Source organism: Oncorhynchus gorbuscha, linkage group LG17 (assembly GCF_021184085.1).
Source record: "Oncorhynchus gorbuscha isolate QuinsamMale2020 ecotype Even-year linkage group LG17, OgorEven_v1.0, whole genome shotgun sequence".
NCBI classification, from domain to species: domain Eukaryota; kingdom Metazoa; phylum Chordata; class Actinopteri; order Salmoniformes; family Salmonidae; genus Oncorhynchus; species Oncorhynchus gorbuscha.
The window spans coordinates 38,287,971-38,404,749 of record NC_060189.1 but is presented as its reverse complement, the minus strand read 5'-3'; the positions used below and the strand labels follow the sequence as shown (position 1 = coordinate 38,404,749).

General features: G+C 43.9%; 1 protein-coding gene across 1 annotated transcript; it reads left to right on the top strand.

Moving 5' to 3' along the window:
- Nucleotides 1-21,443: 21,443 nt before the first annotated feature.
- Nucleotides 21,444-69,694, top strand: LOC124001775 (calmin-like). The gene is made up of 13 exons (XM_046308825.1): nucleotides 21,444-21,975; nucleotides 53,814-53,875; nucleotides 56,750-56,845; nucleotides 57,124-57,207; nucleotides 57,428-57,520; nucleotides 57,642-57,835; nucleotides 58,010-58,203; nucleotides 58,508-58,590; nucleotides 59,034-61,502; nucleotides 63,635-63,834; nucleotides 65,963-66,053; nucleotides 66,198-66,256; nucleotides 68,438-69,694. Exons 1-13 carry the CDS (start codon nucleotides 21,885-21,887, stop codon nucleotides 68,577-68,579), a joined length of 3,858 nt encoding a protein of 1,285 aa, XP_046164781.1. The 5' UTR covers nucleotides 21,444-21,884; the 3' UTR covers nucleotides 68,580-69,694.
- The last annotated feature ends 47,085 nt before the right edge of the window (nucleotides 69,695-116,779 follow it).

The following is a 116,779-nucleotide window of genomic DNA, read 5'->3' as shown; positions in this document are numbered from 1 at the left end:
AATCTAGTGGAAAGCCTTTCCCAGAAGAGTGGAGGCTGTTATAGCAGCAAAGGGGGGGACCATCTGCCCATGATTTGGGAATGAGAAGTTCGATGAGCGGGTGTCCACATACTTTTTGTCATGTAGTGTATTTCATTTAATCTTTTTTTTGTGACCTTGGTCAGTGGTTTATGTATATTTCTGCTATGCGTTTTTATAATGACCTGGATGAAAGGAGGAAATGCTAGCGGAAGGTTGAAAGGCTACCACTGTTTGCATTCCAAATGGAACGCTATTCCCTATTTTGTGCACTACTTTTGACCAGGACCCATATCTCTGGTCAAAAGTAGTGCACTAGTTAGGGAATAGTGTTTCGGATGTATGACCTGTGGCTGGACAAATGACTAGTGAGCTAGCTGCCTGCCTTCCGGAACAGTAGGTTGCTGATTTTATTATGGTAACCGGATTCAGACAATTCTCATTAGACTGCAGAGTAAACAGAGGAGAGAGCTGTATTCAGGGGGCGGAGGGTAGACACAGAATCAAGGTAAACACCCAGCTAGCACATTTGGTTCATTGGGAGTTGTGGGAACGTATGTTTTGGGTTCCACATTGGTTGTGGGGAACGAAGCCATACGTTTTCTGACCAGTAAAACTGAACTTTTTTCTTTTTAAATTAACATTTTGCCTGCTCTGGGAACATATTTATAGGTTGCAGGTGGGCGGGGGGGGGGGGGGACACATACTGCTTTTAGCCCATACGAAATCATTGAATAACAGATTCACTACATGGGACAAGATAGTACATCAAAAAAATCTAACGGAAGTTTGTTCCGAAGTGTCTTTCCTATATGTGCGAGACAAGAAAGATCAGGAAAAGCACTTTAAAAAAAAACATGTATTTAACCCCTTAAATACATGTTCTTCTAAGATATATGGAATTATTTTAAGGTCATACCAAGGACCATTTTGCTGTTTGATTTGTAATTTTAAGACACATTGACCTATGAAATAAAATATATGCAAAAATAGTTTGATCAAAATGTTAATTTGGCCTTCCTGCTATTAGCCCATACAAACACATTGAATAACATAGTGTAGTAGTCCTTGCACAGTCAGGGCTCTCTCTCAGCTCAAAGGTGCTCCACAGCAGTATAGTCCCATGATCACTTAACCTGTAAACAACTCTTAGGAACTCGAATTTCCCTCTGACTGCACCTGGCCCCTTTGTCCTGCTACTGCTGTCAGCTGACCACCTCCATTTTGTAGTTTGATTGACTGACCACCCACATGGGTAAATATTTAATCCTTTCACTACGTTGCCATAGCAGCCGCTGCTTGCTGGTTCCCACTAGTTACCACAGCCACAAAGTCAACATTGGCTATATCGTACAAATGTATGATATCAACAATTCGCTTTTTTATATTCCTCTATGGTTAGGCTTAGGCATTCACATTTGAATAAGATACATTATAGAAATAGGCGGGGTTTATGACTTTGTGACTGGTAGCTAGTAAAAAACACATTGCTGTCACAAGGTGTTGACCTCGGGATGACCTCATAAATCTTGATATGATGACCCTGTAAAGCTACACTAGTCTAGGTTTGGAAAATGGAATATCTTTCTCTCCTCTTTCTTCTCTTCTCACCAGGTTAAGCACTAATGCTGAGGTCTCTTTATAGTCTAGGTCGGTCTGAGTATGTTTTTGTTTTAACTGTGTGATCTTTGGAAAACAAAACATTCATTTAAAGGTGAGGTGCTAGTCCAGTGGATGTGCTGTGTTCTTCCTCTGCCTCCCATGGAATGTGCGTGTGTGTAGGCCGAGTCCTGTCATGGAATGTGACCTGCCATCAATCTGTCCGAGTAGATTTACAGCTCCCTCTCTGATAGGTTGCTTTCACCTTACTGTCACCGCCCTCGGGCCATCCTTGTTTTTTCTTATTTTTTAACTCCTATACATTCATCTCAGTTCAGCCATGATGATAACTGATCGTTATCTAATCACATTGTAAGAAGATAAATTGTAGAAATTGGGAGAGACTTTGTGTCTGTGGTAAGTAGTGACAACCGTGTTGCTGTCACAGGGTCTTGACTTCGGGGATGACCTTGTGACACTGTAAAGTTACACTAATCTAGGTTTTGAAAATTGAATATCTTCCTCGTAAGCAACTCCAGTGTAGATTTGGCCTTGTGTTTTAGATTATTGTCCTGATAAAAGGTGAATTCATCTCCCAGTGTCAGGTTGAAAGCAGACTGAACAAATTGTTTCTCTAGGAATTTGCCTGTTCTTAGCTCCATTCTGTTTATTTTTTATCCTGAAAAACTCGCTAGTCCTTAACGATTACAAGCATACCCATAACATGATGCAGCCCCCATTATGCTTGAAAATATGGAGAGTGGTACTCGGTAATGTGTTGTATTGGATTTGCCCCGAACATAACACTTTGTAATCAGGACAAAGAGTTAATTGCCTTGCCACAAACCCGATGCATGTTTTGGAATATGTTTTTGTATTTTTTACAAGCTTCCTTCTTTTCACTCTGTTATAAGTATGTTAGTATTGTGGAGTAACTACAATGTTGTTGTCCATCCTATCACAGCCATTACATTCTGTCACTGTTTTAAAGACACCATTGGCCTCATGGTGAAATCCCTGAGCGGTTAATTCTTCTCCGGCAACTGAGTTAAGAAGGATGCTTCTATCTTTGTAGTGACTGGGTGTATTGATACACCATCCAACGTGTAATTAATATCTTCACCATGCTCAAAGGGATATTGAATGTCTGCTTTTTTATACCAATCTACCAATACCAACACTTCTTTACGATGCATTGTAAAACCTCCCTGGTCTTTGTGGCTGAATCTGTGTTTGAAATTCACTGCTAGACTGAGGGACCTTACAGATAATTGTGTGTGGGGTACAGAGATGAGGTAGTCATTCAAAAAGTATGGTAAACACTATTATTGCACACAGAGTGAGTCCATGTAACTTATTATGTAACTTGTTAAGCAAATGTTCACGACTGAACTTATTTTATTTAGGCTTGCCATAACAAAGGGGTTGAATACTTATTGACTCAAGACATTTCAGCTTTTAATTAACTTGTAAAAAAAATATATTAAAAAAAGCATAATTCCACTTTAACATTATTGTATTGTGTTTAAGCCTATGACAAAAATCTCAAATTAATCCATTTGAAGTCCAGGCTATAATACAACACAATGTGGAAAAAGTCAAAGGGGTGTGAATACCGGGGCGGCAGGGTAGCCTAGTGTTTTTTTATTTATTTATTTCACCTTTATTTAACCAGGTAGGCTAGTTGAGAACAAGTTCTCATTTGCAACTGCGACCTGGCCAAAATAAAGCATAGCAGTGTGAACAGACAACACAGAGTTACACATGGATAAGTAATCCCTCTCACCCCCCCCCCCCTTAAGATTTAGATGCACTATTGTAAAGTGACTGTTCCACTGGATGTCATAAGGTGAATGCACCAATTTGTAAGTCGCTCTGGATAAGAGCGTCTGCTAAATGACTTAAATGTAAATGTAAATGAGTAAACAATTAACAAGTCAATAACACAGTAGGAAAAAAAATGGGCAGTCTATATACAATGTGTGCAAAAGGCAGCAAAAGGTTAGAGCGTTGGACTAATTCATATCCCCGAGCTGACAAGGTACAAATCTGTCGTTCTGCCCCTGAACAGGCAGTTAACCCACTGTTCCTAGGCCGTCATTGAAAATAAGAATTTGTTCTTATTTTTTTTTTTGTGTTTAAAAAAAAATGTAGTTAAATAAAAAATAAAAACTTTCTGAAGGCACTGTCTATGAAAGGGAAAGGGGGATACCTAGTCAGTTGTACAACTGAATGCCTTCAACTGAAATGTGTCTTCCGCATTTAACCCAACCTCTGAATCAGAGACGTGCGGGGGGCTGCCTTAATCGACATTCACGTCTTCGGCGCCTGGGGAACAGTAGGTTAACTGCCTTGCTCAGTGGCAGAATGACAGATTTTTACATTGTCAGCTCAGTAACCTTTCTGGTTACTGGCCCAACACTGTCAAACATACAGTACCAGTCAAAGTCTGGACACACCTACTCATTCAAGGGTTTTTCTTTATTTTTACTATTTTCTACATTGTAGAGTAATTAGTGAAGACATCAAAACTATGAAATAACTTATATGGAATCCTGTAGAAACCAAAAAAGTGTTAATCAAATCAAAATACATTTAATATTTTTGATTCTTCAAAGTAGCCACCCTTTGCCTTGATGACATCTTTGCACACTCTTGGCAATCTCTCAACCAGCTTCATGAGGAATGCTTTTCCAACTGTCTTGAAGGAGTTCCCACTTATGTTGAGCACTTGTTGGCTGCTTTTCCTTCACTCTGAGGTCCAACTCATCCCAAACCATCTCAATTGGGTTGAGATCGGGTGATTGTGGAGACAAGGTCATCTGATGCAGCACTCCATCACTCTCCTTCTTGGTCAAGTAGCCCTTACACAGCCTGGATATATATGTGTTTGATAGTCCCACTAAGCACAAACCAGATGGGATGGCGTATCACGGCAGAATGCAGTGTGACTTGAATTCTAAATATATCACTGACCGTATCACCAGCAAAGCATCCCCACACCATGGCACTTCCTCCTACATGCTGCACAGTGGGAACCACACATACGGAGATCATCCGTTCACCTACTCTGCATCTCACAAAAACAGGGTGTTTCGAACCAGAAATCTCAAATTTGGACTCATCAGACCAAAGGACAGCTTTCCACCGGTCTTATGTCCATTACTCATGTTTCTTGGCCCATGCAAGTCTCTTCTTCTTATTGGTGTCCTTTAGTAGTAGTTCCTTTGCAACAAGTTGACCATGAAGGCCTGATTCACACAGTCTCCTCTGAACAGTTTATGGTTTTATTTTAATTTAACTTTTATTTAACTAGGCAAGTCAGTTAAGAACAAATTCTTATTTACAATGACACCCTAGGAACTGCCTTAACTGAGTTTTACCTTGTCAGCTCAGAGATTTCATCTAGCAACCTTTTGTTTACTGGCCCAGGACTCTATCTATGCTACTTGAATTCTGTAAAGCATTTATTTTGGCTGCAATCTGAGGTCCAGTTAACTCTAATGAACTTATCTTCTGCAGCAGAGGTAACTCTGGGTCTTCCTTTCCTGTGGAGGTCCTCACGAGAGCCAGTTTCATCACAGTGCTTGATGGTTTTCGCGACTGCACTTGAAGAAACGTTAAAAGTTCTTGAAATGTTCCAGACTTACCTTCATGTCTTAAAGTAGTGATGGACTGTCGTTTCTCTTTGCTCATTTGAGCTGTTCTTGCCATAATATGGACTTGGTCTTTTACCAAATAGGGCTATCTTCTGTATACCACCCCTACCTTGTCACAACACAACTGATTGGCTCAAACGCATTAAGAAGGAAAGACATTTCACAAATTAACTTTTAACAAGGCACATCTGTTAATAGAAATGCATTCCATGTGACTTCCTCATGAAGCTGGTTGAGAGAATGCCAAGAGTGTGCAAACTTGTCATCAAGGCAAAGGGTGGCTGCTTTGTAGAATCTAAAAAATAAAATATATTTTGATTTGTTTAACACTTTTTTCGGTTACTACATGATTCCATATGTGTTATTTCATAGTTTTTATGTCTTCACTATTATTCTACAATGTAGAAAATTGTAAAATAAAAAATAATAAAAAATAAAAACTTCAGTAGGTATGTCCAAACTTTTGAATGCTCCTGTATGTGTTATTCAAGTATAAATTACAAAAGTTACAAAAGTTACAATAGGTTTCCATAGATTTTCTGTTAATTACTAAAATTACTGAAGATTCCGGTAACTTTGGTAAATTACCGGTATCTTTTCAACCCTATCCATTACAAAAACAAACCAAAAGAATGTGACAGTTTTGTGAGTGTTTTGTGAGTGTTGTGAGGAGCCGTGACGAACCAGTGTGGTTTGGGTGATTTGGATTGGGCAGTGACAATTGATTGGTAAGAAAGCTTTCAGGAGAGCAGTAAATCGCTGTCACCAAAGATGTCCCAGACTATTATACTGTAGGCCTATAAGGTTATATATAGTATATCGTTACAGTTTATCCACTCAGAATCTTGGTCTTTTTTTTCTTGTTCACTGTCCGCTTTAGTGCTTGTTTAGTCCATGATTCAAGAACACCCTTTTTTAGACCTGAAATGCTGAATTGTTTCAATGAGCACTTTGTATCATCTGGTAGGCTGTTTGATTAAGTGTCCTCTGTCTCTGTACAACCCTGTGTGGATGAACCAGTGTGAGGAGGAGGAGTTACAGTGTGTGTGAACAGCTAAAATAGTTTTTATTGACTAACTCTATTTTATCAATGTACCAATCAGGCTTTAGGAAGAAGCGTAGCACAATTACAGCAGCCATGAAGGTTTTAAATGATACCACTGAAGCCCTTGACAAAAAACAGCACTGTGTCACACTTTTTATTGATCTCTCTAAGGCTTTTGATACAGTTGATCATGCTATACTAAGGCAGAGATTGTTGAGTGTAGGTCTTTCAGAGCATGCAGTTTCATGGTTTGCTAACTATCTATCTGATAGATCTCAGTGCACTCAATTTGATGGGCTTATGTCTGTTAAATTGTCTGTCTTTAATGGTGTGCCCCAAGGCTCTGTACTTGGTCCTCTCTTATTCACTATTTATATAAATGATTTAGACAAAAATGTCAAAAATGTGCAACTTCATTTTTATGCTGATGATACTGTTATTTCCTGTTGTGCCTCGTCTCTTACATAAGCTTTCCAGAACTTGCAAACTGCTTTTTATACTATTCAACATACCTTGTGTCAATTGAAGCTTATCCTCAATACTGACAAAACTAAACTAATAGTGTTTTCTAAAGCAAGACCTCTGCACCTTTCACCCATTATTACTACCCGTCAGGGCAAGGAGATGGAGGTTGTAACCTTATATAAATATCTTGGAATTTTAATTGATGATGGCCTCTCTTTTAAATTGCATATTCAACAACTTACAAAAAAATGTAACATGAAATTGGGATTTTATTTTAGGAATAAGGCCTGTTTTTCTTTTGAAGCCAGAAGGAGGCTAGTATATCAGCTACATTTATACATTTACTAGACTATGGGGATATTTTATATTTGAATGCTTCCGCTCAGTGTTTGAGATCCATTGACACCCTTTACCATGGCACTTTGAGATTTATTTTAAACTGCAAAACCCTTACACACCACTGCACTTTGGATACCAGGGTTGGCTGGCCTTCTCTAGTCACTCGTAGGCTCAGGCACGGGTATACTTTTATTTACAAAGCCATTTTGGGTTTACTACCTTTTTATTTGGGCATTTTTATTGGTCAGAAATGCGGTGGGTACTCTCTTCGTTCGCTGGACTTTATCCTCCTAACTGTTCCAAATGTCTGAACTGAATTTGGTAAAAGGGCTTTTATGTACTCTGTGCCATCGTCTTGGAACACCATACAAAGTACTTTTAAACTGGAAGAACTTGTCCCAATTGCTATTTTTAAATCACTGATCTTGAGACTGATTCCCTGACCTGTCAATGTTTTTAATTTGCTGTTTTTGATTTTGTTATACTCTTGTGAATTCTATGGTTTTTACTAGATTACTTGTAGTTTTTCATGTTGTTTTTCTGTAATTTTTGTAATGACTTGGTGCTGCCTATCTTGGCCAAGACACTCTTGAAAAAGACATTTTAAATCTCAATGAGCCCTTCCTGGTTAAATATTTTTTTTTATGGCACATCTGTATATTCCTGTATATTCCTAATCCGCACACATTTTGTGATGACTAATCCAGACAGATTATCGGTAAGTGTCACACAAATCGTGTTTCTATCTGCTCATCAGGACCTACCAGTTCTGTCAAATGAAACTTTGACACACTTGCTGACTGTAGATCTATACACAGGGAATCTAGGTCTAGAAAATTAAGTATCCGTGTGGTGAAACTATGTCACGATGACACAACAGGATGAGAGTGGGAGAGGATGTTTTCACACCTGACATTCATATTGTATTTGTATCATGTATTTGGCCCAGCTGCTGTAATACATTAGTCTAGACTGATGCATAAGATTGTGTGTAGACTAGAGTAGTGTCTGTGTACTGACACAGTGTGGTTGACGCATGCTCAGTGTGTCTGTGGTTAAAAGTCTGTTCTCCCTCTGACCATCTAAGCTCCATATCCAACCAATCAGGAGGACAGAGAGACAGAGAGATGGACGCTGAGCTACTGGAGTGACTGGAGGGGTGGGGGTGAGAGGAGCTGTTTATTTGTTTATGTTTGTGAGCATGTGAGCTAGGCTCTATGGTTTTGCATGTGTGGCTGTTTGCTATGCACAGTAGTACTACTGCATGTACAGTTGAAGTCGGAAGCTTACATACACCATAGCCAAATATATTTAAACTCAGATTTGTACAATTCCTGACATTTAATCCTAGTTAAAATTCCCTGTCTGGCCTCCCGGGTGGCGCAGTGGTTAAGGGCGCTGTACTGCAGCGCCAGCTGTGCCATCAGAGTCCTTGGGTTCGCGCCCAGGCTCTGTCGTAACCGGCCGCGACCGGGAGGTCCGTGGGGCGACGCACAATTGGCCTAGCGTCGCCAGGGTTAGGGAGGGCTTGGTCGGTGGGGGTGTCCTTGTCTCATCGCGCACCAGCGACTCCTGTGGCGGGCTGGGCGCAGTGTGCGCTAGCCAAGGTGGCCAGGTGCACAGTGTTTCCTCCGGCGCATTGGTGCGGCTGGCTTCCGGGTTGGATGCGCACTGTGTTAAGAAGCAGTGCGGCTTGGTTGGGTTGTGTATCGGAGGACGCATGACATTCAACCTTCGTCTCTCCCGAGCGCGTACGGGAGTTGTAGCGATGAGACAAGATAGTAGCTACTACAATAATTGGATACCACGAACAAGGGGTAAAATTAGAAGAAAAAAAATCCCTGTCTTAGGTCAGTTAGGATCACCACTTTATTTTAAGAATGTGAAATGTCAGAATAATAGTAGAGAGAATGATTTATTTCAGCTTTTAATTATTTCATCACATTCCCAGTGGGTCAGAAGTTTGCATACACTACATTAGTATTTGGTAGCATTGCCATTAAATTCTTTAACTTGGGTCAAACATTTCAGGTAGCCTTCCAGAAACTTCACACTACAATTTTGGTGAATTTTGGCCCATTCCTCATGACAGAGCTGGTGTAACTGGGTCAGGTTTGTAGACCTCCTTGCTCGCACAAGCTTTTTCAGTTCTGCCCACACATGTTCTATAGGATGAGGTTAGGGATTTGTGATGGCCACTCCCAATACCTTGACTTTGTTGTCCTTAAGCCATTTTGCCAAAACTTTGCCTCCCCCTTTTTCCTCCAAACATAATGATGGTCATTATGGACTAACAGTTCTATTTTTGTTTCATCAGACCAGAGGACATTTCACCCAAAAAGTACGATCCTTGTCCCCATGTGCAGTTGCAAACCGTTTGACGGCGGTTTTGAAGCAGTGGCTTCTTCCTTGCTGAGCGGCCTTTCAGGTTATGTCAATATAGGACTCATTTTACTGTGGATATAGAGACTTTTGTACCTGTTTCCTCCAGCATCTTCACAAGGTCCTTTGCTGTTGTTCTGGGATCGATTTGCACTTTTCGCACCAAAGTACATTCATCTCTAGGAGACAGAACGCGTCTCCTTCCTGAGCGGTATGACGGCTCCATGGTCCCATGGTGTTTATACTTGCATACTATTGTTTGTACAGATGAACGTGGTACCTTCAGGCATTTGGAAATTGCTCCCAAGGATGAACTAGACTTGTGGAGGTCTACAATTTTTCTTCTGAGATCTTGGCTGATTTCCTTTGATTTTCCCATGATGTCAAGCAAAGAGACACTGAGTTTGAAGGTAGGTCTTGAAATACATCCACAGGTACACCTCCAATTGACTCAAATGATGTCAATTAGCCTATCAGAAGCTTCTAAAGCCTTGACATCATTTTATGGAATTTTCCAAGCTGTTTCAAGGCACAGTCAACTTAGTGTGTGTAAATATCTGACCCACTGCAATTGTGATACAGCGAATTATAAGTGAAATAATCTGTCTGTAAACAATTGTTGGAAAAATTACTTGTGTCATGCACAAAGTAGATGTCCTAATTGATTTGCCAAAACTATAGTTTGTGGAGTGGTTGAAAATGAGTTTTAATAACTCCAACCTAAGTGTATTTAAACTCCCGACTTCAACTGTATGTCCACTGTTACACCTGCTTTTCTAGATGGAGTCCATGTTCGTTACATCCACAGAAATAGAGAAATCCTATTTCTATTGTTAAAACCTCAGAGCCTCTATCTCCTCCAAAGCTTTTCTCTGCATTCCTTATTTTTTCCCCTCAAAGGACACACTCCAAGTTTACTTAAAGCTTCATTACAAGCCAGTATCCATTATTGCCAAGCACAGAGTGACTAATGAGTCACACTCATCCCACGCTAGTCCCTCCACCACATTAGCAACCCCACTGGGGATTCATAAACATTCCCAGCTTTCTCTTATAACAACAAGACAGGAAATATAGGTGTCACATCTCCCAGAAATAAGGAAGTGTCCCTGCCTTATGAAGTCACAGGACTGTCCCAAATAGCACCCTATGTGGTCCCTGGTCAGAAGAAGCACAATTTTAGGGAATAGGGTGCCATTTGGGACACAGGCACAAAGACAGTTGTCATCTGTGTCCAGAAACATCAAACCCCTGCAGATTGATAAAATAAATGAACCGGGCCTAATCTATGGATTTCACATAACTGGGAATAGAGATATGCATATGTTGGTCACAGATACCTTTTAAAAAAGTAGGGGCGTGGATCAGAAAACCAGTCAGTATTGAGCCTCCCGAGTGGCGCAGCGGTCTAAGGCACTGCATCTTAGTGCTTGAGGTGTTACTACAGACACCCTGGTTTGAATCCAGGCTGTACCACAACAGTGATTTAGGAGTCCCATACGGTGGCACACAATTGGTCCAGCGTCGTCCGGGTTTGTCCGGCGTAGGCCGTCATTGTAAATGAGAATTTGTTCTAAACTGACTTGCCTAGTTAAATAAAGGTGAAATATATATTTATTTATTTTTAATCAGGTGTGACTACCATTTGCCTCATCCAATGTGACACATCTCCTTCTCATAGAGTTGTTTAGGCTGTGGCTTGTTGAATGTTGTCCTTCTCCTTTTCAATGTGTGAAGTTACTGGAAGTTACTGTGTGAAGTTACAGTATATTAGCAGGAACTGGAACACGCTGTCGTACACTTCGATCCAGAGCATCCCAAACATGTTCAATGGGTGACATGTCTGGTGGAATTGTGTACAGATTCTTGCAACATGGGCCCGTGCATTATCATTCTGAAACATGAGGTGATGGCGGCGGATTAATGGTACGACAATGGACCTCAGGATCTCGTCATGGTATTTCTCTGCATTCAAATTACCATCGATAAAATGCAATTGTGTTCGTTGTCTGTAGCTTATGCCTGCCCATACCATAACCCCACCGCCACCATGGGACACTATGTTCACGATGTTGACATCAGCAAACCGCTCGCCCACATGATGCCATACACGCTGTCTGCCATCTGCCCGGTACAGTTGAAACCAGCATTAATCTGTGAAGAGCACACGTCTCCAGCATGCCAGTGGCCATCAAAGGTGAGCATTTCCCCACTGAAGTTGGTTACGACGTCGAACTGCAGTCAGGTCAATGGAAGAGAAATTAACCTTCAACTCTCTGGCAACAGCTCTGGTAGACATTCCTACAGTCAGCATGCCAATTCCGCACTCCCTCAACTTGAGACATCTGTGTTGTGACAAAACTGCACATTTTGCACATGCCTTTCAACTGAATTGTAGAGTTACCACCCATGACTGTATTTGTTCATTTAAAAAGGCCTTATTTTGAGGGCCTAGTTTTACCATAGTACAGTGGCAAACTCAAGGTTTACAGGCCTGCAAGTCACATTATGATGGCTTGCAAAGTGATGAGTAATTCCTACTGGAATCCAGCCAAAGTGGGGATATCCAGCATTTGGAATTATTATTCACCCATAACCATTCAGAATGATATGAGACTACCTAAACCATCTAAACTGGAACAACCATTTCAGTAACTGGTGCAATAACTCCACGTAACAGATTGGATTAGAAAATAGAATATATATATATTATTTATATTTGAGTAGCATAAGACTAATTAATAAATCAATGTACATGAAAAAACAAAGATATTGAAACAAACCGTTAAAAAAAATCTACCTGCAATACAGCATGCTGGGGAATATGGTAATGATGGGCATGGTTTTTGTATAACACTGGTTATTAACACCAACACTGTGTTACGTCCGTCTTTAAATGAAGACCAAGGTGCAGCATGGTAGGCGTACATTCTCTTTCTTTTTTAAATGTTCCACCAAAAATAATAAACAACTGAACGAACGAAAAGCTTAGGAGTGCAATCCATGCAACAAACAAAGACAAGATCCCACAACAGAAGGTGGGAAAAAGGGCTGCCTAAGTTTGATCCCCAATCAGAGACAACAATAGACAGCTGCCTCTGATTGGTAACCATCCTCGGCCAACAAAGAAATATAAACATAGATTTCCCACCCTAGTCACACCCTGACCTACCAAATAGAGAATTTAAAGGATCTCTAAGGTCAGGGCGTGACACACTGGGGTTCTTTTACACAGATGACTGTTAATTTAACACTTACAGAATTAATTTAACACCTGAATCAACACTAGAAATGTCACACTGAAAAATCAACACTAGGTAACTGCCAATTTGTTGTGTAGTTAGCAATGTTAAGAATTCAACTCCAAAATGCTGTCAACATCAGGATACGACTTGAGAGCACTAATTGGCTCCAAAAGTGGCTATACACCCCTTTGACTGCATGCTAACATTAAATTCAGAGCCATTCAGTGGCTAGCTACACAACAAACATAATTTCCCAGGTTCCCGTGAAGCAATTGTAATGACAGTCCATCACGACAGACCCAAGAGTTTCCTAATTATCAAGGGGTAGTCTGTGTTTAATTTAATTATATATTACAAACACAGTTTGAGATCATTGTGAGGAGTTTTCGCCAATGGTTGCATGGGGAATTGGGCTTCCCGGGAAAATGGCCAAGGTTGTAATGGTAAGCAAGGAGGCGGGGCTTAGCAAAGGGTCAATTATGTACCTCAGGGTACATACAGTCCTCTTTAAAATAACTCATCTTAGTCCTTTTTAAAGTGATATCTGGGATGAAAAAAAGCTAAATAATTAAATTATCTTTGTATTCACACTGCTCTTGGTTTTAAATGAAGACTCAACTCTTTTGCCAGTTCACTTCACCTATTTTGTGGGCTGAGTCCTCTTTGCATTCACATTTCTATGTTTAGAAAGGAACCAATATCTTTTTCCGACATTCACTCAATGAACTCTGGGTTTTGAGCAAGTGCAGGACAAGGACACTCCTGTGTTCCAATGGCACGTTGTATTAGCTAATCCAAGTTCATAATTTTAAAATACTAATTTATCATTAGAAAACCCTTTTGCAATTATGTTAGCACAGCTGAAAACTGTTGTTCTAATTAAAGAAGCAATAAAACTGGCCTTCTTTAGACTAGTTGAGTATCTGGAGCATCAGCATTTTCTGGGTTCGATTACAGGCTCAAAATGGCCAGAAACAAATAACTTTCATCTGAAACTTGTCTGTCTATTCTTGTTCTAAGAAATTATGGTTATTCCATGTGAGAAACTGCCAAGGAACTGAAGATCTGGTACAATGCTGTGTCCTACTCCCTTCACAGAACAGCGCAAACTGGCTCTAACCAGAATAGAAAGAGGAGTGGGAGGCACCGGTGAACAATTGAGCAAGAGGACAAGTACATTAGAGTGTTTAGTTTGAGAAACAGACGCCTCACAAATCCTCAACTGGCAGCTTCATTAAATAGTACCTGCAAAACACCAGTCTCAGCTGTGATTTTTTGCCCATCTTAATCTTTTATTTTTATTGGCCAGTCTGAGATATGGCTTTTTCTTTGCAGCTCTGCCTAGAAGGCCAGCATCCCAAAGTCATCTCTTCACTGTTGACATTGAGACGTTTGATTTTATTTTAAAAAACAAGGACATGTTTTTGACTGCACCGGGCCTTTAAAGGGATTATGTATTATGAACCACTGTAGAGTACTATTTAGATGTAGCTAAGTGATGGAGTTGATTTGGGTTTATTTCTCTGAAATTGAACCACTTTCTGTGGGAGTAAAATCACTTTCAGCTCTGTGCTGTGTTATACAACAGCTGCCTCCGCATGGTACTCAGAGTGGGCTGGGGAGCATTGACCCAACGCTTCATACATATGACTGTACTGATCGGTTCTGAGCAAAGCAGACCCTGAGATAGAGAGGCTCTCTTATTTTAACTACAGCTCTGAGAAAAACAAAACAAAAATGTACTTCTATTCTCGCTTTTGGGACTGGGCTGTTTTTCAGCATTGCACTCTCTCATTTTCTTTGTTTCTCTGTCTTCCCCACCTGTCTCTCTCTGTCTTGCCCACCTGTTTCTCTCTCCCTCTATCTCCCCCATCTCTCTCTCTCTAGCTCTCTTACGCTTCTTCTTTAAATTTGTATTGGCGGATCGCAATCAACTGAAAGGTACATATACCGGCCACCTACAGTACTGTACTGGAGTGTGAGGCTGGGCATGGCCTCCCTATTTATCTATTTCTCTTACCTAGCCCTGTGTTTCTGCCTACTGTTCTGTAGTGTGAATTCATTACACTTTGTGACACAAAAAGGGAAGGGACAAAGGAAGGGGAAAAGGGAAGAGGGAAGAAAAACCTATTAAAACCTCCCCACTATTCCACTACTTTGCTCTATCTGATCCTACACCTTGCCATCAGACTCGGAGGACATGACGCTATCGTTCAACGCACCTTGTAACTCTTCTGCAGTAAAATCTCATACACCCAAGTACTTCCCTGCAGCTGCCACTCTTTTCTGTGATTTACATTTCATTTCTGCCATACAGTTGATAACCATGGCTATGAACTCTAAGAAACCAACCTTACTGAAGTACATGTCATTCCCATCACTTTTTATTGACCCTCGGCCTGCTCACAGGGAGCCTCTTAGGATCCTTTGCCCTGGACCCGTCTTCCTCTAATTCTCTATTCACATCCTCAGCATACGACACCTTCTGTACTACTCTGACCCTGGCATCCTCAACATGCCTTTCTCTTCCCGGACACCTCTGATCTCCAGCACTATGGAGTTAACACACACCGATACTACACATTCCTTTGTCTCATGCCCTCCAGTACACTTCTCACAACTAGGAATCTCTCTCCTACACACTTGGGAAACAGGACAGGAGGAGGGTAGTTTTCTCACCTGCCCTCATCCCTCAAGACAACAACAAATTCTGCAAAAGATGTCAGGTTGAAGAGGAGAAATGTCATTAAGAAGGGTTCCTCATATCCAACCTAGCCTCAATATAGTACTGTGTGTGTGTGTGTGTGTGTGTGTGTGTGTGTGTGTGTGTGTGTGTGTGTGTGTGTGTGTGTGTGTGTGTGTGTGTGTGTGTGTGTGTGTGTGTGTGTGTGTGTGTGTGTGTGTGTGTGTGTGTGTGTGTGCACTAAGCCTATCGGCTACTCTGAGGAGGTGACAAATGATTCATTCCGTAGGGCATTCTATACTGCTGTTGAGAGCTGAGTCGCTATGTTTCTGTGCTTCTGACTTTGCTGCCCTATTTGTCTGCTCAACACTCCTCTCTCCGCATCTGTCTAACTGCCTGTCTGTCCTCTCTGTGTGCCTTGTTCGAACCAGCAGCAGCTGGTGCCCCGCCTTAAGCTGTGCCTTCTACTGCCCAGATGGGACCTAGCTGGCAACGAGTTTGTCAACAAACAAACAAACAATGCTATGGAGTCATACTGTAAATCCATTTCTACTGCACCCCTTTGACATGCTCTCCTGAGTTCTCCTGAACTTTCTTTCACAGATGTTGAAAAAGACGTGTTATTCCTCTCTTGCTGACAAACAATTGCTTTATAAAAGCAATCCTAACATTTCACACACACATGGCATGAGCTGTAGTGTGTCTTGAAAGCAATCAAATGTACCGTTTCTTACCAAAAACACTCGGACGCCTGTTTCTTATCAACTACAGTACTTGAGTTTCTGTCTCCTCCTCCTCCTCCTCCTCCGACTATGTGTCAGAAATGGAATAGGCTGTATAGTATTGTAGACATCGAAATATCTGTCCTCGGAATTGCCCTGCCCTGCATCGTGCTGCAATAAACACTCGCTTCACTAATTATTGATTCACATTTCCTGAGAGGCAAAGCACAGCACAGTACTGTACAAGCCAGACAGACACCACCGCTAAGGCTTCATGACTTCAGTCCTGGAAGGAGAGACCGACCGAATTGAATATCCATTACCGACAAAATGTTGCTTATTTATACAGTACCATTACAAAACATGTGAACAGAGAAGAGATTCAAATACATTCTGTGAGTGCTTGTTTAATTAAGTAACCAAGTGCTACTATAAAAATGTATAATACATTACATTTACATTTAAGTCATTTAGCAGACGCTCTTATCCAGAGCGACTTACAAATTGGTGCATTCACCTTATGACATCCAGTGGAACAGCCACTTTACAATAGTGCATCTAAATATTTTAAGGGGGGTGAGAAGGATTACTTTATCCTATCCTAAGTATTCCTTAAAGAGGTGGGGTTTCAGGTGTCTCCGGAAGGTGGTGATTGACTCCGCTGTCCTGGAGTCGTGAGGGAGTTTGTTCCACCATTGGGGAGCCAGAGCAGCGAACAGTTTTGACTGGGCTGAGCGGGAACTGTACTTCCTCAGTGGTAGGGAGGCGAGCAGGCCAGAGGTGGATGAACGCAGTGCCCTTATTTGGGTGTAGGGCCTGATCAGAGCCTGGAGGTACTGAGGTGCCGTTCCCCTCACAGCTCCGTAGGCAAGCACCATGGTCTTGTAGCGGATGCGAGCTTCAACTGGAAGCCAGTGGAGAGAGCGGAGGAGCGGGGTGACGTGAGAGAACTTGGGAAGGTTGAACACTAGACGGGCTGCGGCGTTCTGGATGAGTTGTAGGGGTTTAATGGCACAGGCAGGGAGCCCAGCAAACAGCGAGTTGCAGTAATCCAGACGGGAGATGACAAGTGCCTGGATTAGGACCTGCGCCGCTTCCTGTGTGAGGCAGGGTCGTACTCTGCGGATGTTGTAGAGCATGAACCTACAGGAACGGGCCACCGCCTTGATGTTAGTTGAGAACGACAGGGTGTTGTCCAGGATCACGCCAAGGTTCTTAGCGCTCTGGGAGGAGGACACAATGGAGTTGTCAACCGTGATGGCGAGATCATGGAACGGGCAGTCCTTCCCCGGGAGGAAGAGGAGCTCCGTCTTGCCGAAGTTCAGCTTGAGGTGGTGATCCGTCATCCACACTGATATGTCTGCCAGACATGCAGAGATGCGATTCGCCACCTGGTCATCAGAAGGGGGAAAGGAGAAGATTAATTGTGTGTCGTCTGCATAGCAATGATAGGAGAGACCATGTGAGGTTATGACAGAGCCAAGTGACTTGGTGTATAGCGAGAATAGGAGAGGGCCTAGAACAGAGCCCTGGGGGACACCAGTGGTGAGAGCGCGTGGTGAGGAGACAGATTCTCGCCACGCCACCTGGTAGGAGCGACCTGTCAGGTAGGACGCAATCCAAGCGTGGGCCGCGCCGGATATGCCCAACTCGGAGAGAGTGGAGAGGAGGATCTGATGGTTCACAGTATCGAAGGCAGCCGATAGGTCTAGAAGGATGAGAGCAGAGGAGAGAGAGTTAGCTTTAGCGGTGCGGAGCGCCTCCGTGATACAGAGAAGAGCAGTCTCAGTTGAATGACTAGTCTTGAAACCTGACTGATTTGGATCAAGAAGGTCATTCTGAGAGAGATAGCGGGAGAGCTGACCAAGGACGGCACGTTCAAGAGTTTTGGAGAGAAAAGAAAGAAGGGATACTGGTCTGTAGTTGTTAACATCGGAGGGATCGAGTGTAGGTTTTTTCAGAAGGGGTGCAACTCTCGCTCTCTTGAAGACGGAAGGGACGTAGCCAGCGGTCAGGGATAAGTTGATGAGCGAGGTGAGGTAAGGGAGAAGGTCTCCGGAAATGGTCTGGAGAAGAGAGGAGGGGATAGGGTCGAGCGGGCAGGTTGTTGGGCGGCCGGCCGTCACAAGACGCGAGATTTCATCTGGAGAGAGAGGGAGAAAGAGGTCAGAGCACAGGGTAGGGCAGTGTGAGCAGAACCAGCGGTGTCGTTTGACTTAGCAAATGAGGATCGGATGTCGTCGACCTTCTTTTCAAAATGGTTGACGAAGTCATCTACAGAGAGGGAGGAGGGGGAGGGGGAGGAGGATTCAGGAGGGAGGAGAAGGTGGCAAAGAGCTTCCTAGGGTTAGAGGCAGATGCTTGGAATTTAGAGTGGTAGAAAGTGGCTTTAGCAGCAGAGACAGAGGAGGAAAATGTAGAGAGGAGGGAGTGAAAGGATGCCAGGTCCGCAGGGAGGCGAGTTTTCCTCCATTTCCGCTCGGCTGCCCGGAGCCCTGTTCTGTGAGCTCGCAATGAGTCGTCAAGCCACGGAGCGGGAGGGGAGGACCGAGCCGGCCTGGAAGATAGGGGACTTAGAGAGTCAAAGGATGCAGAAAGGGAGGAGAGGAGGGTTGAGGAGGCAGAATCAGGAGATAGGTTGGAGAAGGTTTGAGCAGAGGGAAGAGATGATAGGATGGAAGAGTAGAGAGTAACGGGGGAGAGAGAGCGAAGGTTGGGACGGCGCGATACCATCCGAGTAGGGGCAGTGTGGGAAGTGTTGGATGAGAGCGAGAGGGAAAAGGATACAAGGTAGTGGTCGGAGACTTGGAGGGGAGTTGCAATGAGGTTAGTGGAAGAACAGCATCTAGTAAAGATGAGGTCGAGCGTATTGCCTGCCTTGTGAGTAGAGTGGAAAGAAGGAGGCAGAGAGGAATGAGTCAAAGGTAGACGTGGGGAGGTTAAAGTAGCCCAGAACTGTGAGAGGTGAGCCGTCCTCAGGAAAGGGGCTTATCAAGGCATCAAGCTCATTGATGAACTCTCCGAGGGAACCTGGAGGGCGATAAATGATAAGGATGTTAAGCTTGAAAGGGCTGGTAACTGTGACAGCATGAAATTCAAAGGAGGCGATAGACAGATGGGTAAGGGGAGAAAGAGGGAATGACCACTTGGGAGAGATAAGGATCCCGATGCCACCACCCCGCTGACCAGAAGCTCTCGGGGTGTGCGAGAACACGTGGGCGGACGAAGAGAGAGCAGTAGGAGTAGCAGTGTTATCTGTGGTGATCCATGTTTCTGTCAGTGCCAAGAAGTCGAGGGACTGGAGGGAGGCATAGGCTGAGATGAACTCTGCCTTGTTGGCCGCAGATCGGCAGTTCCAGAGGCTACCGGATAATAGAATATAATAGAATATGTCCATGCTCCCTGTGGGAGAGGGATGTTAGCAGGACTCTGCTGAGCTCATCTTCATGTAAGGGCTTTTAATCTAAAATAGATGAACCACCTGCAAGGTATAGTATTGTTCAGTGTGTGTAAACTGTGTGTGCGTGTACGTGTGTGTGTGTACATGCGTGCGTGTGTGTGTGTGTTTGTGTGTGTGCGCGTGCATACGTGCGCAGGGGCGTCATGCATCCCAAAACTCTGAGGGGGCACCAAATATGTGAGGATGGCTTTTTTTTCTGGATATCTAAGCATACATCTTGAGCTGTATGTATCCTGGTTATAAAATGTAAAAAATACTAAATATGCTTGCAACCCTAGTAGCAACGTTGTATATTTGCTCCAGCAGTTTCATATTTTCTAATAGGTTTACTTGTTGTATTTACACCATAGATGTCAATCATCCTTACTGTAAGAAAACACCCACTATGAACACTGCACACTAGCCATTTAGGGGGTTGTTAGATACAGATCTCAAATAACGTAAAACATTATACTAACAGGTGTTGGTTGTACTTAATAATTCAGGTGAACGCAGGTGTCAATGCAAGTGTTAGTGGTACGTCTCAACTGAAGGCATGTGTAACGTTTTGACAGAGGGTTTAGAAAGAGCTGAAAATGGCATGCAAGTTCATATCAGTCATACAAGAATGGCTTTCATGGGTTTCTTTAAATATTTTGCTCTTTTTGTCGTTAACCATTGTCACAAGTTGACTTCCATCTACATTTTATTACAAAGTAGGCCTATGGTTTCCTCTATGCTTGAAGTTCCTATGGACTGGACATAGAGACGAGACCTGCAATTTTAGAATATCTTACAGTGCATAATCCTGATTGAACCTTATAATTACCAGGGCTTTAATCACTGTTTGTAACTTTAATAACGCCTGCTAGCATACAGAGCACACATCATAAGGCCATTCTAATGACGTGGCCCTACACAGGAGCCAGGTTATATGGGCCAGCTACCCACAGAGACCTGGGGACGTCCCAAATGGCACCCCATTTCCTACAAAGTGCTATACTTTTTTTTGTACCAAAGCATTCTGAGTTCTTGCAAAAGTAGTGCACTATGTAGGAAATAGGGTGAGTCTTTGGTCCAAATGACCACTGAATGTAGTGGACTCTTTCCTCCCCTCAAGGTGGGATAAAGGTTATTTTTTACATTTCAGAATGTTCATAAGCTCCTCACGTGGCTTCATATTTCTATTTTCCTCATAGCTTGATCAAAGGGGGCATGCAGATTAAACCAACAGTGGTACAGTCAATACGTCCTGTAATGTATTGCACTTGCAAGCCACCGACATAGGCTACAGTAGGCCTACATGTGTTCCTGTACTAGTTTGTATGGGCTACAGTAGTAGGCTCAAGGGCTACTTAATTGGTCAACATTCCTTACACCTGTTGGGCATCTCCTTTATACTGCCCCCTGGAACTCTCTCTCTCTCTCCTCTGGACAAATGTTGATGTGTGAATAGCAGGTTCTACTTTACATTTTCCTTGATGGCGAGTGAAATGAAAATGAGAAGTAGTTGTTTGCATGAGAGAGTCATTGAGTACAGGATATAATGCAGTACCATACGGGTGGCGCCCATGCTCGTTTAGCGCTGATGCGCTATATAACTGTGGTCCATCAGTTTTTTTGTAACATAAACGTAGTCTACCGGCAGAATAAAATGTTTATTATTATCTCGGGCAGGGAATCATACTAACGCGCCGTGCAATTCTAACATAATGCAATTATGTTTATAGCGGAAACGGTCTATGGTCCTATTCATAGCCATTCTGAGAACCATATCAGTCATTTTCTCTCTCTCTTTCTGAGCTGAGACTGGCTCTCCTTTCCTCGACTATACAGTGGCGGGATGGTGGGTATATACTGTAAGATACAACAGCCCACCTCGAAAATATTATCCAGGTGCTGTTAATAATTCCCTTCCTCTTTCCTTGTAGTTTGGTCATCTGTGCCATTTTCCGCGTCCTCGCTTTGCGCCGTAGTGCTATGTGGGTGCTTTCTACGTCACCAGGGGGAAACTCAAAACGAAAACAATGATCCTTCGCCAGAAACCGTATCTACGGAATAGCATTAGAGTAGATTAGACCTTCTCTATGCTATAGCCTACCCCACTCGTGGCTCAGCGTCCGGCGACCGCCACAATAGCCAGCTAGACAAGGGTAGAACGAAGGGGGATAAATAGGGTTGCCATCTCAATCGCCTCCAGATCACACGAGACTGGATGTAGCTTAGTCTGTTTTTTAAAATATATATATCGAAGTCCAGTCTGCAACTTTCCCCAGGGTACCGTCCTGATGGCTGGACACGAGTGGGAGTATAAGGACTGGTTCGAACGGGAGGAATTTATCGGACAGATCAGCGACATCCGAGTGCAGAATCTTCAAGGTATGTGGGGCAACGGTGGCTACCATGTGAAATAGAATGGAACCACTGCGTTCATTAGGCTTTATGTTAATGCTTCGCATTGGTTGTTTAGATTGAATCGGGGGACCCATATTAAGTCAACCTCATCCGAATACCTTTCATGGTTGTAAAAAATGGTTTGTAAACATTCTACCGGTGCCATGCACAGACGGCTGAAGTTTTAACTTTTTGGGGTTTGTATTTTACCTCACTCCGTCCGCGGCTATGGTTGATCTCAGATCTCTCTTCTAATTTCATCAAATCAGTTCGCGACGTGTAGGAATCTGAAAATGAAAGGGAGAAAACGTGACAATGGTGATAAACTGAAGACGGCTATGCACCACTAGAAATCTCAAAGACAGGGAGACCATGTTTTCTTTTATAGCAGACAATACACTTTCAATGAGGGGGCAGACAATATTTGATTGCTAATTCACAGCTGCGTGTCTGTAAAACTTCTAGAGCTACAACGTTGCACGTCAAATCAAATTGTTTTTGTCACATGCGCCGAATACAACAGGTGTAGACATTACCTTGAAATGCTTACTTAAGACCTTACTGAACCACTATGTAGTTCAAGAAATAGAGTTAAGAAAATATTTACAAAATAAAATAAAGTAAAAAATGAAATAAAAAAAGTAACACAAAAATAACAATACCGAGGCTTAGTTTAGTTTAGTTTAGTCTAGGTCATTTGTACATGTAGGTAGGGGTAAAGTGGCTATAGATAGATAATAAACAGCAAGTAGTAGCAAAAAGCAAACGGGGGTGGGGGTGGGGGCGGTTGGTCAATGTAAGTAGTCCGGGTGGCCATTTGATTCATTGTTCAGCATTCTTATGGCTTCGGGGGAGAGGCTGTTAAGGAGCCTTTTGGACCTAGACTTGGCGCTCCGGTACCGCTTATCTTGCGGTAACAGAGAGAACAGTATATGACTTGGGTGACTGGAGTCTTTGACAATTTTTTAGTCCTTCCTCTGACACTGCCTAGTATACAGGTCCTAGATGGCAGGAAGCTTGGCCCCAGTGATGGCCGTACGCACTACCCTCTGTAGCGCCTTACGGTCTGATGCTGAGCAGTTGTCATACCAGGCGGTGATGCAACCGGTCAGGATGCTCTCGATGGTGCAGCTGTAGAACTTTTTGAGGATCTGGGGACCCATGCCAAATCTTTTCCGTCTGCTGAGGGGGAAAAGGTGTTGTTGTGCCCTCTTCAGGACTGTGTTTGCACCATGATAGTTTGTTGGTGATGTGGACACCAAGGAACTACAGCCCCGTCGATGTGAATGGGGGTGTGTTCAGCCCTCCTTTTCCTGTCGTCCATGATCAGCTCCTTTGTCTTGCTCACATTGTTGCATGTGACATTGTTACTTCTCTTCGCCCTGTTGTTTCTGACAGTTTCCCTGTGGTGTCAGTCTGAGTCGGTAGCCTATAGCCTGCCCTACGGTAGCATAGTATGTAATGACTAGGCTATGTGCAGTGAATAAACAAGAATTGGGCAGCAAAGTGGAAAAAATGTATTTAATGAGTGTTGAGAATGAGAGCTTTGTCTCAGTCTCAAGAGGACGGATCACACATTAACTGAGGCCTCCGCAATGGATACACACACACACACACACACACACACACACACACACACACACACACACACACACACACACACACACACACACACACACACACACACACACACACACACACACACACACACACACACACACACACACACACACACACACACACACACACACACACACACACACACACACACACACACACACACACACACACACACACGCACATTTCTCCAGACGGACATATGAGCCTTCAAACACACTTTGTGGCTGCTATAGCCTGCCAAATGCTTTTCACTGTAGCCAGATTGAGCCATCCACTACAACAAACATTATGTATGTCTCTGTGGTTCACCTAGTAGTGCAATGAAATAAATGTAAAACGGTCTGATAATGCATAAGATATGTAAGACGTGTTGGATTGTTTGTGTGTGTGTGTGTGTGTGTGTAATGCACACATTATAGGCCTATGCATATCCATGAAGAAGAACCTAAGACATGCTCTTGACATTTGAAGTGTGAAATGGTACACGAGGAGAGGTACCTTTTCCTGTTCTGCTCTGTCAAGCATCTGGGGTTGCTCACCCCAGCTCTCTGTCGTTTTATCTTCCCCACTTTCTCTCTCCCTCCCTCTCTCCTTCCCTCTCATAACACGAACTGGTTTGACACTTCCATCTGATGACTAGCTGGCCCTGGAGGCTTTGTGGTTGGAAGAAAACATACTGAGGAGAACCCATTGCATTAAAACAATGCTCTGAAGGGCCTTACATTACTAATACTCTCTCACCCATCAGAGAAAAGAGCAATGTCTCCCCTCTCTTTCTGTCACTGCATTAGAGCGCTGAAATCTCAGAACTGTACGTTCCCACACAGCACACACACACAAACCCACCCACACACACTCACTCACTCATTCACTCATTCACTAAGGATCTACCATGGTCCACACACACCAACACAGTCATGAAGAGGGCACGATACGCCTCTTCCCCCTCAGGAGACTGAAAAGATTTGGCATGGGCTCAAAAAGTTCTACAGCTGCACCATTGAGAACATCTTAACTGTCTGCTTCACAGCTTGGAATGGACACTGCTTGGCATACGACCGCAAGGCACTACAGAGGGTGGTGCGTATGGCCCAGTACATAACTGGGGCCAAGGTCCCTGCCATCCAGAACCTCTATACCAGGCAGTGTTGTCAAAGACTAACAATTGTCAAAGACTCCGGCCAGCCAAGTCACTTTATTGATTCATCACATACGCTGCTCCTACTGTTCATTATCTGTCACTTTATTCCTAGTTATATGTACATATATTTAAAGTCAGAAGTTTACATACACTTAGGTTGGTGTCATTAAAACTTGTTTTTCAACCACTACACACATTTCTTGTTTTGGCAAGTTGGTTCGGACATCCACTTTGTGCATGACACAGGTAATTTTTCAAACAATTGTTTACAGACAGATTATTTCACTTATAACGCACTGTATCACAATTCCAGTGGGTCAGAAGTTTACACACACTAAGTTGAATGTGCCTTTAAACAGCTTGGAAAATTTGAGAAAAAATTGTCATGGCTTTAGAATCTTCTGATAGGCTAATTGACATCATTTGAGTCAATTGGAAAAATATCAACATAACCTGAAAGGCCACTCAGCAAGGAAGAAGCCACTGCTCCAAAACCGGCATCAAAAAGCCAGACTACGATTTGCAACTGCACATGAGGACAAAGATCATAATTTTGGAGAAATGGCCTCTGGTCTGATGAAACAAAAATAGAACTGTTTGGCCATAATAACCATCGTTATGTTTGGGGAGGCTTGCAAGCCGAAGAACACCATCTCAACCGTGAAGCACAGTGGTGTCAGTCTCATGTCGTGGGGATGCTTTGCTGCAGGAGGGACTGGTGCACTTTACAACGTAGATGGCATCATGAGAAAGGGAAATTATGTGGATCTATTGAAGCAACATGTCAAGACATCATTCAGGAAGTTAAAGCTTGGTCGCAAATGGGTCTTCCAAATGGACAATGACCCCAAGCATACTTCCAAAGTTGTGGCAAAATGGCTTAAAGACAACAAAGCCAAGGTATTGGAGTGGCCATCTCAAGCCCTGACCTCAGTCCTATGGAACATTTGTGGGCACAACTGAAAACCTGTGTGCGAGCAAGGAGGCCTACAAACCTGACTCAGTTACACCAGCCCTGTCAGGAGGAATGGGCCAAAATTCACCCAACTTATTGTGGGAAGCTTGTGGAAGGCTACCCAAAACGTTTGTCCCAAGTTAAACAATTTCAAGGCAATGCTACCAAATACTAATTAAGTGTTTGTAAACTTCTGACCCACTGGGAATGTGATGAAAGAAATAAGAGCTGAAATAAATCACTCTCTCTACTATTATTCTGCAATTTCGCATTCTTAAATTAAAGTGGTGATCCTAACTGATCTAAGACAGGGAATTTTAACTAAGATTAAATGTCAGGAGGTGTGAAAAACTGAGTTTATATGTATTTGGCCAAGGTGTATGTAAACTTCCGACGTCAACTGTATCTACCTCAATTACCTCATACTCCTGCACATCGACTCGGTACAGGTACCCCGTGTATATAGCCAAGTTATCATTACTCATTGTGTATTTATTATTACTTTTATTATTATGTTTTTAGATTCATTATTTATTATTATTTTACTTTTCTGGTATTTCTTGTTTTCTTTCTCTCTGCATTGTTGGGAAGGGCCCATTAGTAAGCATTTCACTGGTATTCTACACCTGTTTATGAAGCATGTGACAAAAACAATTTGATTTGATTTGACCCTGAGAGGCTCCCAGCTCATTGAGATGCTCATGGACCTCTTTCTGAGCTGGTGGGTAGTTCTCTGTACTGACCTGAAGCATCTTTCATTTGAAACACTCCACTCATCACTAGTTTACAGAGAAGAATGACTATTGAAACATCTCAACTGCCTACAGTATATAGGGAATAGGGTGCCATTTGGGATGCAGACAGTGGATGGAGGGGGGGATGTGTCTCTGAGCTCAGCATGAATAAATGATGCATAAAAGAGTTAATCAATATCGGACATGTTGTGCTGGACAAAGATCGTAGTAGTTAAGCTTTAGGTCACTAGCACGGCTCAGGGGTGCATGTGTGTGTCTGTTTTGTGTACGTGGACACACCTGCTGCTAAGTAGAGAGACCAGCCGGCAACAGCAGTGTGTACACTCTACCTTTAGGGACTGGACATCTGTTGAAATAGTTTATGACAGTCCTCCACTGAACGGAGCCTTCTGCTGATGCCATACAGTACCTCACAAAACGCTCAAACAAGCTAGAGCCGCTGAGCCAGAGTGAAAGTCTGCAGTCACTGCTGCGGTGGACTTGACTTTCTACTCGGAGAGAGAGAGAGAGAGCGAGATGGCTTTTCTTCTAAAGCCCAGTGACAGAACACATTTTCATACGATGTGTGGGGCGAGGAACTGCCTCAAACACTCACACTTGTTTGAATGTGATGTTCTTGAATGCTCACCAGGCCAGTCGAGTCCCCCACATCTCAACACTTTTTCAACACAAAGTGACTAAGGGGGAAAGGCTGAGCACACACAGTGCTGCTTCCCTCACATTCTGGTATGAGTTTGAGGAGGGTAGGGTATAGAGAGAGAGATGGGGGTGGAGGCTAAAGGACAATGGTCTCTTCTCTTTCACTCACCCCCTGGCTTATTTTCATTTTTGTTCCTCCTAAATTCTGTGTTGGTACTCAGGCAAGGCAAGTAAACGAGCTTAGATGTCCTCTTGATTCAGAACAAATTCAGTGTCCCTTTGATTCTCCCCCTGAAGCCCCCCATGTTTATTCAACTATATTGAAATCGTTGGTGAGACACACGAAACGCACTGAGTATTCACTATCAATGCACGCCAGCCATCGCAGTGTTTGGATAACCTAACAGCAGTAAAACCTTACATTATTTGTTGTGTTCCAAATGGAACCCTATTCATGATATAATGCACTACTTTTGACCGGGGCCCATACGGCTCTGGTCGAAAGTAGTGCACTATCTATGGAATAGGGTACCATTTGCTTTCAGTACGTTGTGTGCATGACCATCACTGACCTTCAGCTTGGTTTTCTCTTGGACAGAGCCATTATATTGCAGTGTAAAAAGGGAACCAACTCAGATTAAATCAGTGCATAGTAGACCGATTATGATTTTTCAACGCTGATACCGATTATTGGAGCACCAAAAAAGGCAGATTGCAATTAATCGGACAATTTTTTATTTATATTTATTTGTAATAATTACAATTACAACAATACTGAATGAACACTTACTTTAACTTAATATAATACATCAATAAAATCAATTTAGCCTCAAATAAATATTGAAACCTGTTCAATTTGGTTTAAATAATGCAAAAACAAAGTGTTGGAGAAGAAAGTAAAAGTGCAATATGTGCCATGTAAGAAAGCTAACGTTTAAGTTCCTTGCTCAGAACATGAGAACATATGAAAGCTGGTGGTTCCTTTTAACATGAGTCTTCTGTCCCTCTCCTTGCTCCTACCTGGGCTCGAACCAGGAACACATCGACAACAGCCACCCTCGAAGCAGCGTTACCCATGCAGAGCAAGGGGAACAACTACTCATTTACATTTACATTTAAGTCATTTAGCAAGTCTCAGAGCGAGTGACGTTTGAAACACTATTAGGGTGCACCCCGCTAACTTTGCTAGCCATTTCACATCAGTTACACCAGCCTAATCTCGGGAGTTGATAGGCTTGAAGTCATAAACAGCTCAATGCTTGAAGCATTGCGAAGAGCTTCTGTCAAAACGCATAAAATTGCTGTTTGAATGAATGCTTACGAGCCTGCTGCTGCCTACCACCGCTCAGCCAGACTGCTCTATCAAATCATAGACTTATAACATGATAACACACAGAAATATGAGCCTAAGGTCATTAATATGGCCGAATCCGGAAACTATCATCTCGAAAAGAAGACGTTTATTCTTTCAGTGAAATACGGAACCGTTCCGTATTTTATCTTAACGGGTGGCATCCATAAGTCTAAATATTCCTGTTACATTGCAGAACCTTCAATGTTATGCCATAATTACGTAAAATTCAGGAAAATTAGTTCACAACGAGCCAGGCTGCCCAAACTGTTGCATATACCCTGACTCTGCGTGCAATGAACACAAGAGAAGTGACACAATTTCACCTGGTTAATATTGCCTGCTAACCTGGATTTCTTTTAGCTAAATATGCAGGTAAAAAATATATACTTCTGTGTATTGATTTTAAGAAAGGCATTGATTGTTTATGGTTAGGTACAGTCATGCAACGATTGTGCTTTTTTCGCAAATGCGCTTTTGTTAAATCTTCCCCCGTTTGGCGAAGTTTGCTGTCTTTGTTAGGAAGAAATAGTCTTCACACAGTTCGCCACGAGCCAGGCGGCCCAAACTGCTGCATATACCCTGACTCTGTTGCAAGAGAAGTGACACAAAGAAATTAATGTTAGCAGGCAATATGAACTAAATATGCAGGTTTAAAAGTATATACTTGTGTATTGATTTTAAGAAAGGCATTGATGTTTATGGTTAGGTACACGTTGGAGCAACGACAGTTGCGAATGTGCACCGCATCGATGATATGCAACGCAGGACACGCTAGATGAACTAGTAATATCACCAACCATGTGTAGTTAACTAGTGATTATGATTGATTGATTGTTTTTTATAAGATACGTTTAATGCTAGTTAGCAACTTACCTTGGCTTCTTACTGAATTCGCGTAACAGGCAGGCTCCTCGTGGAGTGCAATGAGAGGCAGGTGGTTAGGGCGTTGGACTAGTTAACCGTAAGGTTGCAAGATTGAATCCTCGAGCTGACAAGGTAAAAATCTGTCGTTCTGCCCCTGAACAAGGCAGTTAACCCACCGTTCCTAGGCCATCATTGACAATAAGAATGTGTTCTTAACTGACTTGCCTAGTTAAATAAAGGTGTATAAAACATGTATTTTTTTTTAATCAGCCAAATCGGTGTCCAAAAATATCGATTTCCGATTGTTATGAAAACTTGAAATCGGCCCTAATTAATCGGCCATTCCGATTAATCGGTCGACCTCTAGTGCAGAGGATTTTGATATTGCTCTGTATTATTGCAGCCTATCCTGTCTGCCTGTACAGAGTGAAGTTCATACAGTATTCAGACATTATCATGCAGTATTCATTTGCTTAGACAGTTCTGCTGCTGCCTTCGCCTCCTCATCATCTCTTTCTCTCCTTTTCTCTGTCTCTCGCTCCCATCCACTCTGAGCCTCTATGTAAAACCGTGGGATCCGCGGTGGGTAAAAGAAAATCAGAATTAAGGTCATGTGCACTCTCTCTCTCTCTCTTACAATGCAGTTCTTGTAAGCACAGGAGAAAGAACCACTTTCATCCTCCTCTGCTCCTCCTCCACCTGCTCGTTATTCGAGGATTGCCTCACTGCACGGTTCTCCAGAGCATCACTGATGTAGCGAGGTTCCGGGAGGCCGTAGATGTACAGCAGTGGACTTCTGAGTTCTGACGTCTATATTTAGTCTATTTACCACTTTCTCTGAGTAGCATGCATGAGGGGCTGACTTCCCTGACACGTACCAAGTGTGTGTAGTGTGTTGAAAAATATGCAGCTGAGAGCTAGAAGCCTGCGCAGCAGAGCTATTATGTAAGCCGTGTTAACCCTGTCATATTTGGATACAGGAGCATGCTGTTGCTGACATGTACTAAGCGTGTGTGTGTAATGTGTGTGTGTGTGTGCGCATCTAGGGCTGGGTTGATAACAGTATCGCGATACTCGTTAGTATCGTGGCAAGGAAACAAAACGCGAAGCGAATTCACAGTGATTCATTTTCCAACTATAGCACACAATATTTTACATACAGAAGGTGTTTTAAAGGGCCAAAGAGTTAGATCTGCTTTGTGTTTTCATTTATGCCATGGAAAAGATATTGCAATACTGTTATCGTCCAGGCCCTAGCGCATGTGTGTGTAGTACAGAGGTTCAGTAGCATACTGTCACTGTAGCAGCCAGACAGTGAATGTGGAGTGTATCAAATATGGACGATTGCATCACTATTGCAAAGTCTCATTTGACATGCAAGAAGGGGAACAATGTTATTGTGAACTGAATAGTGAATAAACTCAACTGAATGGTGTCTGTATCTTTGAAGAGGCAAGTATAATGTGGACAACACTGTCCTCATAGCGGTGGTTTTCTAATGAGCAGAGATATTGCTAGGGTCAGACCAACAGTTCCAGGATGATGGTCGGTCCAAGTCAACTTATCTTGAGTGATGATAAGTCTAAAGTTACGGTTTATGCTTCAAAGAGCACTCCTTTTGTAGGAGGCCCATTTTCCACTCTAAAAATACCATGGCGCATTTGAAAAGGTCAACGGTTATATTGTCAAATAAACCTGCGGAGAGAGAGAGTGACGTACACGGGGTGAGTTTACTCTTTGTCTGAGGTCTGTATAAGTGCCAGTTTTATTAGATGCAGGTGTTTCTACCAATGGGCTGAAGAAAGAAACGGTCCAACAGAACTTTGAATAAGTAACTCTCATGGATTGCAGTGATGATGACAAATCAGGGCCGTGCTCTCTCTGCCTACAGCTCTGTTTTTATGAAAAGCAATGATTGTTGTTCTCAGGTTGACCTGTAGCTGTCAGGGGAAGGTAATCAGTAACCAGGTTTCTATCCAACCTTTTTATGCGATTAAAGTACATGTGGGGACGAGTCGTAGTGGTCCTCCCACTACGACTCGTGAGGAACGCTTGCAATTTATTAGGGTACAGATTCAATAATTTATGATGAACTTCACAGGGTGGTGAAAGTGCCAGGTGATGAGCTCGATGCTCCTTTGCAATAAATATCGAGGGTCATATTCTGGTGGCATGATGCTTGTCTGCCGTTTGACAAATAAAAATAATATTGCTCTATAATAATTTAACATTAACGCTGGGAGTCGAGAAGCAGTCGCAGGTGGTAAGTTTAATTAATATAACAAGTAACATGGAACGATACAATGTAGGAGTAGCGTCGAGACATGGAACAACAGAAACAATACTGCCTGGGGAAATAACCTAAGGGAGTGCCAGAAAAAGGGGTGGTAATGAGTGAGGTAATAGAGTCCAGGTGTGCCTAATGATGAAGCGCAGGTGCGTGTAATGATAAATGCCAGGTGCAAGTAATGATGGTTCCCAGGATCGGTGGTTAGTAAACTGGCGACTTCGAACGCCGGAGGGGAGGAGCGGGAGTAGACGCGACAAAGAATATCATCATGTAGGCTATACCCGCACTGTATCTGTGAGCTGTTGGCTACAGCACACATGCCAATACCAGAGTGGTATCGCTATATAACGCAACATTTTTTGTAAGAAAACCATCCGTAGAGTTGAAAATGCAATGGAAACCCATTTCACTTGTATTTGTAATTTTGGGGGGATTAACCATTCCATTTTATTTTTTATGTACACTACGTCATCACACAATATTTTATCCCAAACTATTCAATTGGATGGAAACACATCTCTGATGGGAAAATGCGCATATTGTTTTTATGCTGATTTAAAAAAAATATTTGCATGAAAGTCTGTCGCTAATTGCATGGAAACCTAGCTAGTGAGTGAGTTAGTAGGCTCTTTTTCCTTCCTTCTTCTTTTCAGCAAGTTATGCTCTCGTTGCATATGATCTGATTTGAACTTCACTTTTAAAGCATTACTGATCTATAGAGCACTATATTTGGGAAGACAAAACACATTTTTTTCCCCTTCACTTTTAAAAAAACCCAAAGATGACCCCTTCCACCTGATCCCTCGAAGTTATTCATGATTTGAACTTCACTTTTCATGTAGGTTACATGAATGTCATTACTACATAATTACTGATGAGGCAAATATTTTGCATTGGCCCTCAGATACTCAAAAAGTTATACAGCTGCACCAGTGAGAGCATCTTGACTGGCTGCATCACCGCCTGGTATGGCAACTGCTTGGCATCCGACCGCAAGGCGCTACAGAGGATAGTGTCTACTGCCCAGTACGTCACTGACCGACCTTCATGTGTTAAAGTAATGATGGACTACTGTTTCTCTACTCATTTGAGCTGTTCTTGACATAATATGGATTATTTTACCAAATAGGGCTATCTTCTGTATAGCACCCCTACCTTGTCACAACACAACTGATTGGCTCAAGCGCATTAAGAAGGAAAGCATTTCCACAAATGAACTTTTAAGAAGGCACACCCGTTAATTGAAATGCATTCCAGGTGACTACCTCATGAAGCTGGTTGAGATAATGCCAAGAATGTGCAAAGCTGTCATCATGGCAAAGGGTACCCAAATTCACCGTAACTAACTGATCTGTATATGAGCAAACAGCACAGTGCATACAATAAGCATAGTTGTTTTTTGTTCAAAATGTGGACTAGATTTGTATCTTTTTGGTCTAGTTTAGTGGAAGCTTGTCTTTTGTATCTTTGTGACTGTACTTATCTTGTTTAGATATTTAGTCTGTTTGGAATGAGGAAGATGCAGCCTGTGACATCAGTACATATTTTCTTTATCTTCTCAAGCTATTCAATTGCCGGTGTGGCTAACATTTTCTTTAACTCAATCGTCTTTGAGAACAATCATCTTGTTCTTCAAGATAATGCCACTGTCAAAAAAATTTGAAGAATCAATCAGCGCATTGTTGCCATTTACGTGTCTTTCTGTCTCTGTTCTCCTTGGAAGTCTTTCTGTCGTCGCCCAAAGCACGGAGAGGTAGAGCCCACACTTTTAACCCTGATCTCTGTGAAAGGAACCTACCTGCACTTCAAACAAATTACACACCAAAAATGTGGGTTCCTCAAGGGTTCTTTGTAAAGGGCGATGGTTCTATGTGGGACCATAATGACTCAAAGTACCCTTTGAGCTCTTCAATGGTCCTTTACAGTTCACAAAATCATTTTTTGCTCTATTAAGTGATAATTCAAATGGTTTGCGCACAGCTCTTATTGTGAAACTGTGAGTGAGAGTGTTATTCCAGTTTGTCTAATGTGTTGTGGTATGCCATTACGTAGTAAGTCTTGTGCAAGACTCATGTATGGGCTTGTGTCAATTGAGAACGGTTGACTAAATCAGTCAGTGGCTCTCTCCTCAGGGACCCCCCAGCTGTTCCAGAGCTGCCACACCTGATTCAACTAGTCAATTAACACAATAATAACAGCTACGGAATTTTACAATATAATATGGCTGACCAGAATAGGTTCTATAAAAAAACATAAAGGGTTTTACATAGCTCCAAAAAGGGTTGTATCCATAGTGGAACTCTTTTTTGGTGTTTCTTTATAGACCCTTAGGGAAGGGTTCTTTATAGTGCCATACAGATACAATTTAGAACCTTATGAGCATGGTTCTTTACAGATCCTTCAAAAAAAGGGTTCAATATAGCACCAAAAAAGGTTTCGCTATGGTAACAACAAGCCAAAGAACCCTTACCTGGTACTACAATATTTAGAACCATTTTTTGGGGGTGTGTAGCTTTGACCTCACAAACACACTGGCTGAGACCCAAATGGGAGTCACATTTAGATTGAATACAAAATCCTGGAATTGTTTGCATATGGAAATGCTTCCGTGAGAGTGTTTTGGTTTCCCGGTATTGTCCGTGTTGGATTCCCGGCACTCGCGTTTAGGTAAGGTTTGCACAGAGGTTGTGTCCCAAATGGCACCCTAGTAGATGTGTACTACATTGGGGAATACGGTGCCTTTTGAGACACCGACAAACCCACATTATAAATGGCCCTTCCTTTCCTTTCAGGAATGACCTTCAACTACAGAATATGTTTAGTAATGTAAATGCAATTCCCTTACAATGCCATGCAAACCTGTAGTTCTGTTGGATGGGAGGGGGGGGGGGGATCTTAGAATTAATTATTGGGCTATGGAGTTTAAGAAGCTACAGGTCTGTACTTCAAAAGTAGTGGGACCCATGCTTTCAGCTATTCAACCATGTTGGACCAGCTACCTCAAGGAAGAACGCATGCCTTTCTGGTATGAAGAGAGATTGTGAAACATAAGCAAATACTAGATAAGGTGAAGGAAGGAGTGAACACACTTTTTTAGTTTGGGTATAGTTCAGGTTCACAGGTCTCTGTCTCACCCAGCTAATAATTGGTGATCGAATCACTACACCCCTCTCTCCTTTTATAATGGTGTGAATGGCTGAGTTTATAGGGCCAAAAATAACCTGATTGATCTTGGCTCTGTGACAATGAATCTGCACCAAGAATCACAATGAATGTATCCCACACTTACTGCTCATTAGTTTGCTGTATTAGTGATTGTAGTTCAGAAGATGAAGTTATTCTTCAGATGAAGTAGGCTAAATGTTGATTTCCTGGCTGCCAGTTATGTAAGCAAAGGCAGCATTAATTCACAGTATATGCAGAAACTGGCCTGCCAGATCACATCCCTGGATTTTATTTGTGTGTAGCCTATGCATGTGTACAGTGTGTGTGTGTGTGAGAGAGTAACAACACTTTTCGAAGGATAGATAAGGAAATTGATTTCACAAACCTCTGTCTGAACTATTGGTTACCTGTCAAATCATGTTGAGTCAAGCTTGGAAAGAATCAAAATGTTATTCTTCTTTTCTGTTCGCTAATTTTCCCCAGTGGAGGCGTGCAGACAACAAATGAACACTTCCTTTCTTCTAAAGGCGCCATCCGGGATTGGTACAGTGCATCAATTTTTGGACTTTTAAATGAATGCTGTATAGCCATTGACTCGAGTGACCGCTTTGTTGCTTTTCGAATCCGAGATCCCCCCCCCCCTTTTAAGGCGTGAGCTGAGGTAATTATTATGACACTGGACTGTTTCTATTGTAATCATACGCTGTTGGGAATAGTTATTTGTATCCCATTATCTTCTTACAGAAAAATACATACGCTGCATTTATAATTTATATTGGCTAATCCCAAACATGTAGAATAAGACAAAGTCATTTTTCAATTCGACGTGGATGGTGAGGCCTATATAGAACCAGGAAAGGCACTCTAAAATGTGAACTAAAGAGAATTGATATTATACACCCGAGCAACTCTTCTAGTTATACAACCCCTTTGGTTAAGAGTAAGACACCAGCAGCAGTGTCTTTAGGGAATCCCCTATCATGTTTTAATATTTTAATATAAGATGAGCTCCACTTTGTGTAGCACAGTTGTATTGTTACTCTACACAGTGTAGAACGCAACGGCGGTAATTTGATGAATCCAAGCCAACCCACTGGGCACAGACGTCAGTTCATCGTTTTGGTTTTACATTTGAAATCTGTAAAATATTTCACAGTCTCATTGGATTTAGGGTGAAAGTTGGGTGAAAAGCAAATACGAAATCCCCTTTATGTTGATGACTTTTTTGCAAATCCAATCAGTTTTCCATGTTGTTTCAACGTCATCATATTGAAATTTTGTTTTTGAAATTATGTGGAAACAAGGTTGATTCAAGCCGTTTTTGCCCAGAGGGGACCTCATCTTAATGCAAAGCAACATGAATCAACAGCAGGGATACATTGAGGGAGGGTGAACCCAGCACCCATCCGTCCAGCGTATTTAATTTCATCCTTCTTTCTGTAGATTTATCCAGCACATTTATTCAATCTTTCTCGCCTGCTTTCAAAAGGATTCTGCACTTTCTGTTCCTTCCGACTGTTCTGAGGTGCGTAGGAGGTGGTGCCAGGCAGGCAGTCAACCATGGCTTCTTCCGACATGGCACCCTATTCACCCTATGCCCCCATAGGGCTCTGTCCATATGCAGTGCACTATATAGGGAATAGGGTGCCATTTGGTTTGAGACGCACCCCAGGACATCTGGAGACATTCTGTTAACCAGGGAGGAAGATTCCTGTACCCCCTCCTCCCCGTGTTTTTCCTCCTTGTCTTCACAGCCTCTAATTGGCTGGCAGTGAGGCAGAACTCTGGAGAGGCGCTAGCTGCCCACAGAATTGCCCCCAATCAGACTTTGTTTTGTTTATTAGTGGTAATTACTCTCAGATGGAGGAATGGGACTGTTTGTCATATGGTGTACCTTGTTGGTGGTGGTGTTGTTGTTGGTGTATCTATTGTACACACTCCAATGGTCAGTGAAGGGAGTTATGTTGCTGAAAAAGGATGTCAGTATTGGATCAGATACTTTTCTCTTAGGCCGGGATTCAATCCGATCGCAATTTTGTCGACAATTCATCATTTAGAGTTAATTCCCAGTTTAGCAATCATATGCAGCATTTACCATGAATGAGGGAACAAAGCTGCATCGCCGACAAAGCGCGATCGGATTGAATCCCAGCCTTCGTCTCTTACACTTGTTTTTGCACACTTCCCTACGGAATATCTGCAGATTATTTTGATATGTTTACATCCAGAATGCTGATGCAGAGTTTGGTTGACTCTCAGCTCACACATCTACTGTTTGTTCCTTTAAATGAGTGGATAATCACATGAACAGTAGGTGAATTTACACTGCAAAGAGACACCAACTAGAAGAAGTGCCTTCATCAGCACACAGCTAGTATATACAGATCTGTGTCAGTGTCATTATACACATCTAGCATGTACAGATCTGTGTTCAACAAAAACACTGAGTTTAATTGCCTCCTAATGATATTTGTTCAGTCCTACAGGGTTGTCCCTTCTCTGTTCAACTCTCTGCGATAGCATGAAAGAGTAACATTATGACCGCGTACCAAATGGCACCCTATTTCCTGCATAGTGCACTACTTTTGACTAGAAACCTACGGGCCCCGGTGAAAAGTAGTGCGTTATGTATGGAAGAGTGTGCCGTTTGGGACGCTGTTGCAATGTTAATCAGATCATTCACATCCCAGTTAAAGGCTTTCTCTACCATATGATTGAGGAGTCTCAGATTTGCTCCCCCCACTCTTTGCATGGCAAGCAAAGGAGAGCTACCCCATTGCTCCCACTGAGTCTGGGATCTTGTCTAGAGCCAGTCCCACCACACTGAGACAAAAGAGAGGGAAAGGGGTTATAGAATAGAATATGTACATCTGGTTGACAGCTTACTATATCCCATTTCGTTATATGATAATTTAGGATTATTAGATTGCAATCATATGATTTTCTCTGCTTCTCCAGACAGTGTTGCTTCAGTTTCCCCTCGATACTGAGTTAAATCCGATCCATCCTAACAATAGAAATTAGTATCAACGGCAACAGCAGCAATATGTAGTAATGTTTGGTCCGCCTTCGAAACTAACAATAGCCTAGATAAGATTAGGGAAGATAGAGTGCATAGAGAATTGCTTGTCACACTGTACACATTGACACGTCAACATTCACAGTAAGCTTGTGTTCAACATGCCAGTCAGACAAGAGGTACCGGTCCTTGGCAGTGTCCCAAATGACACATTATTCCCTACATAGTGCACTACTTTCTACAGAGGAAAAATAGTGCACTATATAGGGAATAGTGTGCCATTTTGGATGCATCCCTCATGTCAGTCAGTCTGGCCGTGTTTCCTCACAGAGAATGACCTCATCTTTAATGGCAGTGCAGCCAGAGAGCTGAAATAATGACACCGCTCTGCATTCACCTGCGTTACTTGGGATGTGACATCATCCATGTATACAGTATGTATCCTATTCATTGTGCTCTTACCTTCTGAGACAGAGAGGGAAAACCAAAACAAAACCACTGAGAACATTGTGTTCACGTAAACTAGTGCAAGTCTATGGATTAAGGTTAGAGTTGGACTCTCTGTGGGTGTTAACCCCGATACAGTCCCAATCTGGCCCATATCATCATGGCCACCTAATCATCCCCAGCTTCATCCCCTCTCATCTCCCCTGTAACTATTCCCCAGGTTGCTGCTGTAGAAAATAATGTGTTCTCAGTCAAATAAAGGTAATATTTTAATAACACTCCCCCCACCCCTTACCATACTAGAATGGGGACCTTCCAGGTGACTGCTGTTCTAAGGACAGACCCCATCAAGGCCTTCAAAGAAATGTAAACTTCTGTGTTGTACTGTGTCTATAATAGAAAACACCTCACCAGAGCTGACTCTTAACGCTGCTCTTTCAGGGGGAAAAAAAGCTTCGGCTCAGCATCCTGCATTTTTCCCAGTACAGAACCTGACCTCAACACTTGACTGACTTACTAAACCCATGCTCTGGCTTTACAGCGTTATTTCACAGTACGGTGTCGTGGGAGAAGAAACAACATAATCGTAAATTCCTCTATTTCCACCCCTGAGTTCAAATGTCAGGGGCTCCTGAACACATGGCTCTTGGAAGGCAGTGTCCATATTTGCCTGTGGACTGGTGGAGGCTTTCATTGAATGGAAGACATCTTGAGTTGACACATGTTGGTGGGCTAACAGACAGATTCCCTGGAGAATAGGGCCTGATTATACAAGCCTTTTGACAGATTGTCCCCAGACAGTCCCGAACAGGCAATGTTTCAACCAGCCGAGTCCACACTCCCCCGGACTCCTCTCCGGCGCGGCACTTGTTAGTATCCAAGAAGTGTAACCTTTTGTGTCGTAGGAATCTGAATCAGACACAGTGCTGTGACAGAGAGTGAGAGAGAGAAAGTAGGGATCATTCTTTTCCATGTAGGCCTGTCTCTCATTGCCTAGACGTTAGGTGTCATTCCCGTCATTCAGCACTGTGCTGTCCACACATTTGTGGGGACGGAAAAACAAACGAACGGTCTGGTTAGGAATTCTAGGCGCACAGCCACACACATGCTATAAATCACCACCAGCGCACAATGGTAGACATTCACAGCAGCACACACACTCCAACAGACTGAGGTATCCGAGTGGGTCCGGATGCAGCGTGCCATAGTAAGTCTCTCTGTAGAGCCCTCAGATCTGACGATACGTGCACCTTTCTATTTGGCCCAGGCTCTGTTATTCCTAAGAGAAACCAGTGCAGCGTTTTGGATAATGTACCTGGAAAATTAGATCAACAGTTATGGATGGCCACGGTTATTAATATTTCCAGTGGGCAGTTGGATTTTCAGATGTTTTTGGTGTGTTTTATTTAACTAGCCTTTCATGACGTGGGCATTTTCTCACATTGGCTCACATTGACTACAGAAATGACTGTTCTCATCACAGGGGAGATGTACATGTCATGTACACTACCGTTCAAAAGTTTGGGGTCATTTAGAGATGTCCTTGTTTTTGAAAGAAAAACTTTTTTTTTTGTCCATTTAAAATAACATAAAATTGATCTGAAATACAGTGTAGACATGGTTAATGTTGTAAATGACAATTGTTGCTGGAAACAGCAGATTTTTTAAATGGAAATTTACATAGGCGTACAGAGGCCCATTATCAGCAACCATCACTCCTGAGTTCCAATGGAACATTGTGTTAGCTAATCCAAGTTTATCATTTTAAAAGGCAAATTGATCATTAGAAAACCCTTTTGCAAGTATGTTAGCACAGCTGGAAACTGTTGTTCTAATTAAAGAAGCAATAAAAGGGGCCTTCTTTAGACTAGTTGAGTATCTGGAGCATCAGCATTTGTGGGTTCGATTACAGGCTCAAAATGGCTAGAAACAAATAACTTTCTTCAGAAACTCATCAGTCTATTCTTGTTCTGAAAAAGAAGGCTATTCCATGCGAGAAATTGCCAAGGAACTGAAGATCTGTGTACTACTCCCTTCACAGAACAGCGCAAACGGGCTCTAACCAGAATAGAAAGAGGAGTGGGGAGGCCCCGGTGCACAACTGAGTAAGGGGACAAGTACATTAGAGTGTCTAGTTTGAGAAACAGATGCCTCACAAGTCCTCGACTGGCAGCTTCATTAAATAGTACCCGCAAAACACCAGTCTCAATGTCAACAGTGAAGGGGTGACTCCGGGATGCTGGCCTTCTAGGCAGAGTTCCTCTGTCCAGTGTTTGTGTTCTTTTGCCCCTTTTAATCTTTTCTTTTTATTGGCCAGTCTGAGAAAAAAACATTTATTTGCAACTCTGCCTAGAGAAGGCCTTCATCCCGGAGTCACCTCTTCGCTGTTGACGTTGAGACTGGTGTTTTGTTGAGACTGAAGCTCTTTTTCAGAGCAAGAGCAGGAGCCTGCTTTTACTTCTGTGTGTGTGTGTCACTTTTTTTCTGTGTCTGCATGTCTCTGCCTGATAGTGTATGTGGAGTGTCTCTGTGTGTGTCTAAGTTTACGTGTAGGTGTGGCTGTGTGTCTGTTATTGTGTCCGTCTGTGTGTGTATAGGGCATGTCGCTATAATAAGGGGGCCATTTCCCAGCGCTCCAGCGCCAGCAACCAGCCAGCAACCATAAAGACACAAAGAGCCTAGCTGCTCTGGTCTGGGCCAGGGGCTGGGGCTGGGTGACGGCTTTGAGCACTCAGCTGTGAAAAAGAGGGAGAGAGAGAAAGAGAGGGAGCGAGCAAGGGAGAAAGAGAGAGAGAGGGAGCGCACATTGCCAAGGCTGAGAGTTTTTTATTTTTTATTTTTATTTTTTATTTTACCTTTATTTAACCAGGTAGGCTAGTTGAGAACAGGTTCTCATTTGCAACTGCGACCTGGCCAAGACAAAGCATAGCAGTGTGAACAGACAACACAGAGTTACACATGGAGTAAACAATTAACAAGTCAATAACACAGTAGAAAAAAAGGGGAGTCTATATACATTGTGTGCAAAAGGCATGAGGAGGTAGGCGAATAATTACAATTTTGCAGATTAACACTGGAGTGATAAATGATCAGATGGTCATGTACAGGTAGAGATATTGGTGTGCAAAAGAGCAGAAAAGTAAATAAATAAAAACAGTATGGGGATGAGGTAGGTAAAAATGGCTGGGCTATTTACCGATAGACTATGTACAGCTGCAGCGATTGGTTAGCTGCTCAGATAGCAGATGTTTGAAGTTGGTGAGGGAGATAAAAGTCTCCAACTTCAGTGATTTTTGCAATTCGTTCCAGTCACAGGTGAACTGAGATAAGGCGGAGCTTTACCTAGCATGGACTTGTAGATGACCTGGAGCCAGTGGGTCTGGCGATGAATATGTAGCGAGGGCCAGCCGACTAGAGCATACAAGTCGCAGTGGTGGGTGGCATAAGGTGCTTTAGTGACAAAACGGATGGCACTGTGATAACCTGCATCCAGTTTGCTGAATATAAGATCAGCGTCAACTCACCATCAGTACGACCAAGAATATGTTTTCCGCGACGCGGATCCTGTGTTCTGCCTTACAAACAGGACAACGGAATGGATCGCATGCAGCGACCCAAGGAAACGACTCCGAAAAAGAGGGAAACGCGGCGGTGTTCTGGTCAGACTCCGAAAAAGGGCACATCGCGCACCACTTCCCAGTATTCTTCTTGCCAATGTCCAGTCTCTCGACAACAAGGTTGATGAAATCCGAGCAAGGGTGGCATTCCAGAGGGACATCAGAGACTGCAACGTTCTCTGCTTTACGGAGACATGGCTTACTGGGAAAACGCTATCCAGGGCGGTACAGCCAACGGGTTTCTCCACGCATCGCGCCGACAGAAACAAACATCTATCTGGTAAGAAGAGTGGAGGGGGCGTATGCCTCATGACTAACGGGACATGGTGTGATGAAGGAAACATACAGGAACTCAAATCCTTCTGTTCACCTGATTTAGAATTCCTCACAATCAAATGTAGACCGCATTATCTTCCAAGAGAATTCTCTTCGATTATAATCACAGCCGTATATATCCCCCCCAAGCAGACACATCGATGGCTCTGAACGAACTTTATTTAACTCTTTGCAAACTGGAAAACATTTATCCGGAGGCTGCATTCATTGTAGCTGGGGATTTTAACAAAGCCAATCTGAAAACAAGACTCCCTAAATTTTATCAGCATATCGATTGCGCAACCAGGGGTGGTAAAACCTTGGATCATTGTTACTCTAACTTCCGCGACGCATATAAGGCCCTGCCCCGCCCCCTTTCGGAAAAGCTGACCACGACTCCATTTTGCTGATCCCTGCCTACAGGCAGAAATTAAAACAAGAGGCTCCCACGCTGAGGTCTGTCCAACGCTGGTCAGACCAAGCTGACTCTACACTCCAAGACTGCTTCCAGCACGTGGACTGGGACATGTTTCGTATTGCGTCAGATGGGAATATTGACGAATACGCTGATTCGGTGTGCGAGTTCATTAGAACGTGCGTCGAAGATGTCGTTCCCATAGCAACGATAAAAACATTCCCTAACCAGAAACCGTGGATTGATGGCAGCATTCGCGTGAAACTGAAAGCGCGAACCACTGCTTTTAATCAGGGCAAGGTGTCTGGCAACATGACTGAATACAAACAGTGCAGCTATTCCCTCCGTAAGGCTATCAAACAAGCTAAGCGTCAGTACAGAGACAAAGTGGAATCTCAATTCAATGGCTCAGACACAAGAGGCATGTGGCAGGGTCTACAGTCAATCACGGACTACAAGATGAAATCCAGCCCAGTCACGGACCAGGATGTCTTGCTCCCAGGCAGACTAAATAACTTTTTTGCCCGCTTTGAGGACAATACAGTGCCACTGACACGGCCTGCAACGGAAACATGCGGTCTCTCCTTCACTGCAGCCGAGGTGAGTAAGACATTTAAACGTGTTAACCCTCGCAAGGCTGCAGGCCCAGACGGCATCCCCAGCCGCGCCCTCCGAGCATGCGCAGACCAGCTGGCCGGTGTGTTTACGGACATATTCAATCAATCCCTATACCAGTCTGCTGTTCCCACATGCTTCAAGAGGGCCACCATTGTTCCTGTTCCCAAGAAAGCTAAGGTAACTGAGCTAAACGACTACCGCCCCGTAGCACTCACTTCCGTCATCATGAAGTGCTTTGAGAGACTAGTCAAGGACCATATCACCTCCACCCTACCTGACACCCTAGACCCACTCCAATTTGCTTACCGCCCAAATAGGTCCACAGACGATGCAATCTCAACCACACTGCACACTGCCCTAACCCACCTGGACAAGAGGAATACCTATGTGAGAATGCTGTTCATCGACTACAGCTCGGCATTCAACACCATAGTACCCTCCAAGCTCGTCATCAAGCTCGAGACCCTGGGTCTCGACCCCGCCCTGTGCAACTGGGTACTGGACTTCCTGACGGGCCGCCCCCAGGTGGTGAGGGTAGGCAACAACATCTCCTCCCCGCTGATCCTCAACACGGGGGCCCCACAAGGGTGCGTTCTGAGCCCTCTCCTGTACTCCCTGTTCACCCACGACTGCGTGGCCACGCACGCCTCCAACTCAATCATCAAGTTTGCGGACGACACAACAGTGGTAGGCTTGATTACCAACAACGACGAGACGGCCTACAGGGAGGAGGTGAGGGCCCCTGGAGTGTGGTGTCAGGAAAATAACCTCACACTCAACGTCAACAAAACTAAGGAGATGATTGTGGACTTCAGGAAACAGCAGAGGGAACACCCCCCTATCCACATCGATGGAACAGTAGTGGAGAGGGTAGCTAGTTTTAAGTTCCTCGGCATACACATCACAGACAAACTGAATTGGTCCACTCACACTGACAGCGTCGTGAAGAAGGCGCAGCAGCGCCTATTCAACCTCAGGAGGCTGAAGAAATTCGGCTTGTCACCAAAAGCACTCACAAACTTCTACAGATGCACAATCGAGAGCATCCTGGCGGGCTGTATCACCGCCTGGTACGGCAACTGCTCTGCCCTCAACCGTAAGGCTCTCCAGAGGGTAGTGAGGACTGCACAACGCATCACCGGGGGCAAACTACCTGCCCTCCAGGACACCTACACCACCCGTTGTTACAGGAAGGCCATAAAGATCATCAAGGACATCAACCACCCGAACCACTGCCTGTTCACCCCGCTATCATCCAGAAGGCGAGGTCAGTACAGGTGCATCAAAGCTGGGACCGAGAGACTGAAAAACAGCTTCTATCTCAAGGCCATCAGACTGTTAAATAGCCACCACTAACATTGAGTGGCTGCTGCCAACACACTGTCATTGACACTGACCCAACTCCAGCCATTTTAATAATGGGAATTGATGGGAAATGATGTAAATATATCACTAGCCACTTTAAACAATGCTACCTTATATAATGTTACTTACCCTACATTATTCATCTCATATGCATATGTATATACTGTACTCTACAACATCGACTGCATCCTTATGTAACACATGTATCACTAGCCACTTTAACTATGCCACTTTGTTTACTTTGTCTACACACTCATCTCATATGTATATACTGTACTCGATACCATCTACTGTATGCTGCTCTGTACCATCACTCATTCATATATCCTTATGTACATGTTCCTTATCCCCTTACACTGTGTATAAGACAGTAGTTTTGGAATTGTTAGTTAGATTACTTGTTGGTTATCACTGCATTGTCGGAACTAGAAGCACAAGCATTTCGCTACACTCGCATTAACATCTGCTAACCATGTGTATGTGACAAATAAAATTTGATTTGATTTGATTTTTTAGAGTGTTGGAAGCAATTTTGTAGATGACATCGCCGAAGTCGAGGATCGGTAGGATAGTCAGTTTTACTAGGGTAAGTTTGGCGGCGTGAGTGAAGGAGGCTTTGTTGCGGAATAGAAAGCCGACACTTGACTTGATTTTCGATTGGAGATGTTTGATATGAGTCTGGAAGGAGAGTTTACCGTCTAGCCAGACACCTAGGTACTTATAGATGTCCACATATTCAAGGTCGGAACCATCCAGGGTGGTGATGCTGGTCAGGCGTGCGGGTGCAGGCAGCGAACGGTTGAAAAGCATGCATTTGGTTTTACTAGCGTTTAAGAGCAGTTGGAGGCCACGGAAGGAGTGTTGTATGGCATTGAAGCTCGTTTGGAGGTTAGATAGCACAGTGTCCAAGGACGGCCCGGAAGTATATAGAATGGTGTCGTCTGCGTAGAGGTGGATCAGGGAATCGTCCGCAGCAAGAGCAACATCATTGATATATGCAGAGAAAAGAGTCGGCCCGAGGATTGAACCCTGTGGCACCCCCATAGAGACTGCCAGAGGACCGGACAGCATGCCCTCCAATTTGACACACTGAACTCTGTCTGCAAAGTAATTGGTGAACCAGGCAAGGCAGTCATCCGAAAAACCGAGGTTACTGAGTCTGCCGATAAGAATATGGTGATTGACAGAGTCGAAAGCCTTGGCAAGGTCGATGAAGATGGCTGCACAGTACTGTCTTTTATCGATGGCGGTTATGATATCGTTTAGTACCTTGAGCGTGGCTGAGGTGCACCTGTGACCGGCTCAGAAACCAGATTGCACAGCGGAGAAGGTACGGTGGGATTCGAGATGGTCAGTGACCTGTTTGTTCACTTGGCTTTCGAAGACCTTAGATAGGCAGGGCAGGATGGATATAGGTCTGTAACAGTTTGGGTCCAGGGTGTCTCCCCCTTTGAAGAGGGGGATGACTGCGGCAGCTTTCCAATCCTTGGGGATCTCAGACGATATGAAGGAGAGGTTGAACAGGCTGGTAATAGGGGTTGCGACAATGGCGGCGGATAGTTTCAGAAATAGAGATGCTTATATGCTTATATATACATATATATATAAGCTTATATCCAGATTGTCAAGCCCAGCTGATTTGTACGGGTCCAGGTTTTGCAGCTCTGTCAGAACATCTGCTAACTGGATTTGGGTAAAGGAGAACCTGGAGAGGCTTGGGCGAGTAGCTGCGGAGGGGGGAGGCGGACCTGTTGGCCGAGGTTGGAGTAGCCAGGCGGAAGGCATGGCCAGCCGTTGAGAAATGCTTGTTGAAGTTTTCGATAATCATGGGTTTATCGGTGGTGACCGTGTTACCTAGCCTCAGTGCAGTGGGCAGCTGGGAGGAGGTGCTCTTGTTCTCCATGGACTTCATAGTGTCCCAGAACTTTTTGGAGTTGGAGCTACAGGATGCAAACTTCTGCCTGAAGAAGCTGGCCTTAGCTTTCCTGACTGACTGCGTGTATTGGTTCCTGACTTCCCTGAACAGTTGCATATCGCGGGGACTATTCGATGCTATTGCAGTCCGCCACAGGATGTTTTTGTGCTGGTCGAGGGCAGTCAGGTCTGGAGTGAACCAAGGGCTATATCTGTTCTTAGTTCTGCATTTTTTGAACGGAGCATGCTTATCTAAAATGGTGAGGAAGTTACTTTTAAAGAATGACTAGGCATCCTCAACTGACGGGATGAGGTCAATGTCCTTCCAGGATACCCGGGCCAGGTCGATTAGAAAGGCCTGCTCACAGAAGTGTTTTAGGGAGCGTTTGACTGTGATGAGGGGTTGTCGTTTGACTGCGGCTCTGTAGCGGATACAGGCAATGAGGGAGTGATCGCTGAGATCCTGGTTGAAGACAGTGGAGGTGTATTTGGAGGGCCAGTTGGTCAGGATGACGTCTATGAGGGTGCCCTTGTTTACAGATTTAGGGTTGTACCTGGTGGGTTCCTTGATGATTTGTGTGAGATTGAGGGCATCTAGCTTAGATTGTAGGACTGCCGGGGTGTTAAGCATATCCCAGTTTAGGTCACCTAACAGAACAAACTCTGAAGCTAGATGGGGGGCGATCAATTCACAAATGGTGTCCAGGGCACAGCTGGGAGCTGAGGGGGGTCGGTAAAGCAGGCGGCAACAGTGAGAGACTTATTTCTGGAGAGAGTAATTTTCAAAATTAGTAGTTCGAACTGTTTGGGTATGGACCTGGAAAGTATGACATTACTTTGCAGGCTATCTTTGCAGTAGATTGCAACTCCTCACCCTTTGGCAGTTCTATCTTGACGGAAAATGTTATCGTTGGGTATGGAAATCTCAGAATATTTGGTGGCCTTCCACGGCAAGGACATCAGGGTTAGCAGAGTGTGCTAAAGCAGTGAGTAAAACAAACTTAGGGAGGAGGCTTCTGATGTTGACATGCATGAAACCAAGGCTTTTTAGATCACAGAAGTCAACAAATGAGGGTGTCTGGGGACATGCAGGGCCTGGGTTTACCTTCACATCACCCGCGGAACAGAGGAAGAGTAGAATGATGGTGCGGCTAAAGGCTATCAATACTGGTCACCTAGAGCGTTGGGGACAGAGAATAAAAGGAACAGATTTCTGGGCATGGTAGAATATATTCAGGGCATAATGCGCAGACAGGGGTATGGTGGGGTGCGGGTACAGCGGAGGTAGGCCCAGGCACTGGGTGATGATAAGAGAGGTTGTATCACTGGACATGCTGGTTGTAATGGGTCACCGCATGTGTGGGAGGTGGGACAAAGGAGGTATCAGGGGTATGAAGAGTGGAACTAGGGGCTCCATTGTAAACTAAAACAATGATAACTAACCTGAACAACAGTATACAAGGCATATTGACATTTGAGAGAGACATACAGCGAGGCATACAGTAATCACAGGTGTTGAATTGGGAGAGCTAGCTAAAACAGTAGCTAAAACAGTAGGTGAGACAACAACAGCTAATCAGCTAGCACAACAACAGCAGGTAAAATGGCGTTGACTAGGCAGGGAGGGTCGGATTAACTACACACAGAGCCTGAGTGCGGCTGGGGCCGACAGATAAGACATAAACAAGCAGAATGGAGTAATGCTATGTAGCCAAGTGATCAGTGTCCAGGGGGCAGCGGTGGATGGGGCAGGGAAGCTGGACTGGCGAGTATTATTAAAAAAAATATATATTTAAAAAAACTGTCTGGCTGTGCCAAAAATAAAGCCGCTAACAGTGGCTAACAATTACTAAATAGCTTGTAGCTAGTTAGCTGGTTAGCTTCTGGAGGTTCTTGAGTGTGTTCTAAAATTTTTAAATAATAGTGATTCCGTATCACATTGGGTGAGGCAGGTTACCAGAAGGTATAAACAAATAAAAAATCGAAAAGAGATTGAAAGTAAATATGGGTCCAGTGAGTGTTTGGGTCGCGGCGATTCAGACGGTTAGCAGGCATGTGCTAACAAGCTAACAGTTAGTAGGCCGGGGTTAAACAAGGTAGCAGTTAGCGGACCCGGGCTAAACAAGGTAGCAGATAGCAGACCGGGGCTAAACAAGCTAGCAGTTAGCAGGCCGAATTAGCAAGCTAGGAGATAGCAAGGGCAAGAAAGTTACCCTTTGGGGGGCGTCGCGATGGGGTGAGTCTGTTTATGCCTCTTCATGCGGTGACATCGATAGACCGGTCGTGGGTCCGGATATTGTAGCCCAGGAGTATGCTTCGGTGGTAGCACAGGAGCTCTGGCCGGGCTAGCTTCAAGCTAAGTGGGTGGAAACTCTAGCCAGGAGTAATCATCCGGGGTTGCGGTTAGCTAGTTAGCTAGTTGTGAAGATCCAGCTGAAAATGTTCCGTTTGCGGTGGGAATCCGGGGATAAAAAAAATAATAGAGCAGCAAAGAACAGTGTCCAAACTCCAGATGAAACTTTGTTTGGATATGAGGACGAGCAGTACTTCTGTGTCTCAGCTGGAGTCAGCTGTTTGTGTTTTGCTGAATGGGGTGAAGGAACTCCTACATCTGTGAGTAAATGCCTCATTTTAGAACAAACACACACCAGAGGAATGAACAGATGACCCCATACTGAGAATTGCCTGGTGGCTGGTCATGGCAAATGAGGTTGTCATGAACACGAATGGTATTTTGAGAATGAATAAGGATGACGATTTCATTGCTGCTGGCAATTTTTTTCTTAATATGGCACGTTATTAGCCTGGTTGCCAGTCTGTTTCTGCTCTCTTGCCAACTCCTTATGAAATTATCATGTTTGGTTTGAAAATAGAGTAGGCAAGAGCACAAACAGATCTGGGACCAGGTTGGGACATATATATATGCCATTTAGCGGACGCTTTTATCCAAAGTGACTTACAGTCATGTGTGCATACATTCTACGTATGGGTGGTCCCGGGAATCGAACCCACTACCCTGGCGTTACAAGCGCCATGCTCTACCAACTGAGCTACAGAAGGACCACCACATTATTGATTGTCTCTCCTTTTGTCTAATTACTACTCACAGTATGACTGTCTGTCTTTTCCCTATGTCTATCAGACCTCAGGATAAGACCCTGATGCAGACAGTTCGAAATAACAAATATTTATTTACAAACAGGGCGCAGGCAAAAGACAGGTCAAGGGCAGGCAGAAGTCAGTAATCCAGGGCAGAGTCCGTAAAGTACAGAATGGCGGGCAGGCTCAGGGTCAGGGCAGGCAGGGGTCAGTAATCCAGGGCAGTGTCAAGAGTTACAGAACGGCAGGCAGGCTCTGGGTCAGGGCAGGCAGAATGGTCAAAAAATGGGGGAACTAGAAAATAGGAACTAATGAGAAACATGAGTACGGGGAAAAAACGCGCTGGTAGGCTTGACGAGACAAGACAAACTGGCAACAGACAAACAGAAAACACAGGTATAAGTGCACAGGGGATAATTGGGGAAATGGAGAGGGGTGGAGACAAGCACAAGACAGGTGAAACAGATCAGGGTGTGACATTACCCCCCCTCTGGGGATGCTACCTGGCGTCCTAACAGGGCACGTACCTGGTTAACCGGGGTGCCGGCAGTGGAATTCAGCGATGAGGGCTGGGTCCAGGATGTTCCTAGCGGGGATTGAGCACCTCTGGACCATAACCCTCCCAATCAAACATGGGATCCCCTGCCCCGAGGTCGAACACTCAGGAGACACCTCACCGTGTATCCCGGATGGCCATCGATGAGACGGGGGGAAGGGGTGGGCCTGGAAAGTGGAGACAGAAGGCTGTGAGACAGAGGTTTAATCATTGATACATAAAATGTGGGATGTATACAGAGGGTGCGGGGCAAACAGCAGAGAGGCTAAGGATCTTGGCGATGGGGAAAGGTTCGATAAAACGAGGGGAAAGTTTGTGGGACTGTACCCAGAGGGGCAGGTACGCCAACAGCGGCAGACAAACATCTGGGTCGAGGGTATGTTGACCTTTTCCTCTATCTCTGGGTGGAATGGGGGCTGATGCCCTTCGAGTGCTCCGTGGGTTGAGAGCCCAGTGGTCGAGCAGCGAAGGGTGTTCCGGGCATACTCCACCCACACAAATTGCTGTGTGGGTGATGAAACCTGGAGGACAGACTGGCCAACGACCCAATGAGTGTGCAGAATGCCTTCCAGAACCGGGACGAAAACTGAGGACCTTGGTCAAAGACCATTTCCACCGGAAGTCCATGGATCCGGAAGACGTGCTGCACTAAGAGCTGGGCTGTCTCCTTGGCAGAAGGTAGCTTGGGGAGGGGAATGAAATGGGCGGCTTTGGAAAACCTGTCCACCACTGTGAGGATAGTGGTGTTTCCATCAGATAAAGGGACACCAGTGACGAAGTTCAGAGATATATGTGTTCAGGGCAGGTGAGGGACAGGAAGAGGTTGAAGGAGACCAGCCGGAGCTTGCCGGGGAGTCTTGTTCTGAGTACAGACAGTACAGGCAGTGTCTGGGACAAACATCCGGTTAGCCAGAGCCCCTCCAGGGTCCGACTGGGAATGCTGCGCCTCACGGACCTGGTTCTATTCCCCAGACGAGGGTAGCCACCAGGCACGACGTAGGAAGGATGGTCTCGTGGTCCAAGGGTGTAGATGCATGACTATAGCAGCATGAAAGCGCACCTGGCTTAACATTCTTAGACCCTGGGCGGTAGGAGATAGTGAAGTTGAACCGGGTGAACAACAGGGCTCATCGAGCTTGCCTGGAGTTGAGACACTTGGCGGTGCGGAGATATTCCAGGTTCTTGTGATCCGTCCACATTATATATGGAAGTTCCGCCCCCTCTAACCAGTGTCTCCACTCGTCCAATGCCATCTTCACTGCAAGTAGTTCTCGATTCCCCACATCATGATTCCGCTCCGTTAAGACGATGGGAAAAGAAGGCACAGGGATGTAGCTTAAGGTCCAGGGCAGAGCCCTGGGACAGGATGGCTCCCATTCCGACATCCGACGCGTCTACCTCCCCCACAAACTGACTGGATGGGTCCGGATAGATCAATATGGGATTCGTGGTGAAGCGGTGCGTAAGGTCCAGGGTAACCCCGGATAAAACGGAGATAGAAATGGGCAAACCCTAAGAAGCGTTGTAGCTGCACTCTGGATGTGGGTTGAGGCCAATCCACCACCGCTCTTACCTTTCCGGGATCCATCTGCACATTCCCAGCAGCTATGATGTAACCAAGGAAGGAGATTGTGGAGTGATGGAATTCACATTTTTCTGGTTTGACATAAAGCTGGAGGACCTGTTGGATGTGGAGAACGTGTTCTTGAGCCAAGCGGGAAAAGACGAGGATGTCGTCAAGGTAGACGAACACGAACTGGTTCAACATGTCGCGGATAATGTCATTAACCAGGACCTGGAACACAGCATGAGCATTGATCAGACCAAATGGCATCACCAGGTATTCATAGTGTCCTCTAGCAGTGTTGAAGGCTGTCTTCCTCTCGTCACCTTCCCGTATCCGTACCAGGTGGTGGACGTTCCAGAGGTCCAACTTAGAGAGGTAGTGGCCCCCTGGAGCGGCTCGAAAGCCGACGCGATGAGTGGTAGCGGGTAGCGGTTCTTAACCGTGATGTTATTGAGGCCCCTGTAGTCGATGCGCGGGCGCATGGTTTTGTCCTTCTTCTCCACAAAGAAGAACCCTTCGCCGGCGGGGAGGCAGAAGGACGGATAACCCCTGCTGCCAGGGAGTCCTCGATGTACGTCTCCATAACCATGGTCTCCAGACCTAACAGTGAATACAGGCGTCCCCAGGGTGGTGTAGTGTCCAGGAGAAGGTCGATCCCGCAGTCATAGGGTCGATGCAGAGGAAGCGAAGTGGCCCGGGCCTTGCTGAAAACCTCCTGGTACTACCCGGGGACTTCAGGCAATGGGCATAGCAGATCGGGCTCCAGCAGTCCAGTTGATAAGGAGTTGTGGCACTGGAGCCAAGAAAACCCTAATACCATGGAAACCTGAGGAGACTTGATGAGCATAAACTGTATAGACTCACTGTGGTCCCCAGATACACACGGGTGGATAGGAGTGGTATTGTGGGTGACCCTTCCTATAGAGCGCCCATTCGGTGCTCTAACGTCCATGGGAATGGAGAGGGGCTGAGTGAGGATGCCCAGCTCAGACACCAGGGTGGCATCCATGAAACTCTCGTCGGCCCCAGAGGCAAAAACCCAGAGAGATTTTGATTGGTCGACCCACAGCAGGATGGCATGGAGAGGGGTGCGAGTAAGGGGAGAAGAAAAATGATCTGTATGTTACACCAGAGTACTCGTACCTACTGAAGAGCCTAGTCCTTTTAATGGACAGGTAGACACATAATGATCGTCAGTTTCGCAATACAGACAACTCTGGGTGTTAAGTCTGCGTATTTACATCCTAGTACCAAAGTTTCAATCCAAGAGAAATAGCCGTAGAATCACACTCCTCTGGCTAGGAAATGAGGAAAGATATTCATGAGGTTTTTGGATGGTACTCCAGTGATACATTTAATGCACAACGACACACAGGTTAAGAGGTTTTTAAAAATAGCCAAGGAGTGAGCATGCAAGATATGACCATGATTCACCAACTAGCTTCACCGTATTGTGTATGAAAATCAATACAATATATCACAACGTATATAGACTTGTTTATACTGTATTATTGACTGTATGTTTGTTTTACTCGATGTGTAACTCTGTGTCGTTGTATGTGTCGAACTGCTTTGCTTTATCTTGGCCAGGTCGCAATTGTAAATGAGAACTTGTTCTCAACTTGCCTACCTGGTTAAATAAAGGTGAAATAAAATATAATTGCATATAAATTGGTGTGTGTGTGTGTGTGTGGTGTATGCATGTGAGCATGTACATGTGTGATGTTGTATGTTCATGCAAAGGTTCACATGCGAGGGTTGCATGTGTGTGTTTGCATGCTAAGTGCACCCCCTTGTTGCAATGGTGTGTTGACAGGTCATGACTGCAGGGTAGAGGTCTTGCTGATTAACGACTGGGGTGTGTCACAAATGGCAATCTATTCCCTATGTAGTACACTCTTTTTGACCAAAGCCCTATGGACCCTGGTCAAAAGTAGTGCACTATATAGGGAACGGGGCTATTTGGGATGCTAACTGGTAGTAGATGAGGCTGTTGTCTTACATGAGTCAGTATTGATGCTGCTGGTCTCTTCTCTGTATTCCCATCTTTTATTCACAGCCACCATATTCACATCCTCCTCTGTGTTTCTGTTGCTTTTCTCTTGCAGTTGAAAGAGAGGTCGTTCAGAAGAGGACGTTCACACGATGGATGAATCTGCATTTAGAGAAGGTAAGTCAGTCTACAGATCAGGGTTTGTGTCAATTCCATTTTAATTGAAAATGAAATTCCAATTTTCCTCATAGCTCTATGAGAAGAAAAAAAACAATTGTATTTTTTGTTTACTTCCTGAATTGACTGAATTGAAATGGAATTGACCCCAACCCTGCTACAGTTCCCCCCAAAAAATCCAGCCTCAAAATAAGCATATCTTACCCAACACCACAAACTGGAGTATGTATAGACTTATTCCTAAACCTGGGTTATTTTACGTTTCCGAAGCATCTCATTTAAATTTTACTGCCCTTTTTCTGACAACACTTTGAGTCTGTCCCTCACACAAACTGAGTTGTAGCCTCTCCCTCTACCCTATAAATGATCAATGGAGACTGCTAATGCAGAGAGAGACCGTGTAAAAAATTAATTTGTCGGTAAATGCTAATCTGATAGAATGTGTAGATGCTATCTGTCTGCCCTAGAGTAGATTTACTTCTACTTAATGATGTACAGGTGGTACTGTGGGACTGCATCTATAATTGCAACCTTTTTCTAATATAGTGCCCATAGGGCTTTGGTCAAAAGTAGTGCACTATATAGGGAATAGTGGAGCAGACTGTATATGCAAATAGTGCTAGATTAGATGTAATAGGGCGATTCCATGCCAGCATGGCCCAAAAATAGTTCTGGTATCACAGATTTTTCTGGCAATTCACATTAAAATCTTTATTGGGAGGAAGGACGTTGAACATTTTTATTACATTTGGTATTTTTGGGAAAATTGTGATGAAAGTGGCAATTTCTATAGGCCCTTTTTAGACCTATACATGCCTCCTGTAAGAACCTATGATCCGTGAACCGTACATGGCACAGACAACATCTTAGTGTCATTATCAGTCCCTCCAGGATTTTGCGGAGGCAATTCTGACATTTTGCATGGCAACATGCTATGATTTTGTCCAATTTGTCGTGAAACTACACTGACGAGGGAAAAGGTTTGTTGACATTTGGCTTGATTGAACCATATTATTATTTTATTTTTTTAACTACGCAAGTCAGTTAGGAACAAATTCTTATTTATTTTTAGACATATTATTTGGAACAATATACTTTTTAAAGACATCAGATTTCCAGAGTGGGTTCTCTGGTACTTTGAAGAAATTATACATTTTATAAGTACAAATTACCATTATAGATCATTAACCAATCACAACCCTCCTGTAGGATTGCACATTCAGCAAATCACCAGCAGAGGGAGTTCCCTTTAAATCCATTTTCCCATTCACTGTTTTGGTGGCGCTCATAAAATTGCTCATGACTTTAAAAGTAGGAGAGAGCCCACTGTAAATTTGACTTACGTGTAGAGTATATTGTTTAAAATAATATGTTTAAAAATGAACAAAATCAAAAAGGGTACTTTTGAGATAATAATATTAATAGTTTTAATGTTGAATAAATGAACGTGTTAAATTGTATTTCAGAATGTAGCGATACTCCATATTTTATAGCACAGTATTAGGAGTATTATGACCCTAAGGTGTTGTCTGTATGATGTACAGTTCCCTGATTATTGGGTCTTATAGGGGGCACGTATAGGTCTGAAGAGTGCCTAACATGGCTCCTTTTATCAGGATAAAAAATGGTTTGTTACAAAAGTAATTAACATATCAAACATCCTTTCTCCCAATTAAGTTTTTATGTGAGAATTGCCAGAACAGTCTAAGATGCAAAAATATTTTTGGGACATGCTGGCATGGAATAATCGCCATAGGCCTTTTTTGTACTATTTCTTCTCAGATTGCACTGTGTAATTTGAAGAACTGCTTTATTTACATGAATAGCATTCCTGAACAAATTACCAAGGAACTATGGTGAAAAGGCCCCCACATACGTTCTCTTTGTCTGCTAACCCACACGTACCCTCAGCCGTTCTGTGTTCCCTCCACTCTCAAGCACACATACACTTGTGCTCACAAATTGTTTACATATTTTTTTTTTTATCTCACCCTCCCTTCACCCCCACCTCCTCTGCTCTCTCTCGCTCACGAAGTCACACAAACACACGCACACGCACACGCACACACACACACACACACACACACACACGCACACACACACACACACACACACACACACACACACACACACACACACACACACACACACACACACACACACACACACACACACACACACACACACACACACACACACACACACACACACACACACACACACACACCTCTGCCATTAGTCATTCAGTGAGTTTCACTACTCTAGCCTTACACCATTGTTTGCATTGGCAAGGCTGTTTTGTGCTTCTAAGGTTTCAGGCGACAGAGAGATGAGATGATAACAGAGCAGAGGCATGAGGCTGACTGAGAGAGAGAGAGGGTCCAAATAGTGATTAAGTCTTTGTTTCTCTCACACAATGAACCTCTCTTCTCTGACACACTGTCTGGCGTTACATCAAATCTCTGACCCACTAATCGACAATCATACATTTGTCCGCTGGGTTTCGATGGAAAGTTTTGCTCACTCCCACTCTCAAGTAAGCGTTCAGATGTAGAGAGATTGGTTCATGCATGGTTCGGTTCGATGTCATAGCTATTACTTAATAGCTGTTTTGACGGACTGCTCATTATACTGATAAGATCCATCTTTTGACAGTTATTGGCAGTCCTACCAGCCAGCATAAAACCAACATCAGAGAAATGTCAATGGTCGTTTTACTCCACTACTTATGCTACATGTGCACTTAAGTCAGACATCAGACACACCCACTTTTAGTGGTTGCAGCGCAATAGCATCATCAAAGGAAGACTGAAATGTGTTTTTAACATCATCAGGTCTGTTGAAAGATTAACTCTCCACTCCTCCTCTCTTCAGTGCACTCCTCCGATGGAGGTAAACGACCTGTTCAGAGATATCCAGGATGGAAGAATACTCATGGCCTTGCTGGAGGAACTGTCCGGATGCAAGCTGGTGAGATTTCCACCAACAATATTACAACATCCTCACAGTATTCAGATGTTAGTGAGGCTTTGTTGATTCATTCGCTTGCGTCACAAATGACACCCTATTTCCTAGTCAAAAGGCCCTGGTCAAAAGTAGTGCACAATGTAAGGGATAGGGTGCCATTTGGGAGGCAGCCCATGGCTATGCTAGATATGGAGAAGTTATGTATTAAAGATTGTGTTTGAGTTCGATTTTGGTGGCTAACAATTCATCCAGCTGTTTATTGTATGGTCGGTGTCCTCCAGCTTCATGGATGGAAACAGTCCTCACATCGTATCTTCAGACTGAACAACATCGCAAAGGTCCTCACCTTCCTAGAGGAAAGAAATGTGAGTATCACAGCCAATCACCAATGAATCACCAATCACATATTTAGGGAAGTGTCTAATAAACATCCTGAAATTATAGAAGAAGGTTCAGCTTTATTCCCTTCAATGATATTTATAGCTGAAGCAATTTTTTTCAAATTGGGAGGAGCACCAGCACACCACTGTCTAAATATCCTGTTGATTGGTTGGATTGTTTACCTGGGTGTGATTACCTGCACAGGTGAAGCTGGTCAGTATTGACGCTGCAGATGTCGCCGATGGCAACTCTTCCATCGTTCTCGGACTCATCTGGAATATTATCCTGTTTTTCCAGGTAAAATCTCTCTCTATACTGTCTCTTTCTTCTCTCTCCTCCCTTTCTCGCTCTCCCTCCGCCCTCTCTCTCTCAGATATTAAGTAATGAAATAAGTGCTGAGTCTTCCTCCTTCTCTCAGATCAAGGAGCTGACAGGGAACATTAAGAGCCAGTTCCCCTCGTCCTCCAGCCTCTCTTCGCTCCCCACCAGCTCCGACTCCGACAACTCCCACTCCAGCACGCCCTCCGATGAGAGGCCACGCTCCATCGCCATGAGGGATCATGGGAAAGCCATCAAGACGCTCCTGCAGTGGGTCCAGAGACGCACCAGGAAGTGAGTTGTGATTGGACAGCTCTCATATTCATAAGAGACAAACTCACAAATAGGATATGGTATTTGATAAACCTGTGAAAATTCTGTAATACACACAAGTTTGAAAGTTTGACTGCAATCATGTTCAAGTGTTAGTGTCAGATGTTGCTGACTTGCCGAGTCTTGTCTTGTCAGGTATGGTGTGGCGGTGCAGGACTTTGGGAAGAGCTGGACCAGTGGGCTGGCCTTCCTGGCCGTCATTAAGTCTATTGACCCCAGCCTGGTGGACATGAGGAGAGCTCTGCTGAGGACAGCTAGGGAGAACCTAGAGGATGCCTTCAGGACAGCCCACTATAGCCTGGGCATACCCAGACTACTGGAACCAGAGGGTAAATTATTCAATTCAATTCAGTTAAATTCAAACCAATTCAATGAATTGAGACTTTATTAATTGCCACAAGGGGCTATTATTCCAGCCTGATCCCAGATCTGTTATGGCTGTATAGCCAACTGCTATGGACGTTGTCTTGCCAAAATAGTTGACATGACAACGGCCATAGCAGTTGACAAGACAGCATAAAGAGATCTGGGAATGGGCTACAATTATGCTGTACAATCAGAGTGTATTAGAAGATTTACCACTAGTTGATCTTAAGTCCCTCTGTTATCATTCCCACATTTCCATCTCCACAGACGTGACCATTAACCCTCCAGATGAGCAGTCCATCATGACCTACGTGTCCCAGTTCCTGGAGCACTTCCCCGGGATGGAAGAGGTGAGAGAGACTGCATCCCAAGGGCTCAGGTCAAAACTAGTGCATTATATAGGAAATGCGGTGCCATTTGGCTTCATAATATTTATCTCATGATCAATATATGATATACAGTAGTTTAAACAAACCACTAGATCAGGGGTGTCAAACAAATGTTACCCCGCGGGCCGCATTTGGTCTTCACCGAGGTCTGGAGGGACGCCCTTAAAATGTATTATATTTCTCAAAATGTTCCTTTATCCTTCGCCTTTCGTTTCCCTGATTGTGTAGCTTTCGTTTCAATGGCTATTAGCAGGCTGGACAGAGTGAAGAGACTATAAATGTCGGTCTATTATGATTTCTACACAGCTTTGATTTGGTTTTAGTCATTTCAATATTGATTAAGGTCGTAATTTTTATTTGACACCCCTGCACTAGATACACAAACCACTCTTTCTCTCTCTCAGCCCCAGGAGAATGTATCTGATGTGATACAGAGGAGTGTGTCGTCAGGTAGACTCAGCTGTCGTGTCAACGACTCCTCCCACGACCTGAGGAATGGCGTTCACCGGAGTCGGGACCGAGAGAGGCCCTTTGTGGTCCGGCGAGACTTAATCCAGCACCCGCCCAAAATCTTAATCTCCTCTATCTCCGAGGAGCTCAAGTCCCCCATATCACCGCCCGTGGTGGAGCGCTCCCCGGTCAACGAAGGCTCGACGGTAGGGACCACACCCAGCCCTGTCTTCACCGTCTCCACTTCCAGCTCTCCGCAGCCCTCATTTGTCAACTCCGTCATCGGCTCTGTGTCCTGTGACTCCCCAATCAGTGACTCTGTGATCAGTTCGCCAGACTCCTGTTGGGAGCGCCTGCCGAGCGAGGCAGTGACGCCAGACAGGTCTATGGAGAGCCGTAGCGATGGGTCGCTATGTGACAGCGGGGTATCCTGGGACATCCCTCCCTCCACACCCCATGGGGTCACACCTGATCTGGAGGATCCGTTGCCATCGGTTATGGGGCCAAAGGCAGGAAAGCCTCAGGATGAGGAACAGGAAGTGATGCCAGAGCTGTTTATCGACGAGGGGAACTACTCTTTTAGCTCAGTGGAGAGCACACAGTACAGGGCTAATACACAACTAGAAGAGGATGGGGAGGGAAGGGAGAAGAAAGAGAAGGAAGAGGAGGAGGAGGCGTATAGCTACATTCTGGAACTTAGTGAGGACAAGGCAGCCAAGCAGAAGCCTGATCAAAGAGAAGGAAAGAACATAACAGAGAGAACAGAAAGTGACTCAGAAGGAATAGACAATAATACACGTCAGAGTAATGGCGTCAACAAGGAGCAGGGGCGGCCATCTTTAGAGTTCTCTGACCAGAAAAGGGAGAGTGTGTGTGAGAGTGTGTGTGAAGGTGAGAGTGTGTGTGTAGGTGAGAGCGTGTGTGAGGGTGAGATAGGTGGAGCTGTGTGTTCTCCTCAACACAAGGATGCCAGCCATTCACAGCAGGAGACCCCTGACCTGCATGAAAAGCCAAATCAGCAGGACGGTGTCCTGGAGAAGACAGACAGAGCATCAGAATGTGCCAAGAAGGAAACAGTGGAACCATCTACAGATTCCAGAAAGGCTGGAAACCCAGAGGAGGGGTTAGCTATGGATCGTTCTGATAAAGCAGAGGGTCAAGCAGAGGAAAGGCACAAGCAGGTCACAGAAGAGTCAGAAACACAAAAGAAGATAAAGGACGTTCTGAACGGCCACATAGAGTCACAGGAGAACACTACGACTCAGGAGGTCACAGAGCAGTCACAACCGTATATGGAGATGGACCAGACTCGGACTATCCAGGGGGGATCCTCAGAACCAGAAGAGGAGAGCCATACTGGGCAAAAGGACCCGGAATCTCTGTCTTGCACAGACAATCGGCAGAGCTCCACACTCCCAGCAGAGGACAGAGAGGATAGGACCCAGAGCCCAGAGAGAGAGGCAGAGGTTGGGGATGAAGACCCAGACCTGTGTGAGCCCCCTGGAGGTGGCTTGGTTGAAAAGAGCGAGACAGCCCCTTGTTGTGGAGATGCTAATGTGAATGTTGTAGTTCCTGAGAAGAAGAGAGGGGCAGAAAATGGCCATGACAGGGTGGATGCTACTGGGTCTGGAGCAACAGACAACAGAGAAACAGTAGTGGAGGTCCCCCATCAGGGCACACCAGTATCCATTATCCCCTTGGACATGGTGTACTACCCCCACTATGATGTCCCCATCTCCCATGTCACTGAGGCCTTCGTGGAGCCTAACCCTGGACTGGTCCTCACTGGGCCGGTTCCTCGCTCTCCTCCCTCAGACACACACACCAAGAACCAGTCTTTATCCCTACCGCCTGGTCAAGAGAGAGACATAGAAAAGGATGTAGAGGATCATACTGAGGGCAGTCATAGTGAGACAGAGGCCTCTACTGTTGAAGAGACAGGGGACAAAATGTCAGACACAGAAAAGAGTGAAACCAAGAGTGTCAATGTGGCCTATACAGACAGTGAGAGGAGCAGTGCAATGGAGAAGCCTGAAAGTGAACCAATGGACTTGTTCCAAGCTGACATGAGTGGGGCCCTTGATCAGACAATGACATTGAGTGAGACTCTGGAACCCATGGACCTGTTCTACCCGGATACAGATGACTGTGGTCATGTAGAGGAACCAGAGAACGACGTGGAGACCTCGCCGTGGTCCTCTTCCTTCAGCAAGTCAGTAGAGACCTGGCCCTTAACCTTTAGTGTTGCAGCGCTACAACCAGCACCATCCTCAGAACCAGAACCAGAGACACATACAGACTTGCACACACATAGCCAGGGAGAGACTCATACAGAGACACACAGCAGTCCAGACTCACACATAAAAAGCCAACTGGATCTAGAAGCTCTCAGAGAGGAGTCAACAATGCAGAAGTATGATAAGGTAAGCCAGTATGTATGGACAACAAGGACAGATGTGTATGTGTGTGTGTGCATGTATGCGCGCCTCCTGCATGTGTATGTGTGTGTGTGTGTGTACAAGGTGATCCAAACAACACCAGACAACATCAGAGTGACGTGACATTTCACACATACACATAGGACAATGTCACTGTCTCATTACGTGCAATAATCTGTCTGCATGTGTTATATTATCGGTCATCCTTTTCTCTGGTTCTATCTGACGTGTCTGTCTGGGCGTCTGATAATATATGCATTGTTTTGGTGTGCTAGATGTTCTGCATACCAAGTCTGATTTGGAAGTCATTTCATAAGCTGTGTTGACCAACCATGAATCATGAATCAATAATGAGAAAGTTACCCCATGATTTAAAGGACGGACATTGGAGCTACTGTTCAAGACAGTTAAAAAGAAAGAGTGATATTTTTATCAAGTGCTTTATTCTACTCTATATGACTACTAAGGCTGGGAATTGAAAGGGATGTCATGATTCGATATTATCGCAATACTTAGGTGCCGTTGTGATATGTATTGCAATTCTCACGATTCTATAGGTATTTCTCACTATATGTCTTCTGCAGAGACCGGAGGGAGCATGATAAATGAGTTTTGATCAGTTATGGAAATAAAAGTCATGAAAACATGTTGGCTCACTATTTAAAAAGAAGATGAAGAACAAGCTATAGGATGAAAAATATTTGAGTTTTGGCACAGGCACACCCGACCAGCGTTAGCTAATGCTACCTAGCAAAAACAAAGAAACAAAAAAAAAATACAAATACATATTTATATACTAACGGTCAAAAGTTTTAGAACACCTACTCATTCAAGGGTTTTTCTTTATTTTTTAAAAACTATTTTCTATAACAGTGAAGACATCAAAACTATGAAATAACACATATGGGATCTTGTAGCAACCAAAAAGTGTCAAATAAATCAAAATATATTTCATATTTGAGATTCTTCATTGCCTTGATGATAGCTTTGCACACTCTTGGTATTCTCTTAGCCAGCTTCACCTGGAATGCTTTTCCAACAGTCTTGAAGGAGTTCCCACATATGCTGAGCACTTGTTGGCTGCTTTTCCTTCACTCTGCGGTCCAACTCATCCCAAACCATTTCAATTCCCAAACCATTAAAATTCCACAAATTCACTTTTAAGAAGGCACACCTGTTAATTGAAATGCATTCCAGGTGACTACCTCATCAAGCTGATTGAGAGAATGCCAAGAGTGTGCAAAGCTGTCATATTTGAAGAATCTCAAATATAAAATATATTTTGATTTGTCTTTTTCTGTTACGACATGATTCCATATGTTATTTCATAGTTTTGATGTCTTAAACTATTATTCTATAATGTAAAAAAAATAGTACAAATAAAGAAAAACCCTTGAATGAGTAGGTGTTCTAAAATGTTGGACTGGTAGTGTTTATTTGTTATGGTGGAAAATAAGTATTTGGTCAATAACAAAAGTTTATATAATACAGTGGGGAGGTCAAAAAGTCTTCATTTAGTCAGCCACCAACTGTGATGTTTTGGTGCAAGTTCTCCCAAAGATTTTTTATGGGGTTAAAAAGATGAGAGAGGCCTGTAATTTTCATCATAGGTACACTTCCACTATCTGACAGACAAAATGAGAAAAAAAATCCAGAAAATCACAAATGAATTTATTTGCAAATTATGGTGGAAAATAAGTATTTGGTCAATAACAAAAGTTTATATCAATACTTTGTTATATACCCTTTGTTGGCAATGACAGAGGTCAAACGTTTTCTGTAAGTCTTCAGAAGGTTTTCACACACTGTTGCTGGTATTTTGTATCTGTATAATATTGTCCAAAATAATATTGTGATATGTAACTGTAGCGATTTTCCCCCATCACTGATGACTAGCCAGTAACCCTTTACCCCCACATCGCCCATTCATTCTTTCCTTTACACGGATCAGTACGTCCTGGTCCTTTGCACGCCCCAAAGCATGATGTTTCCACCCCCATTTCACAGTAGGTATGGTGTTCTTTGGATGCACTACATCCATACCCTATTTTCCTATCCAACAACCTCCACCATCCCCTTACACTCTAAAGTAGTCTCCCCCTCCCATGTGTGCCCAGGAGGTTGAAGTGAGAGGGGGCTCCAGGCTATCGGGCCCACAGGAATGGTGCTCCGTGCTGGGTGAGCAGACGGAGGGAGATGGGGGTGTGGTGGAGACAGAGATGGAGACCCACCGTGGAGCTGCTGAGAGCAGTGATCTCACCAGGCCTGATGAGGAGAAGTCTGCCTCTGCTGCCAGAGGAAACAATGAGACCATGAGGTAGGATACTATTCTTAGGTCCCTGGTACAGCTGGGCTATATCCAAAATGGCACCCTATTCCTTTTATAGTGCACTACTATGGGCTCTGGTCAAAAGTAGTGCACTGTATAGGGAAAAGGGTACCATTTGGGACGCCGCTTGAGAAACACAGCAGAGAACATTATTTTTGGGGCAATGTTACGCAGCGAAAGACATGACTTCAGAACTGGGCCTCCCAGTTTGATAGAGCAAAATGCCTTAAATTTACTCAATGAAATGTGTTTAGATCTGGTTAGTCATTGATTAGATCTGGCTAGTCACTAATTTCCTCTCCACTAACATTTAGAAGCTCTAAGCAATTCAAATTGCATAATGACATACAGTGCATTCGGAAACTTTTTCCACATTTTGTTACTTTACAGCCTTATTCTGAAATGAATAAAATATTTATTTCCCCTCATCCATCTACACACAATAACCCATAATGACAAGGCAAACACAATTTTTGGGACATTTTAGCAAATGTGTAAAAAATGAAAATGGAAATATCAAATGTACACAAATATTCAGACTTTGTTGAAGCGCCTTTGGCAGCGATTACAGCGTCAAGTCTTCTTGGGTATGACGCTACGAACTTGACACACCTTTATTTTGGGAGTTTCTCCCATTCTTCTCTGCAGATTCTCTCAAGCTCTGTCAAGTTGGATGGGGAGCGTCCCTGCACAGCTATTTTCAGGTCTCTCCAGAGTCCGGGCTCTGGCTGGGCCACTCAAGGACATTGAGATACTTTTCCCGAAACCACTCTTGCATTGTCTTGGCTGTGTGCTTAGGGTCATTGTCCTGTTGGAAAGTGAACCTTCACCCCAGTCTGAGGTCCTGAGGGCTCTGCAGCAGGTTTTCATCAAGGATCTCTCTGTACTTTGCTCTGTCAATTTTTCCCTCGATTCTTACTAGTCTCCCAGTCTCTACCGCTTAAAAACATCCAACCAGCATGATGATTCCACCACCATGCTTCACCGTAGGGATGGTGCCAGGTTTTCTCCAGACGTGACACTTGGCATTCAGGCCAAAGTGTTCAATTTTGGTTTCATCAGACCAGAGAATCTTGTTTTTCATGGTCTGAGAGGCTTTAGGTGCCTTTTGGAAAACTCCAAGCGGGCTGTCATGTGCCTTTTTCTGAAGAGTGTCTTCCATATGGCCACTCTACCATAAAGGCCTGATTTCTGCAGAGATGGTTGTCCTTCTGGAAGGTCCCGCCATCTCCACAGATACTCCACTCTGGAGCTCTGCCAGAGTGACCATCAGGTTCTTGGTCACCTCCCTGACCAAGGCCCTTCTCCCTCGATTGCTCAGTTTGGCCGGACGGCCAGCTCTATAGCTCACCATTTTAGAATGATGGATGCCATTGTGTTCTTGGGGACCTTCAATGCTGCAGACATGTACCCTTCCCCAGATCTGTGCCTCGACACAATCCTGTCATGGAGCTCTACACACAATTCCTTTGACATCATGGCTTTTGGTTTTTGCTCTGACATACACTGTCAACTGTGGGACCTTATATAAACTGGTGTGTGCCTTTCCAAATCATGTCCAGTCAATTGAATTTACCACAGATGGACCCCAATCAAGTTGTACAAACATCTCAAGGATGATCAATGGAAGCAGGATGCACCTGTGCTCAATTTCAAGTCTCATAACAAAGGGTCTGAATACTTATGTAATGTATTTCTGTTTTTTTTCCAAAAATGTCTAAAAAACAGTTTTTGTTTTGTCATTATGGGGTATTGGGTGTAGATTGACAAGGAAAAAATATAATTCAATACATTTTAGAATAAGGCTGTAACGTAACAAAATGTGGAGAAAGTCAAGGGGTCTGAATACTTTCTGAATGCACTGTCATTCAATTTTATAATCTACGCTGATGATGACTGATTCTGAAATGTTTTATTGCAATAATAGTGGCTTTTTTCTCTCTCTGCTTTAATGAGTAAGATGAACAGTATGTTAGTCACTGTGTAAATAATAACTAACAAGATGTTTTCTTTGTTCTGAATGATAGTGTTCGTACATTTTATATCTAGTAGAAACATAAATATAGCGCTCTCTCTCTGTCTGTCTGTCTCTCTTTCTTTCTCTCTCTTTGAACAGGAGGGACGCTGACAGTGATGGAACCACAGATGAACAGTGTTCTATGTGTTCTACACCACTCCACCAGAGGAAGGTGGCTGGCTCTAATGAGGTTTGTTGCAAGACATTTCAGATATTTAGGAACTATAATTATTTCCTATGTAAGTATTTTACCATAAAATGAGCCTACAAACAATACCTGTGCTTTTATCATCATCACTCATGTTTTTGGGATTGTATTCCCTCTGTCCCGTAGAAGGACAATGAGAAGAATGGAGCATCCAGCCGAACTCACAGTACCAAGTCTGACACCAGGTAAGAATATGAGTCAGTAGGCCTCTAGTCCCAAAGGGCAGGGTGCAGCATAACTGTTATACATTTATAGCTTATTATGTTCAAAACAGAGGTTTGTTGCACAAACCGTTTCTCTCTTACTCACTTGTCTGAGCGCTCTTGCTCACTTGTCTGAGCGTAAGTCACTGGGTGGGGCTATCTTGTAGTTGCCATGACAACCCTCCTGTATGAGTGTTGAGGTGAGGCATCGTGGGAATCAGAGACACACAATATTCGACTGATACCATCACTCCTATGGGGCACAGCTTGGCTGGTGTTGTAATTGTGTGAAACATTTACATCATTACATCATCTTACAGCCCTCTGGGGAGGGAGATGCCATACAGATAGTCTGTGTCCTAAATGACACCCTATCTCCCTTCATAGTACACTACTTTTGACCAGGGCCCATAGGGTGCCATTTAGGTCACAGCCATAGAGATAAAGGAACACAGCTGTCTGTAGCTCAGGAACAAAGATGTTGTCTTAGTAGTTATTAGGAGGACCTGGAGGAAATCTGACCAAGAAAAACATCAGATGCTAGTTGTACGAAGGGTATAACTAGGGCCTATAGTTTTTCCTGGCCGTGTCAAAACTCCCGTACCTAGTTACAGTATTAGTATGAGACTAACCTTGTCCCATATATCTTTTGCTCTTGCAAACTCCATTGCTCATGACAATGAATGACAAGGAGTTGGCATTATAGCACAAGCAGACTGGCATTCAGCCTATCCCAGACATAGTTCAATTATTAGTATCAGAAAGCTATTCAACATGAAAATAACTATTCAGTCTGGATAAATGAAATCCATCCTGGGCTTTTGTTTTGGTGTCATTAGAGAAGCCTAACATATAACTGTTTTTTTATTCAACCTTTGACCCATTTTACCCTGAATTGTAGCTCTGCAGTTTATGTTGACATTATCTCTTCCCAGCTAGCACATAATGTCTTCAGAACCATATGTTTCATAGAGCTTGGTGAGAGCATGGTTGTCCTATGATTATTTTGCATCTAACCTTCTCACAACATTCTGGGAATGTTGCAGGATAGCCAGCTAGCGCATAACATTCTGAGAACCATATGTTTCTTAGGTGCGAATTTCAGTACCTAAGCCGAACGTTTCCCAAAGGTTTACTCGTGGTTCTATGTAATGTTCTCAGAACGTTCAGAGAACATTAAGAAACAACTTTCTTTTGTGGGAATTTCAGTGCTTCACGATAACACTTTCTGAAGATTTCCTCATGTTTCTATTTAAAGTTCTATATATAATGTTCTCAGAACGTTCAGAGAATGTTAAGAAACAATGTTCTTCTGTGGGGATTTCAGTACTTCAGCATAGTGTATTCTGCACCTTTCCTCGTGGTTCTATTTAAAGTCATGTTCTTAGAACGTTAAGAAAACTTTCCATTAAAAAAAACAGTAGTAACATTCAAAGAACGTTCTAAGAATGTTATTTAAAAACATATACATTCCGTTCACAGCATCAACAATACTCTCTTTAGCCTATCTTGTTAATTAAGTGTGTTCAGGTGTGTTGGCCGTGCCCACTAATTGGCCACACATAATGTTAACGAGTGTGTTTATTTCCTTGGATGGAAATGGGGTCTGCTTGAATAGATTACAATGAACAGTTTTTTAAAACATGGCACGCTAGCTCCATCCTGGTGGCACAGTGAACTAATTCCATTGATATAGAACAGTAGATCATAGGTTCAGAATCTCACTGATGCCATGGCACAATAAAACAAATACATGTGTTTGCATGATTAATGCCTAAGCAAATTAATTTCCAGGTGTCATATCTGTGTTGGGGTTCCAAACAGTTAACCTAAGCTGTCATTATTATTAAAAGTCTTATTGAAACATGTTCTCAGAAAATTATTTAATTGCCTTCAAATAACCTATTATTTCCATTCTCAGAAGGTTAGTAAACCTCCTAGGAAAACTTTCAGAGAACCATAGTAGAATGTTTTCACAACCTCCCTGCAACCTAAAAATTCAAGTTCTCAGAACAGGCAAAGTGGAAACCAAAAATGTACATTCACACAATTTCCAAGAAACCAGATGTGTTAGCTGGGTTTAAAGTCTGTTTGGTTCTGTCAACCTTCTGCTGAACCCGGTTTTCTCTCCCTTTGTGTGTGTGTGTGCGTGTGTGTGTGTAGCTGGAGGGAGATGAGAACTCCTACTTCATTGACAGAGTACTACATTCTCCTACTTCTGTGGCTGCTCCTCTACTGCCTGTTGGTGTTGCCACAGATCGACTACAGGAACCTGCCAAGCCTTCTGCTCAACCTGGAAAAATGAATACACACACATACTGCGACACATGTACATACTGATACACACATCACAAACATGTCACACACACACGACACATACACACGCATGTACACACAACACTTTTTTTTATTCCAGAATAATTTATAAAGCTGTTTAGAGATTCTGCTCTTTGGCTTTTAATGTGGCTTGCTTAAATTGCTTAAATATGCTTAAATTGTGAAGACAAACCTATAACTTTGTATGTTTTTCTGAGTTTATTGATGTACAAAGAAAGAAGCACTCTGAGGGCTATTTAATCCGTAGCGCTGAAGATCCTCTTTATAGCGCGATTGACAATTAAAGTCAATGTTCCCGCGGTCGCGGAGACTGCATTCACGGTAAATGCTGGATTTGTACGCGGATCGTCAGCAATCGTCAGCGATACTTTGGCAATATGGATTGAATCCAGCCCTAAGAATGTAGGATTGCACGGTGCACAATTATAAAAAATGTTTTTGTAGGTATACAGTCCATGAAGCATTGCAGTGGCCCATTTACATAAATGGCAATTTGGTGAGTGGAATAACATGTATGTTTCAGAAACGTCCCCGATGTCCTTTTTGAATTTACATGGAATTTGATAAGAAAAAGTGTGGCCAATGAGTTATGCAGAAATATTTACACATTTAAGATAATGCACAACCTCCATTGAGCGATTAACTTATTAAGGTCCTGCATTCTCTTGAAGGTACTTGTGGATTCTGTACAGGCTTGGGAGTGTGTCAGTTGCACTTTTGAACCAGAGTATGTGAACTGCCAAAGATACAGTGTTTGGAATGCTGGATAGTCAATACAAAACGAATTCACCATTAGCAAATTATGAAATAGAAGTATAACACAGTTTAAATAGTTTTGAAGTGACAATACTGATGTACTAATCATGTTGGTTTTATTTTAATAATATTTTAAGAATGCTGGAGTAAATGTCTATGGATCAGTTGAAAATACAGTATATGAATGGATTTTTAAAGTGTGATTATTAATTCCTTTATTAAATGCTATGTTTGTATGCCTGTGGGTTGTTTTTTTAAACTGCTGTTATTGATTCAGCCGTGCTTGAACTTGTTAAAGCCTTTCAATAAAAAGAGAATGCTTTATGATTAAATGTTTATTTATGAAATACCTTTTATTTTTAAACAACATCTGTAATTAAGTACAGTACTATCATAATTGCTGTTGCGTTTTTAATAATTTTAATCGGCTTAGTTTACAGCCACCTAAATCTTCGATATAATTCCCCTAACAACAAGCACAGAATTCCTACACATGGATAAACCAAACTGGATTTACAGTGGGGCAAAAAAGTATTTAGTCAGTCATCAATTGTGCAAGTTCTCCCACTTAAAAAGATGAGAGAGGCCTGTCATTTTCATCACAGGTACACTTCAACTATGACAGACAAAATAAGAAAAAAAATCCAGAAAATCACATTGTAGGATTTTTCATGAATTTGGTGGAAATTATGGTGGAAAATAAGTATTTGGTCAATCACAAAAGTTTATCTCAAAACTTTGTTATATACCCTTTGTATACCCTTTGTTGGCAATGACAGAGGTCAAATGTTTTCTGTAAGTCTTCACAAGGTTTTCACACACTGTTGCCCATTCCTCCATGCAGATCTCCTCTAGAGCAGTGATGTTTTGGGGCTGTTGCTGGGCAACATGCACTTTCAACTCCCTCCAAAGATTTTCTATGGAGTTGAGATCTGGAGACTGGCTAGGCCACTCCAGGACCTTGAAATGCTTCTTACGAAGCCACTCCTTCATTGCCCGGGCGGTGTATTTGGGATCATTATCATGCTGAAAGACCCAGCCATGTTTCATCTTCAATGCCCTTGCTGATGGAAGGAGGTTTTCACTCAAAATCTCACGATACATGGCCCCATTCATTCTTTCCTTTACACGGATCAGTCGTCCTGGTCCCTTTGCAGAAAAACAGCCCCAAAGCATGATGTTTCCACCCCCATGCCTCACAGTAGGTGTGGTGTTCTTTGGATGCAACTCAGCATTCTTTGTCCTCCAAACACGACGAGTTGAGTTTTTACCAAAAAGTTAGATTTTGGTTTCATCTGGGCCTGGACATGTACTGGCTTAAGCAGGGGGACACGTCTGGCACTGCAGAATTTGTCTGGCACTGCAGAATTTGATATCCTTGCGGTGTAGTGTGTTACTGATGGTAGGCTTTGTTACTTTGGTCCCAGCTCTCTGCAGGTCATTCACTAGGTCCCCCCGTGTGGTTCTGGGATTTTTGCTCACCGTTCTTGTGATCATTTTGACCCCACAGGGTGAGATCTTGCGTGGAGCCCCAGATCGAGGGAGATTATCAGTGGTCTCGTATGTCTTCCATTTCCTAATACTTGCTCCCAGAGTTGATTTCTTCAAACCAAGCTGCTTACCTATTGCAGATTCAGTCTTCCCAGCCTGGTGCAGGTCTACAATTTTGTTTCTGGTGTCCTTTGACAGCTCTTTGGTCTTGGCCATAGTGGAGTTTGGAGTGTGACTGTTTGAGGTTGTGGACAGGTGTTTTTTATACTGATAACAAGTTCGAACAGGTGCTATTAATACAGGTAACGAGTGGAGGACAGAGGAGCCTCTTAAAGAAGAAGTTACAGGTCTGTGAGAGCCAGAAATCTTGCTTGTTTGTAGGTGACCAAATACTTATTTTCCACCATAATTTGCAAATAAATTCATTAAAAATCCTACAATGTGATTTTCTGGATTTTTTTTATCTCATTTTGCCTGTCATAGTTGAAGTGTACCTATGATGAAAATTACAGGCCTCTCATCTTTTTAAGTGGGAGAACTTGCACAATTGGTGGCTGACTAAATACCTTTTTGCCCCACTGTATAAGTGTGTGTAGTTATGTGCAAAAGCCATACTTTTACATGACTTCATGTCCAGCAGCTGTCCATATGAATTCTGTTTAAATAGATTGCCTATACAGACACTGCATATGTTAATGAGATATATATGGGCTGTGTGGATCACGTTGAGGGAGAGGTTGTTGTCCTGGCACCACACGGCCAGGTCTCTGACCTCCTCCCTATAAGCGGTCTCATCATTGTTGGTGATCAAGCCTACCACAGTTGTGTCGTCGGAAAACTTAATGATGGTGTTGGAGTCATGCCTGGCCATGCAGTCGGGGGTGAACAGGAAATACAGGAGGACTGAGCACGCACCCCTGTGTGTCCTCCATGTTGAGGATCAGCATGGCAGATGTGTTGTTACCTACCCTTGCTTCCTGGGGGCGGCCCATCATGATGTCCAGGATCCAGTTGCAGAGGGAGGTGTTTAGTCCCAGGGTCCTTAGCTTAGTGATGTGTTTTGGTGGCCAAATAACTTTTGAACTTTTTTAGGATAGGGGGCAGAATTCTGAATTTTGGATGAGAAGTGTGCCCAAAGTAAACTGCCTGCTAGTCAGGCCCAGAAGCTAGTATATGCATATAATGTCTGTCAGTATAACAGAACTGAAATGGCAGGCGGAAACCTAAGGAAAATCCATCCAGGAAGTGCTAATATTTTGAAATGGGTGTTTTTCCATTGAAAGCCTATCCACTATATAAATGGTTATGACCCAGATTGCGTTCCCTATGGCTTCCACTAGCTGTGAACAGTCTTTAGACATTGTTTCAGGCCTTTATTCTGAACAATTAGGGAGAATGAGCAGTTTCAATGAGAGGCCAGTGGAAAGTCCCCAACCTGTTTGGTGCTCAATCCCAAGAGCGCACCTTGATTTTCTTTTATATTGATGACGCTATATTGTCCGGTTGAAATATTATTGATTATTTAGGCTAAAAACAACCTGAGGATTGATTATAAACATCGTTTGACAAGTTTCTCCAAACTTTAAGGATACTATTTGGAATTTTCATCTGCCTCTTGTGACCGCATTTGAGCCATTGAATTACTGAACAAAATGTGCCAACAAAATTGAGGTTTTTGGATATAAAGAGGGACTTTATCGAACAAAACCAACATTTAATGTGTAACTGGGAGTCTTGTGATTGCAACCATACAAAGCTCATCATCAATGGTAAGTGATTAATTTTATTGCTATTTCTGACTTTCGTGACTAATCTACTTGGCTGCTAACTGTTTGTAATGTTTTGTGTGCTGAGCGATGTCCTCAGATAATCGCTTGGTTTGCTTTCGCCGCAAAGCTTTTTTGAAATCTGACACGGCGGCTGGATTAACAACAATTTAAGATTTATTTTGATGTATTGCATTTGTGGTTTCATGAAAGTTAAATATTTATAGTAATTTGAATTTGGCGCTCTGCAATTTCATCGGAAGTTGTCGAGGTGGAACGCTAGCGTCCCACTGATCCATAAGAAGTTTTCAAATTAAGCAGATCAATCCGCTTTACAATGGGTTTGGAGCCTAACTGGCATATATAAGCAGCGCTTGAGTTTCAAGTTTGGGGAAGGTAATTTTCATTTAAAAAATGCGCCTTTATAATAAAAACATTTACATGCATAATCGCATTTGAGGTCAGTTTTTTAATAATGGTGTTTTCCTGCTAATGGAACATTTGTGCATATAGCCTATTACCATGTGCTCATTGCTGTGCTTATAATGTGATGAAATGTCCTCATAGTTTATTAACATTTTAAGCTAAATGTTTTGATCTGTTGCGATAGCCTCATTCCGTGAAAAAAAGGTATTTTGATACTAGTGTTGTATTAATTTGGGATCTATTGCATCCCACAACAAGGCCCTCAACTTTTGTACTATGGGAGATAGCAGATTGACATAGGTTAGTGCTTTTTCTGTTTGTTAGGCCTACTCATCTTGTTGGCTGATGAAAAGTAAATATGGACAGTTCATCCAATATCTTTAATATGCACCTCGGAATTGGATAAGGACACAAGCAGTTGCATCCCCGATGGGTCTGTCTTTACTTGTAGCCTGTGAGATAGACCCAATCACATGATGGAGAGCCATGTGAGGGAGAGATGCTTAGGAGCTCACGGCACTCAGGGAGAAGGGCACAACGCAGCACTCCGGGCCAAGGGCACAACGGCCACTGGTCACAAAAGGCATGCATTTTTTTAGGGTGCATTTACTGCCACAAAGGGGATTCCGACCATGAAATCCGAGGCATTATCAAGTGCTTGTCAAATTGTGAATGAGAGACTAATGAAGAGTGTACAGCCTGCTCAAAAAAAACAAAGAAGAGCTCATGCAACTTTTTTCAAATCATCATTAGAGTTGTATCATGCAGCCTTACAATGTATTAAAAATCTAAACATACAGCCCAATGTTTGTAGAACAACTTAAGTTACATTAATAACTCTAAATTAAGCATATAGGAGTACCTATTTGTTTGTTAATTTCTCAACAAAGAATAGCTGCATGTGCGCACTCCCTCAAATCGTTTGGAGAGCTTATGTATATTTTATTAAGTTTTATTCAATTTCATTCTTCATACTATAAAATAATATAAATAATGCCAAGGAGTTCTAAGCAAATCTTGTCTGCTAAGTTAACTAGTGTAGCCCACAGCCATTTGGCATAGCCAGATCAGGACCTAACATAAGGACAACTCAGAGTATGCTATTCTTCTGAAATAGACTACATTTGCTTCATATCATGCTTCTTTAGATCTGTCTAATAATAAATAATGGATTTATTGTGAAGGTGTAGATATATTACATGGATCGGCTATGTGTGGAAGCCAGGAGATGCTAAATGTGTTTCTGTTAATTAACTGTCAATTACTGAGACCGACAGTTATTTGCTTGACAATGACAAAATGTCGTGATAGTCACAGCCCTAGTTGGACCATGTTAAACTCCTTAGTGATGTGGACACCAGGGAACTTGAAGCTCTTGACCTGCTCCACTACAGCCCTCGGCCCTCCATTTCTTGTGGTCCACGATCAGCGTGTTTGTCTTGCTGACGTTGAGGAAGAGGTTGTTGTCCTGGCACCACACTGCCATGTCACTGACCTCCTCCCTATAGGCCGTCTCATCGTCGTCGGTGATCAGGCCTACCACTATAGTATCATCAGCAAAATTAAAGTGGTTGGAGTCGCACGCAACCACAGAGTTGTAGTACAGGAGGGGACTAAGCACCCACTCCTGAGTTTTGAGGCTCAGCGTGGGGGATGTGTTGTTGCCTACACCAACCACCTGTGTGCGGCCCGTCAGGAAGTCCAGAATCCAGTTGCAGAGGGAGGTGTTTAGTCCCAGGGACCTGAGCTTAGTGATGAGTTTGGAGGGAACTATGGTGTTGAACGCTGAGCTGTAGGCAATGAAAAGCATTCTCACATAGGTTTTCCTTTTGTCCAGGTGGGAGAGGGCAGTGTGGAGTGCAACAGAGATCTGTGGATCTGTTGGGTTGGTATGTGAATTGGAGTTGGTCCAGGGTGTCTGGGATGATGGTGTTGATGTGAGCCATGACCAGCCTTTCAAAGAATTTAGTGGCTACAGATGTGAGAGCTACAGGGAGGTAGTCATTTAGACAGGTTACCTTGGCATCTTGGCCGTGGCAATTTTAGCATGTAAACCTTGGTGGGGCAAACAATAAAATAAAATATGGGCTGCATGTCAGCAAAGCCACTACACAACACTAAACAATACATTAATTGCACTATAAAAAAAAATTCTCCACACTATGGAGTGAGTCCTTACCACTGCTACATCTGGCTATCAGCGGAGCCTTGTCTGGCAGGGAAACAGTTAATTCAGTGTCATTTACTGTCTTTCTAAAATAGATAGCTGATATGGCTGACATGCTTGAACAAATGTGGTTTCCACTGACAATTTAGATGTACAAACTTTGTATCATGTTGCAGGTAAGACCCAGATGCTGTTATGCTGGTGAATGAGGACCCAAAAGCGACTTAACGAAAACAGAGTCTTTATTCCAGTATATGACAAAAGTAATAATCCTGGATATATCAAGGAGAAAACAAAACAGGAAAAACTGAAATCCACTCGTAGTAGCGAGGACTGACTGGAGACTCGACCATAGACTGCAGGTTGCTTCGGGAAGGCACCGACCGTAGCAGACTAAGACACCTGCTCACACGCAGCATCTGAAGAAGATAAAACACGACAGGGCGAGACAAGGACACAGAACAGCGAACATCATACAAGGATCCGACAAGGACAGAAGCGGAAAACAGAGGGAGAAATAGTGGCTCTAATCAGAGGGCAAAATAGGGGACAGGTGTGAAAAGAGTAAATGAGGTAGTAGGAGAATGAGGAACAGCTGGGAGCAGGAACGGAACGATAGGGAGAGAGAGCGAGAGAGGGAGAGAGGGAGGGGAAGAGAGGGATAGAAAGAGGGAAAGAACCTAATAAGACCAGCAGAGGGAAACGAATAGAAGGGAAGCACAGAGACAAGACATGATAACCAATGACAAAACATGACAGTACCCCCCACTCACCGAGCGCCTCCTGGCGCACTCGAGGAGGAACCCTGGCGGCAACGGAGGAAATCATCAATCAGCGAACGGTCCAGCACGTCCCGAGATGGAACCCAACTCCTCTCCTCAGGACCGTAAATCCTCCCAATCCACTAAGTACTGGTGACCACGTCCCCGAGAACGCATGTCCATGATCTTTCGTACCTTGTAAATAGGTGCGCCCTCGACAAGGACGGGGGGAGGGAAGACGAACGGGGGCGCGAAGAAAGGGCTTGACACAGGAGACATGGAAGACAGGGTGGACGCGACGAAGATGTCGCGGAAGAAGCAGTCGCACAGCGACAGGATTGACGACCTGGGAGACACGGAACGGACCAATGAACCGCGGAGTCAACTTGCGAGAAGCTGTCGTAAGGGGAAGGTTACGAGTGGAAAGCCACACTCTCTGGCCGCGACAATAACTAGGACTCTTAATCCTACGTTTATTGGCGGCTCTCACAGTCTGCGCCCTGTAACGGCAAAGTGCAGACCTCACCCTCCTCCAGGTGCGCTCACAACGTTGGACAAACGCCTGAGCGGAGGGAACGCTGGACTCGGCGAGCTGGGACGAGAACAGAGGAGGCTGGTACCCCAGACTACTCTGAAACGGAGATAGCCCGGTAGCAGACGAAGGAAGCGAGTTGTGAGCGTATTCTGCCCAGGGAGCTGTTCTGCCCAAGACGCAGGGTTTCTAAAAGAAAGGCTGCGTAATATGCGACCAATCGTCTGATTGGCCCTTTCTGCTTGACCGTTAGACTGGGGATGAAAACCGGAAGAGAGACTGACGGAAGCACCAATCAAACGACAGAACTCCCTCCAAAACTGTGACGTGAATTGCGGACCTCTGTCTGAAACGGCGTCTAACGGGAGGCCATGAATTCTGAACACATTCTCAATGATGATTTGTGCCGTCTCCTTAGCGGAAGGAAGCTTAGCGAGGGGAATGAAATGTGCCGCCTTAGAGAACCTATCGACAACCGTAAGAATCACAGTCTTCCCCGCAGACGAAGGCAGACCGGTAATGAAGTCTAAGGCGATGTGAGACCATGGTCGAGAAGGAATGGGAAGCGGTCTGAGACGACCGGCAGGAGGAGAGTTACCTGACTTAGTCTGCGCGCAGTCCGAACAAGCAGCCACGAAACGGCGCGTGTCACGCTCCTGAGTAGGCCACCAAAACCGCTGGCGAATAGAAGCAAGTGTACCCCGAACGCCGGGGTGGCCAGCTAACTTGGCAGAGTGAGCCCACTGAAGAACAGCCAGACGAGTAGAAACAGGAACGAAAAGAAGGTTATTAGGACAAGCGCGCGGCGACGCAGTGTGAGTGAGTGCTTGCTTAACCTGTCTCTCAATTCCCCAGACAGTCAACCCGACAACACGCCCATCAGGAAGAATCCCCTCGGGATCGGTAGAAGCCACAGAAGAACTAAAGAGACGGGATAAGGCATCAGGCTTGGTGTTCTTATTACCCGGGCGATAAGAAATCACGAACTCGAAACGAGCGAAAAACAACGCCCAACGAGCTTGATGTGCATTAAGTCGTTTGGCAGAACGGATGTACTCAAGGTTCTTATGGTCAGTCCAAACGACAAAAGGAACGGTCGCCCCCTCCAACCACTGTCGCCATTCGCCTAGGGATAAGCGGATGGCGAGCAGTTCGCGGTTACCCACATCATAGTTGCGTTCCGATGGCGACAGGCGATGAGAAAAATAAGCGCAAGGATGGACCTTATCGTCAGACTGGAAGCGCTGGGATAGAATGGCTCCCACGCCCACCTCTGAAGCGTCAACCTCGACAATGAATTGTTTAGTGACGTCAGGAGTAACAAGGATAGGAGCGGACGTAAAACGCTTCTTGAGGAGATCAAAAGCTCCCTGGGCGGAACCGGACCACTTAAAGCACGTCTTGACAGAAGTAAGAGCTGTGAGAGGGGCAGCAACTTGACCGAAATTACGAATGAAACGCCGATAGAAATTAGCGAAACCTAGAAAGCGCTGCAACTCGACACGTGACCTTGGAACGGGCCAATCACTGACAGCCTGGACCTTAGCGGGATCCATCTGAATGCCTTCAGCGGAAATAACAGAACCGAGAAATGTGACAGAGGAGACATGAAAGGCGCACTTCTCAGCCTTCACGTAGAGACAATTCTCTAAAAGGCGTTGGAGTACACGTCGAACGTGCTGAACATGAATCTCGAGTGACGGTGAAAAAATCAGGATATCGTCAAGGTAGACAAAAACAAAGATGTTCAGCATGTCTCTCAGTACATCATTAACTAATGCCTGAAAAACAGCTGGAGCATTAGCGAGACCGAACGGCAGAACCCGGTACTCAAAATGCCCTAACGGAGTGTTAAACGCCGTTTTCCACTCGTCCCCCTCTCTGATGCGCACGAGATGGTAAGCGTTACGAAGGTCCAACTTAGTAAAGAACCTGGCTCCCTGCAGAATCTCGAAGGCTGACGACATAAGGGGAAGCGGATAACGATTCTTAACCGTTATGTCATTCAGCCCTACGGATTTTTGATCGTTCAGTTTTGGGTAGGGAGGCTTCTAGGGCCCTGGCTTCCCTATGTCAAGGTGATCGATCCATAACGGATTACTCTATAGAGTTTCGCACTCTTGCTGCCTCTAGTGACTGGAAACAGACAAATAATGCTCGCTCGTTTTCTGGAGGGACTCCACGCTGAGGTTAAGGATGAGATTCTCTCCCGGGAGGTTCCTTCCAGTGTGGACTCTTTGATTGCACTCGCCATCCGCATAGAACGAAGGGTAGATCTTCGTCACCGAGCTCGTGGAAGAGAGCTGCGCAGATCACGATGTTCCCCCACTCCGCAAATCAACCATCTCCTTCCTGCTCAGAGACTGAGCCCATGCAGCAGGAGGTATTCGACATCTAAACGACTAAGGAGAGGAACGGAGGATCACCAACCGCCTTTGCCTTAATAGAAGGTTCTGCTGGACATTTTGTCAATTCATGTCCAGTAAAAGGTGAGCTCATCAGTAAGCGGAGGGCTACTGGTGAGGTCTCACTGGTCTCTCCATCAAGATACTGTGAGGGTTAAACCGGTTTGGCTGTCTCATATCTGATACTGGGAGAAGACTACCATCTAAGACATCTGGGGTCTGAGGAATGTCATGTTTTATTGGAATAAAACATGGGCTCAGCCCCATGACATTCTCTCAGACAGTTAGGAAGCCCACGCCCATGTTCGGTCCAGCGTAGATGGAGTCTTCTCCCCAGTATCAGATATGAGACACTTGACCTTTAACCCTGACAGTATCTGGTAACCACAGTGAGACCATTTCTTTTTGATTTTTTGTTCACCTTTTACACCTGTTGTTTTGGGTCATCCCTGGCTAGTATGTCATAATCCTTCTATTAATTGGTCTAAAGTAATTCTATCCTATCCTGGAACGTTTCTTGTCATGTGAAGTGTTTAATGTCTGCTATCCCTCCTGTTTCTTCTGTCTCCTCTTCTCAGGAGGAACCTGGAGATTTGACAGGAGTGCGGGAGGAATATCATGATCTGCGCACGGTCTTCAGTCGGTCCAGAGCCAACTCCCTTCCTCTCACCGGATGGCGATTGTAGTATTGATCTCCTTCACTGGGGACCACCTCCCCTCGGGGTAGACTATACTCTCAGTCGGTCCTCCAGAAAACGTAAGGCTCTCGAGGATTATTTGTCTGTTTCTTCGTCACCGGCACCGTAGTGCCTTCTTCCTCTCCGCCGGATCGAGTTTTTTTGTTAAGAAGAAGGACCCTAGTACCTCCGCCCAAAACTGAACGTGGAAAATCCCGAGGGCTGAATGACATAACGGTTAAGAATCGTTATCCGCTTCCCCTTATGTCGTCAGCCTTCGAGATTCTGCAGGGAGCCAGGTTCTTTACTAAGTTGGACCTTCGTAACGCTTACCATCTCGTGCGCATCAGAGAGGGGGACGAGTGGAAAACGGCGTTTAACACTCCGTTAGGGCATTTTGAGTACCGGGTTCTGCCGTTCGGTCTCGCTAATGCTCCAGCTGTTTTTCAGGCATTAGTTAATGATGTACTGAGAGACATGCTGAACATCTTTGTTTTTGTCTACCTTGACGATATCCTGATTTTTTCACCGTCACTCGAGATTCATGTTCAGCACGTTCGACGTGTACTCCAACGCCTTTTAGAGAATTGTCTCTACGTGAAGGCTGAGAAGTGCGCCTTTCATGTCTCCTCTGTCACATTTCTCGGTTCTGTTATTTCCGCTGAAGGCATTCAGATGGATCCCGCTAAGGTCCAGGCTGTCAGTGATTGGCCCGTTCCAAGGTCACGTGTCGAGTTGCAGCGCTTTCTAGGTTTCGCTAATTTCTATCGGCGTTTCATTCGTAATTTCGGTCAAGTTGCTGCCCCTCTCACAGCTCTTACTTCTGTCAAGACGTGCTTTAAGTGGTCCGGTTCCGCCCAGGGAGCTTTTGATCTCCTCAAGAAGCATTTTACGTCCGCTCCTATCCTTGTTACTCCTGACGTCACTAAACAATTCATTGTCGAGGTTGACGCTTCAGAGGTGGGCGTGGGAGCCATTCTATCCCAGCGCTTCCAGTCTGACGATAAGGTCCATCCTTGCGCTTATTTTTCTCATCGCCTGTCGCCATCGGAACGCAACTATGATGTGGGTAACCGCGAACTGCTCGCCATCCGCTTAGCCCTCGGCGAATGGCGACAGTGGTTGGAGGGGGCGACCGTTCCTTTTGTCGTTTGGACTGACCATAAGAACCTTGAGTACATCCGTTCTGCCAAACGACTTAATGCACGTCAAGCTCGTTGGGCGTTGTTTTTCGCTCGTTTCGAGTTCGTGATTTCTTATCGCCCGGGTAATAAGAACACCAAGCCTGATGCCTTATCCCGTCTCTTTAGTTCTTCTGTGGCTTCTACCGATCCCGAGGGGATTCTTCCTGATGGGCGTGTTGTCGGGTTGACTGTCTGGGGAATTGAGAGACAGGTTAAGCAAGCACTCACTCACACTGCGTCGCCGCGCGCTTGTCCTAATAACCTTCTTTTCGTTCCTGTTTCTACTCGTCTGGCTGTTCTTCAGTGGGCTCACTCTGCCAAGTTAGCTGGCCACCCCGGCGTTCGGGGTACACTTGCTTCTATTCGCCAGCGGTTTTGGTGGCCTACTCAGGAGCGTGACACGCGCCGTTTCGTGGCTGCTTGTTCGGACTGCGCGCAGACTAAGTCAGGTAACTCTCCTCCTGCCGGTCGTCACAGACCGCTTCCCATTCCTTCTCGACCATGGGTTCACATCTCCTTAGACTTCATTACCGGTCTGCCTTCGTCTGTGGGGAAGACTGTGATTCTTACGGTTGTCGATAGGTTCTCTAAGGCGGCACATTTCATTCCCCTCGCTAAGCTTCCTTCCGCTAAGGAGACGGCACAAATCATCATTGAGAATGTGTTCAGAATTCATGGCCTCCCGTTAGACGCCGTTTCAGACAGAGGTCCGCAATTCACGTCACAGTTTTGGAGGGAGTTCTGTCGTTTGATTGGTGCTTCCGTCAGTCTCTCTTCCGGTTTTCATCCCCATCTACGCTGGACCGGTTCGGCTGCTTCATGCAGTGCCTTGATAGACTCTGGGGCTGAGGGTTGTTTTATTGGACGAAGCATGGGCTCGGAAACATGACATTCCTCTCAGACAGTTAGGGAAGCCCACGCCCATGTTCGCCTTAGATGGTAGTCTTCTCCCCAGTATCAGATATGAGACACTACCTTTAACCCTGACAGTATCTGGTAACCACAGTGAGACCATTTCTTTTTTGATTTTTTGTTCACCTTTTACACCTGTTGTTTTGGGTCATCCCTGGCTAGTATGTCATAATCCTTCTATTAATTGGTCTAGTAATTCTATCCTATCCTGGAACGTTTCTTGTCATGTGAAGTGTTTAATGTCTGCTATCCCTCCTGTTTCTTCTGTCTCCTCTTCTCAGGAGGAACCTGGTGATTTGACAGGAGTGCCGGAGGAATATCATGATCTGCGCACGGTCTTCAGTCGGTCCAGAGCCAACTCCCTTCCTCCTCACCGGTCGTATGATTGTAGTATTGATCTCCTTCCGGGGACCACTCCCCCTCGGGGTAGACTATACTCTCTGTCGGCTCCCGAACGTAAGGCTCTCGAGGATTATTTGTCTGTTTCTCTCGACACCGGCACCGTAGTGCCTTCTTCCTCTCCCGCCGGAGCGGAGTTTTTTTTGTTAAGAAGAAGGACGGTACTCTGCGCCCCTGCGTGGATTATCGAGGGCTGAATGACATAACGGTTAAGAATCGTTATCCGCTTCCCCTTATGTCGTCAGCCTTCGAGATTCTGCAGGGAGCCAGGTTCTTTACTAAGTTGGACCTTCGTAACGCTTACCATCTCGTGCGCATCAGAGAGGGGGACGAGTGGAAAACGGCGTTTAACACTCCGTTAGGGCATTTTGAGTACCGGGTTCTGCCGTTCGGTCTCGCTAATGCTCCAGCTGTTTTTCAGGCATTAGTTAATGATGTACTGAGAGACATGCTGAACATCTTTGTTTTTGTCTACCTTGACGATATCCTGATTTTTTCACCGTCACTCGAGATTCATGTTCAGCACGTTCGACGTGTACTCCAACGCCTTTTAGAGAATTGTCTCTACGTGAAGGCTGAGAAGTGCGCCTTTCATGTCTCCTCTGTCACATTTCTCGGTTCTGTTATTTCCGCTGAAGGCATTCAGATGGATCCCGCTAAGGTCCAGGCTGTCAGTGATTGGCCCGTTCCAAGGTCACGTGTCGAGTTGCAGCGCTTTCTAGGTTTCACTAATTTCTATCGGCGTTTCATTCGTAATTTCGGTCAAGTTGCTGCCCCTCTCACAGCTCTTACTTCTGTCAAGACGTGCTTTAAGTGGTCCGGTTCCGCCCAGGGAGCTTTTGATCTCCTCAAGAAGCATTTTACGTCCGCTCCTATCCTTGTTACTCCTGACGTCACTAAACAATTCATTGTCGAGGTTGACGCTTCAGAGGTGGGCGTGGGAGCCATTCTATCCCAGCGCTTCCAGTCTGACGATAAGGTCCATCCTTGCGCTTATTTTTCTCATCGCCTGTCGCCATCGGAACGCAACTATGATGTGGGTAACCGCAACTGCTCGCCATCCGCTTAGCCCTCGGCGAATGGCGACAGTGGTTGGAGGGGGCGACCGTTCCTTTTGTCGTTTGGACTGACCATAAGAACCTTGAGTACATCCGTTCTGCCAAACGACTTAATGCACGTCAAGCTCGTTGGGCGTTGTTTTTCGCTCGTTTCGAGTTCGTGATTTCTTATCGCCCGGGTAATAAGAACACCAAGCCTGATGCCTTATCCCGTCTCTTTAGTTCTTCTGTGGCTTCTACCGATCCCGAGGGGATTCTTCCTGATGGGCGTGTTGTCGGGTTGACTGTCTGGGGAATTGAGAGACAGGTTAAGCAAGCACTCACTCACACTGCGTCGCCGCGCGCTTGTCCTAATAACCTTCTTTTCGTTCCTGTTTCTACTCGTCTGGATCTCGACGGCAGTGTTACGAGAATCCGTAGTCGCTGGGTCCATTCTTGGTCGGATCCTTCTGTTATGCTGGTGAATGAGGACCCAAAAGCGACTTAACGAAAACAGAGTCTTTATTCCAGTATATGACAAAAGTAATAATCCTGGATATATCAAGGAGAAAACAAAACAGGAAAAACTGAAATCCACTCGTAGTAGCGAGGACTGACTGGAGACTCGACCATAGACTGCAGGTTGCTTCGGGAAGGCACCGACCGTAGCAGACTAAGACACCTGCTCACACGCAGCATCTGAAGAAGATAAAACACGACAGGGCGAGACAAGGACACAGAACAGCGAACATCATACAAGGATCCGACAAGGACAGAAGCGGAAAACAGAGGGAGAAATAGTGGCTCTAATCAGAGGGCAAAATAGGGGACAGGTGTGAAAAGAGTAAATGAGGTAGTAGGAGAATGAGGAACAGCTGGGAGCAGGAACGGAACGATAGGGAGAGAGAGCGAGAGAGGGAGAGAGGGAGGGGAAGAGAGGGATAGAAAGAGGGAAAGAACCTAATAAGACCAGCAGAGGGAAACGAATAGAAGGGAAGCACAGAGACAAGACATGATAACCAATGACAAAACATGACAGATGCAGACAGTGTCGAAGTAATAAAAGTTTATTACTAGTACAAGGGCAGGCAAAACGACAGGTCAAGGGCAGGCAGAGGTCAGTAATCCAGATAGGGTGCAAAAAGTCCAGAACGGCAGGCAGTCTCGGGGTCAGAGCAGGCAGGGGTCAATAATCCAGTGTGGTGTGGCAAGGTACAGAACGGCAGGTAGGCTCAGGGTCAGGGTAGGCAGAATGGTCAAAACCGGGAAAAACTAGAAAACAGGAACTAAAACAAACAGAAGCAAGGGGAAAATGTTGGTAGGTTTCGCGAAACAAAATGAATTGGCAACAGACAAACAGAGAACACAGGTATTTATTTATTTATTTATTTTATTTCACCTTTATTTAACCAGGTAGGCTAGTTGAGAACAGGTTCTCATTTGCAACTGCGACCTGGCCAAGATAAAGCATAGCAGTGTGAACAGACAACACAGAGTTACACATGGAGTAAACAATTAACAAGTCAATAACACAGAGAAAAAAAAAGAAAAAAAAGGGGGAGTCTATATACAATGTGTGCAAAAGGCATGAGGAGGTAGGCGAATAATTACAATATTGCAGATTAACACTGGAGTGATAAATGATCAGATGATCATGTACAGGTAGAGATATTGGTGTGCAAAATAGCAGAAAAGTAAATAAATAAAAACTGTGGGGATGAGGTAGGTGAAAATGGGTGTGCTATTTACCAATAGATTATGTACAGCTGCAGCGATCTGATGTTTGAAGTTGGTGAGGGAGATAAAAGTCTCCAACTTCAGCGATTTTTGCAGTTCGTTCCAGTCACAGGCAGCAGAGTACTGGAACGAAAGGCGGCCGAATGAGGTGTTGGCTTTAGGGATGATCAATAAGATACACCTGCTGGAGCGCGTGCTACGGATGGGTGTTGCCATCGTGACCAGTGAGCTGAGATAAGGTGGAGCTTTGCCTAGCATGGCCTTGTAGATGACCTGAAGCCAGTGGGTCTGGCGACGAATATGTAGCGAGGGCCAGCCGACTAGAGCATACAAGTCGCAGTGGTGGGTAGTATAAGGTGCTTTAGTGACAAAACGGATGGCACTGTGATAAACTGCATCCAGTTTGCTGAGTAGAGTGTTGGAAGCAATTTTGTAGATGAAGTCGAGGATCGGTAGGATAGTCAGTTTTACCTAGGGTAAGCTTGGCAGCGTGAGTGAAGGAGGCTTTGTTGCGGAATAGAAAGCCGATTCTTGATTTGATTTTCGATTGGAGATGTTTGATATGGGTCTGGAAGGAGAGTTTGCAGTCTAGCCAGACACCTAGGTACTTATAGGTGTCCACATATTCAAGGTCGGAACCATCCAGTGTGGTGATGCTAGTCGGGCATGCGGGTGCAGGCAGCGATCGGTTGAAAAGCATGCATTTGGTTTTACTAGCGTTTAAGAGCAGTTGGAGGCCACGGAAGGAGTGTTGTATGGCATTGAAGCTCGATTGGAGGTTAGATAGCACAGTGTCCAATGACGGGCCGAAAGTGTATAAAATGGTGTCGTCTGCGTAGAGGTGGATCAGGGAATCGCCCGCAGCAAGAGCAACATCATTGATATATACAGAGAAAAGAGTCGGCCCGAGAATTGAACCCTGTGGCACCCCCATAGAGACTGCCAGAGGACCGGACAACATGCCCTCCGATTTGACACATTGAACTCTGTCTGCAAAGTAATTGGTGAACCAGGCAAGGCAGTCATCCGAAAAACAGAGGCTACTGAGTCTGCCGATAAGAATATGGTGATTGACAGAGTCGAAAGCCTTGGCGAGGTCGATGAAGACGGCTGCACAGTACTGTCTTTTATCGATGGCGGTTATGATGTCGTTTAGTACTTTGAGTGTGGCTGAGGTGCACCCGTGACCGGCTCGGAAACCAGATTGCATAGCGGAGAAGGTACGGTGGGATTCGAGATGGTCAGTGACCTGTTTGTTGACTTGGCTTTCGAAGACTTTAGATAGGCAGGGCAGGATGGATATAGGTCTGTAACAGTTTGGGTCCAGGGTGTCACCCCCTTTGAAGAGGGGGATGACTGCGGCAGCTTTCCAGTCCTTGGGGATCTCAGACGATATGAAAGAGAGGTTGAACAGGCTGGTAGGGGTTGCGACAATGGCGGCGGATAGTTTCAGAAATAGAGGGTCCAGATTGTCAAGCCCAGCTGATTTATACAGGTCCAGGTTTTGTAGCTCTTTCAGAACATCTGCTATCTGGATTTGGGTAAAGGAGAACCTGGAGAGGCTTGGGCGAGGAGCTGCGGGGGGGGCCGCAGCTGTTGGCCGAGGTAGGAGTAGCCAGGCGGAAGGCATGGCCAGCCGTTGAGAAATGCTTGTTGAAGTTTTCGATAATCATGGATTTGTCGGTGGTGACCGTGTTCCCTAGCCTCAGTGCAGTGGGCAGCTGTGAGGAGGTGCTCTTGTTCTCCATGGACTTCACAGTGTCCCAGAACTTTTTGGAGTTGGAGCTACAGGATGCAAACTTCTGCCTGAAGAAGCTGGCCTTAGCTTTCCTGACTGACTGCGTGTATTGGTTCCTGACTTCCCTGAACAGTTCCATATCGCGGGGACTGTTAGATGCTATTGCAGTCCGCCACAGGATGGAAGAGGTTGTTGTCCAGGTATAAATACACTGCAGATAATGGGGAAGATTGGCGACACTTGGAGGGGGATGGAGACAAGCACAAAGACAGGTGAAACAGATCAGGGTGTGACACTATGGCATAAGGAACGATGAGCGGATAAGCATCAATCCGTAATTTCCATTAAGATATCAATGAGCGAGCTAAGACGAATGTAGTCAGTATAACTATTTGTTAAGCACTTTTGAAATGTACAGCGACAGAATTCAGAACATGGTCTGTTCTTACAGTATTATCCACGTACACCAAGTCAGGACTGTAGGAAAATAAAGGCTGCATATAAGCAGGCAACAAAAGCTCTTACAATATTTGATGATGACATTTCTCTAAAACAGGCATTAGGCTACATGTGCACCACCAAGTCAGAAAGGTAGGTTAAGTTAAGAGGGGTAAAAGGGACCAAAGTATTAGGGTGAGGCACATGGCTACAGCTTACTACACAAGATATTACTTCTTAGCTACAGTATACATACAGTATCTCCCTGGCATATTACATAATTTATACAGCAGCCCACAATACATTTTTGGACTCATCTTGTTGTGCTCACTTGAACAGGAAGGTGGCGCAGTGCTCCTTCTTGTGGGCAAATTTTTTCATCAAACTTTGTCATCAATGTCTGGTTTTCTCTGGAATTATGGCTCCGTCAAGACAACTGGGAACTCGGGAAAAAACATCAGTAATCTTCAAGGTCTGCACTCTAGAAAGAAGCCCGAATTCCAGACTTAGAATTCCGAGTTTGATGACCGTTCAAAATGTATTTTCCCAGTCGTTGCTCGTTTTTTCCCCCGAGTTCTTAGTTGCCTTGAATTTGTCAGAAGTCATGATGAATTGACTGCATGGCTAATGTATTCATCCTTTTCTGGCCCATGGTGTTGCATGTGAATGTGTATCCTATTAAGCTTGGATAAGAGACCCTTAAACCCACTTGGACTGCATACGCTCTCCAATGAATAGCAGACTAATGATTGCCTTGCAATGGTTGCAATTGGCCACTGATTTGTTCCAAACCACTCATTGTTGAATTTGCCATTTCCAACTTGTTGCGTAATGTTTATGTCCAATGAGCGCCAATATGTTTTATCTATCATTTCTCTTCATATGAAAGGGATTGAAAAGGATTTGCCAGTAGATTTTCGACTTGATTCATGAGGATGACTGCTTGTCTAGCTTGCTAGTTAAGATTTTGAAGGTATGAGGTTGACATGATCAGTGCAATCAAAAATACGGTAGATATATCGGGATTTAATGTAATTTTATCCCTGTCCAATGACCTTGAGCCTTCTTGTATGGGCAGTTCTAGAGTAAATCTTTGACAGCACCCAAGGGCATTGAATATTTGAGCTCTCCCCTGTACATTTTGCAGTGACGTAGTTTCCCCATGACTGACAGAACACTGAGCCAATCACGGCGCAACTAGAAAACATTACCAACCCTTATACCTCGTATTTTCCCGCTGGCTGCCCCACCACCACAGAAAGCACTGAGCTAGGCTGAAACACCTGCATTTTGGAGCTGCCTTACTCAAGAAGTAAAAAAGAGACCCTGTTTGTATGTGACTTTATTAGCTCAATATTACTTTTTTTTTTACATTGTTTGCAAACTGATGCATTAATGTCAAAATAACATGCAAAACGAGCTCTGCCCCACCTGCCCTGAATGACGGGTTGCCACTGGTTCTTGGGCACAAGGACTATGGTATTCTGCTTTAAACATGCAGGTATTGCAGCATGGGTCAGGGAGAGGTTGAACATGTCAGTGAAGATACCAGCTTTTCAGCGCATGCTCTGAGTACGCGTAATGGTAATCTGTCTGGCCCAGCGGCCTGATGAATGTTAACCTGTTTAAAGGTCTTACATCGGCTATGGAGAGCGAGTGTCAAGCGTCTTAGATTAGAAGTGCTGATTTGGGATCAATTTAGCCGTTTGGTCACTATTAATAAGAATATATGGACAGTGGGGATCTGATCCTAGATCAACACTCCTACTCATACATCGACTGCATCCTTATGTAATACATGTATCACTAGCCACTTTAACTATGCCACTTTGTTTACTTTGTCTACATACTCATCTCATATGTATATACTGTACTCGATACCATCTACTGTATGCTGCCCTGTACCATCACTCATTCATATATCCTTATGTACATATTCTTTATCCCCTTACACTGTGTATAAGACATTAGTTTTGGAATTGTTAGTTAGATTACTTGTTGGTTATTGCTGCATTGTCTGGACTAGAAGCACGGGCATTTCGCTACACTCGCATTAACATCTGCTAACCATGTGCATGTGACAGAATTCAAATCAAATTTTATTTATCACCCTCTTCATCATGCTCATCATTCAGTTAATTTAAGTGACATGCACCATTATCAGTTTCTATCGCCCATTTGTCCATTGATGACAGAATAGCATATTTGTATTTTATTATGTTAGTAGTTTTTGCATGGACAGCATGGATATTCTTAGAAAAAGTGACATTTTGTAAATGGAGCTGGACCTCCAAGAATTTCAATATTATTGTCAATTTAATCCTGTCTGTAGGCTAACTCTTATGTGTGAAATTAGTTTCTGTATAATTTAGATTAAGTTTCGATGGGCCGGCTGTGCAGGCTGACTGGCATTTGTTTTGTATCCCGCTCATCAACTTGGATAGTCAAGGATATGTTTTGCATTATTCCAAAGGCCTACTGCAACACACAGCATGTTTTTGGTTCCCTTTCAATACATTCGATGTGTAATAGTTACAGTAAATAAGTGGCTTAACAGCTTCTTTTTACAGAGCGGTCAAATGATTTGCTGCTGATATAGGCATAACACAAACTAATCATTACACTTGTCTTTCTAATTTAAACAAACCTCTTCACCCTCATTGTTCAGTTGTGAAGTAAGGTGCACAATTATTGCCCATTCATCCATGTGTCATTCAGTGAGGAGAAAGAGATGCGCCTGGCTGGGTACCAACGTCCTACAGCACAATTTTCTCAGTGGGTTAAGTTGGGAATAAGTGTGACCGCTAATACTTTTCTGTCTGTGATTTTTCAAAATTCTGACATACAAACATTTAGGAAAAGTCAGGGAAGGAACAGGACATGGCTTTGAATTTTTTTTAAATGACAAAGAAACATTTATTTACAAATGTCATAGGTCTATGGCGGTTCTAGTGTTAATCAGCTTCTTGATATGCCACACCTGTCAGGTGGCTGGATTATCTTGGCAAAGGAGAAATGCTCCTTTGTAGCTCAGTTGGTAGAGCATGGCGCTTGTAATGCCAGGGTAGTGGGTTCGATCCCCGGGACCACCCATACGTAGAATGTATGCACACATGACTGTAAGTCGCTTTTGATAAAAGCGTCTGCTAAATGGCATATATTATATTATATATTATATGGCCACCAAAGTTGATCAATATGGCCACTCTGCCTCAGTTACCTTGTGCATACTGCCATCTAAAGGACAACATCAGTCATGAACCATCATAAGGCTTGAGAAAAGCCTAGATTTGTCTATGGTTGCATAATTTATTGTGTTGATATAGAGGCATCAGTGTCCCTTTTGAAACCATAAGGGAGGTAGATAGGATATGAGTCACAAATGTCTTTGAATACTGCTTTATTGGAATCAACTGAATTATATTTGTTTGTCGCTGATTTTACTTCATGGAATTTGTTGTCTTAAAACATATACAGATAAAAAACATGAGATAAAGTTTCCATTATCATGCCATGCCTGTCTTGGATACTGATGTCATGACAACAAACTTCACACTCTGACAACTGGCCAAAATGTGTATATCACTTGCATGTAATGTTTTATTGAATTTTGGTGACTGACCTGTTCTTCACAATTCAGAAGCCAATGTGGCGTCTGCCATACCCAACAGCCAAAACATTATGATTATAATTTTTGGAGCATGCTGGGTTATAGAGGACTCCTAAAAGTAATTATTGTGGTTGTTTTAATACACGTGTTCTGTAATTCAGCAATGCAATGAAATGTAAAACCAACATTAAATGTAAGGTCCCTCCCCTCAGACCTTATTCTCTAATGTGTTTTGAGGAGTAGGTGAGGAGAGGGAGGATGCGAGGAATCGAGAAAATGCTCACCTGGAAGGTCTGAGAGCATAAATTCATGTGCACAGTGACTGGGCCACATTGTGCAGACCGTCACACATGTGCTCTTTCGTTGTCAACAGGAAATCTCTAGTATCCCGTGACACAAAAAAAATAAAATAAAGGAAGTTCCGATTAATATTAGTCATGCAAAAAGAATAATGTACTACTGTCCGATTCCCTCTCATCTATAAAGCAAGAGCAAATACGGGGGATGAAGTTTTGGAAGGTTACCTTGCTGAACTTTTCTCCAGCTACATCATCAGTGTCTATTACATGTGAGATACGTAAAGGAAGTATTGTGTGTGAAAATAAGGAAATATTTGTTGTGTTCTTCAAAGGTCACATATTCGTAATTATGCCAGTCCCATGATGACACGACTTTGACAATACAGTGGGTATCATAAGTATTCACTCCTTTTGGATTTTTTTCACGTTTTTTTTTGTCACACTTTATGTTACAAAGTGAGATTGAAATAGATTTAATTTCGATGTCTTGTCATTGATCTATACAAAATTGTCACGCCTGCTTCCGCTCTTCCCCCCTGGCGCTCGAGGGTGCGCCAGGCTCCCCAGCATTGCGCACTCCTGCCACCACCATTACGTACACTTGCCTTTCCCTCGTCACGCGCATCAACGATTATTGGACTCACCTGGACTCAATCACATCTGTCATTACCTTCCCTATACAGTATGTCTGGTTCCCCGCTCTGTTCCCTGCTTCAGCATTGATTGCCGTATGTCCTTGTTTACCCGTGTGCCGATGCTGTGCCTGTCTTGTTACATGTTTGTTCCTTATTAAATGTTGACTCCCCGTACCTTAATAAATCAAATATGTTACATAATAGGGGTTCACTTGATTTTTTAAATGACTACCCCTTCCTCTGTCCCCTGTACATACAACATCTGTAAAGGTCCCTCAGTCAAGTTTTGAATTTCAAGCACAGAATAAACTACAAAGACCACAGAAATTTTCAAAAGCCTTTAAAAAAAGGGCAGTGATTGGTAGATGGGTAACAATAACACATCAGACATTGAATATCTCTTTTAGCATGGTCAAGTTAATAATTATGATGTCGATTATCTATTAAACCACACCAACACATCAAAGATACAGTCCTTCTGAACTGAGCTGCAGTACTGGAAGGAAACTGCTGAGGGATGTCCCAATTAAGCCATTGGGGATTTTAAATCAGCTACAGAGTTCAATGGCTATGATGGGAGAAAACTGAGGATGGATCAACAGCATAGCAGTGACTCCATAATAATGACCTAAATGAGTGAATAGAATAATACAAAATATTACAAAACATGCATCCTGTTTGCTTCAAGGCATTAAAGTAAATACTGCAATAAACACAGCAAAGGAATACACTTTATTTGGTGGTGGCTGCATCATGATATGGGTATGCTTGACATCGGCAAAGACTGGGGAGTTTTTCAGAATAAAACGAAATGGGATGGAGCTAAGCACAGGCAAAATCCTAGAGGAAAACCTGCTTCCGTCTGCTTTACACAAGACACTGAGACACATCTACACTGGAGTTGCTTACCAAGAAGACAGTGAATGTTCCTGAGTGGCCATGTTACCGTTTTGACTTACATTTGCTTGAAAATCTATCGCAAGACTTGAACATTGCTGTCTAACCATGATCCCCAACACCTTGACAGAGCTTGAAGAATTTTGAAAAGAATAATGGGGAAAATATTTCACAGTCTAGGTGTGAATCGATCTTGGGGCCGATTCAGACACAGGAAATGCATGCCTTTCTTACGCATGCCTTTCCTGTACACTTCTCAGTAGTTGATATTCAAACTTACCTTATGCAGGTGTGTAATGGGCTTTGCAGGCTTGGTTCCCTTGCGCACGCTGAATACATACAATTCAACACTGTAAAAACCCTCCCACTTGCTGGCCAACAGATTTTCTCATAGAGTTTTCATTGAACAGGGTTTACAGTACATTTATCTAAAGCCATCCCTGGTGTAACTTTAATGAGTATTGTCTCGACAGACTCACTAGAATACAATTACGGTTCAGTATATTAGAGATCAATGAAAGAAAGCCATGTAAAGACATCCAGATACATCGTATTCTGAATTAATTCCCTCATAATTCCACCACCTTTAAGTGCAATGAAACAATGAATAAGGTTGAGCTACCTGTCGGTACCAAGTGGAACAACATCTACTTTATTTTTTCCAATAGAAATAACACCATTCTCCATGCACTGTAATTTACGAATTGAAAAGAGCTATTGATAAGAGCTAGGTAAATGAGTGAGCCATTTGGATAAGGCGATTGTAAACATAAATATAGAATTGTTTTAAATGTTTTTTAGCCTTAGGACTGCTGGCGACAAATATGGCAGTATACTGAAGCATATCGACATATCACCTTTTCTACTGTGAAGTTTATGATATGCTGGCCTTAGGAGTTATAGGCTTCTGTAGCCATGCACAAATGACAGATTAGTGCCAAACCTACCAATTGGATTTCTAAAATGTTTTAATTATTTGCCTGTACTTTTCACTGTATTTCTTTACAATTTATAACATGTTAAATATGAGCCAGTATCGGTAGCCACCGTCAGTTATATCGGCAAAGGCTGGGTAGATTGTTGACAAAAAAGTGCAATTAAATACATTTTAATCCCCCTTTATAACAGAATAAAAAGTGAAGAAATCCAAGGGGGTGAATACTTATTATAGGCACTGTAAGTCCAACTATAAATTGTGGCACAATATATGTGTATTCATTTACATGGTAAATAATGTAAGTAGATATGCATCCCCAATAGCACCATGTTGACTAGGTTGTTTAATTTGATTTCACCTTTATTTATACAGGTATGCCAATTAAGACCAATTAAGACCAACACTGCAACACTAGTGTGAATAGGGTGCCATTTGAGACATAAGCATAGATACAGGACCACGTCTCCAGGGTGCTTCATTCTCAGGGTGTAGGTGTGCTTGCCTCCAGGTTGTGTTGGTCGATGAATCGCATGTTGCCCTCCCAGACCATCTTCCTGTGGCTCTCCACCTGGGCCATACAGTAGGAACTTTACTACTGTTGTGTCCCAAATGGGATTCTATTTAGTACATTTATTTTGACCGAGACTCATACTGTAGGGTTCTGGTCAAAAGTAGTGCACTATGTACCCAGCAAACAATTCTAGGGAAAGAGAACGTTTTTATAATGCTCCCCGTAATGTTTGAGTGTCCAGTTTTACGTTAGTTATGGGAACATTCCACCTATTAGAAAAAACTTTCTGAGAACCTTTTTAGAATGTTTTGGTGTTAAAGTTAGGAGAACATTCCTTAATGTCCAGCAGAACTTATATAGAATTTTAATAAAATATATTAAAGTGGCTGTGAACTGTAAGAATATTTTCAGCAGCTGCTGGGTAGGTACCTCGGCATGTTTATAAGTTACTTCATTTCTAGCAAAGTAGAATGTTTATTGCTAGTAGCATGTTTTCTTAGCTAGGTATCTGGCTAACGTTTGGAAGCTAGCTAGCTAGAGATGATTATTGTGATGATAGGTGTAATGAACACGATGGGAGACAGAGCTGTTTTCAAGCGCAGGTGTTTATTTGTAAAGGACCACAGGAGGAGGCAGGTAGCTGGTTCTAGGGGCAGGCAGAATGTCATACACAGTGGGTCCAAAAAGGCAAAAGTACAGGCAGGGAAAGGCTAGTAACGTCGTCCGGGAGATCCGGCAATAGGTTAATAACAGGATATCCGATTGGCTAAGGTACAGGCAGGGAATAGGCAAAAGGCGTCATTAGTGGGAAAGTCAAAAACTATCATACAGGATTAAATTACAGTAAAAGCAGCGCTCCAGAGTGTGCCGTAAAACAAACAATACCTTACAATGATGGGGTGCAAAGAACTGAACTAAATAGTGTGTGATAATGACATGTAGGTGTGTGACCAGGTGATCAGAATTCACGTGATTGGGATCTGGAGAGTGAATTCAGGTGATCTACATGTTTGAGAGTGAGTTGGAAACAGACGTTATGATAGCCTGTATCGCAGCCCCTGAGTGCCATAGAGAATAAGCTAAGCGCAGATTCGTGACCATTATGTTTTTAGCTACCAATACTTGAAAATTGGATGTTTATAGCAGTTCAAAAGATATTACCGGCACAATGTTTTTTTGGGGGCTTCATGGGCCGCATATTAAACATAAACCACGTCGCTGCGAGCTGCTAAATCCGATAATGCGAATGACAAGAACACTGATTTTTATTGAGATGCCTGCCGATTTAAGAAGGTACAGTGCCACTGGGCAGCTGTAGCCTATTCACACTCAGTGTCGCCGGCATAGCTAGTAATGTGGCCAGTTATTAAGTAGAATAGCATCCTACACAAGAAATAACTAGGTAGTTGGTAGTTATCTAGATGTCACTGTCTACTCAATGGGGAGAGCATGAACTGCAAAACACTGGGACACAGTGTCCTCCTTAAAGGTGTCTGCATGCTTCCCTGCCCAAACAGTTTGGCTGAGTTCGTGCATATAAACTCAGCAGAAAAAAAGTCCCTTTTTCAGGACCCTGTCTTTCAAAGATAATTATAAAAAAATCCAAATAACTTCACAGATCTTCATTACAAAGGGTTTAAACACTGTTTCACGTGCTTGTTCAATGAACCATAAACAATTAAATGAATATGCACCTGTGGAACGGTCGTTAAGACACTAACAGCTTACAGGCGGAAGGCAATTAAGGTCACAGTTATGAAAACTTAGGACACTATAAAGAGGCTTTTCTACTGACTCTGAAAAAGACCAAAAGAAAGATGCCCAGGATCCCTCCTCATCTGCGGAGACGTGCCTTAGGCATGCTGCAAGGAGGCATGACTGCAGATGTGGCCAGGGCAATAAATTGCAATGTCCGTACTGTGAGATGCCAAAGACAGCGCTACAGGGAGACAGGACGGACAGCTGATCATCCTCGCAGTGGCAGACCATGTGTAACAACACCTGCACAGGATCGGTACATCTGAACATCACACCTGCGGGACAGGTACAGGATGGAAACAACTGCCCGAGTTATACCAGCAATTCACAATCCCTCCATCAGTGCTCAGACTGTCCGCAATAGGCTGAGAGAGGCTGGACTGAGGGCTTGTAGGCCTGTTGTAAGGCAGGTCCTCATCAGACATCACCGGCAACAACGTCGCCAATGGGCGACCCACCGTTGCTGAGCCAGACAGGACTGGCAACAAGTGCTCTTCACTGACTAGTTGCGGTTTTGTCTCACCAGGGGTGATGATCGGATTTGCGTTTATCATCGAAGGAATGTGCGTTACACCGAGGCCTGTACTCTGGAGCGGGATCGATTTGGAGGTGGAGAGTCCGTCATGGTCTGGGGTGGTGTGTCACAGCATCATCGGACTGAGCTTGTTGTCATTGCAGGCAATCTCAACACTGTGTGTTACAGGGAAGACATCCTCCTCCCTCATGTGGTACCCTTCCCGCAGGCTCATCCTGACAGCATAACAATGCCACCAGCCATACTGCTCGTTCTGTGCATGATTTCCTGCAAGACAGGAATGTCAGTGTTCTGCCATGGCCAGCGAAGAGCCTGGATCTCAATCCCATTGAGCACGTCTGGGACCTGTTGGATCAGAGGGTGAGGGCTAGGGCCATTCCCCCCAGAAATGTCTGGGAACTTGTAGGTGCCTTGTTGGAAGAGTGGGGTAACATCTCACAGCAAGAACAAGCAGAGGAGGAGATGCACTGCAGTACTTAATGCAGTTGGTGGCCACACCAGATACTGACTGTTTGTTCAGGGACACATTATTCCCTTTCTGTTAGTCACATGTCTGTGGAACTTGTTCAGTTTATGTCTCAGTTCTTGAATCTTGTTATGTTCATACAAGTATTTACACATGTTAAGTTTGCTGAAAATAAACGTAGTTGACAGTGAGAGGACGTTTATTTTTTTTTGCTGAGTTTAGTATGACAACATTTTCTGACATTTTGCGATGTTTTTGTATGTTTTGGACTTCGGCAAGGCTTTTTTCGACTGTTCGGGCAACCCATAACATTTTCTGGGCGCAAGCCAAAGTCTAAGCCCCTTCATCGAAGATTGGTCAACAGGGATTCTTCAATAAAGTCTTTGTTGTCATTCAACGAGAGATGACTTGTTTTCATGCACATTTTTTCATTGAGAAATACAGCACCAAACATCTTAGTTAGATGTAACAAACTGACCCTAGCCCCCCGACACATAAACTACTGCAGCATAAATACTGGAGGCTGAGACAGGAGGGGTCAGGAGACACTGTGGCCCCATCCGATGAGACCCCGGACAGGGCCAAACAGGAAGGATATAACTCCACCTACTTTGCCAAAGCTCTACACAATATTGTGCTGCTGATGCCAGGTGCCATAGCAGTCTCTTTCTGCTGTAAAGTGAGTATCAACAGGTATAATAAACAGATATAGAGTACAGGGAACATAAGGTTGAATATATTATTATAGACCTGCTAGATCTACTGTCTCTATTATATTATGACAGACCAGCTACATCTACTGTCTTTATTATATTTATAACAGACCAGCTGTATCTACTGTCTCCATTTCACGTTGGCCATTGTTGTGGGCCTGCCCTCCCCTCAACAGGCTCAAATAGGCTATTTCATGTGGGTTGGGGTGGGGCGGCAGACACACGCATCTCACATTTTATTACATTCCATTTTTATATATTGCTTCTAAAATAAAATAAAATCACAAATAATATTTTATATTATTAATTTCAAACCCGGGCATTAGCATGAGAAGAACTTACCAGTCCAAAATATGTCTCTCCATTCAAAAAATATTCCTCCACTTGGGAATCGCTAAATGAATCGTCCTACAACAATCTCTGTTTCACTTTTCCGATCAATTTCTTCTAAAATTGTGTGTACACCTGTATATCTAGACTTCGATTTAGCTTTCCCTGACTTAGTCGCCATACTAATTGATATATAATCAGCTGAATCTGCACGTTTACCAAACAATGCTGTGCGTAATATGCGTAGCTCCTTCCGGTATAAAACTTCAATAGCGAATGACTCTCTTTACGCCTGAGTTTACTACATGGGTTGGGTCTTCCCACACATAACCATTGCATATTGCCATTTACCTCAGCTCATTGGCTATCTACCCAGCTAGATTTCAAGACGATCAGTGGTCATTGGGTTAAAATACAGTCAATCAACGAAACAGTGGTCATATCATTGGTGCACAGTGATGTCATTACTTGTTGTCTTCAAATAGGTTTCTTTCAGTCAATGCGTCCCGTCAAATGGCCCATCAGGTTTGGTTGTGTTACAAACAAACCAGTTGATTGCAAATGAAACCAAACATGCCTGGAAAAGTCATGTTTTGTGTGGGTATTTACCTCGAATGTGTCGTTGAAAATGAAATGAGACTGAATTCACAACACAAGCGGTTCACAAAATGTTTTGTGTTAGGCTATAAAAATGGATTTTATCAAACAAAAGATCATTCATTGTGTAACGATGAGAATTGGGATTGCAAACAGACGAAGATCGTCAAAGGTAAACAATTTATTTTAATGCAGTTTGTGATTTTGTTATTATGGGTCTCTATCCTCAGATAATCGCAACGTATTATTTCGCAGTAAATCCTTTTAAAAATCTGACAACGCAGTTGGATTAGCAAGATTCTAGGCTTTCGATGCATGTGAGGTACTTGTATTTTCAGGAATGTTTAATATGACTATTTATGTAGCGATCACCGTATGTTGTGGAATTTCAGCCCGCTACCAGGTTCCGTGCGCAGAGAGGTTAATGTTCTTCAAATCAAATTAGACACTTTTAAACTTCTCATATTAACCTGGATGAAGCAACATCGCAAGTTAATTAAAGTGTAATACCCAGATAACCTACCCAGGTAGGATTAATCATTGGCATTGATCAATTAATTCAATTAGCTTTTGCAAATTCATTCACGTCCAACTTCCACATTACTGGTACGGTACTGATGGTTCATCAACATCTATAAATAGATTAAACTTGTCTTTGCAGCTTCCAATGAATTCCAAACCCAAACTTAGAAAAAAAAAATTAGAATAGAACATTTTCCTGTAAATTTGTCTAATAATGTGCAAGCTATTAAAGGAGGTGGTCACCACTCCTCCGCTAATTAGTGAACCTCCACCCATAAAAGGATTAATCTCTTACCTCAGCAGCGATACCAATCCTAATTATACCATTAGCGAAAAAACAGCGGAAATTGCAAACACACGGGCGGCAGGGTAGCCTAGTGGTTAGAGCGTTGGACTAGTAACAGGAAAGTTGCAAGTTCAAATCCCCGAGCTGACAACGTACAAATCTGTCGTTTTACCCCTGAACAGGCAGTTAACCCACTGTTCCTAGGCCGTCATTGAAAATAAGAATTTGTTCTTTACTGACTTGCCTAGGTAAATAAAGGTAAATAAAATAAAAAGAATGTCTCTTGTTGTCAATTGGATATGTTATGTGATAGACGGTATACTCTGTCTGTTCCTTCCGAACCCTCATTTGCAGCTGCTGTTGCTAACTCAACGGCTAGGAGGTATCACTTCTGTAGTGAATAAGAGGTCAAAGTTCATACCATTCACAACCAAAGCTCACGCTGATGTTGGCATCGTTCTGTAGTTATTATCTGAACCATTCTGACATCGGATCGCCATCCTCACATCCTGTTCCAATACTGAATGAACACTTATTTTAACTTAATATAATACATCAATAACATCAATTTAGCCTCAAATAAATAATTAAACATGTTCAATTTGGTTTAAATAATGCAAAAACAAAGTGTTGGAGAAGAAAGTAAAAGTGAAATATGTGCCATGTAAGAGAGCTAACGTTTAAGTTCCTTGCTCAGAACATGAGAACATATGAAAGCTAGTGGTTATTTTTAACAGGAGTCTTCAATATTCCCAGGTAAGAAGTTTTAGGTTGTAGTTATTATAGGAATTATAGGACTATTTTTCTCTATACCATTTGTATTTCATATACCTTTGACTATTGGATGTTCTTATAGGCACTTTAGTATTGCCAGTGTAACCGTATAGCTTCCGTCCCTCTCCTCGCTCCTACCTGGGCTCGAACCAGGAACACATCAACAACAGCCACACTCGAAGCAGCGTTACCCATGCAGAGCAAGGGGAACAACCACTCCAAGTCTCAGAGCGAGTGATGTTTGAAACGCTATTAGTGCGCACCCCGCTAACTAGCTAGCCATTTCACATCGGTTACACCAGCCTAATCTCGGGAGTTGATAGGCTCAAAGTCATAAACAGCTGCCGGGCAAAAGCACAAAAGTGCTGTTTAAATGAATGCTTACGAGCCTGCTGCTGCCTACCACCGCTCAGTCAGACTGCTCTATCAAATTATAGACATTTATTCTTTCAGTGAATTACGAACCGTTATGTATTTTATCTAACGGGTGGCATTTATAAGTCTAAATATTCCTGTTACATTGCACAACCTTCAATGTTATGTCATGATTATGTAAAATTCTGGCAAAATAGGCGGCCCAAACTGTTGCAAATACACTGACTCTGCGTGCAATTAATGCAAGAGAAGTGACACAATTTCACCTAGTTAATATTGCCTGCTAACCTGGATTTCTTTTAGCTAAATATGCAGTTTTAAAAAGATATACTTCTGTGTATTGATTTTAAGAAAGGCATTGATGTTTATGGTTAGGTACACATTGGAGTAACTATACGCACCACATCGATTATATGCAATGCAGGACACGCTAGATAAACTAGTAATAAACTAGTAATATCATCAACCATGTGCAGTTAACTTGTGATTATGATTGATTGATTGATTGTTTTTTATAAGATAAGTTTAATGCTAGCTAGCAACTTACCTTGGCTTACTGGATTCTCGTAACAGGCAGTCTCCTCGTGGAGTGCAATGTAATCAGGTGGTTAGAGTGATGGACTAGTTAACTGTAAGGTTGCAAGATTGAATCCCCCGAGCTGACAAGGTAAAAATCTGTCATTCTGCCCCTGAACGAGGCAGTTAACCCACCTTTCCTAGGCTGTAATTGAAAATAAGAATGTGTTCTTAACTGACTTGCCTAGTTAAATCAAGTTTAAATAAAGGTGTAACATTTATTTTTTTTAATTGGCCAAATCTGTGTCCAAAAATACAGATTTCCGATTGTTATGAAAACTTGTAATCGGCCATTCTGATTAATCGGTCGACCTCTAGTTCAAATCCGGGCTCTGGCTGGGCCACTCAAGGACATTCAGAGACTTGTCCCGAAGCCACTCCTGCATTGTCTTGGCTGTGTGCTTAGGGTCGTTGTCCTGTTGGAAGGTGAACCTTCACCCCAGTCTGAGGTCGTGATCACTCTGGAGCAGGTTTGTTCTTGGGGACCTTCAATGCTGCAGACATTTTTTGCTACCCTTCCCCAGATCTGTTCCTCGGCAAGATCCTGTCTCGGAGCTCTTCGGACAATTCCTTCGACCTCATGGCTTGATTTTTTCTCTGACATGCACTGTCAACTGATTCGGTATCCCACTTTTCCTTTCCCTTTCATTTGTGGGACCTTATAATGACAGATCATGTTTCCAAATCATGTTCAGTCAATTGAATTTTCCACAGGTGGACTCCAATCAAGGATGATCAATGGAAACAGGATGCACCTGAGCTCAATTTCGAGTCTCATAGCAAAGGGTCTGCATACTTATGTAAATAAGGTTTTTCTGTTTTTTAGTTTGAATACATTTGCTAACATTTCAAAAACCTGTTTTTTCTTTGTCATTATGGGGCAATGTGTAGATTACTGATGAATTATTTATATTTTATCCATTTTATAATAAGGTAACAAAATGTGTGAAAAGTCAAGGGGTTTGAATACTGTCACGCCTTGGTCTTAGTATTTTGTGTTTTCTTTATCTATTTGGACAGGCCAGGGTGTGACATGGGTTATTGTGTGTTTTTTGTCTTGGGGTTTTGTGGGGTGACTAATTAGTCTATGGCTGCCTGAGGCGGTTCTCAATCAGAGTCAGGTGATTTATTCGTTGTCTCTGATTGGGAACCATATTTAGGCAGCCATATTCTATGAGTGTTTTCGTGGGTGATTGTTCCTGTCTCTGTGTAGTTGTTCACCAGACAGGCTGTATAGGTTTTCTCGGTCAGTTTGTTGTTTTGTAATATTTATAGTTATTTCATGTATCGTTCAGTTTCATTAAAGAACATGAGTAACCACCACGCTGCATTTCGGTCCGATCCTTATTCTACCTCTTCGTCAGAGGAGGAGATAGAAGAACACCGTTACAAATACTTTCCGAAGGCACTGTAGAAGCAGTAAAGAAATCTGAGATAGGAACAAAACATCTTTGAGTCCTAAGACATATTCAGGAAAAACACCTAAATCTTACTATCCTCAGTTCACTGTTTTCACATGTTGAGTTGATCATTATCAGGACATGTAAGGTCTGTTTAACCTGGGCACACTGTTTGCTGGGTTGAGTTTTTCTGCCCTCCCAGACACCATCCCTCTCAGAGCTCAGAGGTTGGATCTGGGAGGACGCTGTTGCCACGGCACCCAGGGCCATCAGCATCAGCAAGAGAATCACCTTCATCCTGGTTTACAGATACAGTAAATGGCCAAATAACAATTAGCATATGATTAAGTTGTCTGGGGACCAGGCCCCAGGCAAATTAAGAACTAAATTTCACTCTAATTATTGTTCGTTTCCATAAGTGGAAAACAAAAATCACACAAAAATCAAGTGTTTAAATAAATCATCAAAAAATGTAATAATCAAGCTCTTGGCTACGTTTCAATGCTCCAGTCACTGTATGAAGAGTATTTTATACAGAAATGTGTTGACATATATACACATTTAATGTATTTTATTTAATAATGATTATATTATAATATATTTTTTGAATACATAGTTACTGGTATTGAAGTAATGGGTACGAAAGTCATTCATTTGGTGGAATGAGTACTTCATGAACATGAACGAGGTGCAGTGGTCTAAGGCACTGCATCTCAGTGCTAGAGGTGTCACTACAGACACCCTGGTTTGAATCCAGGCTGTATCACAAATGGCTTTGATTGGGAGTTCCATAGGGTGGTGCTCGTTTGGCTGGTGTAGGCTGTCAGTGTAAATAAGAATTTGTTCTAAACTGCCTTGCCTAGTTAAATAAAGGCTTAAAAAAATATTATGAAGGGTGTGTATACTGTGTAAAAAAAAACATGCAAAATTAATTTAGGATTTATGTGATACCCATAGTTGATAGATATAATTTTTTGAAATTGTTTAAGTTAGGTATTGATGGTCACACACATCTCATCTTGTCAAACCACTTGATCTGGATATCCTGTCCGAGTTTGACATGTTGCTACGAATTGTCCCAAGGGGGGTGCTGAATCATTCGTGAGGGACGACATGTTGACTGTTGCCTTGTTTGAAATTCAATCAGGCTTCAAAGTAGCGGAAACACCCCCCCCTTTACAAATAAACCAAAATAAAATCACAACCAAGTCAAAACAAAGTTAAACAGCTCATAGTTTGGGTCCAGATTACTTTTTTTCAGGAACTAATGCTGGGGGCAATAGTTTCACACACATACTCTTGGGTATTGTGGGGATTTGTATTCTTGACCACCACTCACGCATGTCATCCATGCTATGAAAAACAACAATCTTACGTATTTTACGCAAAATGTTTCGTTTCGAGGGCCCAGGTGGGAGGAAGTATCGTGATGGGGAAGTTCCTGACAGCAGCAGGAGGGAATGGAGGGGAGTGTATCAGGCGAAATATCAGGACAATTTTCATTCAAGACGGCCCAATAAAATATATTTATTAGGTGAGGACATTTAACGGAAGCACTAGGAATGCATGCTATTCCTTACTCGTGGCTATGCGCTGACTTTGTCGACAGTGTGAAATATGCCTTGTCGCATCCACAATATAAGTATATTAGCTAAAATACTAAGTCAGTCAATAATGTTAACAAGCTAACGTTAGCGAGCCTCACTTTCGTTGAACATGAATCATTATACGAATAGACAATTTACACGTAGTTGCATGCAAAGCTACAATGTCCATCAACTGTCTTAGACAAAATAATTGTATGCATCTATGCTCTCTGTGTATTTAATTAGAATTAGTCAACCAGCCAGCTACTTTGCTAAACTGTCACTGTCAAGTTCGGTAGCTGCGCTAGTTGCACGTGTGGGATAGCAAGCCATTGCATCTATCACTCAGTTTACTAGATATAAAAGAACCACGTGAAATATTTGTTCACTATTTAGATATTTTTCCAATGTATAAACATGTCCTCGTGGACGTGTTTGTTTGCCATCAGGTTAATGTACACCTGTGCTTATTAAGCATTTAGAAAGCTAACGCAACAGCCAGTTTTTATCATGCGCTCGCCAGCTAACTCGTTTCACTAAAAGGCAAAGGTCTCCTTGGGGCCTAACGTAGAAACTATTCAAATATTAAGAAGTATAACTAGCTAGTTGGCTAGTCATTATTTCCCTGACCTGATCTCGTTGTAGTTTGGAATGTGTTGGTTGATGTTTCGAAATGAAATTCGTTAGCAAGTTGCTGGTGGTGAGAAATTATTTTCTCAGTTCTCAGCTATATTTCTGCACAATGAATGATGTGCTATGTATACATTTATATGGACTTTTATGTGGACTGGTAACGATAGCCTATTCATTGATACAAATGTCCCCCAGTCAAATTGCCACAATATGGCTAACTGGGGTTGTGGCATAACACCCACATTTCATAATCTGTGATATGTTACAGTATTTCCCCTGGTGGGGACAGAGACAACATTTTACAGTTGTAAAGCTAGTTTCCTGCAATGCTACACATTTTGTCATGGGTTATGCCATGTTCTTATTCTATCTGAGTGACTCAAACATAACCAAATCAATTGGGGCCCCATGCCTTCAAATTCTGGGGAATTTTAGATTCTCCTTGATGATCTAGTTTTGATTTTGGCGATTGTTAGTGCTCAAAGATGATTTAATAAAACACAATAAAACACAATCTTTTCTACATTATATCTGGTTTTAGTCATTTACGTTTACACTGAAAACGTTTTACCATCCCCATTTTATTTTCTGAAAGTATACAGTACCAGTCAAAAGTTTGGACACACCTACTCATTCATGGGTTTGATTTTATTTGTACTATTTTCTACATTGTAGAATAATAGTGAAGGCATCAAACCTATGAAATAACACATATGGAATCATGTAGTAACCAAAAAAGTGTTAAACAAATCAAAATATATGGCACCACAACAAACCTGCCAAGAGGCTGCCCAGCAAAACTCATGGGCCAGGCAAGGAGGGCATTAATCAGTGGCAACAAAGAGACCAAAGATAACCCTGAAGGATCTGCAAAGCTCCACAGCGGAGATTGGAGTATCTGTTTATAGGACCACTTTAAGCTGTACACTCCACGGAGCTGGGCTTTAAGGAAGAGTGGCCAGAAAAAAGCCATTGCTTAAAGAAAAATATAAGCAAACACGTTTGGTGTTCGCCAAAAGGCATGTGGGAGACTCCACAAACGAGAACACCATGTATGGTGATGGCAGCATCATGCTGTGGGGATGTTTTTCATCTACAAGGACTGGGAAACAATACAAGGAAATTATTGAGGGAAACCTGTTTTAGTCTTCCAGAGATTATAGACTGGAACGGCGGTTCACCTTCCAGCAGGACAATGGACAACCCTAAGCATACTGCTAAAGCAACACTTGAGTGGTTTAAGGGAAAACATTTAAATATCTTGGAATGGCCTAATTGAAGCCCATACCACAATCCAATTGAGAATCTGTGGTATGACTTAAAGATTGCTGTACACCAGCTGAACCCATCCAACTTGAGGCAGCTGGAGCAGTTTTGCCTTGGAAGAATGGGCAAAAATCCAAGTGGCTCGATGTGCCAATCTTATAGAGACATACCCCAAAGAGACTTGCAGCTGTAATTGCTGCAAAAGGTGCAAAAAGTATTGACTTTGAGGGGGTGAATAGTTACGCACACGCAAGTTTTCTGTTTTTTTTGTCTTATTTCTTGTTTGTTTCAAAATACAAAAATATTTTGTATCTTCACAGTGGTAGGCATATTGTGTAAATCAAATGATACAACCCCCCCCCAATTTTTTTTATTTTAATTCAAGGTTGTAAGGGGATAAATCATTTCGCAAACTACTGCTAATCACCAGTAAAGTACCATCACACCCACCATGCTTCACGGTGGGAACCACACAAGCGGAGATCATCCGTTCACCTACTCTGCGCCTCACAAAGACACAGCGGTTGGAACCAAAAATATGTTTCTTGGCCCAAGCAAGTCTCTTCTTATTGGTGTCCTTTAATCAAATCAAACTTTATTTGTCACATGCGCTGGAACCACAGGTGTAGACCTTGGGGGTGGCCCGTCAGGAAGTCCAGGATCCAGTTGCAGAGGGAGGTGTTTAGTCCCAGAGTCCTTAGTTTAGTGATGAGCTTTGTGTGCACTATGGTGTTGAACGCTGAGCTGTAATCAGTCAATAGCATTCTCACGTTCCTTTTGTCCAGGTGGGAAAGGGCAGTGTGGATTGAGATTGCTTCATCTGTGTATCTGTTGGGGAGGTATGTGAATTGGAGTGGCTCTAGGGTGTCCGGGAGGATGTTGTTGATGTGAGCCATGACCAGCCTTTCAAAGCACTTCATGGCTACCGACGTGAGTGCTACTGGGCGGTAACCACGTAGGCAGGTTACCTTTGCTTCCTTGGGCACAGGGACTATGGTCGTCTGCTTGAAACATGTAGGTATTAAAAACTCGGTCAGGAGGTAAGGGGGGAACAAAATGGCGCCGTAGAGAGAACACGGTGTTTCAGCGAGCTCTCGTGGCATTCGTAAATTTATATTCTTACATTAATCTCCTAGCTTGAAAAAGTGGTAGAATTGGCTAAATAAGTTACCATATAATGAGTCTTGACGACTATTTCGCAAAAATCTCCGACAACATGCCCAATAGAACTACTAAGAAGTCGACCAAAACCACCACCCCTGTGGATGTGCACGAGGAGCTAGCTAACGTTAGCAAAGCTAACACCATTGCGGACCCAGGCACAATGGACCTGATAATTCAAAAGATGACTGATAACATTACTAAAGTGATCGATGCTAAGATAAGAACGGTCTTGGAAGCAATAGCAAGCCATTCAGCTGAAATACAGAGCGTTGTGGAACGTGTTGTTGAGGCGGAAGGAAGAATTGCTGCAGTGGAAACTTCAACTACATCTATGGACGCTAAGATAAAAGCACTTGAGAAACAGGTGCGCGAAATGGCGGAGCACATTGACGACTTGGATAATCGAGGACGCAGATGCAATATTCGTGTTGTGGGACTCCCGGAAAATTCTGAAGGGACACGTTCAGTAAAATTCTTTGAGGAATGGATCCCTGGCTACCTACAAATGGACACTAAGGCTGGTCGTGTGAAGCTGGACAGAGCCCATCGCTCTCAAGCACCGATACCGGGCCCCAATCAGCGCCCACGGCCGGTGGTTATAAAGTTCCACAACTTCACCGACAAGCAGCGCGTCATGGATGCGGCTAGAAACATCGGTTCTGTTGGTAGTCAACATAAAAGTCCAAAGGTCTCATTCTTCAAGGATTACTCCACAGCGGTTGTACGAAGACGCAAAGCGTTTGATGAGGCGAAGGCTCGACTCAGGAGAATGAAGATGGACTACGCACTGTTGTACCCGGCCACATTGAAGATTATGGTCAACGGATCACCTAAAAAGCTCTACACACCTGAAGAGGCTGCTACGTTTATTGACTCTCTCGGGTAAATAACTCTAAGCTGCACCTCCACAGCATTGAATAACTTTGCTTATTTTTGGTTGAATCTGATCATGAAACAGTGGTGTGAGTCCTCACGTACTCCGGCTCAGTAATATTCGTATCTTTATTATTTTTCTTGCTAAAGTAATAGCCGCTATAGCTCAGGTTGAGATATGTGCGAATCCATATTGGTGCCCAGGCTTGGTTTTAGGTGGAAGAGCCTCAATCTTCTTCTATTGATTTTATTTTCCATATATATAAAGGATGAGGCTATTGAGCGGCAATGCGGACTTAAGAGTCTACATTGGAGAGTTGAAATCCCCTGTATGTTAGCTAGTGGGAAAACCCCCTTTTGGATTTTTACATGTTTAATTTTTGGGTTCAGTATAGTTCGAGTTCAGGGTTCATATTTTTTGTTTATGCTCGGTGAGATGGAGGAGAGTTCAACACATGGAAAAAGGTACCACCCCACTTTTACAGTAGGATCCAGTCTGAATATTGAATGGTCAAGATGCAATGGCAGATAACAGACTGCGTGTATGCACGTGGAACATTAGAGGGAGCCATAACCCCATTAAGAGGAAGAAAGTATTGTCTTTTTTGAAAAAAGAAAATATTGATATTGCCCTGTTACAAGAAACCCATTTGGATGATAAGGAGCACCTGAAATTACAACAAGGAGGATTTGGTCAAGTGTTTTTCTCATCATTTACATCCAGAAGTAGAGGTGTAGCAATTCTGGTGAAAAAGAACTTACCACTTAAGGTCTTGAATTGTGTGAAAGATAAATTTGGTCGCTTTGTTATAATTAATGGTACTTTACAAGGGCAGAACATTTCCATAATGAATATTTACTTCCCCCCTGCTCACCCCCCTGATTTCCTCACTAAAGCATTTCTAGACTTTTCAGAATTAAACTCAGACACTGCAGTGGTTGGAGGAGATTTTAACTGCTTGTTGAACCCCCTTATTGATAAGTCTCCCAGCGGTATAGCTTCACTCTCTCCTCAAGCTAAGTCACTTAAAGTTATTTGTGATGATCTGGGGTATGCGGATGTCTGGAGAGCTTTCCATCCCTCCAACAGAGAGTTCACTTTTTTTCTCTGCACCTAATGGATGTCAGACTAGAATAGACTATTTTTTTATGCCCAGGACGTCTTTGCAGTCTGTTTTATCTGCTAGGATAGGAAGCATAGTCATATCTGATCATGCTGAGGTGATCCTGGACATAAAACTCAACGGGGCATTCAATCGGTCAAGACATTGGAGGTTGAACACAACCATTCTTAAAGACCATACATTCACATCATATTTTATAACAGAGTTTAAAGCATTTTTCTCTATTAACTCTCAATCAACAGATAACCCCTCGCTCCTTTGGGAGACCTGTAAAGCGTATGCCAGGGGTCTGATTATGTCATACACAGCTACTAAGAGACGGAAAAAGCGGGAAAAGCAAAAAATGTTAGAGGGTGAATTAGGAACTAAAGAGAAGGACTACATTAAAACGCCCACTCCTGCCCTATTAAAGGAAATATCAGTCATTAGATCAACGTTAGACTCTCTCCTAACACAGGACGCTGAAAAGAAAATGAGATTTGTCAGGCAAAAGCTATATGAACATGGCGATAAGCCAGGAAAGTACTTGGCATACCTAGCTAAAAGAGGGGTTGACTCTCAGTCAATTGCTACTATTACTGATTCTGATGGTAATCATTTATATGAAAATAAATTGATAAGTGACTCATTTAAGAAATTTTATACAAACCTTTATGCCTCAGAACTGCCAAAGGATGCACCCAAATTAATGGAGAACTTCTTTGGTAAGATTGAGCTCCCTACTATCTCAGAAGAACAGAGGTCCCTCCTCAATGCCCCTATTACCAAGGAAGAGATAATGTTCGCAATTAAGAATCTGCAAAATGGTAAGGCCCCAGGACCAGATGGGTTTTGTAGTGAGTTCTATAAAGAGTTCCATGGCCTGATCCTTGAGCCATTGCGTGATATGTTTAACCACTCATTTTCAAATGACCAACTCAAATGACCAACTCCCTCAAACACTTATTCTCAAAAAGGGAAAATGTCCAGAGTCTTGTTCCTCGTACAAACCAATTTCCCTTCTGAATGTGGATAGAAAATTGCTTTCTAAAATTCTAGCCACAAGATTAGAGGACTCATTGCCACTAATTGTGAAAGGAGACCAAACTGGCTTCATTAGGGGCCGTAAGTCATGCAACAACGTCAGGCGGCTTCTTAATGTAATTCAAGCCTACCAACAAAGTGCTGTGGATGGTCTTGTGCTCTCCCTAGATGCTGAGAAAGCATTTGATCGTGTGGAGTGGTCTTACCTATTATTTGCTCTAAATAAATTTGGTCTGGGGGACAACTTTATAAAATGGGTGAAAGTTTTATATGATGATCCTCAGGCTGCTGTTCTTACTAATGGGCTACGGTCAAATAGCTTCCCTATACACAGAGGTACCAGACAGGGCTGTCCTTTATCCCCCCTCCTCTTTGCACTCGTTATGGAACCACTGGCCGAGGCCATCAGGGTAACGCCTGCTATACAGGGGCTGCTCATTGGTGATGTTCACCATAAAATAAGCTTGTATGCTGATGATGTCCTGATATTCATCTCTAGTCCCGAGACTTCAATTACACCTCTTATTAATATTATTGAATTATTCAGCGGATTCTCAAGCTACAAGATTAACCTTACTAAGTCAGAGGCTATGCCACTTGGTAGCCTGCATTCTGTACCTAATACTTCTCCCCCCTTCCCTTTTAAATGGTCTCCCTCAGGTTTCATGTATCTGGGTATATTTGTATCTCCTAAATTCCAGCTAATGTACAAAGCCAATTTTGTTCCTTTGTTTGATACAATAAGACAGGATCTGGAGCGCTGGAACTCTCTCCCCATTTCTTGGTTGGGTAGAATATCCCTCTTGAAAATGAACGTTTTACCTAGACTACTTTTGTCATGCAGGTGAATGAGGACCCAAAAGCGACTTGGCGAAAACAGAGTCTTTAATCCAGTAAAGTAATTCTACAAACATAAGACATAATTCCACTCGTAATGACGAGAACAGACTGGAGACTCGATCAAGAACTGCAGGTTGCCTCGGGAAGGCACTTGAACCTAGCAGACTCAGACACCTGCTCTCCACGCAGCATCTGAGGGAAACACGACACGACAGGGCGATACACAGACACAGCACGGTGAACAATAGACAAGGATCCGACAAGGACAGAAGTGGAAAACAAGGGGAGAAATAGGGACTCTAATCAGAAGACAAAATAGGGAACAGGTGTAAAAAGACTAAATGAGTGAGTTAGGAGAATGAGGAACAGCTGGGAGCAGGAACGGAACGATAGAGAGAGGAGAGAGAGGGAGGGGGAGAGAGAGGGATAGAAAAAGGGAAAGAACCTAATAAGACCAGCAGGGGGAAACGAACAGAAGGGAAAGCATAATGACAAGACAATATATGACAAAACATGACAGTACCCCCCCACTCACCGAGCGCCTCCTGGCGCACTCGAGGAGGAATCCTGGCGGCAACGGAGGAAATCATCAATGAGTGAACGGTCCAGCACGTCCCGAGACGGAACCCAACTCCTCTCCTCAGGACCGTAACCCTCCCAATCCACTAAGTATTGGTGACCCCGTCCCCGAGAACGCATGTCCATGATCCTACGTACCTTGTAAATAGGTGCGCTCGACAAGGACGGGAGGGGGAGGGAAGACGAACGGGGGTGCGAAGAAAGGGCTTGACACAGGAGACATGGAAGACAGGATGGACGCGACGAAGATGTCGCGGAAGAAGCAGTCGCACAGCGACAGGATTGACGACCTGGGAGACACGGAACGGACCAATGAACCGCGGAGTCAACTTACGAGAAGCTGTCGTAAGAGGAAGGTTGCGAGTGGAAAGCCACACTCTCTGGCCGCAACAATACCTAGGACTCTTAATCCTGCGTTTATTGGCGGCTCTCACAGTCTGTGCCCTGTAACGGCAAAGTGCAGACCTCACCCTCCTCCAGGTGCGCTCACAACGTTGGACAAACGCTTGAGCGGAGGGAACGCTGGACTCGGCAAGCTGGGATGAGAACAGAGGAGGCTGGTAACCCAGACTACTCTGAAACGGAGATAACCCGGTAGCAGACGAAGGAAGCGAGTTGTGAGCGTATTCTGCCCAGGGGAGCTGTTCTGCCCAAGACGCAGGGTTTCTGAAAGAAAGGCTGCGTAGTATGCGACCAATCGTCTGATTGGCCCTCTCTGCTTGACCGTTAGACTGGGGATGAAACCCGGAAGAGAGACTGACGGACGCACCAATCAAACGACAGAACTCCCTCCAAAACTGTGACGTGAATTGCGGGCCTCTGTCTGAAACGGCGTCTAACGGGAGGCCATGAATTCTGAACACATTCTCGATGATGATTTGTGCCGTCTCCTTAGCGGAAGGAAGTTTAGCGAGGGGAATGAAATGTGCCGCCTTAGAGAACCTATCGACAACCGTAAGAATCACAGTCTTCCCCGCAGACAAAGGCAGACCGGTAATGAAGTCTAGGGCGATGTGAGACCATGGTCGAGAAGGAATGGGGAGCGGTCTGAGACGACCGGCAGGAGGAGAGTTACCCGACTTAGTCTGCGCGCAGTCCGAACAAGCAGCCACGAAACGGCGCGTGTCACGCTCCTGAGTCGGCCACCAAAAGCGCTGGCGAATAGACGCAAGAGTGCCTCGAACACCGGGATGACCAGCTAACTTGGCAGAGTGAGCCCACTGAAGAACAGCCAGACGAGTGGAAACAGGAACGAAAAGGAGGTTACTAGGACAAGCGCGTGGCGACGCAGTGTGCGTGAGTGCTTGCTTAACCTGTCTTTCAATTCCCCAGACTGTCAACCCGACAACACGCCCATAAGGAAGAATCCCCTCGGGATCAGTAGAAGCCACAGAAGAACTAAACAGATGGGATAAGGCATCAGGCTTGGTGTTTTTGCTACCCGGACGGTAAGAAATCACAAACTCGAAACGAGCGAAAAACAACGCCCAACGAGCTTGACGGGCATTAAGTCGTTTGGCAGAACGGATGTACTCAAGGTTCTTATGGTCTGTCCAAACGACAAAAGGAACGGTCGCCCCCTCCAACCACTGTCGCCATTCGCCTAGGGCTAAGCGGATGGCGAGCAGTTCGCGGTTACCCACATCATAGTTGCGTTCAGATGGCGACAGGCGATGAGAAAAATAAGCGCAAGGATGAACCTTATCGTCAGACTGGAAGCGCTGGGATAGAATGGCTCCCACGCCTACCTCTGAAGCGTCAACCTCGACAATGAATTGTCTAGTGACGTCAGGAGTAACGAGGATAGGAGCGGACGTAAAACGTTCTTTTAGAAGATCAAAAGCTCCCTGGGCGGAACCGGACCACTTAAAACACGTCTTGACAGAAGTAAGAGCTGTGAGAGGGGCAGCAACTTGACCGAAATTACGAATGAAACGCCGATAGAAATTAGCGAAACCTAAAAAGCGCTGCAACTCGACACGTGACCTTGGAACGGGCCAATCACTGACAGCTTGGACCTTAGCGGAATCCATCTGAATGCCTTCAGCGGAAATAACGGAACCGAGAAAAGTAACGGAGGAGACATGAAAAGAGCACTTCTCAGCCTTCACGTAGAGACAATTCTCTAAAAGGCGCTGTAGAACACGTCGAACGTGCTGAACATGAATCTCGAGTGACGGTGAAAAAATCAGGATATCGTCAAGATAGACAAAAACAAAGATGTTCAGCATGTCTCTCAGAACATCATTAACTAATGCCTGAAAAACAGCTGGCGCATTGGCGAGACCAAACGGCAGAACCCGGTACTCAAAATGCCCTAACGGAGTGTTAAACGCCGTTTTCCACTCGTCCCCCTCTCTGATGCGCACGAGATGGTAAGCGTTACGAAGGTCCAACTTAGTAAAGCACCTGGCTCCCTGCAGAATCTCGAAGGCTGATGACATAAGGGGAAGCGGATAACGATTCTTAACCGTTATGTCATTCAGCCCTCGATAATCCACGCAGGGGCGCAGAGTACCGTCCTTTTTCTTAACAAAAAGAACCCCGCCCCGGCCGGAGAGGAAGAAGGCACTATGGTACCGGCGTCAAGAGACACAGATAAATAATCCTCGAGAGCCTTACGTTCGGGAGCCGACAGAGAGTATAGTCTACCCCGAGGGGGAGTGGTCCCCGGAAGGAGATCAATACTACAATCATACGACCGGTGAGGAGGAAGGGAGTTGGCTCGGGACCGACTGAAGACCGTGCGCAGATCATGATATTCCTCCGGCACTCCTGTCAAATCGCCAGGTTCCTCCTGAGAAGTGGGGACAGAAGAAATGGGAGGGATGGCAGACATTAAACACTTCACATGACAAGAAACGTTCCAGGATAGGATAGAATTACTAGACCAATTAATAGAAGGATTATGACATACTAGCCAGGGATGACCCAAAACAACAGGTGTAAAAGGTGAACGAAAAATCAAAAAAGAAATAGTCTCACTGTGGTTACCAGATACTGTGAGAGTTAAAGGTAGTGTCTCAAATCTGATACTGGGAAGCTGACTACCATCTAAGGCAAACATGGGCGTAGGCTTGTCTAACTGTCTGAAAGGAATGTCATGTTTCCGAGCCCATGCTTCGTCCATGAAACAACCCTCAGCCCCCGAGTCAATCAAGGCACTGCATGTAGCACCCGAACCGGTCCAGCGTAGATGGACCGACATAGTAGTACAGGATCTAGATGAAGAGACCTGAGTAGTAGCGCTCACCAGTAGCCCTCCGCTTACTGATGAGCTCTGGCCTTTTACTGGACATGAATTGACAAAATGTCCATCAAATCCGCAATAGAGGCACAGGCGGTTGGTGATCCTCCGTTCCCTCTCCTTAGTCGAGATGCGAATACCTCCCAGCTGCATGGGCTCAGTCTCTGAGCCAGAGGAGGGAGATGGTTGCGATGCGGAGCAGGGAAACACCGTTGACGCGAGCTCTCTTCCACGAGCTTGGTGACGAAGATCTACCCGTCGTTCTATGCGGATGGCGAGAGCAATCAAAGAGTCCACACTGGAGGGAACCTCCCGAGAGAGAATCTCATCTTTGACCACTGCGTGGAGTCCCTCCAGAAAACGAGCGAGCAGCGCCGGCTCGTTCCAGTCACTAGAGGCAGCAAGAGTGCGAAACTCTATAGAGTAATCCGTTATGGATCGATCACCTTGGCATAGGGAAGCCAGGGCCCTAGAAGCCTCCCTACCAAAAACTGAACGGTCAAAAACCCGAATCATCTCCTCTTTAAAGTTCTGGTAATTGTTTGAACAATCAGCCCTTGCCTCCCAGATAGCTGTGCCCCACTCTCGAGCCCGGCCAGTAAGGAGTGAAATGACGTAAGCAACCCGAGCTCTCTCGCTAGAGTATGTGTTGGGTTGGAGAGAGAACACAATATCACACTGGGTGAGAAAGGAGCGGCACTCCGTGGGCTGCCCGGAGTAGCAAGGTGGGTTATTAACCCTAGGTTCCGGAGGCTCGGCAGGCCAGGAAGTAACAGGTGGCACGAGACGAAGACTCTGGAACTGTCCAGAGAGGTCGGAAACCTGAGCGGACAGGTTCTCCACGGCATGGCGAGCAGCAGACAATTCCTGCTCGTGTCTGCCGAGCATGGCTCCTTGGATCTCGACGGCAGTGTTACGAACGTCTGTAGTCGCTGGGTCCATTCTTTGGTCGGATCCTTCTGTCATGCAGGTGAATGAGGACCCAAAAGCGACTTGGCGAAAACAGAGTCTTTAATCCAGTAAAGTAATTCTACAAACATAAGACATAATTCCACTCGTAATGACGAGAACAGACTGGAGACTCGATCAAGAACTGCAGGTTGCCTCGGGAAGGCACTTGAACCTAGCAGACTCAGACACCTGCTCTCCACGCAGCATCTGAGGGAAACACGACACGACAGGGCGATACACAGACACAGCACGGTGAACAATAGACAAGGATCCGACAAGGACAGAAGTGGAAAACAAGGGGAGAAATAGGGACTCTAATCAGAAGACAAAATAGGGAACAGGTGTAAAAAGACTAAATGAGTGAGTTAGGAGAATGAGGAACAGCTGGGAGCAGGAACGGAACGATAGAGAGAGGAGAGAGAGGGAGGGGGAGAGAGAGGGATAGAAAAAGGGAACGAACCTAATAAGACCAGCAGGGGGAAACGAACAGAAGGGAAAGCATAATGACAAGACAATATATGACAAAACATGACAACTTTACCCAATCCAAATGATCCCAGTATTACTCTCCAATAAGGTAATAAAGGATGTAAATGGATGGCTAAGTTCCTTTATATGGAGTAAGTGCAAGCCAAGACTTAAGATGGCAATATTGCAGTTGCCAAGTTCTATGGGCGGCTTGGACCTGCCCAATATCAAGTTCTATCAATGGTGTGCCCACCTTTGTTATATTTCTGACTGGATCACAAATGATGACTCCTCTATTTGGTTAGACATTGAGACTTCTCTTTCAAAATACCCCTTACAGGATCTTTTATTTTTCAGAAGTTTCAAGTCTGTAGAAGAACACTGCAATAATCCAGTTACACTTAACACACTCAAAGTATGGAGGTCAGTTCAACGCTTCCTGGGAAGGTCCAAACTAACCTCTGCTCTTACCCCAATTCTTAACAACCCAGATTTCAGCCCAGGATTGCTGGATGCTGGCTTTAACTTATGGCTTAATAAGGGCATACGCAGGCTAAACGACTTATTTGCTGATAAGATTTTGTTGTCATTTGAGCAGATGGTCGAGAAATATCGACTCCCAAAGCAGGACTTTTTCCGCTTCCTACAAGTAAGACATTATATTCTGGAGAGCACCACCTTAATTGGTAACCCTGATGTGTCTGTCATTGAAAGAATGCTTTTTTCCCACAAAGGAAGATGTCTGTAAGTCTGTTTTATGATACTTT

Coding starts and splice junctions, on each gene's coding strand:
- LOC124001775 (XM_046308825.1), top strand. CDS start 21,885: ATGGCTGGACACGAGTGGGAGTATAAGGACTGGTTCGAACGGGAGGAA. Junction 57,208..57,427: donor CCTTCCTAGAGGAAAGAAAT/GTGAGTATCACA, acceptor TTACCTGCACAG/GTGAAGCTGGTCAGTATTGA. Junction 57,836..58,009: donor GTCCAGAGACGCACCAGGAA/GTGAGTTGTGAT, acceptor TTGTCTTGTCAG/GTATGGTGTGGCGGTGCAGG.